This window comes from Balaenoptera borealis (assembly GCF_965194805.1).
Source record: "Balaenoptera borealis genome assembly, chromosome: 3".
In the NCBI taxonomy this organism is placed as follows: Eukaryota; Metazoa; Chordata; class Mammalia; order Artiodactyla; family Balaenopteridae; genus Balaenoptera; species Balaenoptera borealis.
The window spans coordinates 151,829,909-151,974,087 of record NC_138866.1 but is presented as its reverse complement, the minus strand read 5'-3'; the positions used below and the strand labels follow the sequence as shown (position 1 = coordinate 151,974,087).

The window sequence follows — 144,179 nt, the reverse complement described above, 5'->3', positions numbered from 1 at the left end:
CCACATTTTTAAAAGTAAAAAGAAAGAGGCAAAATTAATTTTTAAAATATATTTAGTTCATCTAAAATGTTATAATTTCGGGACTTCCCTGGTCGTCTAGTGGTTAAGACTCTGCACGTCCACTGCAGGGGGCATGGGTTCGATCCCTGCTTGCTGAACTAGGATCCCGCATGCCTGCCTCACAGCCAAAAATAAATGAATGAATGAATGAATGAGTAAATAAATAAAGTGTTATGATTTCAATATGTAATCAATATGGAAACAAGATATTTTACTTTTTTTTGTACTGAATCTTTAAAACCCAATGTGTGTTTGTACTTAGGGCATCTCTTAATTCAGACCAGCCACACTGCAACTGTGCAAGAGTCACAAGTGACAAGTGGCTGCTATATCGGATGGCATAGCTCTAGAGGACAGAAAATCTATCTTTTTTTTCCCCTCTTTTTCTTTCAAATGTCTGGCATTGAAATATGCATTCATATTTGTAAACCCCATTGTGCTGAGAGTCATAAGGACTCAACAGTAAAGCCAGATTAAATCAGTGCCTCTGAGCCTGTGAGAAAGTTGTGGTTTCCATTACAATTCATTCTCTTTTTGATCAGACATGTTTTTTTTAAAACAAATAAGAGTATAAACTGGACACTGTATGTAATTAATTTATAATCTATTCTTATAGAGCATCCTCACTGAAAAGTACCTCTGAGATCACCCGGCCTAATGCCCTCTCTTATTTTGACAAATGAGGAAACTGAGGTCCAGAAAAAAAGTTACATAAGGTTACCTGACTTCTTAGTGCTTGGACCTCTACTGGGATGCAGACACCATTCTTTTCACTCCGTAAATTTTCAAACCACCACCAAGAAGATTAGAAAATAGTTAAGATAATTTTTTTTAAATGTTCATCTTGTAAACATTTGCTCTGCCTCCAGCAAGTTCCATTTCTGGGGGTTACAAATGCCTTCAAGTAGTTCACAGTCTAGTGTGACTAATATCAAAATGTAAACCAAGCATATTTCTTTGACAGAGAACTCTGTAGTGCCTTGGAATTGTCTTTTTGAGCATCACTGGCAGCGCAGACAAACACCAGTCAGGGGAATTTTCCATTGAAAAGACTGAGCAAGAAAGCCAGCTTCCACTAACCCTCTGTGTGAAGTGTGGAGTCATGCTGGGAGATGCATGCTGTCACATGCTAACAGAGGAGACAGACTGCCCCTTCTCTTCTTCCTCTTTCCCCTGCCCTTACACACTCACACATTTCCCGTACATTCTAGGTGTGCATCCACTTCAGTGCTTGCCTTCCTAGAATTTTCACAAACCCCGTATTAATGGGGCACTCTAAAATGATTTTTATTATTGTTACAGTGATCACCATCTATTACAATTAGGCAGTTAATATGTCATCCTCTTATATATATTAAAGTTCTAAACTAAAGCATGAACAAAGGAGAGACTTCTCTGGTGGTCCAGTGGTAAGACTCCGTGCTCCCAATGCAGGGGGCCCGCGTTCGATCCCTGGTTGGGGAACTAGATCCCGCATGCATGTCACAACTAAGAAACCCGCATGCCACAACTAAGACCGGGTGCAGCCAAAATAAATGAATAAATATTAAAGCGTGAACAAAGGAAAAAACTGACAAATTCAGCAATACGAAGATTAAAGTTTTTTAAAACGATAAGAAACTAAAATAAGAAGAACAACAGACCAGGAGACTATTTACATTTGCCATGAAAGAGTTCGTTCAAATGTGAGAGAAAAATCATCAACCCCTTAATAGTTAAAAAAGGCAAAGGCTGTTAAAAAGAGAAATATAAATCATTAACAAGTATATGGGGGGAAGGGGGTGGGATGAATTGGGAGGTTGGGATTGACATAGATACACTAATATGTATAAAATAGATAACTAATAAGAACCTGCTATATAAAAAAATAGACACACAAAAATAGAATTGTCTTAAAAAAAGTATATGGGAAAGAATTCCACATTACTAGCAGTTAAATAAATTCACATTTTAATACATGTTATTGTTTTTTAGACCTATTAAATTGACCTTGTTATCTTAAGCCTATTAAACCCTCAAAATTATATCTAATGGTTCCGCCCAATGCTGGTAAAGTTGTGGCATTGTCCCATTGATACAAACCTTCTGAAAGCAATATGTATTCCAATATGTACAAGTAGTGTAATTATACTCATATATGAACCAATCATTCTAGTGTTAGAAAGTGATCATGAGGCGATCTTCTAAAATGTGGGGGGAAAACCATCTTCATGTTCAGTATTGAAGCATTATTTCTAAGAAGGGAAAACAGAAACCAACCCAAATGTCTAACAGTTGGGAATTGCTTAAGTAAATTATGATGCATAAAACTGGTGGGATATTCTGTAGACACTGAAAATGTTAACATGGAATAAGTGAGGCAAGTTGTTTAAAAAATCACTCTGACTGCTGTGTGGAGAACAGACCATCGCAGGGCAAGCATGGAGGTAGGGACACTGGTAGGAGGCTCTGGACATAGTCAAGTGCGAGAGGAGAGTCGCCTGGGCGCACTGGGTATGCAGTATTTCAAAGGTGCCCCCAACAGAATTTGCTGATGAGTTGGACGTAGGGTATGAGGGAAAGGGGTCACGGGTGACTCCCAAGGTTAGAGAGCTGAACTTAGGTTTCCTGAAGGACCCACAGGAAGACTTGAACTATGTTTCACCTTAGTTTTCATTAAATGATTTTTAAATCTCAAGTTAAAATTCAAAAGAAATACAAGACGAATCTGGCCCCCAATCTGTTTAGTCAAAGGATATGTAAGAATTCTTGAGATCGTATTACATCGCTGCTAGATCTTTACGCCTTTTGGAAATGCCTTTGCCAGATTGAATACTTAGTCAGTCGTCTACATGCCTGTGTATGTCCTTTTATTTGCCCTCACCAGACCATTATTTAAAGCAAGATGATCATAAAAAAATACAACCTACTTTGCCTAACTCTTATGACTCAGACTTTAATATACTGGTCACTTGGAAAGCACCAATTCTGACTGTACATCCCTACTTTCAAAAGGGGCTTTCTTTTGGTATTAGAGTAGTTTTAAGAATTACATATTTAAACTTTCTGGAATTTCCCATGTAACCTTCATAGTTGTATTAATATTTGACAGTTTACAAAGCACTCTTACAGAAATGTCCTTTAATCTTTTAACTTCCCTTCTAAGGTACATATTACTGTCTTCATTATATATTACATATAACATAATATAATATTTATTATATGTATTATATTAGGAATTTGAGTTTCAAGTTACTTCTGAAACTCACTCAAGATCACACTTCTAGTGAATGGGAAAACCAGAGTTCAAATCTCAGTTTCTATGCTAGTTCATTCAATCATCCCATCAACAAATATTTGTTGGCTACCTTCTATACCATAGGCCCTGGGCCAAGCATGCAGTATTCAGTGGTGCTTTAGGTAGACATGATTCCTCCCGTGTGGAGCTGAGGGCTGAGTGTCCTTTCCACTCAACCAGCACAGGCACAGGAGAATGCTTTACTGAAGAGGGCAAAAGTAAGAAAGCCACCTAGCTGCAAAGGAAAGGCAATCCCAAGGGGTGAGATGAGTTTCATCTCAGGCACATTCTAATGGTTTTTAAGAACCAGCCTTTCCTCATGAATGCCAAAGACTGACAAAAACAAATAGCACTAGCTCTCCTGTGAGATCTATGAGAGGCTATTCGTTTTCAGCACGTCAAATTGGCAGAGGGACAGGAGGAAATAACGGTAAATGTGGAAGAGGAATAGAAAGCGAGATGAGAAGCAGCAAAGAAAAGAAGGAGAGAAAGAAAAGAAGGGAGAAAGAGGGAGGGAGGGAAGGAAAAAGGGGAGGAAGAAAGGAAGGAAAGTAACTCACTTAATCTCATAAGTAATCAAATTTAGGAGATTATGACCCCATTTTGATACACTGGTCTTATTTTTTTTACCTTTAGGGCATCTGTTTTAGATGGTGGCTAATATCTAACTATAGTTGATATAATTTCTGGAGATTAAATCTATTCAGGGAAGTTAGGCAATATTACTACTAATAATAACAATAGCCCTAAGCTTGTATTGAGTTATTTGTAGAAACTGTGTTCTGGGTGCTTTATATATAATATGAACTGATTTAATCCTTACACCAGTCCTAGGAGATAGACAGCAATAGTCTTCCCATTTTACACATGAGGTTTAGGGAAGTTAAATAACTTGTTTACGTCACACAGGTAGTAAGCATGAAATGAACTCAGGTCCGTCTGATTCAGAGTTGGTGCCCTTATTATCTCTGCTGTCCTCACATACCACATTCTTGATCCAAAAGTTTTCATAAAATCTCTGGGCACACTTAAAATTTAATTAAATATGGGTACTCTCTAGTTGTAGGTGAAATGCCCCTCTCATCTCTCATTATAGGCATGCATCTTTAATCTGGAGCCAATGACAAGCACATATAAATGACTGTGGATAGGACAAGAGATCAGTGATTTTTTTGGAGAGTTTTCCAGGACGGTAGAAAGTCAGAAGTTGGTGCTTCCTTCTTGATGAAGTTGTAAAATGCCTCCTCATCTTCCTCTCTTCCTATGGGCCACCTGACTCCACTAGCACAGGCATGGGATTGTACCCTTTCCCCGGAAGTAAGTCATTCAAGAGTAGGTTCATTCATTTGAGCAGATTTGTCAACATCAGTATGCAAAGAAGATACTGGTTTGCCATGCTGGTCTGTACTGATTCAAAAAAGCACTGCCCGTCTTGAACAGATTCAGTGTCTCCTATAGGCTGGGAAAGGAATATTGAGGTTGCTTTGAAATGACATCTTAAAGGGCATTTCTATTCTGTCTAAGCTGTTCAAGTGTAAAAGTCAAGAGCTGAAAACCTACATAAGGACTTGGTGAAGGCTGATGTGTGTGTGGGGGGCACATGTGTGTTTATATCCTGCCATACTCACTCACACTTACACCTGTACCACCCCCAAAAGATGAGCACACTTCTAGACTTTCTCAGAGACAATTCCACACCCTCCACTAATTATGAGTTCCAGGAGCTTACAAAATTTATTGTTAAGTTAAAATTTTCAGTAACGTTTATTCATTTTCTGTGTGTTCCAAATACAGTGCAAACTCATGTGGAGCTTGCAAACTAGTCTGCTCATACGTGGGCCTCTGTGCTAACGAACTTCTGCCTTCACTTGAAACCTACACAGCATAATAGCTGAAATTTCCACCCGTCCTTCAGTATAGCTTTCCACAGCAACCAGAAAAAAACACGACCAAATATCTCACATGCTTTGTCTAGCCCCAAGTCAGGCTGAGTTCCAGGAAGAAAAGGTGATGGAGAAAGGGGAGTGGCTGCAGTAAGCCCTATCATTATGCAGGAAGACCTCAACAAAATGCAAAAAACATCAAGTAAAAGATTTCATCAACGTTTAAAACATAAGCACCGAAGACATCTATAGTTTTAAAAGACAACAAATTAGAAGATATCTACCACATATATAAAAATAATTTGTGTCCAGAATATTCCAAGAATTCCTACAAATCAGTGAGAAAAAGACAAAATAATAGGAAAACAGCAAAGGATATAAATAGGCAGTTCTCTGAATAAGAATTACAAATGGTCAATAAACATGTAAAGACACTCAATATGAAAAGATGCTTAACCTCACTAGTAATCAAGGAAACAAGAATTAAAACAAGATAAATTAGGTATATATTTTTAAGCCAGCGGACTAGGGAAACTATGACAGACTACTATAACCTAATGTTAGTCAGCCGGGATGGGAGGAAATGTGGGATATTTGAACAAGCTGTGACGGGAGCATGACAAAGTGGTAGAACCACTTTGGAGGACAAGAATCTAGTAAATTTTAAAAAGTGTTTACACCATGACCCAGCAATTCTATGTCCCAATATCCATCCTAGAAAAACACACACAAGGGAAGACATGATTAAAGATATTCAATGAAGTATTGTTTGTGATAGCTCTGGAAATAAATAAATATCCATCAGCTAGAAATAACCAAACATTCAACAGCATTTACATACAACAGCGTATATGTAGTACTCTTGTTTTTTTGGATATGCTGTGACTGAGCCCCCTGCAGTGGAAGCACGGAGGCTTAATTAACCCTTGGACCGCCAGGGAAGTCCCTGTAGTACTCTTTAAAATACTTATTAACGTGGAACAACTAAGCCCATGCACCACAACTACTGAGCCTGCGCTCTAGAGCCTGCGAGCCACAACTACTGAACCCATGTGCCACAACTACTGAAGCCCATGCGCCTAGAGCCCGTGCTCTGCAACGAGAAGCCACCGCAATGAGAAGCCCGCACACCACAACGAAGAGTAGCCCCCGCTCACCGCAACTAGAGAAAGCCTGCGCACAGCAACAAAGACCTAACACAGCCAAAAATAAATAAAAATAAATAAATTTTTAAAAATAAAAATAAAATACTTATTAAAATGCCCTTGGGTGAAAAAAAAAAGCAGAATAAGTACCATGTACTATTTATACAAATAATTTCTAAATACTATAAATTATTTAGTATTATATTAGTATTGTTACATAGTATTTAACAATTTATAACAATTGTTTTTACAAAGAAGTGCTGAGTATATTTTCTATGGATATGTTCAACAGGCATGTATTGCATGTAAAAGAATTGATAACCAGTGGATAGCTCTGGGAAGAGGGGAGGCCAGGGTTTGTGTTGAAGAGAGGACATAAGTGCTGTAAAAAAGTAAGTATTCAGTGTATTGGGATATAAAGAAAAGCATATACGTCCAGCTGGGAAAGGCCCCTTATCAATATGAGTTGTAATATAGGCTCCCTGCACGATCTTAGCTTTTTGAGACACTGATAATAAAGTGAATTTTTATTTGGAAATTCTTGAATAGTTTCTTGCTGGTGGTGTAGTACATTATTTTTTTTTAATCACTAAGCTTTACCAGCCAGAATTTGTCATATTAGAAAACTGAAAAAAAAAATCAATTTGTAAGCAATGAACTTGCAAAAATTTACACCTGTCTTTTGTAACGTAATATCTAAATATAACAGCATCTAATACCAACTCTTTCTGTACTAATTCTGCATTGTCATGACAACGCTAACAAGAGCTAAGTCTCAGACTAGACCCTGACTCTAAAGATGCATTAGGGAGGTGCATCTTTTATTAATCCCCAAAACTCACTCCTGCAATTTACACGGTTAGGAATAAAAACTGAAACCACAAGAGTTTTCCAACTATAAAGTTTTAAGATTCATTGGAAATGAGCCAGAAATTTTATTTTAAAATTTTAAAACTTTTAGAACAAACTACCCAAAGAAAATATAATCCTTAGGTAGTTTTTTTTTTTTTAATCAGCAAGGAAACTGTCAATTCCTATTTCAAAGTAAAGAACAACGAAGAATATTTCCATCACACATACCCAGCCTCCGTTCTGCCTTATCCATTCTCCTGTGTTTTTGGTTATGAACTCTGCAACAAAGTAAGAAATCTCCTTGTAAGTGTCCACATCTGGGGCAATTCGCTCTCCTAGAAGTTTCTTGATGAGAATACCTTCAAATGCAAATATGGTCACAATCCTTCCCCAGTTAACGATGCCATCTTCAAATTCCCTTTCCATCACTTGGTTGAATATTGTTCTGGCGGTGTCTACGGACACAACATCAATATTGTCCAAGAATGGTTTCAAATTCTTTTCAACTTCGTTTTGGACTGAGAAAGCAATGTCTTGTAACACCCTGGATGTTTTGCTTGGACCAGATCCAGGCTGTGGTATCTGCAAGACGTACTTCAGGTAGTCCTGGGCCAGCATGTGAATATAGCCAAACTCGCTGTCGGTCATCTTCTTCCTGCTGGAGAGCAAAGTCTTGAGCTTGTTCACCTGGAAGTGACTGAGGCAATCTGAAGCACAAACTCACGCAGCTTGGCGTAATATGACACATGGTATCTGGAGGCTGGTGGAATTTCTGTTTGCATCACTTGATAGTATCCTTCCTCCTTGTCACTTTCATGCATAGGCTCTGTGTGAAAGAGAAAGTTTAACATGTGAAAGAGGAAAATGTTTCAAAGAGAGGCCACTTCCTCATCCTGTAAGTGATTAATGCAGTTTTTAAAGTTTTAAATTCAAGGATGTGGAGAAATTAGAACCCTCATACACTGCTAGCAGGATTGTAAAAGAGTGCAACCCCTGTGAAAAGTTTAGCAGTTCCTCAAGAAGTTAAATACTATAGGGACTTCCCTGGCAGTCGAGTGGTTAAGATTCTGCTTCCACTGCTTGGGGCACGGGTTCCACCCCTGGCCAGGGAACTAAGATCCCACATGCTGTGCAGCGCGGCCAAAAAGAAAAAAAAAAAAAAGGTAAATATAGAATTACCTTATGACCCAGCAATTCCACTTATAAGTATATGCCCAAAAGAACTGAAAACAGGGACTCACACAAATCCTTACACACGAGTGTTCACAGCAGCATCACTTACAATAGCCAAAAGGTGGAAACAACCCAAATGTCCACCTGCAGATGATGCAATAAACAAATTGTGGAAGATTATTCCACCATAGAAAGGAAGTGCGGATACATGTTACAGCATGGATGAACCTCAGAATCATGATGCCAAGTGAAAGAAGCCAAACGTAAGAGGTCACATAATGTATGATTCCATTTATGTGAAATATCCAGAATAAGTAAATCCAGAGACAGAAAGCAACTCGGTGATTGCCGGAGGCTAAGAGGAGAGGTGAGTAACTGCTTAGTAGGTACAGGCTTTTATTTTGTGATGAAAATGTTTTGGAACCACATAGAGGTGGTGGCTGCACACCATTGTGAAGATACTAAACGGCACTAAATTGTTCACGTTAAAATGGGTCATTTTAGGGGTTTCCCTGGTGGCGCAGTGGTTAAGAATACGCCTGCCAATGCAGGGGACATGGGTTCAAGCCCTGGTCTGGGAAGATCCCACATGCCGCGTAGCAACTAAGCCTGTGTGCCATAACCACTGAGCCTGCACTCTAGAGCCCGCGAGCCACAACTGCTGAAGCCCACATGCCTACAGCCCGTGCTCTGCAACAAGAGAAGCCACTGCAATGAGAAGCCTGCATACCGCAACTAGAGAAAGCCCACGTGCAGCAACAAAGACCCAACACAGCCAAAAATAAATAAATAAATAAAATAATAAAATAAAAAAGTAAGAAAAATATGTTCCCCAAGAGCATTAAGCAATGGGTTAGGCGTTAAACCCGTACAAATCTAAAGACTGCAACACAAGATACTGCTAGATAAAACTAAAGCAGGGGACTTCCCTGGTGGCGCAGTAGTTAAGAATCCGCCTGCCAATGCAGGGGACACGGGTTCGATCCCTGGTCTGGGAAGATCCCACATGCCACAGAGCAACAAAGCCCGTGCGCCACAACTGCTGAGCCTGCACTCTAGAGCCCGCGAGCCACAACTGCTGAGCCTGCATGCTGCAACTACTGAAGCCCACACGCCTAGAGCCGGTGAACCGCAACAAAGAGTAGACCCCACTCACCACAACTAGAGAATGCCCCCATGCAGCAATGAAGACCCAACGCAGCCAAAAATAAATAAATAAATAAATAAATTTATTTTAAAAAACTAAAGGTGTTCAAGCTTCTCCATCCCTTTCCTTTCTGTTATTCATTTCCTAAGTCCAGTCTCCTGTCAAAACAGTCTAGTATCTATGGCTGCCCTAAACATAAGAGATCCTCTAAAAAGTCACACTAGGAAATTAGTAGCTTGATATTTTACTCCTGAGCGCCAGGATTATAGAAGAGGTTGATTAGAAAGGACTCCTTAAGCCAAAGGAATTTTCCTAGGATAGATTTCCTGAGCTAGACTTTCAGGTGGATCATCGTCCTCATGGCAGTTGTGGTCACAGCCACTAAAGGTGTGATCACGGTGTTCCAAGCTCTCTTAACAGCATTTTACTCACAGTAATTCAAATACGTTAATCTTCACAACCCAAGAACTTCTGATAGAAGACAAAATCCCGCTATAAGCCAATACCTCTAATTCCTCTTTAAAAAAAAAAAAAAAAATTTATTTATTTATTTATTTAGGCCGCACTGGGTCTTAGATGCGGCATACGGACTTCTTAGCTGCGGCTCGTGGGATCTTTAGTTGTGGCATGCGAACTCTTAGTTGGCAGAATGCAAGCGGGATCTAGTTCCCGGACCAGGGATCGAACCTGGGCTCCCTGCATTGGGAGCTCGGAGTCTTACCCACTGGACCACCAGGGAAGTCCCCCTCTAATTCCTCTTAAGTCAGCCAAATTGTCCAATGTATGGATAGAAATTAGGAGCCAGAAAGAACACTAGACTTGGAGTCAGAGGACCCAGCCTCGGTCCTCCCCAAATCCCTGCTCCCTTACTATGTGCCCTGGGTTTGTAAAATGCGACCATACACATTGACCTCAGAGGGGTGAGGTATGAAACAGATGACCCCTGTAGCACCTACAACCACACCTGGCACAATGTGGGGGCCTAATCAGCCCTGGTTCCCCATCATTCTTTTACGGACTAATGAGAAATCGGGCTTCCTGGTAAAGGCATAACTTCCTAAGCGCACAGTTTCAAGTGAAATGCAAATCTGCCATTTATTTAGCTTTGGCACCAATTCTGGGAAACAGCTGGCAGACGTGGTGAAATTACTGGCTAAGAAGAGCACTGGGGGTTTGGGGGCGGATTTCAAGTCTCTTCACCAGAGTACCTGGCAATTAAGGCAGTTAGGGAACCATATCCCTGTCTGCTGGCTGCATCTTACTGTCGACTGAGGAGCCAGTCTCGCTAGTAGGCAGGAGTAGTGGGTGGGAGAAAGAGGAGATAATGCAGGGTCCCTTGAGAAATGGAATTCACTTTTTTTTTTTCTATCCACTTATGCAGTAACTTTGATTCTTTGCATCAGTGTCTCTGAAGAGCTGCAAACAGGAAAAAAAAAAATCCATTTAACTTGTAGTTCTGAATTATCCCCAGAGAAGGGAGAGATGGTGCTTAGGGTGCTGGTTCATAGGAACTTGTGAGCCATGAAAACGCACCTCTCAGACCTCATACCACGAGAATGTAATTGACTAAGGGCCCCAGGTGCTGGGCCCTGAATCTACTGCCTACCCGACTCTGCACTGAGGCCGTGCTACCCACGGGCTGTCCCCAGTCAATGACTGGGCAAGGCAGGAATAGGAAGAGCGATTCCTGTAGGTCAGCCTCCTTTGAAAGGTGACTTTGATTCAGTGACTTGCCATCAGCTTTGTGAAGCCTTGCTTAGACTGCACTCCGGCCTGAGGCTCTTCTTCCTTCCTCCTGGCTCTTCTTCTGCCAGGTCAGCCCTGCGCTGTGGTCTGACAGCTCTCCCAGCCTCTTCCACCTCCCTGCCCATTTCCCGCCCCCCCCCCCACAGGCATTTTCCCCCACTAAATCTCTCACACATCTAATCCTCTCTTGGCATTTCCCCCATGGAGTTCTAAACTGACACGGGACCTGTATAGAACAAGAGAGCGTACAGACACGTGGTCAAGCCACTTCTCCAGGATCTCCCCTGGGGAAGTCGCCCCCTCCCCTCCTAGACGATGCCTGTTGGCTCACAAGAGCAGGAAGCCAAGTGCAGGCGGCTTTCTCTGCTCCAAGCACCGTAAGAACCACCACAGGGATGGGAAAATGTATTTTCTCCCACCATTACATTCCCATGGTGATGAGCATTTCGGGAATAATAGTATAAGCATGTGGTTTAAGAGTGGCAATTAAGCCTTCCAAGGTCAGGGTCTACCTTTTTTCTCTCTCTTGCCAGTGTTGAAGCCTGGACCCAGGGAAGCCAGGTGGTTGATCTTTGTTGAACAAATGAAACGCACTGATGTCACAACTGGGGCCAACTACGTTTAAGGCTCTATATTCCTGATCTTCTGGATCTGAAAAGGAATTATTTAAAAAATTCTTAAGTATTGTAGCCTGCTTTAGTTTATTTTGGAGCATTTCCAAATACTCACTTTTCAAGGATAGGTGGAAGAAAGACAAAGTCTTTTCTGAAAAGAATTATTTGTATATAAAAGTGCAGAGAGACTGGAGTGGGGGTGTGTTGCAGTGGAGCAAAGTGTGGGACAGAGACAAGTAGCTGACCAGGAACCAGGCGGGGGACAAAGGGAGGTATCCTTTCTCAATGCCACTGTCACCTGAGTCTGCGTTCACCAGGGCCCTGTATCTAGGCCATTTAAGGACCAGCACATGGTTCCCTATCTCCTGAGCAGCTCTGTCCCCATGAGGAGCTTTGTATGAAATCAGGGGTTCACCTGAGTACAGTCTGAGGGAGTCAGCCAGAATGGGTGGGGTCTGGAAACCATATGTGTACTTTTTTTTTTTTTATTGAGGTATAGTTGTTTTACAATGTTGTGTTAGTTTCTACTGTACAGCAAAGTGAAGTAGAGTTCCCTGTGCTATACAGCAGGTTCTCATTAGTTATCTATTTTATACATATTAGTGTATCTATGTCAGTCCCAATCTCCCAATTCACCCCACCCCCTCCCTTTCCCCCCTTGGTGTCCATACGCTTGTTCTCTACATCTGTGCCTCTATTTCTGCCTTGCAAACCGGTTCATCTGTACCATTTCTCTAGATTCCACATATAAGTGATATTATACGATACTTGTTTTTCTCTTTCTGACTTAATTCACCCTGTATGACAGTCTCTAGGTCCAACCATGACTTTACGTCCAACCATGTCTCTACCATATGTGTACTTAACTACTCCATAAACACACACTAAGCTGCTACTGAGTACCAGGGTTTGTGTTAAATGCCAGAGAAAACTTTCTGCCCCTAAAGAATTTTTAATCTAGAAGAAACTATGCCACATTATAGGGAATTGCATCAAAGGAACTGCAGAGGGAATAATTAGAGGAAGTTGCAGAGGTATAGCTTCAAATACGGGGATCCTTCCTGGAACCCATCCTAAGGCCACGGAGCCAGGCTTCTGAGAGTCTGGAAGTGCACATGTACGACACTGATCTACTGTGGACTGAGGCGTGCAGATGGATGGGGGAGGGGGGTTGACGGTAGAATATGATTTCCCAAATCTGTGCACACCTAGTAAGCACCTATGGCCTGACGAAAGTGTTCTCCATACTGCACTCATTTTGCCAGAAGTTTCTACTGAAGAAGCATGGCATCTTGGCTAGGGCTGAGGGAATTACTAGTGTTTGTCGTGAAACTAAGAATAAGAAGAGTATGAAGCCTCCTAATAACTAATTAACAACTTCTTCCAGTTGTAAAGTACTGGGGGCTGCAATGTTGCAATTATTATCACAGACATATATGTGAACTACAACCTCGTGTCTAGCTATGGTGTTTACATAAATTGCCACATCCATACACATATGTTGTCTATTGCTTTCTAATAAATCGGCTCCCAACACTTAGTGGCTTCAAACAATAATCATCTATTTTGCTCATGAATGTGAAACGTGGGCAGGCCTCAGGATGGATGACTGCTCTCTGCTCCACGATGTCTGGGGTTTAGCTGGAATGTCTCAACAGCTGCGGCTAGAACAGGTGGGGTCGGCCGGGCATCTCTCTTCGAGTAGTCTCAGGATCTCTCTGTGTGGTCTCTCCAGCGTGGCAATCTCAAATTGGTCATACTTCTCACATGGTGGCTGAAGATCCTAAGAGCAAGCATTCCGGTGACAAATGTAGGAGCTGAGTGGTCTCTTATAACCCAGTTTAGAACTCACAGAGTATCATTTCTATCATATTCTAGTGGTAGAAGCCATTACATGCCTGCTCAAATTCAAGGAAAGGAAACACAGACACTTTTATTGATAGGAAGAGTGTCAAGAATTTGCAGACATGTTTTAAAATTGCCACAATGTGCAACTCACACGCAAAGTCACTTATAGACACAATCATGTTCGTGTACAACGTAACCAATATCATCCTCATACAGTCCTTTGGATTGGAAAATCAGGGAGGCAATTCTAATCTTGGGGTGATCCTGCCTACCTCTACAACCATCAGGTTACTGCAGGGCTGAGAATCCTCTGGATTAGATCCTCGGAAGCCAGAAGTCTTCTAGGTGGGTTGAGGCACGATTGCCTGGAGAAGACCTCATTTAATCTCCCTCCTGATCGCAGAGATCTCATCATGCCATGAGTCCACCTCCTGCTCTGACCAGGAAGCAGAAAGCAATGACTGACAAAGGTTAAGTTTTGATGGGGAATATGAGGGAAGAAGCCTGAAGCCACCATGGCTGATGACTGGCTCGAGGACTAAGGGTCCTGCGTGCATGACCTCAGGGAGAGGCTGCCGAGGTCAACTTCTCTTTTCCCCAAAGGCAGACCTTGGGCGGAAACTTTCTGGGCTTTTGGCTGCTTCGGAGGAGGTGGCCCAGGGGAACTCCCACCGTGGTTTACTCTTTAGCTCCTCTGAGCTTATCATGACTGCTTCCCTTTTCCAAGTCTCCGGCCGGGGCAAATTCTCTGCAGAGAGCAATGGTCTTCAGTGGGAACACCATCGTAACACAAAAGGGAGGGGGGAAAATAGAAGCCACCTGGGTGCCCCCCCCCGCCCCGTCATCTCCCTTGGTCTGATGGAGCCAAGCCTCGATAATCAGAAAACACAGTGGAGGCAAGTCCCCTCCCTTTCACGAAAAGCCAGTAGCCCAGTGCGACAGGGCTCCCGGTGGGCGCTTGGTTCCTATCGGAGGAGACGAATTTCCAGGAAGTCCTAGGAGCAAGATAAGCAGGTGGGACTTCCCCCAGTTCTCCTGTGGTCTTTGGGAACAAGGCTGAAACTGGGCCCTGGAGAGAACAACCAGCTGTGGACCAAGGGAGCTGAGAGGCAGGGAGGGAAGATGAGAGGTGTCGCCAAATGCAGCTCGTGGGGTGGGGTTTTGACTAAGGTTATAGAGGCCACAAAGGAGATGGAGGAGGAAAGAGTAGGGGGTGCCGAAGCCAGGGGGAGGTGACAATTATAAATGGGCCCACATAAGACAGAATGTCTGAGTGCAACATGCCCTCCTGCACTGATTTGCCCCTCATCCCTTCTGCACACCTGTGTGGACAGGTGTGTGCTCAGACCATCTTTCCTCACCCTCTCTGAATCTCACTTGAATACCCATCGCTCATTCCGCTCCCCAGATCGGGATCCTCCAAGGGCTTCCTGTTGTCTATGAAGAGAAGCCCAAACTCCTCGAAGGGTCTTCGTGCTCTGACTCGCCCTCACCTCACCCCAGTCCTGCCCCCTGCCCTGACTCTGTGGGGTGCTCTCCTTGCTCCAGGAATTTGTTCTTCCTGCTGTCTCCAATGGCAGTGGCTTTCCTCTTTCATCCGTATGTCGCTGAACATTCTCCATCTTCAAGGCCCAGTCAAACCAAGCCTTCCCTACTCACCTGAGCCGGGAGAAATCTCAGCGTGTGTTCCCACAGGACCCTGTGCCCAAGCAATAACATATCTGGTGTGTCTTATATGGCAGCTATGGTGCTGTCTGGTGCCCTTGGCTGGCAGCTCTCCTAAGAAGAGAGCTGCCTATTCATCTTTGATTTCTTCAGAAGGCCCAACGCAGGGACTGACACATGCAAGACACATGTTGACTGGATTCTATTATTATCATGGCCAGTAATGTCGAGTATTTGACAAATGGCCTACTTCACAATTAGACTGATACTGTGGCTGAAGCTATATTAGTATTTCGGTTAAGTTTTACTTGGCAAAGCAAAAGTAAAATTATCTTTTCTTTCCCCAGATGTCATCTTGGGGGAAGTACAAGAGAAAACACTATTTGAATAGGAACTTCAAGTGATTTGGGCAGAGGGCCTCGGACTTTCCACTGCCCTAAATGGAATGGCAATCAGACACAACGCAAATGAAGGAAGCAGAAGCGTGCTCGGTAAGAGCAAGTGAAACTGGGCCTCTTAAGGGCAATTCTCTGTTGGAGACGCAAGAACTCAGATTTCCCCAAAGAGCAAAGTGCAGACGGCCAACAGCCACTCACTTGGCCAACTGCTCAACAAACTTTACTGAGTGCCCACCACATGCCAGGCCCCGCGCTGGGTCCGCGGATGCGTATGCAGGGGTTTTGTTTCATTAACACAGGTGTAAGGGGATATGACACAAACCACCGGAAAATTCAAATGCAGAGTAAGTGCCACAAGACTAAATGACATCAAAGTTCAGTCTGGAGGAGAAAGAAAGGACTTCCCAGAGGAGGCTGGGAAGTGGCCATGCTTCTCTCTTTGGAAAGGCAGTTGGTAAAAGTGAATGAAGTCCCTGTGCAGAAAGGAGGGGAGCTGACAAGTGGGGAGAGGGTCCTAGTGCCTTCCAATCCTTGGTTGCAATTGTTCCATCCCACGTTTAGATATCTGAGACTCTCAGAATGCTTTCAGTAAATTCTTCTTTTTGTCAAAGTTAGAGTTGTTTCGTGGAAGGGCTTCAAAACTAATGTATTTCCCCAACACAGTGCCATCAGGAGAACAGGCTTTGGCTCTATTGAGAACATTCTTGAAAAACGGTCAGGATTAAAGTTTCCTGAGAAACTCTGTTCATAGTAGAGTGGGGTGAACAGTGGCTGCCATGAGGTGGGTGCACAGTGAGTGTCAGGGGTTTCTCCCTTCCCAGCATGGGACAGTGGTCTCATGACCTCCATTCTTGCGGTTCATGGGACTGCACTTTCCTGGAGGTACAATTCCATGTGGTCTGGGTAGGACTGTCCTTGGCCTTCTCCTGCTCCCTCTGCCCCCTGACAGTGAAGGCACTAGATCCTGCCCCTTCTGGCCTAGGATTTGCTCCCTCAGTTACCTCCACAGTCTCCTGAACCGGCAAATCTGTTCCTCCCTACTGGATCATTCTCATCAGCAAGATCAACATTTAGGAATTCCTCTCATCTTAAAGGAAAAAGAAAAAAGCCTCCCTTGACTCCCGTCTACCTACAATTACTACCACATTCTTCTCCTCCTCAAAAGAATTTTCTATACTTTCCGCCTCCATTTCCTCCCATCCTATTCTCCCTTGAACCCACTCCAACTAGCCCTTTATCCTCACGATTCCACCCAAACTGTCCTTGCTGAGGCATGACCGTCTTCCCTCCGGCCAGTGCGGAAGTGGAGGGCACCAAAGAGCCTTCCAGACTCTCTCTTTCACACCTATCCGTGTAGGTGTGGCAGGGGCGGAGTGGTGTGGTCTGACCCAGAATGTAGAATTCTGGGACTTCTTCTTCCCACCCAGTCTATCTCTCCAGCATGCCTTTCCTCTGAACTGCAGACTCATATACCCAACTGCCTACCTAACATCTGCCCTTGAATATCTAATAGGCATTTCACATCATCATGTTGGAACCAAGCTTTGCGTTTCCCACATGCCCCGTAGCCTACCCCTCCCGCTGTAGTCCTCATCTCAGCAAACGGCATCACCATCCACTCAGTCCAGAACACTTGGGACCATGCTTGTCTTCTCTTTCGACCACACACTCCACGTCCAATGTATGAGCACAGCCTCAGAACTCTCCTTTCAAAATATCTCCCCAATCTGACCATGTCTCACCACGTCCACTGCCACCAAACCTAGTGCAAACCTCCATCATTTCTTGCCTAAAAAACACAGCAGTCCCCCAACTGATGTCTCTGCTTCCATTCTTGCCCTGCAGTCTACACTTCCCAGGACCACCAGTTCCCTTCACTCACTTTGCACTCACCACCCCCCACCATCTCTTGAGTCATCACTCTCTCTGTCCACACCAGGCTTGCCACTATCACCTAACCACCAGCTCTAGCAGGTCACCTTTCTCCCTTGAAGAGGCTCAGCCTGGCAGATAAGAAGTGAGAGCAAGAGGAAGATCTTCCAGGAGTTTTCTGAGTTCACTGAAACAAAAGTACCTGCCACCTGTGTGGAAGATGAACTTCTTCTGCGAGAAAATCACAGCTGTGCACCATCTTTCCCATCGAATAGCACGGTACCTGGCAGGGGTACCAGAAGGCCGAGGCATCCTCTTAGACACCTCCTTGAGGAGGTAGCTCTCTCCAAGGACATTTAGCACCAGAAGCCTTGAAGCCTGTGGAGAGAGATTTTTGTATCAGAGTTTCCAGCTTTCATTGCAGCAAGTGATGGAGCTGGATATAAAAATGTGGTGTGCTGATTTAGACCAAAAGTATGAATTACAGAAGTTTCTATGGCTTTTAAAGTGACATGGACAACTTGCATTCTGACATGTAGAGTTTCCTCATTGACACTTGCATTAAAGATTGCAAAGAGGAGGCCTTGCTCTTCAAGGCTACTGAAATGATGCTCTGTGTAAAAAGGCCGTCTGGGCCTGGCTGGGGACAAAGAAGCTGCCATGGAGAATGGGTTGTACCTTTTTGACTGTGGAGGAGCTTCTGCACTAACATTGTGCCTCAAGAAATGAGGATCCATGCCTGCGATCACATCTTCCAGTGAATTTCCTAGCAGCAATGAGGTTTACACAAGTGACTTTGTTTACCTAATATTTAAACACTTGTTTATACAAAGAAATAATTGTCAGTGCTATTAAGATGGAATAAGAGCTCCTAACTGAGGCCTTGCCTTGAGGTTTATTGGAATGAACTGCACTTTAATGAGGCGGTAGCTGGCGTTTGTAACAGACAGACTTATGCTAGACCTGGGTTTTAGAAAGATTTTGGAGCAGAAAATCCATTTGACTTTCGTGTGTATGTGTGTGTGGCAAAACATGCATAACATAAAATTTATCATCTTAGCCATCTTTAAGAATACAGTTCAGTGGTATTAACAACATTCACATTATTGTGCAATTGTTACCAGAATGTTTCCATCATCCCAAACCAAAACTCCACACCCATTCTTCCCTCCCCGCCCAGACCCTGGCAACCACAACTCTACTTCCTGTTTCTACGAATTTGAAGTGCCTCATCTAAGTGAAATCATGCAATATTTGTCCTTTTGTGACTGGCTTATTTCACTTAGTGTAATGTCCTCAAGTTTCATCCATGTTGTTGTATGTGTCAGAATTTCTTTTCTTTTTAGGGCTGAATATTCCATTGTTTATACATACCACATTTTGTTTATTCACTTGTCAATGGACAGTTAGGTTGCTTCCACTTTCTGGCTATTGTCAATAATGTTACTATGAATATTGGTGTATAAATATTTGTTTGAATCCTTGCTTTCAAATCTTTTGGATATAGTATATCCATAAGTAGAATTACTAGATCATATTCATTTGACTTTATGAAGACTATGTTCATTGGAAAAGAAGACTAACTTTTTGGAGTGTAGGAAAGTAAGAGCAGATAAAAATGATGTCAAGTTCAACAGATAATTCTTTTACCTTATAAAATAACAGAAGACATGCTTTTATTTCACTGATTCTCTCTCTCTCTCTTTCCTTCCCCCCTCCCTGTCACATGCATGCACACACACACATACACAGAGCTACTTTATATGCATTAAGAAGCTAGACCATGAATTGACCATAATGGGAAAAATGTCCATTATTGGCATCTCTGAAACTACCTCAAAACCAGTCCTGTGGTGTTACTAGTGGTGTCACTTAGGACATGAGGTATCTAAGGCAAAAGCTAGATTGTTATGAAACTCTGCGGAAGTGTTGACAGTGTTTGGCTTTTGCAAGCAGGCTGACTTTTGATGACTTTTCTGTAACTGTACCATCAGCAATCCTGGCTATAAGAGGGGAGACCCATAACCTACTTTGATTAACCCCCAAACTAAAGATTAAATACTTGATTACCATTAAGCAAATGAAACCATATTGAATTTTAAGATATCAACCTCATTACTTCAAAGCAGACTTTAAAGTCTATTTACTAAATAGTTTGTATTAAAAAAAAAAACAACTGGCACTTTAACACGTTTTATGTAGGGTCAAGGTTTAAAATACACATGTATTATAATTTATGACACTCTCCTGTTTGAAACCCTGTTATGGCTTCCTTTAACACCGGAACAAGATTCCAAACTCTGTACCATACCTCCAACAGTCCAGGCCGTCTGGCCACTCCCTTTTCTGCCTAGTTCCTGCCTCCCTTCTGATTGCTCAGCTCACTCTGACCACACCTGGTACACACCTGCACATCCTGCCCCTCAGGGCCCTTGCACTCAAGGTCCGTGCTACTTGGGATCCTCCCCTCCAGGTACTTGCATGGTTTTTTTCCTCACCTTATTTACTTTATAGCTCTTATCACTAGAATACTTATTTGTTTGCTTCCGTTTTTATTGTCTGTCTCTCCCACTAAAACATAAGCATCTCGAGGGCAGAGGCCTCTCTTTTCACCACTGTAACCTCAGCATCTGGAACATAGTGGGCACTCCATCATTATTTGTTGATTGAATCCACGAATGAGTGGAGAAAGCCTGTTTGAGATCTGGAGAGTGACAGAGCCTCAATGACACCATTCCAGCCTCTGAATCCAGCCAGACCTGTACCAGATACACTACTGGACTTTTCAGTTACGTCAACCAACAGAATTCTCTTTTTTGGCCATTAAGATGTGGGAATTGTCTGTTACACAGCATTATTACAGCAATGGCTGACTAAACACTGACTTTTAAACAAAAAAGAGAATTTTATTGGTATATCTAGTGCAGGTATAGCTGGATTCGGGGTCTCAAATGGTGTCATCAAGGCATTGGGGTGGGGGGGAGTCCACATGCCCCTTATCTCCACATGCCTGTTATTCTGGGACCAGCAGCTACATACTATCGTAAATAGTGTTGTAGCGAGTAGAGGTTTTAAACGTGCTTCAGAGTTTGGTGTGGCCTCTTGGGCTTCTGCTATCTGTCATGAGAAAAGTGTGTCCTATATAGCTGTGGCCAGGACATGGAAACAACCTAAATGTCCACCGACAGATGAATGGATGAAGAAGATGTGGTACATATATACAATGGAATATTAGGCATAAAAAGGAATGAAATAGTCTCATTTGCAGAGACATGGATGGACCTAGAGATTGTCATACAGAGTGAAGTAAGTCAGAAAGAGAAAAACAAATATTGTATATTAACACATATATGTGGAATCTAGAAAAATGGTACAGATGAACTTATTAGCAAAGCAGAAATAGAGTCACAGGTGTAGAGAACAAATGTATGGATACCAAGGGGGGAAGGGGGAGTGCAATGAATTGGGAGATTGGGATTGACATATATACACTACTATGTATAAAATAGATAACTAATGAGAACCTGCTGCATAGCACAGGGAGCTCTACTCAGTGCTCTGTGGTGACCTAAACAGGAAGGACACCTTAAAAAGAGGGGATATATGTATATGTATGACATTCATTTTGCTGTACAGCAGAAACCAACACAACATTGTAAAGCAACTAAACTCCAATAAAAATTAAAAAGTAAAATAAAATAAAACCTCTACTCACGTCACATCTGCTAACATTCTATTAGCTTAGCCAAATCCCAACAAGGCAGGGAAATATACTCTGCCTACTCTAGTGGGAAGTTTTGTAAAGCCGTCTGGAAAAAAGGTGTGGATTTATGACTTCATTACAGGGAAGGAGTGAACAATTGGCAACAATAATCCAATTTATCACGTTCAGTGAGCATCTGTCACTTGGTAATTTAAAAGTCTTGGCAAATATACGTGAAACCTTGGGCTAAAGTAACAGAGAAGAGGCAAGGGGCTTCTCTCTGAGAATCACAGAATGGCAGAGAGGGAAGGGAACTGGAAAAGGTGTCCTTAGGTCCAAATGTCTCATTTTACAGATGAGAGAGGGAACTGAGGCCTAAAGAATCTCAGTGGTTTAACCAGAGTCACGTGGTTCATAAAGAAAGCTTTTGCAAAAAAAATAATAAATAACTAAATAAACAGAGAAGAAGTTGTCCTAAGAGAAGTGGTGATGGAGGTCGGAGGTAGAGACAGGTGGGCCTAGAGGGCCGTGTGAGTGCTTGCGGGGCCCCGGGAGACAGCATCAGGAGGAGACAGACAAGGACGGCAGCCCTGGGCACATGTTCAAGCAGCAGTGGTGGCACAGCCTTGTTCCTCGGGAGCTGAGGCAGACAGGGAGGGGGATCTACGTTCTGCCTTCGGGGGTCAGGTGGCAAGCGTGGGAAGAGCCAGAGAGAACCGAGCTCTGATCCCAGCTTGGCCATGCTCCCACTCTGTGATCTCGGAGACATCTCCTAAGTGAATACTAGCAATAACGGGTGTGTTCTGAGGATGATTCGCCTTCCCTGTCCGTAAAGAGCAGCAAAGGACTTCGCGCAGGACTTTGCCCTCGGGAAGCCCTCAGTCAGCACAGGGCTCCTCCACCCCCCAAGGGCCCTCCTCTGCTGGCTCTGCTCGTGCCCCAAGACTTTGAAAGGTAGGCATTTGGGGCTTAGAGCACGTGTGAATGTATTATAGTATTTGCTTGGCCTAAAAGTTTGTTCGGGTTTTCCTTAAGAGGTTACGGAAACACCTGAATGAACTTTTTGGCCAGCCCGATATTTTTGCAGGACAGTATAGACAGGGCTGGCTTGGCTTTCTCAGCCCCCAGAAAGGGTCCTCCCTTTTCCTGAAGGGCTACGGTGCTACCCCTCCCCTGCCCCTCAAGATGCTGCCCAACTGGCAGTGAGGGAGAAGACTCCCTCCAGATCACACCTGTAGTCCCGCATGCCCAAAGCCTTCTGGAATGCTCTTCCCCTTGCTCTGCTTATATCACCTTGAGCCAAACCAGGAAGCAGGAATTTGCTCCTGCTTGACGGGGATCTCCCTTCACCCTGGTCTGATCAGAAGCCACAGTGGCATCAGCCATGAGCGGATCTTATAAAGGAGAACAGATTCCCTCCCTTCAAAAGCCACCATCTCTGTGGTTTTTCTTCTTCAGGGTGAGGCTGTAATTAGTGCTTGGAGGCCCAAGGCCATCGGGGTCCAGAGAGCAGGGGGCCCAGCAGTAAAGCACACCCCCTTCCAGTGGGGACACAGCCCAGCTGAGAGAAAGGCCCTGGAGAGGAAAAGACATTCTGAGACCTGGGTGCTAGTCCCGGCTCTGCCACTAACTTAAATCCCTTTACCTTCCAGAATTTCCTATGGGTTTAGAATGATAACACCTACCGTCATAGATGTTGGGGGAGCCAAATGCGCTAACAGAATGAAGGTGTTTCACGAACTCGGAAGCGCCATATCAGTGTGAGCCGCTTCACTGCGCCCTAAGGAGCGTGGGGTCTTTCGGAGTTCTCCTAACATTTTCCCTCCTACACAAGAGATTTCGCTGCAATGTTCTGTGGCCTTTCATTGCTTGGAGCTGGAAGAGTCTATGATGCTGGGAGTTCCGAGGCCTGGTTTCTTGTCCCGTTTTCCTCATTCGGCTTCAGTTTTTCCACCTGTAACCTAAGAAAGTTGGACCAAAACATTTCTTTTTTTTTTTTGGCCGTGCCATGCGGCATGCGGGTTGCGGGATCTTAGTTCTGTGACCAGGGATAGAACCCGGGCCCCCTGCACTGGAAGCACGGAGTCTTAACCACTGGACCACCAGGGAAGTCCCCAAAACATTTCCAGATTCCCTCCCAGCTCCATAAGTTCTTCGATCCTTATCTTAGATCCTTATAAGGGCTTATTAGCCTCCTAAAATAAGTTGAGTAGCTTCTACTCTAACAAAAAGGAAAAAAAAGTTGGGAGAGGAGGAAACAAGCTGGGCAAAATGTTGGAAATTTGTGAAGCTGGGTGAGGGGCACGTCGGGGTTCTCTATTCTCTTTATCTTGTGTATGTTAAAGTTTTTCCAGGCTGGAACTTCCCTGGCGGTCCAGTGGTTAAGACTCCATGCTTCCAATGCACGGGGCACGGGTTCAATCCCTGGATGGGGAACTAAGATCCTGCATCCCACATGGTGCAGCCTAAAAAACAAAAAAAAAAAAACAAAATTTTTTTCCATGCTGAAAAAACGTTTTTTTTGTTTTTTAATAGAAGCTCCATTGCATTTGAGGGTCTTCATGACCTTTATTTTCTGGCACCCTCAAGAAGTAACCATTCCTAATAAAAGGTACCTTCCAAAGGAAACTCCCTCCCATTGTCATCCTTGTTGTCCCCATCTCCATCCCTGCAACAGACAGCTTCAACAGCCATACTGCTCCAGCATTAGAAAAGCTCGGGGAATTTCCAGAATCTTCTATTCCCACTTCCCATTTCTCAAGAGATGAACTGTCACATATGTAAAGAAAAAAGTCACAAACAGGGGAAAATTCAAATCCTTGGCCAAGTTAGGGATTTTAAGGAAGCCTCCCAGTGGAGCTCCTCCCTGCTGAACTGTTTGTATGTAGTTCAGGGTCACCTGCTCAGTTCTTCCCTCAGCCAGAGGGAACTTGGGGTCTCTCCCCTTTGCCAACCTGGCTGGGCTGGCAAGCCCAAAGGAATGTACTGCTCCTCCCAGGCCTAGGAAAGGACTCCCAGGGAGATGCCTGACCTATTCCCTCAGGAATAGAAGGGCTGGCAGGATTACTGGGACTCAAACAGAAGGAAGGGAACCCCAGCCCACCCCTCCTCTCTGGCTCTGTGTCCTCTCTGCCTGCCAAGCCAGGGTGGCAAGTGCCGCCTGCTGGCTCTGCCCACAACAGGTGATCCTGTGTCTACCTTGAGGAGCTGCGTGCCTCTTCACAGCCCAGGAGGGCCGCCTTTCTAACAGAACTGCAGGCAGGCTTTCCAGACTCTCCAGATGGTGCGTGCAGGCAGACAAGCCTCTGGGATCACTGGCAGCAAAAGTACCAGCTCAGATTTTACCAGATTTTCTCAATTGTGTGTTTTATGCAAAAACAGCCACCACCCTAGACCTAAATAACTTAGGTTTTTATCTGGCCCAGGAAGAGGACCCTGGGGTGGGTGCATGGGGAGAGGAGCGCTGTATTTAGTCATCATCCTTTCATGGAATATTTACTGAATACCCGTTATGTACCTAGCTCTGAGCTGGGTGCTGAAGTTAGAGAAAAATCAGACAAGTCCTGCCCTCAGGGAGTTCCCAGACCAGAATAAGTAGCAACAAGACAGGTATAGAAGCTATTAAAAAAAAAAAAAAAAAAGAAAGCAATCAGTGTCAAGGAAGCATAGAAGGTGATACAAAAATGTTTAAAAGGGAAAATGAATATTCCTCAAACATCTAGCATGTGCCAGGAATGATGCCAGGAACCTTGCAAACGTCATTTCATTTAAAGCTCACAGAGTATTATCTCTATTCCACAGGGGAGGAATCTGACACCCAGAACTTGACAGTTCACCCAGCTAGAAGCAGCAGAGCCAGGAGTAAAACCCAGCACTGATTCCAACATACGTAGGTAAAATGCTACTTATAAGTTTTTCTTAAATTCATATATGCACATAGATGAATATATGCAAACATCTGTTCACTCTATTCATCATAACAGGTGAAGTGTCAGTCTTGCCACTGATTCTGGATTATCGGGGCTCCCCTGTTGCTGGGCTGGGCAGGCTGATCACTCAGAACCTACCGCCGTAGGCCTCCGCGGAGCGCCACCTCGTGTTTCCAGGTAGGACTGCAGCAGAGGAACAGAAGCCTTTGCCTCTGTTTAATATAGGAGTGGAAAGCGCTGCTGTCCCCGTTACCAAAGGTTTGGCCTGGACTGAGAAAACCCAGAGGCCCCTGGCAAGCGGCAATAGCAACTCCTCATGGGGAAGCACCTGCAAGTCAGTGTGGCTACGTCTGTTTTGTTTGCAATACACGTCCCTTGTATTTTAAGAAATCCCTTGTCTGTGACAGCCGTTTGGTAGGCACCGGAGATTTGGCAGGGAAGATGTTGGCCCTTGAGCTGTTCCCAGTCTAGTGAAGGAGACAGCCAAGTGCATGACGATCGTAATCCCCTGGGCCAAGTGCATGACGATCGTAATCCCCTGGGCCAAGTGCTCTGATAGAGGGGGACACGGTGAGTCGGAAAGCCTCCCGACGAGATGACGACGGAGCTGACGCTTTAGCACGTGTAGGAGTTTGCCAGGCTGAGAAGGAGGCATGGAGAGATGGGGCGGGAAAGAGAACAGAAGTTCAGGGTAACTGCAACTTCAGTATAAACCAGAGCCCAACAACCAGGGGAAGAAAGGTGAGCCATGGTCAGGGGCTAACAGGAGTAGTACTTACCCTGTGGATAGTGGGGCTTAAAGCAAGGCACTGACTCAGTCAGATTTGCATTTGCGAAAGAACATTTCAGGAACAGAGGAGAGTTTGGCTGGGAGAGGATTGGAAATGATAGAGGCTGGGGAGGAGCTTCTGTGATTCTGCAGTGCCTGTGTAACCAGGAGGGACATGCTTGGGATCCAAATTAAGGTAGAGATCATGAGGATGGAGAGGAAAAGATGGATGAGAGGCATTCAAGAAGCAGACCCACAGTGACTAGCGACAAGGCAGTGAGGAAGCTGGAGGCGTTAAGGAGGTCAAGGACACACTCGCTGAGGTTAAGAAACCCAAGAAGGAGGGCATGTTCAGTGGAGAGGATGAGACCCGCCCAGGACATGCTGGAGGTACCGAGGGAATATTCAAGGGAGGTGGTCCAGTGGGTCTACAGCTCAGGAGAGATGTGCCTGGAGGACTCCTGCCGGGGAGATGGGAGTTAAAGGATCCGGGCTCTGGGACTTCCCTGGCTGTCCAGTAGTTAAGACTCCGCGCTTCCACTGCGAGGAGGGGTGGTGGGGGCGGGTTCAATCCCCCTGGTCGGGGAACTAAGAGCCCATATGCTGCACATCCAAAATATAAAATTAAAAAAAAAAAAAAAAGGATCCGAGCGCTATGTTTTCCCCAACGCCTCCCACCTCCATCAGAGCACCTCCATTTGTATGTCTTAGTGGTGGGCTCTGCATAGGAGTTCAATTGGAAAAAGGGTTCTGTTGCTTTAAAAAAAAAAAAAAGAAAGAAAAAAAAAGCTCACTACAAGACCTAGTGACCTCTAGGGCTTTTCCTGTTCTGCTGCTTTCTGTTTCTCTTGAAGGATTTATTCACTCATTCCCTAGACATGCATGGAACACATACTATATAATGGCAGGATCTATAAACCTGAAGATAACCACGATGTGCCCCTCCCTTCAAAGGGCTTAAAATCTGGCAAAGGAGACAGTAGGAGAAGGGGCGATCACACAGAACATGAAGTAGGGAAGGATTTTAAAGAGGAGATGGTGTTACCGAGTCCAAGCTCGCTCTGATCGCCGCATGACAGGCCAATTAATCGGAGACGAGCTGTTGAGGCAAAGGAGTATGACTTTATTCGGGGTTTGGATGCCAGTTTCTTTTACAGCAAAGAGAGTGGGAGGAGATGAGGAAGTAAAGTAAAAAGGCCATAAGTTTTTGAAATATACCCTGGAATGGCCAGCCTCGGGGAGAGGATGTGTTAATTTCTTCTTTATTGCAGCCATCCACAGGTGGACAGGGTCAGGATGCTTCCGTGAACAAAGGCACTTTGGTTTAACATTCAGGCAGAGGGGCAAGGTTCCCCGAGGCAGGCCATTATTAATGTATATCCTTTTAGTGAACAAAAGCAGCAGAAAGCAAAGGTTAAAGTAAAAGAAACAGATCCAACATGTAGTCCGATTTGGCTCTTCCCTGTCACAATGGCATTTGCACTAGCCTTTGAAGAATATATAGGAGTAGGATCTCCATGTCCAGTGATGGTGGACTAAGTGATTCAGACCAGCTCTCCTGAGGACGACCTGAACACCTGCTCACCAGGAGCGAGGCAGCAGTGAGATAGGAAGGCAGTAAATATGATTTGGCCCAGATACAGGATGGGGAGGACACCCAGAGAGGTGAGTCTAAGCATTTGGGGCCATTTCTCCCAGAGGGCCAGTCACTGATTCTCAGTGGTACTGCTGAGACGCTACAAGCTCTTCTGATGTATGCACATCATGACAAAGTTGGGCTGACTCCAGAATTCAAAGTTGTTTAGTATTTTTAAAGTTATTCAGTATAATTTTCCAAATTGACATAAAAAGGGAAATGGTAGGATCAAGTCAGGAAGTGTAGAAAAACTTTTGATAAAACACAATATGCATTTTGGGGCTTCCCTGGTGGCGCAGTGGTTGAGAGTTTGCCTGCCAATGCAGGGGACATGGGTTCGAGCCCTGCTCTGGGAGGATCCCACATGCCGCGAAGCAACTAGGCCCGTGAGCCACAACTACTGAGCCTGCGCGTCTGGAGCCTGTGCTCCGCAACAAGAGAGGCCGCGATAGTGAGAGGCTCGCGCACTGCGATGAAGAGTGGCCCCCGCTCGCTGCAACTGGAGAAAGCCCTCACACAGAAACGAAGACCCAACACAGCCAAAAATAAATAAATACATTTATTAAAAAAAAAAAAAACACAATATGCATTTTGAATTTTAAAAAGGTAACACACTAGTAATACAACTTCCTTGATCTAATAAAGAATATCTACAAAAAAATACCTGCAGCAGACACAGAATTTTTATATGACCAAGCAATTCCACTTCTAGGTATATACTTGAAAGAACTGAAAACAGATGTGCAAACAAAAATGTGGACATAGCAGGACTACTCACAATAGCCAAAGGGTGGAAACAATCCAAACATCCATCAGCTGTTGAATGGATAAACAACATGTGGTATATCCATACAATGGAATATTATTCAGTCACACAAAGCAACGAAGCATTGATACGTGCTACAACATGATGAACCTTGAAAACATTATGCTGAGTGGAAGAAGCCAGGCACAAAAGGCCACATATTGTATGTCCATTTTAGCGATTGCCAGGGAATGGAGGGAGGGGAGAACGGAAAGTGACTGCTTCGTGGGTATAGGATTTCCTTTTGGGGTAACGAAAATGTTCTGGAACTAAATAGTAGTGATGGTTGCACAACACTGTGAATATATTAAATATAACTAATAATAAATTTTATGTTATGTATATTTTACCACACACACACAACACACAGCATTTACCAAATGTTGGTGAGGAGGTGAAGCAACTGGAATTCTCATGACTTGCTGGTAGAAATGTAAAATGGTACAACCACTTCGGAAAACAGTTTGGCATTTTCTTTTAGGGTTGAAAGTACACTTGCCATATGACATCCAATTCTACTCAGGAATAAACTCAAGAAAAATGAAAATACATGTTCTACACAAAGTTTTATAAAGAATATTCTTAGCAGATTTTTACATAATAGCCCCAAACTGGAAACAGATCAGTTGCCCATCAACAGAATGCTGAACAAACAAACTGTAGTACATATATAAATGGAATATTTCTCAGTAATAAAAAAAAAAAGAGAATGAACTACTGATACGGGCAACAAGAGGGATGGATCTCAAAAACGTTATGCTAAGTGAAAAAAAACTTACAAAAAAGTAAATACTGTATCATCCCATTTATATGAAATTCTAGAACAGTCAAAACTAAGCTACAGTGGAAAAAAATCAGAAGTGGTTGTCTCTAAGGGACAAAAGTGGGGACTGAATGCGAAGGTTGTAAGAGAACATCCTGGGGTGATGGCAATACTATATCTCGATAGGGGTTCGGGTGACATATGCATTATCAAAATTGAGCAAGTGTACATGCATCATGAAGAATCTCGTGTGCCCTTAACTGACTGTAAATTTTACATCCAAATGAAAAACTATAAGCAAATATTAAATTCTAGTTAATAATATGTATGCTGAACTATCCAGGAGGACTGTACTGATGTCTGCAGTTAACTTGAAAATTGACTAAAATAGGTTAATCAATGGATAGAGTGATGAAAAGATGGATGGTTACGTGATAAAGCCGGTAGAGTACAAAGTTAATGGTAGAATAGGTATATAAGTTTTGATGCGTACACAAGTTTTCACTGACTATAAAAGACTTCTGATTTTTGCATATGCTTGAAACTTTTCATAATAAAATGTTAGGGAGGGGAAACCCTTTGGCCCAGCAATTCCACCCCTAGGTATTGACACAAGAAAAATGAAAGCATATGTCCACGAAATAGGCTGGTGCAAGAATGTTCATAGCAGCTTTATCCATTCTAACCAAACAAGGGAAACAACCCAAATGTCCATCAACAGAGGAATGTATAAACAGAGTGTTTATCCATCCATACAATGTAAAACTAATCAGCAATAAGAAGTAATGAACTACTGGTACATGCAACAAAGTGGAGGAATTTAACAGATATTTGCTGAGAGAAAGAAGCTGGACACCAAAGAGTTTGTAGTGTATAATTTCATTTATATGGGACTCTAACATGGGCAGATCTACTCTAAAGTGAAAAAGATATCACAACAGTGGTTGCTCTGGAGTCTGGGGAAGATTGACTGGGAGAGGGTATGAGGGAATTTTCTGGGGTAGAAATGTTCTACATTTAGACGTGGCTCTGTTTTACACAAGAATATCCATTTGTAAAATTTGTACTGCTGAGACATGTGCATTTCAATGTATATAAATTTTACATCAGGAATAAAAAACTATAATAAAATGATAATTGAGTGGAGGTGGGTGGGTGTTTCTTGAAACAAGAAAGGCAGGATGTTGAGTCACATTAAAGCTGTATGATGGGAGTTCATTAAACTATGCTGTTTATTTTGCATATGTTGAAATTATTTCCATAATAAGAGACTTTTAAAAGGATATGATCTGCACTAGCATTCAAAAATATCAATATAGCAATAATTTAAGAAAAGATGTACAAAACCTCTGCAGAAAACTATTAAACATTATTAGGAGAAACTGAAGAAAACTTAAATAAATGGAGAGATACAATGTGTTTATGGATTGGAAGACTATCTGTTAAAGAAGTCTATTCAATGTAATCTTGAAAAAAAAATTTCAACTGGTTATTGTAGTAATTGACAAGTTGATTCCAAAATGTTTGTATGGAAATGTAAAGGACCTAAATAGCCAAGACAATGTTGAAAAAGAAAAGTTAGAAAACTTGAATTACCATATTTCAACCCTTACTATAAAGCTACATTAGTTTAGGACAGTGTGATTTTAGGACAAGGATAGGAAAATAGACCAACAGAACAGAATAGAGTCTAGAAGTAGATCCATATTATGAGTTTGACTTTTTTAGATTCTGCATATAAGTGAGTTCATGCAGTATTTGTCTCTCTGTGCTTGGCTTATTTCACTTAGCATAATGTCCTCCAGGTTCATCCATGTTGTCACAAATGACAGGATTTCCTACTTTTATAAGGCTGAATAATATTCCACTGTATGCATATGCCATATTTTCCTTATCCATTCATCACTGATGTACACTTAGGTTGTTTCCATGTCTTGGCTATTGTAAATAATGCTACAATGAACATGGGAGTGCAGATATCTCTTCAAGATATTGATTTCATTTCCTTTGTATATAAATTCCCCCCAGAAGTGGGATTGCTGGATCATAAGGTAGTTTTATTTTTAATTTTTTGAGGAGCCTCCATACTGTTTTCCATAATGGCTGTACCAATTTACATTCCCACCAACAGTGTACAAGAGTTCCTTTTTCTCCACATCCTTACCAACACTTGCTATCTTCTGTCTTTTAGATAAGAAACAAAGAGTAGAATGATTGTTGCCAGGGGCTGGGGTAGGTGGGGGAAATGGGGAGACGCTCACCGAAGTGTACAAAGTTTCAGTGTGCAGGATTAAGTTCTGAAGTTCTAATGTAGGCATAATGACTATAGTTAATAATATTGTATTGTATACTTGAAATTTACTGAGAGTAGATCTTAAATGTTCTTACCACAAAAAAGATTAAATATGTAAGGTAATGGATATGTTAATTAGCTTGATTGTGGTAATCACTTCACAATGTACACATATATCAAGACATCACATTGTACACTGTAAATACATGCAATTTTTATTTGTCAATTATGCCTCAATAAAATTGGAAAAAATTAACCCATACATATAATCCCTTGACTTACAATTCAGTGAGGGAACAGATGATCTTTTCATTAAATGGTAGTGGGTAAAGTGGATACTGTACATGGGGGGGAAAAAGAGAATTTTAACTCTTACCTCATATCACACATAAAAGTAATTTGAGCTGAATCATGAACCTAAATGTGAAAGGTAAAATAATAAAGCTTCTAGAAGAAAACACAGGAGAATATTTTCAAGACCTCAGGGTAGGCAAATAGTTCTTAAACAGGACACAAAAAGCTCTATTCATAATAAATAATTGATAAATTATACTTCATTAAAATTTAAAACTTCTCTGAATTAAAAGGCACTATTAAGAGAGTGAAAGACACCATGGACTGGAAAAAAATATTTACAAAGCATATACCCAACAAAGGACTCATAACCACAGTTTATAAAGAACTTCCACAAATCAATAAGAAAAAAAATCAACCTGATTTTTTTTTTAAATAGACAAAGGATTTGATAAGAAACTTCGTAAAAGAGGATATACAAATGACCAATAAATATATAAAAAGGCGTTCCACATCGTTACTTGTTAAGGAAATGTGAATTCAACTCTAATATGATACTACTAGCCACGAAGAAGAATGGCTAAAATTAAAATGAATGACAATACCAAGTGTTGGTGAGGATGTGGAGCAACTGGTACTCTCTTACATTGCTTTTGTGGGTGTAAACTGGTATATCGCTTTGGAAAAGGTCTGGTGATATCTACACATATGTCAACACTATGACCTGACTATTCTTTTCCTAAGTGTGTGTGTGCGTGTGTGTGTATCTATCTATCTATCTATCTATATATATGAGACATCTGTGCTATGTCCACAAAAGATGTGTATAAGAATGTTCATAGCAACTTATTTATAATAGTCAAAAACTGAAACAACTCAGGTATCCAACAACAGGAGAAAAAATAAACAGATTTAGAACAGTGGCTCTCTTAGTGAGGAGGTTATAAGTGATTGGAAAAGGCGCTGGAAAGTCTTTTGGTTTGCTGTAAATTTCTATCCTGATCTGAGTGGTGGTTACATGGGTATACACATCTGTAAAAATTCACTGAGCTGTACACTTAAGCTCCAGTACTTTATATACTTTATGCATGTTATATCTCAATTTAAAATATTTTAAAGTTCCTACTAGATACTAGAAAAAATATATTTATGACAAGTATTTCCTAAGTAGTAAATTAAAGCACTAACAGTAAGGAAAAGACTGATAAATTTGACCACATAAAATTTAAAAACTTCTCTTTATCAAAGGATTCTGTTAAGAGAATGACAAGCCTCTGAGTGGTAGAGAGATTTGCAATACATGTAACAGACAAAAAGCATCACATTCACGTTACGTAAAGAACTGATTATATATACTATATGTGTACGTATTATATAGAGATAATTTAACATATATTTATATATGTACTATATACATTTATATATGTACGTATATACATACGTATGTGAATAAAATATACATGTATTTTATTATGTGTTTATTTTATATATATGAATGTGTATATGAATGCACATATATACATACATGTATATTTTAAATATATATATATACATACATACATATGCATATATATATATATATATATATCTCCAGAATAAGGAAAGAAAGAGTACACAGTAAAAAAATTAGTGAGAGACTTGAATAAGAACTTTGCAATAGAGAATACTAAATGGCCAATAAATAGATATAAAGGTGTTCAATCTCACTAATCTTCAGAGAAATGCAAATTAAAACCATTTACCCCCACCAGAATGGCTAAAATTTAAAAGACCAACAATACCAAGTGTTGGTACAGATATAAAGCAGCCACTGCTCTCATAAACTGCTGATGGGAATATAAATTGATACAATCACCAGTTTGCTGGATTTGTTAAAGTTGACAATATGCATACCCTAAGATCCAAAAATTCCACTCCACGGTTTGTATCCAGCAGAAATGAAGGCCTATATAGAACAGGAGAGATGCAAAAGAATGTTCACAGCAGCATTATTCATAATTGCCAAAAATTAGAAATAATCCAAATGTCTATCACAGCAGAATGGATAAATGATTTGTGGTGTATTTATACAAAGGAAATCTACACAACATTGTAAGTGAACTACCTACAGCTACGCACAGCAACCTGGATGAATTTCACGAGGACAAAATTGAGGCAAAGAAGCAAAACACCAAGAGTACATTCTGTGTGATTCCATTTATATAGTGTTCAAAACAGGCAAAACTAAATGGTAGAATTTAGGGTTGCATTCCTATGTGGTGAAAAGAAAAAAGAAAATGCAGGGACGTTTCCATAAACATCAGAATGATGGAGAGAGAGGACTGTAATTAGAAAAGCCTTTGGGGGAGGGGAGTAGAAGTGGGAGGAGGCGACGCTGGCGGACTGAGAATGTTCTCTTTCTTGATCTGGGTGTTGTTACTTGGATATTTGCTTTATAATAATTCACAGAGCTGTGAATTTATGTTTTTTACACTTTTCTGGGTGAGTGTCACATTTCACAATATTTTTTAAGAAGAGACAAAAATTACTGTGGGGAAAAAAAGAGTATAGAGGACTTCACCAGGCAGAGAAGGGAGAAAAGCATTGGAAAGATACGGGCCCGCAGAGCCCACGCCATAGTGGGGCAGTAGGGTTGTATGGTGGTCCCACAGCAAAGAAGGGAGCAACGGCAGATGAAGCCAGAAGGACAGTTCGAGACCAGACGATGAAGGACCCTGAATACTGTCGCCACGTGAGCCTGTGAGGCTGTGCTCCACTCACCCAAGAGGGCAAGGGGTCCAGCCTGGCGTGTGCTGTGGGAGGGAGGGGCTCTATTTTGCACAAAGCTCCACCTCCTGGAGGTCACAGTATCTCCTTCCATTATCTTCTCCTGTAAGTGTGAAGCTTTTTCTTTTAATATGGTAAGGACAAGGAACTGTACTCAGGAGGCACAGCGCATGATAACGTGCACCACGCACCAACATCAGACTCCTCAAGTCTGTGCAACGCTTGCTTTGCGGTCCTAGGAGGGGGCTCCCGAAGAGGAGACTTTGGCTTCTTTGCCACCCCGGCCCCTGCCGTTCCCAGCAACCTAGAGAGCACTCTGCGTCTGGTGAGGGCTCCTCAAACACGGCAGACTTCGCCGACTGACGGGCTCCACGCCTCCACTTCCCATCATTACTGAGGCTGGGCCAAGGATGGCAGAAGAATTAAGCCACTATAATCATTATTGGAATGAGGCGATCTCAAAGTGGGGGCAGGTCCCAGCTGCTACAAAATACAAAATACGGAAAGGCCAGACTGTTTGTAGAGATTTTACTTTGTGGATGGTGGTGTCAAAAGGACCAGTGAAGAGTCTTACACGAGGTGCTGACGGCGTGGGGCCATGCAGGTGAATTTCCTCAATCCCTCCTCCCACCCCACTCCCTTGCACTTCCAGCTCCTCGCTACAAAGTTCTTGTATTGGCTGAATATCTTGGAAAGCCTCCTCTCCCCATCATTAGATGGGTAAGGAAACTAAGTATAAACATTCTTCAAGCCAGCTGGAAGGTGAGCTAACGAAGACGGGTAGGAAGCCATGTTGACTGTTCCTCGTGAGCACATCAGCACCTGTCACGCTCCCTGCTGCCCTCCTTTCCTCTCTGTGGCTCTCTGACTCCCATCTGCCCCAGGTTCCTAGAAGACTTAGGGGGCCCCAGGGGCATTGAGGGCCTTCAGCAACAAGGCAGTCTGGCTGCTGATCGTATAACCCAGAGTCCCCGTTTCATAGGGACCTGAATCTCTTTGCCTGGGCCTCAGCTCTCCGAGAACCTGTGGATTCTGCCTGGGTCTCCAGCTCGTGCCGTCGCCTACTTTCCCATTCCTGTCCCATTCCCTGTGCTGAGGTGAGGAGTCCTGCCACTTCTTTTATTTATTTATTTAGGCTGCGCCAGGTCTTAGTTGCAGCACGCGGGGTATTCAGTTGCAGCATGAGGGCTCTTAGTTGTGGCATGCACGCAGGATCTAGTTCCCTGACTAGGGATGGAACCCGGGCCCCCTGCATTGGGAGTGTGGATTCTTAACCACTGGACCACCAGGGAAGTCCCCTCCTGCCACTTCTTGCAGGACCTCCTGGGCAAAAGCTAATACTCAGAGTGCATCTTTGCTTTTAGTCTTTATACTGATTGAATAGCAAAAATGGGACGTCCACCTTATAGCAGAACAGGAAAACATGGGAATCCAGCTTCATAGCCGATAACATACTCTATGTCCAATTACATTATTTTGCCAATACATTCCTTCCGTGCTCTGGAAAGTCAAGATATTGGGGTGACATGAATAAATGATGTTGAAATGTTGGGAGACAGGCATGTTATTATGTACACAGGGATATGAATTCCTCCATCCATGCTATACACTGTTCCCAGAGGCCAACCATTCACCTGGACCCATCCACACCTCTTGACAACATGCTCTCTGGTTTCCACACCAAGAGCCCAATGGGCACATCTAGTTGCAGGTTCTTGACCCTTTTGACCTACTTCAACTAGTTGGAGTTAATTGCTCCATATTCAACCATGTCACACAAAAAAACCCAGAGGTGAGGTAACTATAGTTCAAAAGCTGGCCATCCTAATTTGATGCACTAATACATTTTGCATGACAGTTAGGAAGATGGGGCATAAGTGGCTCAAAATGAAACTCGGTCATGTATAATTACAATGTAATGAAAAGAATATAATTTAAAACTATTAAATTTAAAAAAAGTGTCTGCATTGAGAGTTAGAGATCTTCCATTAAGGATAAATCTCCATGAAACATATGGCTTATAGTGGCCTAGGGGGTCTCGCTTGAACCTCACCAAAGGTGAGTTCAATTAAAAGTTCATCTTAGCTTCAAACTTTATCAAAGCCTTGAATTCATTAATATTTTCAATAGCTCATCTCTCTCATTTTAAGCCCTTCAGGCTCCATTACATCTAACTGTTTGCTGGATTTGGACCTCTTAAAGTCTTTTTTTTTAAACCCAGGTCTTTGGACAGAGCCGTATTTTAATTATACAGTATAATTTTTCAGCTACCATTTTCTAGTCTCTGTTATTGTCAACTATTTATCGGCAAATGCTTAGACACAGCTATTCTTTCTAGGTTGAAGAAGCCAGAAACTATCCTGATACTATAATAATCTCAAACTATACAGGTTTTTCTCACGGCTTAAAAAAGTGTGGGGAAAAAGTTGTGTCTCTTCAAGTAATCTTTTTTTTTTGGCTGCCTTGGGTCTTCGTTGCTGTACACAGGCTTTCTATAGTTGCGGCGAGCGGGGGCTACTCTGCATTGCAGTGCACAGGCTTCTCATTGCAGTGGCTTCTCTTGTTGCAGAGCACGGGCCCTAGAGTATGCGGGCTTCAGTAGTTGTGGCACGTGGGCTCAGTAGTTGTGGTGCACAGGCTTAGTTGCTCCGTGGCATGTGGGATCTTCCCAGACCACGGATCGAACCCATGTCCCCTGCGTTGGCAGGCGGATTCTTAACCACTGCGCCACCAGGGAAGTCCTTCAAGTAATCTTTTAAAATATGTTTACACTGTATAATGTTCTCACATCTTTATAAAGAGTGGCCAGCAACTCCACCTGCAGAAGTAGAAGCACAGAATATATCCCGCACTCTCCCACTCCTCCCAGCCCCCAGTCAGTGGGGGGTGAGCAGGGGCTAGTGGGATTCTGGAGGAGGTCCCTCAGAACTGGAGAACAAATGGGGCCAATGGACCAAATGGTATAAAAAGGCTGGAGGTGAAGGTAGAGACGGGAGATGCAAACAGATGGGGGATGTCTGGGACTGAGGGAGATCCCCAGCAAGGATGGGAATGGACTTTGGAATGTGGGAGGTGAGCGGTAAAATCCCACAAGAACACTCCTGGGGGCAGGTCGACAAGCAGGATCAGAGGGCTCTGGTCTCCCCACCCTCTATTTTTGTGTGGCACCAAATGTTGCCTTGAATCTGGGGGAACCAGAAATTTAGGTCAGCTCCCTCCCTTATGTGATGACTGAGCAGCTCATTGATACAGAACCCTGGGTGGTACTCTGGTGAGGATACCAACGGACACTCAAACAGTACCACTGTGGCAGAATTTTTCAGCCTACTTGCCTGATACCAGCCCTGCTTGAGCAGTCATAGGAAAGCATGGTGGTTAAGAGCCAGGGGCCAGTCTGGATGGGTTCAAAACCTGGCTCTGCTGCTTATTAGCTGCATGATCCTGGGCAAGTTACTTAATCACCTTGTGACTCAATTTCCCTATCTATCTGTAAAATAGGGATAATAATAGTATGTATTCTACAGGGTTGTTGTAAAGATTTCATGATTAATACACATGAAGATCCTACAACAGGGCCTGGAACATAGCAAGCACTCAATAAATACTAGCTACTATTATTATGTGAAGTAAGTCAAAAAGAGAAAAACAAATATCGTATAATATCGCTTATATGTGGAATCTAGAAAAATTGTACAGGTGAACTTATTTGCAAAACAGAAATAGAAACACAGATGTAGAGAACAAACTTAAGGATACCAAGGCGGGAGTGGGGGTGGGATGAAGTGGGAGATTGGGATTGACATACATACACTAATATGTATAAAATAGAGAACTAATGAGAACCTGCTATATAGCACAGGGAACTCTACTCAGTGCTCTGTGGTGACCTAAATGGGAAGGAAATCCAAAAAAGAGGGGATATATGTATACATATAACTGATTCACTTTGCTGTACAGCAAGAAACTAACACAACATTGTAAGGCAACTCTATCCCAATAAAAATTAATTAAAAAAAAAAGATCCTACAACAGGGCCTGGAACATAGTAAACACTCAATAAATACTAGCTACTTTTATTATTGTTTCCACTATCTTGGTTCAAGGTCCTGGCATCTGAAACCTCCCTCATAATTCTTCCTTCCTCCCCCAGAATCCTCCAAATTCCCACCCACATTTCTTTATCCCTTATTTCTTTAATAAGGACCAAAAGTCCTTATTCTCTCATTTTTTTCTTACAATAGGCCTAGAGTTCCTATCAGGCAGAGCCTGATTGCTTCACAAAGAACCCGTCCAGTCGCATGAACAAAGAAAAAAAAATGATAAACTGGGCTTCACCAAAATTAAAATTTTCAAAGGACATTATTAAGAAAATGAGATGACAAATAGCAGACTGGGAGAAAAAGTAAACAGAATACATGTATCTGACAAAGAACTTGTATCCAGAATATACAAAGAACTCATAAGATGACAGCACAACTTTTAAAAATGAGCACAAGATTTAAAAAGGCATTTCACAATGGGTAAATGGCTAATTAGCATTGAACAGAAGCTCAACATCATTAGTTGGTATGGAAATGCAAATTAAAACCACATTGAGAGAGTTGGCAAGGATGCAGAGAAAAGGGAACCCTCCTACACTGTTGGTGGGAATGTAAACTGGTGCAGCCACTATGGAGAACAGTATGGAGGTTCCTCAAAAAGTTTAAAAATAGAACTACCATATGAGCCAGCAATCCCACCTCTGGGTATATATCCAAAGGGAATGATATCACTATGTGGAAGAGACATCTGCACTCCCATGTTCATTGTACTATTTATTCACAAACACTAAGACATGGAAACAATCTAAATGTCCACTGAGGGATGAATGGATAAAGAAAATGTGGTACATACATACAATGGAATGTTATTCAGCCATAAAAAAGGAAGGAAATCCTGCCTTTTGCAACCACATGGACAGGCCTTGAGGGCATTATTCTAAGTAAAATTAAGTCAGAGAAAAACAAATAATGTATGATCTCACTTATATGTGGGATCTAAAAAATAAAATCAAATTCATAGAAAAAGAGAGCAGATTGGTGGTTGCCAGGAGCTGGGGAAACAGGGAGATGTTTGTGTGTCAAAGGTTACAAACTTCCAGTTATAAGAAGAATAAGTTCTGGGGATCTAATGTATAACATGGTGACTATACTACATACTAATACTAATACTACAATATTTTATACTTGCAAGTTGCTGAGAGTAGATTTTAAGCATCCTCACCAAAAAAAAAAAAAAGACAACTCTGTGAGGTGATGGAGGTGCTAATCAACTTGATTGTGGGATTCATTTATTTCACAAGATATATGTATATCAAATCATCACATTGTACACTTTAAATATATTACTAATTTGTCAACTGTACCTCAATAAAACTAGAAGAAAAATGAAAATAAAACACATTGAGAGATTACCTCTCAATATCCTCTAGAATGGCTGAAATAAAAGAAACAAAAAAGAAAAACATGGTCCAAAAGGTTACATGCACCCCTATGTTCATTGCAGCACTATTCACAATAGCCAAGACATGGAAGCAACCTAAATGTCCATCGACAGAGGAATGGATAAAGAAGATGTGGTACATACATACAATGGAATATTACTCAGCCATTAAAAAGAATGAAATAATGCCATTTGCAGCAACATGGACAGACCTAGAGATTGTCATACTGAATGAAGTAAGTCAGATAGAGAAAGAGAAATATCATATGATATCACTTATAAGCAGAATCTAAAAAGAAATGATACAAAGGAACTTACAAAACAGAAACAGACTTAGAGAATGAACTTATGGTTACCAGGGGAGAAGGGTGGGGGGAAGGGATAGTTAGGGAGTTTGGGATTGACATGTACACTCTGCAATATTTAAAATGGATAACCAACAAGGACCTACTGTATAGCACAGGGAACTCTGCTCAATGTTACGTAACAACCTAAATGGGAAAAGATTTTGAAAAAGCATAGATACATGTATATGTATAACTGAATCATTTTGCTGTAAACCTGAAACTAACACAACTTTGTTAATCAACTATACTCCAATATAAAAGACAAAAAAGGCTGACAACACCAAATGTGGCAAGGATATAGAAAAATTGGGGCCTCATACACTCCTGGTGGGACTGTAAAATAGTACGGTCATTTTGGAAAAGAGTTTGGCAGTTTCTTATAAAGTTAAACACAAATTGACCATACAACCTCACAATTCCACTGTTTGGTATTTTACTCAAGAGAAATAAAAATATATCCACACGAAGAAGTGTACTCCAAAGTTCACAGCAGCCTTATTCATAACAGCCCCACATCAGAAACAACCCAAATGTCCATCAACAGGGGAATAGATAAAAGAAATGGAACATCCACGCAATAGAACACTGATTAGCCATAAAAACGGACTGCCAATACATGCAACACCAGGCACACGTGTTCAAAACGTTATGCTAAGTGAAAAAGACAGACACACAAAAATTCTTTTTTGTGTATGATTTTTTGTGCCATCTGATTCTTTCACAGGAAATTCCTAAACGGGCAAAACTAATCTTATAACGGCAGAGAAAGCAAATCAGTGGCTTCCTGGGGCTGGGGTCCAGGAATTGACTGCACAGGGGCATAAGGGAACTGTTTGAGGTGATGGAAATATTCTGTATCTTGCTTTTGCTGGCTGGTGGTTACATGGGTTTCAAAACTTGTAAAAACCCACTGAACGGAAAAACAAAAAAACCCCACATGAAATTGTATACTTAAAATGGGTGCATTTTATTGTATGTAAATTTCACCTCAGAACATTTGATTTTTAAAAAAAGCAGCCAACCTCGTTTCTTTAGCAACAGAAAAACCAGTTCTCCAAGTAAGGGGTGGCAGGGGGTAGGAAAGTTGGTAGGGGGTGGTCAGTTTTTAAGAAACACAATTACTTGAATGGTGCTCCCTGGGAGGAAAGATGTTTCATTAGTCCTGGAAAAGTTGTTCTACCCTGCCCCGCACCCCTCCAAAAGGGCAAACCACTCCTTTAAGTCATTTGGCGGGTGGGGGGTCAGGGGCGAAAATGTGTGTCCTATTACCCTGCAGCTCCCTCTTCCCTCTGGCACTTCAGTTCTGCTGGGGTCAGGGCAGCAGAGGTAAAGTCCCTGGTCTGAGTCCTCTTGTGGCACAAGTTCCAGAGACAGGCAGGGAAGCAGAGCAATAGATGCTTTCACACCTGTGCCAGGTGTGTGAGCGCTAGAAAGAGAAGCTGGACTCAGGAGCTGGGCCTGGGGCTCTCCACGGCCTGTTCTCCCGTAAGGGTAGAGCTGGTGACACGGGAGAAACAGGCCGTTTAGGCCGAGAGTCAGAGGCCCCACCTCCCTTCTGCTCAGGATCTGACGGCCCCTGAAGGCCAAGGTCTAGACTGAGCTGTGGCACAGCCTCCACTCCCCACTCTCCATCACTCCCACCTTCAACCCATCACCAAGTCCTGTCAGTCCTCATCCAAGCACATTTCAAATGCCTCCCTTTTCTTGATCTCGCCGGTCCTCACCCCGGTTCAGGGCACTCTGCATCTTTGTACGTATCTCCCTACTGTTCTTCCTGCTCTCGTTTTTTCCTCCCTATACTCCATCCACAGCAGTCAAGTGATCTGTTAAAAAAGTAAACTAGATTAGATAACTCTTTGCCCCAACCCGTTCAAAGATAAGTCATTACTTTTAGGAAGAACTCCGAAATCCTTAAGTTGTCCTTTGAAGCTTTGCAGAATCTAGTCCTGCCAGCCTCTCTGGAACCATGTGATGCCTTCTTCTTCTCATTCATGATGCTTTGGCCACCCTAACCCTCTCTCCCTCTCCTCAAACACACCCTCTCTTTCCTGCCTCTGGGTCTCTGCACATGCTATTCCCTCTCCTTTTGTGGTCTTCCCCTCCACTCTTCACCTGGCCCACGCTTCAGGTTTTAGTTTAGAAGCCACATCCTGCTCCTTTATGCTCACGTAATACTCTGTAATATTTTTCTTCATACATTTTGTCATATTCTGTAATTATACATTGATTTATGTGACTATTTGTTTCATGTCTGTTGCCCTAATTATACTTCACAAAGGCAACAACAGCGTCTGATTTGCTCATCACTAGATTCTCCAGCCCAAGCATCGTGACTGGCACTTAAGAGGCCTAAGAAAATATTCTTTAAGTGGATGGATGAATGAATAGAGGAGTGTTTTCACTTATTTTTTTATTTTTGTGTATTTCTTTTTATTATACCAATTTATGTGCAAAGAGTTACTTTCCACTTAATATAAATAGAGTTTCATACTAGAAATTCCATGGAGTTCAAGCCAGTCCTTACTTGCATTCCTTGAAACGGAGTAAACAAACTGGACAACCTTCCTTGTGTAGGAAATGTGATATCACATGTTGACCATGTGCTGACCCTCTCAGCTTAATACCCCGATACTGTTCCAAAGTCCTAATTTGCTTGGTTTAGCCTTTCCAAAGTCTTTATCTTAGCTCTTTTTTTAAAAAAAAAAAAAAGATGTACTTAAACGAGTTATTTTGCTGGTTGCTTCCATATTGCTTCATTCAAAATCCAAAATGGAGTTCAGAAAGAGAACAAATAAAATTATAGCTTAAGTGCAAACTACATTTCTGAGTATCTGCCAAGTAGACATATCCAATCCAGTGTACTCCTTCCAGTTCAATGGATTCCCCATTGGACCACCCCTGAAAATGTCAGTAGTCTTCATGAATCACACAGAACTGTCTCTTAGGTTCCCTTTTACTCTTAACATTACCAACTGCCTATCAAGTACTGCAGAGAAGTGTTTTTAAAATCTAGGCTTTATTATTTTTTTAGGTATGGCAAGGCCAAAAGATCAGGAGATGACTACCATTGAAAAAATAGTTTGTTAAACCCACAGATCCCAAGAGAAGGGGGTACGGCAAACCATGGGGGCACACAGGGAAGGCCCAGCGTCGGCCAGGTGTCAGAGGCAGTGAGGGGGAAGTGTGGACAAGAGCCTTCACGGAGGTTTCCTCAGTAACAGGTGAGGCAAGGTAAGAAGGCTGAGGACTGGCTAGTTTGAATAATCTCATTTGATTCTGGGCATATTTGGGGCTGTCCTTAGTTGCCTTAGTGGGGCTATCCTTAGTGGTGCCTTGGTCCTCAGGTGATTAGGGCAGGTAGATCATGGCTGGAGTAGAAGAGCCCAGTAGAGGAGGTAGTTGGGGGTGTGGGATCTGGATTGGTTGGTTTGCACTTGAAAGGTACACTCCCAGGTGAGCTGCTTACTATCTCTAGGAACTGGCTAATCCCAGGAAGGGCAGTCTCTCCAGAGTCAGCTGGGCCCCAAGAGGTCAAAGCATCAGAGTACAGCAAATAGGAGATGTGACAAATTCAAGGGGCAAGCTGAGTATTTAATTTGAAGGAACTCCCCCAGAGGACTGGTCCTTCAGTTATTCTCACACACGCACACACACACACACACACACACACACGCATACTCTACACCCAACCATAGGACAGTAGGAACGGAGGAAGCAGCCCCTGGGCCAGGGTTATTGAAAGAGGTGCTCAAAGCACAGCTCTCTGCTTTCTTTCTAGAAGCAGAACAGACACTTCTTCCTTCCTGTTTCCTTTCTCCCAGGGATATTAGGAACAGTAACCACCTTCCCAACTAGAAGCCTGTATAACTCCCAGGGGACCTGGGCTTCTGCTTCAGAAAAGGACACCCATTCAGCTGGAACCAGAGCAGTGACACGCTCTGGGGAGGGCAGCACACCTGCTCCACGCGCAGAAAGTGCCTATGGGAAGGCCTGTGAGTTACCAGGAAGAACCCAGCCACCGGCAGATGCATTCCTCCCAGGGGTGGGGTGTTGGTCAGAGTTCTAGGTTGTGGACCACAGAATCCACCCCAGCTAGTTTGAACAGAAAGCTTTACGCAGGGTTAAAGACAGATCACAGAATCAATGGAGGGACTCAAGGAACAGACACCAGCAGGAGGCTCCAGGAAGCACTCCCCAAACCACAACACAGAACGGTGCAGCCACGGGACCTTCCGCTCGTGCACGACTAAGCAGCTTCAGAAGCAGGCATCTCCCAGAAGCTGCTTCCTAAATCAGGAAGCCACCACCAGCAGCCACCAGATCCATACCGCCTCTCCCACAATCCCTGTCCCATCTTCCTCCTGACATAATCCAACGTCACATGTGCGTCCATCTGGTTGGTAGAAAGTAATTCACGTCCTGTACTCTAGGGGCAGGGGAGTCTGGGAAATGCCATTTTTAGCTCCGGCCTCTCATTTAGAATGGGTGTGTGTGTCTATTAATCCATGTGTCCACCACACATGGTTTGGTACCTTTCACTGGGCCTAGTATATGTTTTTAAAGGACCGAGCATGCTTACTTTTTTAAAACTGTGAATTATTGGACAAAATTCTCTGTCCCTAAATCTCAGTGGCTATGGCTCTACTCCCCATGACCCAATTTTCCAGATGCTCAAGGCGCACCTTCCTGGACATTTAAAGATTACTGTCCTCTACCCTCTGTTGGCATATACATGGCTTTTTAAAACATAGAACCTAACATTTGCGTAAAATCCAATTTAAGATTATAGCTGCTTATCTAGAAGATGATCACATTTCCCAGCTAGATGAGCCAGTATTTTCTGCTGGGCCAGCTCAAGAGGCTTAGCAACTGGTCTTGACTTTTTCTGTCCCCTGAAATGCATTAAAAAAAATAATCCCCGTAACCCATAAGACACACAGGTGAGGAATACCTTATCGGTATCCTCGGGATTTACATCAAGATCTCTGAGTTCAAATCCTGTCTCTCCCATGATTTCTATGTGTAATTTTGGGCAAGTCACTTAACTTCTTGAGACAGCAATTTTCTCACCTATAAAACAGGCCTGGTAGCAACTACTTCATAAAGCTGTTGAGAAAAGGAAACAAGATAATAATATATAAAAACACTGTGTATACTGAAAAACTATTGACCTGAGCTAACAAGTAGGCTTCATCTCATGAGCCAACTCCCATGAATTTATTAGCACTGCCTGGAGAAGTGGGTTGAGAAGGATTCTGAGGCTGTGGCTGGGCTCACTGGGAAACAGTGCTATTGATTGGTAGAAATGCCTGTTGTGATTACCAGAGATTGTTGGCATTGGGAGGGCATCACAGATGCCACCTATTTGACATTACCACTCGGATGTGTGGGTGTTGTAATTATCATTATAATGGCAGAAGTCTTCTGGGGTGGCCTTAAGAAGACCGTCATTAAAGAAGCAGCAGAGGGACTTCCCTGGTGGCGCAGTGGTTAAGAATCTGCCTGCCAATGCATGAGAGGACACGGGTTCGATCTCTGCAACAAGAGAAACCACCACAATGAGAAGCCCGTGCACCGCAACGAAGAGTAGCTCCCGCTCGCTGCAACTAGAGAAAGCCTGTGCACAGCAACGAAGACCCAACGCAGCCAAATATAAACAAAAATAAATAAATTTATTTTTAAAAAAGCAGCAGCAAATCACCTGAAAAAGAACAAGGCTTGAAAAATCAAGTGATTTGTTTTGTCAGACTAGGAATTGATTTCCCAAAACAGCAAACTCCAGCAGCGCCGTGGTGCGCTAGGAACAGAGCTGAACACTTGGTTCCTTCTCATTTCCCTTGGGAGCCCCTTCTCCTCTGCTCCTTTGTCAAGTCTTCAGGCCAGGCCCTCTTCCATTGCCATGACACGGACTCCCAGAGTGATCTTATCCCCTCCTATGGCTTCACACCCTTCCATGGATATCTCTGGCCCAGATCTCCCAAGAGCTCTCCACCTGTGTATCCAACTGCTATCTGCACATTTACACTCAGTCTGTATGAGACCCAGTGTCTAGTTGCAAGCAACAGAAAACACCTCTGGCACATGTATGCAGAAAAAACCCTTCTTCACTTAAAAAGATACCAAAGAGAGACTTCCCTGGTCCAGTGGTTGAGACTTCGCGCTTCTAATGCAGGGGGCGTGGGTTCGATCCCTGGTTGGGAAACTAAGATCCCACATGCCGCATGGCAAAAAAAAAAAAAAAAAGATATTAAATAGCTCATGGAGTCTCTGAAAGGACAACCAGGCAACATAGCAGAGAACAGTGTCAAAGGTCAAGCCACAGAACAGCCACCAGAGGACACAGGCACAGCATCTTGGGCCACTGATCTCATGGACACTGAATAGTGGATACTGCAGCTATGACAGCTGCCACCACAGCCTCTCAACACCGGCCACCTCCTCGCTCACCTGAATGGATTCTGCTCAGCTGCTGCTTCTTTGAGTTAACTTACAAATCAAAGTCCAGGGGGCGAGAAATGTCTGAGTGCCAGAGCCTCGGTTGTGTGTCCATGCTTTTGACTCAAGTAAGTCTGAGAAGGCAAGTCTTGATTTTTCGCTTTATGGTGGGAGGTAGGCTCTGCTTCATAAAGTTTGGAAGAGGGTTTGGGTGCTAGGTGGCACTTTCAGGCCAAGGTGGTTAAGAAGTAGGTGTGTGTTCTTCACTTTCTCCCCCCCTTAGCTCTACGGCCCTGGGAGATGGTGGAGCCACAAGATGGAAGGATGCTGAGTCCCTTAAACCACCATGTCACCATGCTGACCCTGAATACCTGCACTGGAACGTCATGTGGACCAAAAAAAATTTTTTTTAATAAAAACTTTTTTTTTTTTTTTTTTTTTTAGGCCACTGATATTGTGGAGTTTATTTCTTAGAGCAGCTAGTACAGTAAGTCCCCTACATACAAACGAGTTCCGTTCCAAGAGTGCGTTCATCAGTCCAGTTTGTTCGTTAAGTCCAACAGAGTTAGCCTAGGTACCCAACTAACACAATCAGCTATATAGTACTGTACCGTAATAGGTTTATAATACTTTTCACACAAACAATACATAAAAAAAACCCACAAAAAATAAAGAAAACATTTTGACTCTTACAGCACAGTACCTTGAAAAGTACAGTAGTACAGTACAACAGCTGGCATCCAAGGGCTGGCATCAAGTGAACAGGCAAGAAGAGTTACTGACTGGAGGAGGGAGAGGAGGTGGGAGATGGTAGAGCTGAAGGATCGTCAGCAATAGGAGACGGAGGGCGAGCTGCAATTTCACTCACACCTGACGTGGATGGCACAGGTTCTGGTTCCTTGCTGGATTCCATTCTATCTACCCTCTTGAAAAAACGATCCAGTGATGTCTGGGTAGCAGCTCTTTTTTTCTCGTCATAGATAACATGGTAGCACTGGATTGCATTCTGAATGGCTGCTGCAACCTTCGTGTACCGTTCTACGTTCGGGTCCTGTGCCTCAAAAACTAACAGTGCCTCCTCAAATAAAGAAAATCCCCTTGCCATTTCCTGCGTCGCGAATCTCTTCGGTTCTTCAGTTACCTCTTCTTCCTCTTGTCTCTCTTTGTCCTTTCTCTGGGCATGTTCGCACCTTTGAAAATCTGCAGCTTGAAGGTTCATATGTAGGGGACCTACTGTATTATCCTAACTTTCACAGTGGCCAAAATTAAACATTGCCACTTCATTGACTCAAGAGATATCTCAAATTCAGGAGGTCATCGTCTTTATCCAATACCTCCAAACTTGCTCTCTTTTGTTGTCCGTCTCCCCAGTCCTCAGTCAGAACCCTGGTTGTCACCTTGCATTCCTCTCTCTGTTTCCCTCCTGAAATTCAACCAGAGACCAAATCCTGCAGATTTTCTCCTATCAGTCCTCTCCTCAGCGTTCCCACTTGGGCTGCCTTGGCTTACTCACCGATTCTCATCTTCTTCCTGCCCTGACTATTGGGTCAGTCTCCTAGTTGGTCCCTGCCTTCATTCCACCTCAGCTCTCGTTCATCCATCCATCCATCCATCTATCCAACCATCCATCCAAAGATCCACCCATCCATCCATCCATCCAATCATCCACCCATCTATCCGTTCAATCTGCATTTATTAAATGCATCACCCTGTGCTAAATAGTGTAGATACTACAATAAATGAGTCTCTGACAGAGATGACTGGGAGGACCAACATTAATGAAATAGTCCCACTAATAAATAATTAATAGGTGCTATGAAAGAAAATGACACGTTGTTCTGAGAGTATCATAATGGGGCCTTAAACTGGTCAAGGGGCCAAGGAAGCCTTCCCCGTGGAGATGACCTCTGAGCTGAGGTCTAAAGGATGGAGGAGGCAAACTGGCAGAGGTGGGGGCTGAGGGGAATAGGACTATGATCTTCCAAGCAGAGGTAACAGTGAGTGAGAAGGTTCTGAGGCAGGGAGGATCAAGACACGTTTGGGAACCTGTAAGTCCAAGGCAGCACAGGAACCAGTCTTTTTTATCATCATGCTCCCCGGACCTAGCAGAGTATCTGGCACATAATAGGGTTTCAACAGTTTGCAAATGAGCCAATGAAAGAGTGGGTAAGTGAAGGGATGGGTAACAGGGGACAGATGGACAAGATATTAAGCTGAAATTCATGGCACGAGGTACAACCGAGAAACAGAGCTTCAGCCTCCTCCTCTCCCTGCTCCAGGTTTGCCCAACTCCAACCCCTACTCCACCCTAGGTCCACAGGTGCTTACACCCATCATAGCACTTAGCACACTGAGTGTAATTGACTGGTGACTGTCTTCCTCCTCCCCCCTAATAATGAGCTCCACAGGCACCTGTCTTGTTTACCAGCACTGCCCAGCACCCAGTCCACTGCCTGCACAGAGGAAGCATTGCATAAACATTTAGTGAGTTCGTAGGCATAGGAGGCAAACACCAAGCATCAAAGTCAGTGGGGGCAGGAGAGGGTGGAGTCCGTTGTAAAACATGAGTCAACTGCAAGCGTCAGTTGGCACAAAAGAGGCTGAGAGCACACATATGCCTGTGGCATTTAAGAGCCACATCTGGAGACGAGCCCAGAACCAGCACAGGTGAGCAAGGACACAGGTGTGGGAGACACGGGGCAGGCCCAAGTCACTGGTGATGGCCTCCTTCTGGCTGCTCGAAACGTTCTGACTTACACCTGCCAGGTCATGCCATGGCCTTCAAAAAGGAAACACCCACACCTGACACTTCACAGCTTCTCTACTGCATTATGGCTGTGTGTGTGTGTCTGGGCTGAATTCCTCTGGGACACTTGCACTCCCCAAGGGAGCTCCCTTTTCTATCATGAGCCTCAGCATGCTGCTAATGCCCTGCCCGGTGCCCTCTGAGTAGGATCCAGCAAATGTGTGTTGCAGGAATGAACAGCTGGCAGAAGACCTGGCAGTCAGACCAGCTGGTGGGGAGGACCCTAAACAAACAGAACCTTTGCCAGGAAATCTAGCAACACAAGGCCCCATGGATGACCGTGAGGTTGTTGTCTGAATGCTTCCTGTTTGCTTGCTTGAAACCAGACTTCCTACAGTGTCTATTCCGGTCCTCTCGTTTTGACTTGCCATCTTTCAAAATGATCAGCTTCATCATGTCATCCTGTCCTTTTGGCTCCTAGTTTCTGCAACAACTAAACTGCATCTTCATGTAATTATTCATTAAGCATTTACTGAGTCTCTATTATGTGCTAGATATTAAATCTTCAGACTCAAGATTCTGAAGAATCTGGTAGGAAACACAGCCAAAGAATAAACATGCACAATTCAGGGTGATAAGAGAACAAAGCACCCAGGGGTCACTGGGAACAGACACCCAAATCAACATAATGTATGATTTTATCTTCAATGTTTTTTTCTGACTTCATTTCCTCACGTGTAAGAATGACTAATGAACCAGAATTGGAGGAATTTGGGTCAGAAATGCCACTAACTGTTTCCCACACACCCAGCTGTGTGGTCCTTCAGAGCATCTGGGAACAAACACCAACCCTGCATTGTTCAGGTTTCCAGGGCTCAAGCCTAGGGATTTCACCTCAGGGCCAGCAATTAGTCACTTTGTGTGCGGCCACCCCTCATTCTCAGCTGCCCAAGGACCTCAATCCTTGGGCCTCGTCACTCTATACTAGAGTGACCAACTGTCCCAGTTTCCCCAGGACCGGCTCAGTTTTTTTGTTTGTTTGTTTTTTTAATTGTTTGGCCATGCCGCATGGCATGTGGGATCTTAGTTCCCCGACCAGGGATCGAACCCATGCCCCCTGCATTGGAAGCATGGAGTCTTAATCACTGGACCACCAGGGAAGTCCCCTATTTCAGTGTTAGCATTGTCCCGGGAAGCCCTTCAGTCCTGGATAAACCAGGACAGTTGATCATCACCCTACACTCTGTACCCTTTGCTGCACATGCTGGTCTGCACACGTCCCAGGGCAGCCGGTCTGGGGCTCACAGAGGGAGAGGCGGGAACTGCTGCAGGGAAGGATCTTGGGGTCAGCACCTGCCTCTCCGATCTGGCGCCCTGCCAGCCCCAGCTCCCAGGCTCCAGGCCATTCAAACCTGCTGCCTGCTGACTCAGCCACACCTCTCTGCTGAGTCAGTCCCGGTGGGGAGGCAGGAAGGGCGGCTTTGAGATCCGCGAGGAAGGGTGGAGATCCTGCTGCTCTTGTCCATTCCTCTCTCCTCTATCTTAGCAGCCAGCAGAGTGCTCCCCGGAGCAGGGGCCAGTGGTGAATGAGTTCAGAGTAGCCGGGGTTTCTCCATTCAGCGGGGCTTAGAGGAAGCCCTTGGCCCAGGCCACAGGCCCCCCTTCTCAGGTCTCTTCTGTGGCCATTTGGACACAGGACCTCCAGCCCCCAGGGACCAGCCTAGAGCACCCATGTGGCCTGGAACCCAGCCCCCTCTCATTTTCCCACTCCACAGGGACTCTTCAGGGCTGCCCGGGCCCCTTGGCCGATATCTGACAAGCACTCTGCCCCCTCCCACCCTGAAGGGGCCTCGCCTTGTTGCTGCCAGCGTCCCACGGCTCAGGGCCAGGGCTTCCGCCTCCTGGGCTGATCTCAGGGTGTAGGCTACCCCGTCGCCCACAGTCTGAAGTCTGGCAGCTGCCTGGACTAGGTTCCTATGTTTAACCCGATGCCTCCCCTGGGAAATCTGTATGCTGACTTTTCTGAACCTCTGAGCTGGCAGCTCCCCCCCAGCTGCACTCTCAGGGTCAGTTACAGTCAGGCAGCTGATGCGGTGAAAACGAGGCACCATGGGAAGTGTCAGTCCTTCCTCTTCTCCTTCCCAATCAACACTTTCACCACCAGCTAGCGGCTGGGTCGCTGGAGAGCTGTGAGGAGGCTGTGGGAGGAGCACGGGACTATTTCTAGACTCACTACCTCCCAGCTGGAAGGAACCCAGCCTCCCACCTGTGCGGGAAAGGAATCTTGCTGCTCTCTGCAGAGAAACAGCCTTTAGCCTTTGCTTAAATCTGCCTTGCTGGGATGTTCACTCCCTTTCCGGTGTCTAGTGACTGGTTGGGTGGTGCCCACTGGTAGCGAGTTTTCCCTCCATACTCATCTCTTACATGGAAACCAGCCCCTTAGACATGCCGTACTCCAGTGTTGAGCTCCTAGGTGAGCTTAGTGGGCACCGCTGTGTCTGGAGTAACAGCTCTCCCAAAGGACATGCCCAGCCCCACTGTATTAATCAGGGTCCCAACAGGCAGCTCGCTCATTAGAATAACGCAAGGAGGATTTATTGACAAAGGGACTCTTTACCAAGTTGTAGGTGAGATATAGAACCACAGGGATAGTGCAGTGACCTGCCTCAAGTAGCAGTGGAGATCTTACTCCGTAGGCCTGCAGGACTAAAGGAGGAACCCTGGGCAGATGGAGTCCAGTACAAGAGGCTGTCTACCAGGACTACCTGGGGCTTTCCAAATACACTCTCCACCCCAGACTCCCAATGCTTGGGTGGGACCCAGGGGCCCAGGGGCAGGAGTGGGGTCTTCAGGTTTCTTGGAGCAACTACCAGTGAGTGCAAGCTGGATTACCAGGACCTGCAGAACAGAGAATCTGGATTTAAACATCGAATATGCCAGCTGAGTCTGGGGCTGAGAAAGAGCAAAGTTTGAGGGCTCAGGATTCAGGCAGCTGCTGGCCTGAGCAGGAAACCTGGGCAAAGTGCACAGAGAGCCAGTGAGAGGCCCCGCATATGGGGTGAGTGCATAGGGTCTATTGTTTTTGTTTGTTTTGACTGTGCTGTGCAGCACGCGGGCTCTTAGTTCCCCGACCAGGGATCAAACCCGTGGCCCCTGTATTGGGAGCGAGGAGTCAACCACTGACCACCAGGGAAGTCCCCACGGGCTCTATTGTAATTGGCCTCTGGCCGTGGTCCAGCCTGTATTGCTCCTCGAGATTTCTTTGCTGCTCCAGACCCAGGATCCATTTCCTTGAGTAACAGATCACTCCTTCCTCTCCCACCAGGGAGCTCCTTGTCAATCCCTGTCAATTCAGATGGGTGACCCTGTCCTGTCCTGTTGGCTGGTCCAGCTCAGCTACGGTCTCTCCTTTGGGCCTGGAGCCTTGTTCTGGGGGCCCATGTACTGCCCAGTCAGTCTGTGATCCAAACCAGTGCTTCTCAAAGTGTAAGATGCATAAAAATCCTCTGGAGATCTTATTAAAATGGCAATACCGATCTCCACTAGGTCCCGGAGGACTCAGAGGTGATGCATTTCCGACAGGCTCTCAGATGATGCTGATGCTGCCTGCCCACAGACCACACGTGACTAGCAAGGCATTAACCCAGTGGTTTTCAAACTTTGGATCAGAATCACCTAGAGAACGTGATAAAAACACAAAGGCCCAGGGCCTTTTCTCCTTCCAGGAGCCTGGGTCTCAGTGGGCCGTGTTAGCTCTCCAGGGGATTCTGACACACACTAGAGTTTGAGAACCACTGCTCTAATCCACCACTGAGCCTGCATGTGGCAGCTGGCCGGCCTGATTGCGTGGCACTGGTTACCACCTACATTTGAGACCCTTGCACGACCCCCTGGCAAGGGCTCCTGTAAGACTCGGTTTCATAAGGATGGCCTTAGGTTGTAAATCCTACAGGGAGGGTCTGCGACCCCTCCCTTTAACCCACAGCGTGACCAGGAAAATCGTCTCTGTCAGGATATAAATTACCACGGAGCTCCTAGTAACTGGAGCTTTGAGGGAGTAAAACGTGCCCAGTGTGGGAGGCCTGCGGCCAGGCCACAGCTAATGGACACTTCCACGGCAGCCTCTGTGTTTACTTTCATCAACCAGTTATCATACTGTATAGTTTTATTAGGTTTTTCTTTTTTTTTAACCTTTTGGTTTTTTAAAAAATTATTTTCAGATTATAAAATACAAGGTCATTGGTGAAAATATGAAATATACACGAAAAAAGAAAAGTCAATAGGAGGACTTCCCTGTTGGCGCAGCAGTTAAGAATCCACCTGCCAATGCAGGGGACAAGGGTTCGAGCCCTGGTCCGGGAGGATCCCACATGCCGCGGAGCAACTCAGCCCGTGTGCCACAACTACTGAGCCTGTGCTCTAGAGCTCATGTGCCACAACTACTGAGCCCGTGTGCCACAACTACTGAAGCCCACACGCCTAGAGCCCATGCTCCACAACAAGAGAAGCCACTGCAATGAGAAGTCCACGCACCGCAACGAAGAGTAGCCCCTGCTCGCCGCAACCAGAGAAAGCCCGCGCACAACAATGAAGACCCAACGCAGCCTAAATAAATAAATAAATAAATTTATAGATATAGAAAAAGATACCGCACGTGGCAACTAAGACCCGGTGGAGCCAAATAAATAAATAAATATTTAAGGGGGGAAAAAAAGCCAAAAGTAAAAGTCATTCACAATCCCATTACTCATTACTCAGAGAAAACTATTAACATTTCCCATCTATCTTCCTAGGCATGCATATGTGTATGTACATATAGATAGATACATACATATATAAATTACACATTGTTTTAGTTTTTAATATAAAATATATATTCATTATAAGAAATTTAAATACTTCAGAAGTAAGTTTCCTCTTACCACTCAAATCCATCCCTCAGAAATAACAGACACTATTTTCAATTTGATATCTGTCTTTTCAGGTACTTATTTTATTTGTATGTATACATGTGTCTATATTTTAACATAAATATGACCTTAACATAGTACTGCTCTGTGACTTGCCTTTTTCAATTACTATTGAAATATTTTCATACTCAACTTTCTCTCTTGCTTTATTCACTTAACTTCCACAGGTAGTTTACGGACTCTCTGTAAACTGAAATATTCAACTGAATAGATATAGTTATTGAAACTCACTTAGCATTTCTTGGTTGTTGTTGTTATTCTTTCTTTTTAATCAATTAATTAATGTATTTTTGGCTGCGTTGGGTCTTCGTTGCTGCGTGGGCTTTCTCTAGTTGTGGCGAGCGGGGGCTACTCTTCGTTGCAGTGCGCGGGCTTCTTATTGTGGTGGCTTCTCTTGTTGTGGAGCATGGGCTCTAGGCGCATGGGCTTCAGTAGCTGTGGCACGCGGGCTCAGTAGTTGTAGCTCGCAGGCTCAGTAGTTGTGGCTTGCAGGCTCTAGGGCGCAGGCTCAGTAATTGCGGCACGTGGGATCTTCCCGGACCAGGGCTCGAACCCGTGTCCCCTGCATTGGCAGGCGGATTCTTAACCACTGCTCCACCAGGGAAGTCCCGTTGTTATTCTTGATTTTAACTTAGTTTTTAAATTACACAAGCAATATGTGAGTATATTCAAACTATAAAAAATTCAAAGTACAAAGCAAAAAAAAGAGCAAAATCTCAGTCTTCTTCCTTCCTTCCCCACCCATATTTCTGTCCAGCAGTAGCCCCTAGTGACAGTCTTTTCTGTGCACTGACATATATGTACATATTTACTTAATTGGAATCACACTGTACCTATCGCTCTGCAACTTGTTTTTGCCATACACCACAGAAGTCAACAGGGCCTTCACTAGCTTTGAACTGCCTTTACCCTTTACCAGATTTAGAAAAAGCACTCCTTCCTCAAATAAAATATTGTTGTTAGGGTATTACTGCACAATCTGCTCCGCTCTGCCCAGGGTGTGCAGCAGCCTGGCTGTGTACCCACAGCACCCACACTGTCACCCACATATACCCTGAACTCCCTGGACACCAGGGTCCTTGGGCCTCCAAAGGGTGCACACTCCACCTCCAGATGAGGAATGTGTGTGAATCTCTAGATTCAGAGTTGGGAAGGAGGCAGGAATTGGTGTAGTAGGTGAACAAGAAGAGACTTCAGTGGGCTCTCTCGTGCAGTGGACAACCTGGAGATGAACTTGACTGTATTCAACAGCTACACAGACATCCATAGGACGGCTGTACAAAATTTAGTCAGATGTTCCCTTATGGATGGATATTTAGGTGGTTTTATATCTACCTACCTATCTACCTACCTACCTACCTACCTACCTATCTACCTACCTGCCTACCTACCTACCTACCTATCTGCCTAACAGCTGTCTCTGTTGTTATTATCAGTACAATGGTGTTAGAAACTTCTTTATTCACACTTTTTTGTGTCAGTTTCTGTGGTCTAGACGACAAAAAGTACAATTACTGGGACAGAGACAGGTGCATTTTAAATTTTGAAAACTATTGTGTCTGGTATTTCGGAGCCCCAAACTGCATGATTGAGAGCCCTTGTTTCATTGTGTCCTTTTCAGCTTTACATATTATTAAAGCAATTCCGTAATTCTGGAGGCAAGACATGGTCTCTTACTATTGTTTTACTTTGCATTTCTTTGCTTCCTAAGTTAGGTTGAACACGTTTACAACTTTGCTGGGCAATTCCTTTTAGTTGTTTGCTAACTGTCTGTGTGCGTCCTTACTCATTTATCTATTCCAAGAGGCCATCTAATTTTAGCCACGGCTGTGTTAGATAACTAATTAGATAACATTTATAACTACTGTTTACTGAGTATTTTTGTGCCAGACACTGTGCTAAGCCCTTTGCATAAAATGTTTTTCATTTAATCAACCTAATGGAAAATATAATTAACTCCACTTTAAAGATAAGGAATTGAAGCTCACGGAACTTAAACAACTTGCTCCACATCACTGACCTGGTAAGGGAAGGAGCCACAATTTGAGCCCAGCACTGTGTGCCCAGCGTTCTAACCACTGAGCTGTTTTGTCGCCAGGGTCTCTTGCAACTTTAATATTTTGTGATTCATTGACCGACTCATTCATTTGACAGACAGACAAGGGGGCAAACACACATCTACCTGGTATCCAGGCACCGGTGAGGTTGCCAGGTGCTACCTCTAAGGGCAACACCCGTAGTGCTGAGTGAAGGCTGTGCTGTAGGCTGATAAGAGACACGGGAAAGGGCTGTTATGGGAACCTGGATGAGTAGCTGAATGGAACAGGCCACATGACAGGAGCTATGGCCTTTGGTAGAAGAATATCATTAACCTTCTGTGACCCAGCAGGAGTAGAACCAAGAATCAATAACCCGACCTCATGATCCTTCCTCCCTCCCATCTCCTGCCAGTGTTTCCAGCTGGAAGCCAAAGGAAAAGGATGCTCTCTGAGGCAGTCTATGTGGGTCAGCCTCTCAGGGCACAAAGTTGGGGGGAAATATGAGAAAAGTGTATCCAAAGAGGCAAACAGAAAATATAAAAAAAAAAAAAAAAAAAAGGAAAATATCCAGCATCCTGTCTTCTGCATATCAGTGGTGGGTTCCCAGCAATGGCTGGGCATCCATTTGTCTTGCTCACTGAATAGGATACACCTTAGAAGTGGCCAGGAGTGGGGTCTGTTGGCCCAGGGCCCAGCCAAGGCAGGTCACTGATGCATGAGAGGAAACAGGTCCTGATGAGTGTCTGAGGGGTTACTGAGAGTTGTTGGGTTGTTTTTTTTTTTAAATTATTTTAGAATCGTTTTTAGATTTACAGAAAAGTTATGAAGATAGGTACAGAGCACCCAGTTTCCCCTACTATCAACTATTACTTATGGTACATTTGTCACAATTAATGAACCAATACTGATACATTATTATTAACTGAAGTCATACTTTATTGAGATTTCCTTAGTTTTCACTCCATGTCCTTTATTTGTTTCAAGATCCCACCCAGGATAGCACACTGCATTTAGTTGTCATGTGCCCTTCTGCTCTTCTAGACAGTTACGCAGACTAAGATAGGCTAAGAGAAGTAAAATTCTGAAAATACAAATGAGAGGAGCCTAGTGTAGAAGAAACAAAGCCAACATGGAAATCAAACAGTGTGGGACCTCCATACGGAAGAGACACAGCTCAGAGGTAAATTCACCATCATAAAGGCTTCTGTATACGAGAGATAATAAGAAAACAGACACTTTATGATTTTAGGGGAAGGGGAAGTGTCCTATAAAACTATTAGGAAGAAAGTAATTAAGTATTTAAATTAATTAGAAGCTATAAAAAAGAGAATTGATAAATATAAGATGGTACATTTTTAAAGTGATGATGAAAAAAAGATAATCCTCTGAACTTTAGTCAAGAAGTGGGAGTCATTACAATTAGAGTGAAGAAAAGGGATATACAGATAGGTTTAAGAGAGTTCTATGTCTAGAGAATGAATGCCTAGCTTGGCCATCCTAATGTTGTTAGGATGCCCTGCCTGGGTGAGGCCTGTAGCAGATCCCCTGAGAGGCTTCATGGGGTGGCATTCCCTACCCTCGTGTGGTTACCTCAGGCCCTCAGTCTTGCATCTCAGAACACTGATTTTGTCATCAGATTCATTTCTCATAGAGGGACTCGAATTAGCCAAGTTCGTAAAACTGATACATAAATCCAAGCAACAATTTGCAAATTGAAAAATGAGAAATATAACTGAGGCTAGAAAACAGCCCAATCATATTAACTCCTACCAAAGAAGTCAGAAATGGAGCTATTAATAATCAAAATAGCCTTGTAGAGAATGGAAACTGGATAAACACATCACCTTACAAGGATGGTCTTGCCAGCTAGACCAGCATATATGAAATCCAGCTGCTGAAACTATGCCCTGGACAGTGCTGAGATGGGCACTGCCAACGATTGCATCTCTGCCTCTCCTCTGTCTCTGCTTCTATGGTGACCGACTCTCCCCCGCTTATAATTGACACATGCTTGTTTCAGATAGGTTAGTGCATTGGAAAAGGCTACATTAACAATGGAAGGCCTGGGGCCACTCTCTCTTTAGCTATGAAGTCCATGGACATAGGTCCATGGTCCACAGATAGGTATAGGAACTCCCTAAAATAATTTTCCTTATACCTAGTTTGCACAGTTTTCTAAGGAGAGAATCCATAGCCTTTATCAGACCCTCAAAGAGGTCCACAAACTAAAAACAATGACTACAACCTTTTAACATTTCTACTATAGTCCTAATGAGTTGGGTTTGCAGTTCAACTCTCAGCAGACAATTTTAAATCCTAGTGCTTGGAGGCAACCCATATGAGCCCTGGAGTACTCAGTATAAGCATACACTGGCAAACTTGAAAATCTCAATGAAATAGACAGTTTTCTATAAAAACATGTATTGTCAAAATTGATAAAACATGGAGTGAAAAACCTGACTCCATCAGTAAGTCAAGCAGAGACTGAGAAGGTTATCAAGAATAATATTGGAGGGCTTCCCTGCCAGCACAGTGGTTGGGAGTCCACCTGCCAATGCAGGGGACACGGGTTCGAGCACTGCTCCGAGAAGATCCCACATGCCGCAGAGCACCTAGGCCCATGCACCACAACTACTGAGCCTGTGCTCTAGAGCCCGCGAGCCACAACTACTGAGCCTGCGTGCCACAACTACTGAAGCCCACGCACCTAGAGCCCATGCTCCGCAACAAGAGAAGCCACCACAATGAGAAGCCCACGCACCACAACGAAGAGTAGCCCCTGCTCGCTGCAACTAGAGGAAGCCCGCACGCGGCAACGAAGACCCAACGCAGCCAATAAATAAATAAATAAATTTATATATTAAAAAAAAACTAACCTTTGGAATTGTCTCTGGGCCCATGGGGCAAGGCTATGGGTACTCCTGCATCAGATTATCTTCACGCAGGTGGAACTTGGGACCTGGAGAGGAGAGGGGAAGGATTCGGTTCAGGGGTAGACTTTAGTCCTCCCAGCTTCCTTGCTGCTGGTAGTAGGGGAGTGTCTGAATACCAGCCCCACCACTGGGCAGAGGAACTACTGCTGGAGAAGAAAGCAAACATGGATAGGACTGCCAAGACGCTGACAGCTGGAGTAACGCAACCAACAGCAAAATGAATAGCAGAGACTCTTCTGTCGATTTGGCTGATGTTCTGGTTTTCTCTCTTTGAGGGTAAGTATCCTTTGGCCTGAGTAAGTCCCCCGGAATTATCATGGAAGGGAGGGTAAGGGAGAAGAACCTTTGCCATAGGTAAATTGGGAGTTTAGAATCATTTAATGTAAGCTCATTTGATACTACTGATGAATTGGGCTATATCAAGTAGACATAGATAAAGAAACCTAAAATAGAATAGTAGCAGATGTAATTAAACCATGTAATGAAATAAAAACTCACCATAGCTACATGAAGTAATGCAAGAAAAATCCAATATAAGTAAATCTACTAATATACTACTTTACAACTGTGGATCAAATCTGAAAATGATCTCAGAAATGATCTCCAAAGATGGGGAAAAGTCAGTCATACAACTCATAGCCATTTCTAATAAAAACTAAATATAAAAATAGAAGTTACTTCCTTAACATCATTTTTTAAAAGGTGTTTATTCCAAATAAATCAGCATTTGTCAGAAACTAGCCCAGAGTGCCATATATTGTCAATATTATTTAATTTCTTTGGAAAATTCTGGCTACAGCAATAAGACATGGACTGTAATAAGCATTAAAACTGGAAAAGAGAGAGAGAAAATACTATTTCATTAATGACAAAAACAACGAAAAAATTTAAAACTATTTTAAAAGATCAATTAAATGGTCAGGTATAAAAGAAATATACAGAATTAAATATCATTATAATATTATCAATGACCAGTTTGAAAATATAAAAAAAAAATAAAATTTCATCCACAGTATCGACAAAGCATAATACAAGTGAGTTATTAATAACAAATACTATGATCATGTGCATTTCTCCAGACAATGCCAAATGTCCCCCGGGGGACAAAATCATCCCTAGTTTAGAACCATTGTTCTACATCAAACTATTCTGAGAATAAGAATCACCTGGAGGCTTACTAAAAATACACTCCCAGGCTCCTTCCCTAGAGATTCTGATTTATTGTGACCAGATTATGGACTTGCAATCTGAATTTTTTAAATGTTCCAGGATTTGTTATTGGAGGATTTTGAGAACTGCTCCATTAGGAATGTTGGCCCAACAGAGGTTTCGTTAAGGGAAACACTGACTGAAACCGCCCACCCTGGCCAGGCACCACAGTAACCATTTGCATGAGTTCTCTTAAACAGAAGCTCCTGGTAAGCAACACGGAACTAGCAAGCCACCACCAACTGGAAGAATTCAGGAAAGGTCAAAAGGAGACACCAGTCTGTATGTCCTCCCAACCTCAGAGAATCTTCCTCGCTGGAATCCATGTTGGCTGAGCAATGTGGGCACCACCAGGAAGGACCCTGAGTCAGAATGATTGGCCAGAGACGACCGGGAAACTAACCCCATCACCATAAAACCGGAGACTGCGAGCCACGTGGCAGAGCAGTACTCCTGGGCTCCCTTACCCCATGGCTCTCCGCCCGGGCGCCCCTTCCCCATAAAGTCTCCTGCTTTGTCAGCACGTGTGTCTCCTCGGACGATTCATTTCCGAGTGTTCGACAAGAGCCCGCTCTCGGGCCCTGAAAGGGGTCCCCCTTCCCGCAACAGTTTGACCTGCTCACTTTGTGCTTCAGGAAGATCCTTCTGGAGGCAGCTGGAGGATCCACTGGGTGGGCTGTGGAGGATGTAGAGAAGAGAATAGGAGTTGGAGGCTATTGCTTCCATTCAGGTGAGAAATAATACGGGGGGTGTATGCGGCAGTGGGGGTGGGATACATTTCAGAGATATCTCTAAGGCAGAATCAGTGAAATTTGTGACTAATTAGATGTTGGGGAGGGGAGGACTTAAGAAAACGGTGAGTCAACATTTAAAACTTTTAAATTTTGATACCGTTAAGCAAGCGAAAGGACAACCCACAAACGGGAGACTATATTTCCAAATTATGTATCTGATAAGGGGCTTGTATTCAGAATATGTAAAGAACACTTATAACCAACAATGAAAAGATAAATAACTCAATTTAAAAATGGGCAAAGGATCTGAGTAGACATTTTTTCAAAGACAATATACAAATGGCCAGCAAGCACATAAAAAGATGCTCAACATCATTAGCCACTAAGAAATGCAAATCAAAACCACAAGATACCACTTCATACTCATAGGGTGGTTATACTCAAGAAGACAGATCAATAATGTGTTGTCAAGGATGTGGAGAAAGTGAAACTCACTCACTTATGATGGGAGTGTACAATGGTATAGCCCCTCTGAAAAACAGTCTAGTACTTCTTCAAATGGTTAAACACAGAGTTACCATAATTCCACTCTTAGGTATATACTCAAGAGAAATGAAAACATATATCTCCACAAACACTTGTATACAAACGCTCAGAGTAGCACTATTCACAGGAGGCAAAAAATGGAAACAACTCAAATATCCATGAAGTGACGGATAAATAAATGTGGTATATCCATGTAATGAAATATTACTCAGCAACAAAAAGAAAGTATTGCTACAACATGGATGAACCACGAAAACGTTATGCTAAGTGAAAGATGCCAGTCACAAAAGACCATGTATTGTATGACTCCGTATTTATGAAGTTTCTAAAACAGGCAAATCTATAGAGACACAAAATAAGATTAGTGGTTGCCTAGGGTTGGGTGGGGGGTTTGGGGGAAAAAGGGAGTGGCTACTAATGGGTAGAGGGTTTCTTTGGGGGTAATAAAATGTTCTAAAAGTGATTATGGGGATATTGGCACAATTCTGTGAATATGATAAAAACTACTGAATTGTACCCTTTTTAAATATTGAACTATAGTTGTTTACAATATTGTGTTAGGTTCAGGTGTACAGCAAAGTGATTCAGTTATATATATATTTAAAACTTTCCCATTATAGGTTATTACGAGATAGTGAATAAAGTTCCCTGTGCTATACAGTAAATCTTTGTTGTTTATCTATTTTATATATAGTCATGTTATCTGTTGATCCCATACTCCTAATTTATCCCTCCCGCCGCTTCCCCTTTGGTAACCATAAATTTGTTTTCTATATCTGAGAGTCTGTTTCTGTTTTGTAAATAAGTTCATTTGTATTATTTTTTAGATTCTGCATATAAGTGATATCATGTAATATTTGTCTTTCTCTGAACTGTATCCTTTGAATGGGTGAACTCTATGGTATATGTATCAAATCTCAACAAAGTAGTTTTAAAAAAATTTTTTTAAAGAAAGGAAAAGGATGAGGTTCTAGCTCTAATAACTGGAAATGAGGTGTCACCATTGGCCAAAATTGGGACCACAGGAGGCAAGAATGTGTTTGGGGGAAGAAAATGAACCTTGGATATATTGAATGCCTCTGAGAACAGACACTGGATACCATGGTCTAGAGCACAGAAAAGAGGAAGGACTGGAGATAATAATGCAAATTATCATTTATTGAGCATCTACTAGGTACCTGTGCTGTAAATGTATTGTTTATGTACACACTGCCAATGAGAAGAGTTATATTAATATAGACACGTCAATGAGAGGGGGCCCTTTAGCTCTCTTACTTCCTGCTGTATCCTGGTAGTTACCAACACAGGCTGGCAGAAAGTCAGCATGCAATGTTCGCTGAATGAGTACAAATGTAGTATCTTTTAACCCACATAACAACCGTTTGAGGTAGGTTTTTGTCCCATTTTACATGATTTGCTTAAGACCACAAAGCTAATTAGTGGCAGCGGTCTGTCTGAATTCCAAATCACTATGCAATGCTGTCATCTCTCAGTACAGACTTGGAACTAAAGGGAGCAAAAGAGGCCATGTAAACCTAGTTTCTGCAAATTCATAACAAATATACGTGAATACCCAACTGTGTTAGGTGCCAAGGTTAATACAATGATAAACTGGGCAAGAATCTGAATGAAAAGAAATTTAAGATAAAATCCCTAGGAACTTGCTCATATCCTTGCCAGTTCACAAAGCTCCTTCACACATATTATTGCATTAACCACCCCCTACCAAATCCCTAATAAGTAAAAATACTATTGTCACTCCCATCAGGCTTTTACCCTCCACCTAAACTATATTCCTCCAAGGTGATTTCCATGTTGCTAAATGCAACAGTCAATTCTCAGTCCTCTTCACACTTGAACTATCAGCAGCTTTTGATACTTCCTCCTTAACCCACCTTTTCACTTGGCTTCTAGGACACCAAACTCTTTCTCTTTTCCTCCAACCTCCATTTCCTCCTTCTTGGTCTCCCCTGTGAATTCCTACACTTCTCCGTGAACGCTCAATGTCAGAACCCCCAGGGCTCAGTCCTTGGTCTTCTTTGTACTCACTTCCTGCTCAGTCTCAAGGCTTTAAGTACCATTTATATGATGATGACTCCCAAACCAATATCTTCCCCTCACCTGAGCCCCAGCTCCAGCGATATACATCCAACTGCCCACCTGACATCTCCGTGTAAACATAATCTCGAATGCAACGTGTGCCGAAAGAATCTCCTGATCTCCATCCTGCTCCCTCTTTCAGTTGCACAAGCCAAAAACCTGGATGTTGCCTTTGACTCTTCACTGTCCCCCGCTACGTCCCATCTATCAAGAAATTCTGTTGGCTCTATTGGTCCAAGTCACCGCTCTCTCTCACGTGGATGCAGACAGTATCCTCCTAAAAGTTCCTGCTTCTACCCTGTTTGCCCTGTTAGTCCACTCTCAACATGACAGGAAGAATGATCCTTTAAAATCTAAGTCAGATCATGTTACTTTTCTGCTCAAAACCATGCACTGGCTCTACAGTAAAAGCCAATGGCCCCCCCAGGCCCTACGTGAGCAGGTCCTCCCTACCTCCCTAACTTCCTCTCCTATTCTCCCCAGCTCACCTGGCTCTAGGAACACCAATTTCCTGGCCGTTCCTGCCTTGGGGCCCATGTTCTAACAGTTCTCTCAGTCTGGAATGCTCTTCTCCCTGGTATTCAGGACTACACCCTCATCTCTTACAATTCTATTCAAACCTCACTTTCTCAATGAAGCCTACCTTGACTGCTCTGTTTAACACTGCAACCCACCCTCCCACATCCTCTACCCTGCTCTACTTTTTCTTCAGTCTATATACCACTTGCCATCTTCTAACTCACAACATAAATACTTATTATGTTTTTTGTGTCTCCCCCATTAGAATGAAAAATCTATAAAGGTAGTGATCTTTGTTTTGTTTGCTGATGTTTCCCAGACTCATAAAAAATTGAGACCCAGAGAGGTTGAGTATTGCTCAATGTCTCTGAGTAACACGTTTGATTAGGGATCTGAACCCTGGCCAAAATCCTAAGTTCTTTTCATATAGTTCTTCTACCCAGTGACAAGAGGGCAGTGAACAGCTGAAAGTACCCCAGGTGGCCCAGGCTGCAAAATTATTCCTAGTACCAGAAGAATCCACCAAACTGTTATAATTCACCATTTCCTCTCCTTATAGTTCTTGTTCTATAATGGCTTCCCATTTCCCACTAAGTAAAGTCAACTAACTACTCAATTTGGCTTCGAAGATCTGTAAAATAATTGACCCTAACACTATCTCTAGTCTCCATTATAACCTGATCTCCAGTCCCCATTATCAGGGATGATGTCCTTGGGCAAAATCCTCTTTTGTTGCATTAGTCCATTGTTTGTATGTACGTTTTTAAAATTAAATTTGAATGCATTTTAAAACCACATTTTGAATACCTTTAGGCCCTGGGCAAGACCCTCCAGTTTACTACTGGCTCCCTTCTTTGGCTTACACTAGATGTAACTTCACAGGACACTCCTTACCTTGCTCCTGAAGCATCTGTTTGACACGGCATAACATTTCACATTCTGTTCTTCAAACCCTGCACTGCATCTTCCAGCCTCTTTAGGGGAGCAGGAAAATGCTTCTTTTGGTTCCCAGCAGGCTGGGCCGTATGCACTCTTCAGTGCCAAAAACCAATGCCACCTTCTCCTTGAAAACTTCTTTCTGGCCCCTATCTCTCCTCTATAATTAACTGCTTCTTATCCCAAACCCCTATTTCAAAACACCTTACCTTTACAGTCAGTCACCTCAAAATCTCCCCCCAGCGCCACCCGACTAGGGTGAGAATAGTGAGATACTTAAGCTTAAAATTTAAAGGGGCACCAAAAATCTCAGTAATCAAGATAAATAATATTTTAATTACTATATATTTTTAAAATTAAATTAAATTCATTCACTTTTTTTGGCGGGGCATGTGGGATCTTAGTTCCCCAACCAGGGATCGAACCCTCGCCCCCTGCATTGGAAGAGTGGAATCTTCACCACTGGACCGCCAGGGAAGTCCCTAATACTATATTTTTTAAACATCAAAATTAGGTCCAAAAAAAGATTCATGAACAAAACATCAAATATAAAATTAAAGAGGATCCTCAGGACTCGGTCCGCCTCCTACCTGCTGGCCCCATCCGAACCCCTCTTTCACGGTAGGACTGAATATCCTCGAACTCCGATCTTGTACTTCTTGAACTGCATGTGAGCCCGAAGGCCGAAAAACTGCGGGAGAGCCGTGCTCATCACCCCACGCCCCAGCTCAGTAGCGCGGCCTGCTCCACTCAGCCGGGAAGCGGACACGCTCTTCTGGAAACTCTGGGAGCCGGGTGCCTGTGGGGGCGTGTGTGTCGGTGCATATATATGTGTGTGTGTGGCACACGTGTGCACGCGCGCTTCTCTTCTTCCTTCTCTTTCCAAGCCACGGCTCAGGGCGGGGCAGAGTACTGCCTTCGAGTGCGCACCCAGACCCTGGACTTTGCGCTTGCAAAGATGGAGTGGGGGCACGAGGTTGCACGTGGGGAGAGCTCGGAATTCCTCTTGCAAAACTGGCAGGTGGAGCGCAACTCTTTCTGGCGCCTCAATCCGGGACAGGAACATGGGACTCCCTTCGAGGTAGCAGAGGGACCTGAACCTATCTGCCCCCGACCCATCACATCTCCTCGAAACCCCTCGAAACGTCCTCCCGCCGCCGGGAAGAAGCCCCCAGGGCGAGCGGAGGAAGGAACAGTGGAGGCGGAGAGAGCGGAGGAGCGTCTCCCCTCGCTCCGCCCCGCCTCTTCTCTGGGCCGTAACCAATCGCTGCGCGCTCCGAGCCCTGGCCCCGCCCCTCACCACCGGCTCCCGCCTGCGGCTCCGCCCCGGCCGGTGATAATTAGGCTGCGGGCGGGGGGGGTGCCGCGTCAGCGGTAGGAGTCGGCCAATCCTGGAGCTCTCCCCCGCGGCCGCGTCACAGGCCGAACAACCAAACAGAAAAGTTTAATAAACAGCAGGCGGAGGGGCTGGTGGCGGCGGCCGGGCCGGGGCGAGCAGCGGTTCGGTGGCTTCACCTGTCCCCATTCACCGGCGGCGACCGGCGGAGGCGGGCAGCGCGTCAGGCGGAGAGAGCCGCCGCCAGGTGAGGACCGCGGCCCACAGGGCCCTGGCGGCCCGGCGCCACCCCTCCCCCTCTCACTCCCTTCCCCCACTCGGCTGAGGCTGAGGCGAGGCCCGCCCCCGGCTCTTCCCGGCCCGGGGGAGCCGGAAGCGGAGGGCGGCCGGCGGGCGCAGCAGGTGGTGGGCCGGCCGCTCGCTCGCGGGCCCGGGCCGGGCGTTTGCTGAGGGGCGAGGGGATTCCCGGCCCCGGGGGCAGGGGCCGGGGCGCAGCGGGCCCCCTCGGGCGCGCGCCCGGCGCTCGCGGTCCGGGGCTTCCCGCCGGGGGCGGGGGCGGGGGCTGGCGCGCAGAGGTCGAATTCCCCCTCCCTGCGGGCCTCGGGGGCCGCTGCGCTCGCCGCTCGCACCCGGTGCCAAGCAGTTGGTGGGTGAGGGGTCGGAGGGAACCCGGGCACCCTCGGGCGCGTCCCTGTCACCAGCCCTGGTCAAGTTCCCCGCCCCGCGGCTCTGAGCCTGAATCCTTTTTGGAATGTTTTTCACCTGCGGTGTTTTCAGAAGCCGGCAAGGGGGAAAGTCTAGCAAGTCGGACTAGAAAAGGGGATTGGAGTCGGTCTCTTTTTCCTCTGCTGCTGTTTGGTGGACTCAGGATTTCTGAGTTTTCTTCTCAAATAGTATTTTCAAGTTGCCGTCTAGCTACGTAAACAAGTACAGCAGAATATTGTGTTTGAAATAATTTTAACTTTACGTTGAAAGCTTGTGCTAAACCACACGATTAAGGTGCTCTGATGATTTATCTTAACAGCTAGAAGGTCGTTCAACATTGTGAAGAAGTTAAGGGGGGTTACGCACAGACCATTTATGTTTAAAGTTGTTTGGCGGTAAAAACTGGTTAGTTTTTAATGGTTTAATGCTCCGATAAAGAGATTTAAAGTCCTCTTGCAGATTAAATTCGGAATGTGACTTTTTAATGTAAAATCCCATACACTTTTAAGGTTAGTTATGTAATATTTATATTGCCAATTTTAGGACACTTGCCAAGTTTCCCATAGTCTAGGGCTTCAGGGGAAAATGTTCTCTTTCTGCAAAATTCCCAAACAGGTTGTCTTTTAACTTTTTTTCTTTAACGTTTTAAAACACATTTAATGAGACAGGGATCGCAAAGGTGTACGTGAGGAGTATTTAGGGGTTGTTGGATTATTATCTTGATTGTAGTGATAATTTCCTGTGCCACAACAGATCACATTTTACACTTTAAAGTATGTGCAGTTTATTGTATGTCACTTATACCTCCATAAAGCCCTTTTTTAAAAAGCCAAGTATTCAAAGTATATTTGATACCACAAAAGTATGAATACACACAATACGGTATAAAGAGATAAAATATAATACAAACCCACGATTTGCACCCCCAAACCAGTAACTGGAACATTACCAAAACTTACATATGTTTATGAGTTTCTTACCTGTCTTATACCTCTGCCTCTCCTTACTGAGGTAATCATTTCAGTTTAGTGGATTTTGTTTACCATTCTGTTTCGTTTTTTAGAAAGTTTCATCACATAACGTTTGTGTGCTCAGTGTGTTTAGTTTGCTTTTCTTTTGAGCTTTATAAAAGTAGTACGCGACTGTAGTTCAGTCCTTTCATTGCTGTACAATATTGTGTTAATCTTCCGTAACTCATGGGGCTTCAGATTATGTTTTTGATTTTGCTTTGCTGTCAACAGCTGTGGTTTATGAACATTTCTTGTTTCCTGGCTCCTGGTGCACAAGTGCGAGTTTCTTTAGAGTAAATGTAGATTTCATTGGGAAGTCTTAGGTAGTCAGGAGTAAAATAGATTGAAATACTAGAAATAAAATAAATGAAAAACTTTAGGATTCTCTTTTATGTTTTAATGGAAGATTCATATCCGTAGTGGTTGGTTCACAGTTTTTGAACATTTGCATGAGAAACCAGGATTCCTGTTAATCTATATACAGTGAATCTTTTCCTTGGAAATCCTGTGGTAAGAAGTCTGGCACTATTTGATACCTCCATTTTCAGTGCAAAATGTAAGCATAGTAGAAAAAACACTTGATTGGGTATAAAATAAATCACTCTGTGTTCCTCCTTCCCCCTTTGTAGTCTCTGGCAAGTTACTTAAAACTTCTCTTGTGCCTTAGTATACTCATGTAAAAGAAACCTGTCCTAAGTTTATCCTTTCAGTTATGCAGACTTTAGTTAAGGGAAGCACATATCAAATGGCAGAGCCTTTAAGGAAAAGGATTAGGGCCAAAGTGTTATTCTCTGGAATTACATTGAGTGTGTCCTTGGGAACATTTTTGGAGAAAGCTGTGTGTTGAGTATTTACCGGGATATGTTAACCACACATTTAAGTACTTTTTATTTCCTTTGCCTCAGATTTGGGAGTGCTTTTATTTATCATGCAAACAGCAATGCAAAGACAAATTAGGGAGCAGGATTAACTTCCTGAAAACGGTGTGTGTGTAAGTAATATGAGGTTATGTATATCTTTGAATAAGCTGTTTTTTATTTAAAGGCATGAGAGATGGGGTGTGTGTGTGTTTTAAACAGTGTATGCAACCTGCAGACAAATGTCAGGATGCTTTGTTTTGATAGGGCTATTTTATCGTGTTAAAAAAAAAACAAACTCACTTTTGTATTTGATTATTAGGGCATTTTTTTTTCAAACTTTCAGAAAAGTTACAAAGAATAAATAATCATTAACATTTTGGCAGGTATACCCCCAGTCTTTCTGTTTTTGTGCATTCTTCATATCCTAAACAACTAAATGTTGAATTGTAAACAGTACTAGACTGCTTCTATCTTCAAAACTTATCCCAAATATGATCCGTCTCAACATCTTTGTTGTACGAAAGATGGTGGTAGTAGTCACCTAACTGGTATCTTTGCTTCAACATTCTCTCCCCTACTGTCTACTTACTTTTCCTGTGCAGAACAATCATTTAAATGTATAAATTAGATTATGTTATTCCCAGACTCAAAACCCTCCACAACTTTTCAGTACAAAATAAATTCAAACTTTTTTATACCCTAGACCAGCAATGTCCAATGGAAATATAATAGGAGTTACAAATGCGAGCCACATAAGAAATTTAAAATTTTCTGATAGCCACATTTACAAAAAAAAGGGAGAGAAACAGGTGAAATATTTTTTAACCCAAAAATATTATGATTCAACAAGTAATCAGTATAAGAAATTATTAATGGGGTATTTTACTTATCTTTTTTCAGACTGTCTTCGCAATTCGTTGTTTTTTTCCACTTCAGGTACTTTTTAGGCTGGCCTTGCTTGTGGCTACAGATTGGACGGTGCTGCTCGAGACTATCAGGCCTGCCAGCATCATACACTTATCTCCTGCCACTCTCCCCTGACTCATGTACCCCCAGTAATACTGGTCTTTTGGGGGGTTCATGAGCATGCCAAGCTTAGTTCTCTTAAAATTTTTTTTCCCTCTGCCTGGAACACTCAGTCGTGTTGTGCTCAAAAGTCACTCCTTTTGAGATGCCTTCTCAGACCACTTTCCCTGACGACTCTGTTACCCTTCTTCGTTTCCTTTTAGAACCTAACATCTGAAATGATTTATTTGGTTATTGTCTGTATCCCCTGCTTGAATGTAAACTGCTGGGGGGCACAGGATTTCCTCATGTTTATCATTAGGTCCCCATACATTAAAAATATAATTTTTAAAAGGTGCATACCATTTCATCTCATGAAAGTACTGTAATTTAACTAGTCACCTGTCGTGTATAACGTGTTACTTTATCCCATTTTCACTATTATAATGTGGTGAAGAACATCTTAAGAGCTAAATCTTACTATGTATTTCTCATTCCTTTAGGATTCAGCCTGTCTTAAAATTGCTTAAAGGATGTAAACATTTTTTGTCTTTTAATAAATACTGACAAATCTTGTCTTAAAAGTTTGACTAACATTATAGTATAAAGTTGACCAAACCTGTGTAAAGTTTGACTGAAAATATGAGAGAATACACATTTCCTCCATATCTTTACCAAGAAATAGTATTTTCTTTCCTTCTTTCCCTTTCCGTAAGATTATTTATTTCTTAGACTAATTAATTATGATAATGAGTAGAGATATAGGTTTTGGACATCTAGTTTGTCTTTGGCTCATTTGGGGTGGTGTTTTATATTTGCGATACCCTTTTTAGCCTTTTATATATTTAGGATAGCCACCCTTTGACACATACTACAAACATTTTCCCTGACTCTTCATTAGCCTTTCATTTGTTTACGATATATTTTTTTTAATAACGTAGAAGAGTTTTTACCTTTTAAGAAGTTTAGGTTAATACTTTCTTTTTATATTTAGCTTCTACTTTCATATTTAATGGATTCTCTTACCCAGATAACTGTTTTCTTCTAGTTTTTTTGTGGTTTCATTTTTCACATCTATCTCTTTTCTGTTCATCCCGGATTTATTTTGACATAACATGTGAAGTGAAATAATTGTCCTTATTTTTTGCTAGTTGGACATTGTGCTAAGTGCTGAGGATACAATGATGAAAATGATACAAGGTCTTTGCTCTCATGGAGTTTACAGTCTGTTGGAAAAGCTAGGCTATTAACAAACCGATGAGTAAACAGTTTTCAGATTTTGATAAGTGCTGGGAAGGAAAGAAATAGGGTGTGTTGATAGAGATTAGAAGGTGCTAGTTGGATGTCCTGAGAATATAATGTTTAAAGTTAGTGGTGATACTAAAGTGTGTTTGGGGAGTTTTCTTAGCTTCCCCAGTCTGTCAGAACATTAAAAAAATAATGACACACTGAACTTTTTCTGTAAAATTTTTTTGTAAAAATTGCCTTGCAGACAGCTTCAAACCCCACCCTACCCACTCCACCCCGTATCTTCCAGTTGGATTACTGCCTTAACGCTTGTCCTGTATAGAAAATTTGGAACTGTGATTCTGAGTTCTAAGATCAGGAAAGTGCTGGGGGAAATTTCCCAAGTAAAGGGAACTGCTAGCACAAAGGGGACGAAAAGTACCTGGCTTGATTTAGGATTTGACCGAGATTGGAATGACTGGAGTTTACTGAGTGAAGAGAGTGGGACAGACTTTATTGCAAGACTTTTATTTCCAAGTGGTAAGGCTGCTTCCACTTCGCCGCCACCTTCCTATCCTATTTATATTCCATGATCCAAATCAGTCGCCTGCAAATAACTTTGTTTTGCTCCTTGATGCTTTCCTTCATTATTTCTACTGTATTTTCACTTTTTTCCCATTCAGGATCTTTGCATATGCTGTCCCCGTTTGCTTCATTGTGATTTCCTTGATGAATTAATCCTTAATGCTGGCAAAAGAGGTTAAGTTCTTCTGTTGGCTGTATTTACTCTTTTCACATTGGACACATGTGCTTTGTTTTAGCATCTTTTTCTTCTAAAGCTGTGCTTTCCAATCTGGTAGTTACTAGCCATTTGTGGCTATTTATTATTAACTAAAATTAAATAATACAAAAAAATTCATATCCTCAGGCTTACTAGTCACATTTCAGGTGCTCAGTAGCCACATGTGACTAGTGGCTATTATAATGGACAGCAGAGATAAAGAGTCTTTTGCAACAATGAAAATTTATCTTAATTTATAAGTAATCATGTGGCTAATAGCTATGGTATTTTATTTAAGTAGCCACATCTGGCTATTGAAATATGGCAAGTCTGAATTGAGATGTGCTGTAAGTATGAAATAAGAACTTGATTTCTAGCACAAAAAAGGGAAAAGAGCTCAATTTTTAAAATATTGATTACATATTGAAGTAATGCTTCATTACTTTAAAAAATGCTTTTACATGTTTTGTGTTAAATAAAATATTACATTTAATTTAACTTTATTGAAATGTTTTAGCGTGGCCACTAGAAAATGGAAAATAGTATGTGGCTTGCATTGTTTTTTTGCTGGACAGCCCTGGTCTAACTCTAGACTGTAAGTTTCTACAATGGGGAGACAGTTCACCATGGCGTCCACAGCAGCTAGTGGTGCCCAGCATATAGTAGGTGTTCAGAAAGTTAGATGAATGAATAAACTTTTCAATAGGTAGAGAATGCTCCCTATTCAACTTGTGCTTTTTAAAATTGTTGGTTTTCTTCATGACTAAAATTAAAAGTGTTTTCCTGTGACTTGAGAAAAGAAGCTTTTCTTTTGATAGCTATATAAAAATTATCCTTATGAAATAATTGCTATGCATCATTCGTCTTTTGGGTTTTTTGGGTTTTTCTGGTTTTTTTTTTCCTGGCTTAGGCTGCTAAAGAAAGGCGAATTTAAAATCTGCCAATCTGTTTTCTTTCATTTTTCTACATCTAGCAGTTTACTTAGATGATCTATTGCATGTTATTTGGCACATGAAAATTTATGACTATTAAATCTAAATAGGGCTTCCCTGGTGGCGCAATGGTTGAGAATCTGCCTGCCAATGCAGGGGACACGGGTTCGTGCCCCGGTCCGGGAAGATCCCACATGCCGCGGAGCAACTGGGCCCGTGAGCCACAACTACTGAGCCTGCGCGTCTGGAGCCTGTACTCCGCAACAAGAGAGGCGGCGATAGTGAGAGGCCCACGCACCGCGATGAAGAGTGGCCCCCGCTTGCCACAACTAGAGAAAGCCCTCGTACAGAAACGAAGACCCAACACAGCCATAAATAAAATAAATAAATAAATCTAAATAATTGAGGGTTATGAGTGCTTTTTCCTTTACTTATACTTCGGTCTCAATATTATGATCTTTGTTCCTTTTTAATTTACATTTATTGGTGACCTTGTTTATTCCTTTAGACTTAAAGCAATTTACTGTCTTATAGAAAGACATCTTTTCTATCAGCTTGGTTTATGCTTTCTTATCTGTTTATTTTCTTAATGTTTCCTTTGTGTTTAGTATTTTGCTGAATGGGCCATCCACCCTCCCTCTCTCCCCGATTCTCACCTTGTATTTTTTTCCCTTAATGAGTTAGAAGATAGTCATCAGGAGTTGCAAACTCAAATACATACCTCACTTTTGTAGACACCATGTATTTGTCAGGGAAATATTTAATTTTTTTTTCCTCTGTTAGTTGGTGTTTTTCAGACTTTATCCTTAGCGACCCTAGTCATGTTTTTGCTAATGTCAGGGTGGTCCTTTCATCTACTACTGCCTTAACTACCTGTATTTATATTTTATATTTTATATTATATATAAAATACATTTTATATTATACCTGTAATTATATTTATATAGCACCCAGGGATACTACTGCCAAGGATTAATTTCTGTTGTAGGAAGAATAGTTTGAGCTATTCTCAGTGCTTAAAAATTCTATGGAAGTTTTCACCCTGCTCTGTATGTACCAAAAGTTGTTCCTAATAGTCTAGGTATTGATTCTTTATATAGGGTCTTTTTAATCAAAAGTGAAATGAGACCAAGTTGTTCAGTGGCTTGTGCTCTTCTAAATTGTTTTCAGTTGATAGGTTTGGGAAAACCTCTGAACTCCCACAAAAAATATACAATACGTCCTTTGAATACTTGATGTTCAAAAAGTGGTATTGTCACATGCAATCTGGGAGCCTTGAAGCTTTTGCAGCCTCCCTGTTCCTATGAAGCAATATTGTTTTCAAATAATCTCAGTTGTGGTAATGCTTTTTTTTTTTTTTTTGGTAATGCTTTCTTTTCATTTATTTTTGCTGTTGTTTTCTTCTACTATGGATTTAGAAGAGGAATAAAATACCCTTCATTTTAACCTGTAAGCCACCTAAAATGATTCAACTTGAAGTTCTTTCAAGTAGGTCCTGGAGATCTTTGAACAATCTGGAATAGCTAAGTCTATATTTCTCTTTTCTGTTGGTTATAGATTGAGAGTGGTTTTGGTGTTAAATTAGTGTATGTTCTATGCGTTTGTTTTACACAGATAATTAACTTCTATGTGAAAAATTAGTATTAGAACAAAGGTTCATTTGGTTCCCATAACTGTCTACTAATTTTATGCTTGGCAAATTTTAAGATTAAAATGTTTGCCATCATTTTTCTATAACCCTGTAAAGTTTTGGCCACCTAAAACTTGTTTTATGATTAACTCAAGTTCTATGCGGTAACTCAAATTATGTATTTTTTCTGTTGTTTGTTCCTGTACCTCTTCGGCTTCCAGTGTCCTTTTGCAAGTGTTCACACAGTGGGAAGAAAACCTGAACTTGACTCGTGAAGTACTGGGCATTCACAGCCATGAATCCTTGCAAAGGATTTTGGGACTAGACCTCTGTGAATTGGCTCTTTCAATTTGTCCACTTAAAAGGCATAATAGATTATGCAGCTGTTTGGGCTTCTGCAGGGTATTACTCCATATTCATGTCTAGTTGCAATTATGTGAATTTTCAGTTTCTTACAAAGACTTCTCTTTGTATTCAAAACAAGTTTGTTGGCTTTATGTTGTTCTAATATATGAATTTTCTTTGAGGAAAAATGCTTGAAAGGTTTTTAACTTAGAAAACTAAATTCAAATTAAAAATTATATAAACTTACTGAATATATTTTAAGAAGGAGCTACGCTAATTTGCTTTAATTTTGAATCTTTTTATAAATCAGTCAATTTTTGGTAGAGGTGAATATTATTTAAATGTCATTCAATCAGATAATGATTAATGTCAGAGTAATAGTTAATGGATCAAGCTCCTAAAACCATACACAGTTTTAATTAAAATAAACATAATAAAATACAGCAAATTTAGTAATGTACAAAGTGACTATAGGTCTTTTTTGTTGAAAAATCAGAATCTCTGTAGTAAAAATAACATTTAACGTAACTTACTATTTTAAGAGGCGTATGTATACCCTTCAGCTGTACCTTAGGGTTTCCATGCCACATTAAAGTAATACTTAAGTAGGGTGCAAAATAGTGTCCACCCATCTCTTAAGAAAAAAAAATAATTTTTTAAAAAAACAACTTAAACCATCCCAAACTTTATACCTGAACATGTTCATTAGAACAAGTTGCCTTCTCCTTTTATAGATATCCATTTGCAGTGGATAAGCATTATCCTTGCAAAAACTCGCGTCAGACCTGTAAATGTGGTAATATAGAAATAATGTTTCTGCCTCATTTTTCTTCAGTTTCAAATAGAATTATCAGTCTGATGTCACTGAAAATTTCACTCTATTCTTGTGATACTGAGAACGTAAGTATCAGTGAATTTGATAGCTTAGAAATGAAATTTTTGCATTCAGTGTTTTAGTGCTATGTATTTTCACTCAAGATGTGGTTTTATGTTTAAGTCTTAGAGAAAAGACTGTTTTGTTCTTATTAGCAAAATTTTGCAATGGATTTTCTGTTGCTGTTTTAAAATTTTCATACAAAATGTGAACTGTATTGAAAAAGGAGTCTTGTCTTTATAAAGCATAACTTCACCTTCAGGCTCTGTAAAGAATATCAAATGATTTAGCTTAAAAGCATTGTATTTTAAACAGTTGGTCGCTGAACTGCAAATTAATGCTGCTTCTGTGAGATTTTCTTTTCTGTTACTTGGTTTATTTATTTTTTACCTAGACAAAAGGGTAAGCAAATAGTATGTGATGGGAAAACTGAAACATTACCTACTGTTCCTTTAAGAAACCAGCTTATCCAGGGGGTTTTAGTGTGTTTACCTAACCTGCTAGCAAGGAAAAGTTCTTTAAAATAATGGATATTAGCCGTATCCAATCACAATTATCAGTTTCACTAACAGGGAGGAGATTTTACTCTTCAGCCACTAAAATTGGAGAAGGTGGAGCTTGGTATTCAGGTTTGGTTGCTTTGGAGTACAGCTTCAAGTGAAGTTAATCTGAGGTGAAGCAAACAGAAAATTGTGGAGGTTTTGTTGGTAGGATTTTTGTTCTAATCTTTTAATGATCCTTTATTTTACACTTTTGCTCCTTTATGCTTCTGTGTATGTCAGGTTTTGTCATTGTTGCTATTTTCTGATGCAAACTGAACATTAAAATTAAGCAGGGAAGCAGAACAAAAGGGCTGTTTGGACAGGAAATAGGTGTTCAGAGAAGCAAACTTGACTTTCTTTATCATTACTTTTAGTTCAGAATTTAAGTGTCATTAAAAAATCCTTGAATAAAAATCATCTCCAGTAACAGGCTTTTCTCTTGGATTGGATGTTTGAGGAGTCATTTGTCAGTTTTTGTAAATGACATCTTGAGGAGGTCTATTTGATATGTCATTTTCCATAAACTTAAGATGTTAAGTTGCTAAAAGACATATATATGTGGTAGGGTTAAGTTGGTCCTTTTTAAAGAATTGAAATGCCAGCTGTTTTTTTTTTTATCCCCCAGTATACCTCCCCTTTTTTAAAACTTCAGTATACTTTAAATCTAGCAATATTGTTGGCATTTTTAATATGCTTATAATTTTAGTTTTGTTTTTTAAAAGATCATGGATTCATTTTATATAGAACAAGGTAAAACTTTCTCCTTCGTTCAAACTTCATTTCTTTCAAAGGTGGACGTAAAGTAATTGACACCCTTTTGAAACAGGAAATGGATGGATTTCTATTTTTCAGAGGTATAGGTAGACTACCAAAACTTAAAAAAAAGTATTTATGAATCTATTGACATTTCTTACTTATGAAATAATTGTAGTATGTTTCAGTACCAGAAGTTTCCTTTAGAGGCTCTTGTCTTTATATTGTTGCTCTTTGATCGCATAGAAATTAAGGTATAGAATAATTTGAATAATCAGTATACTTGTATTTGCTATGCTGCTTCTTCCAGATCATGCAAAAGTTTTTAAATTAATGCTTTTCTGCTCTATTGCATAAGCAATACTATAGTAATAATAAAATCAAGAAAAGTCACCCAGATATCCACAAGAAGATCATCGTGAGGTGGTCTTATTTTTTTCCTCCTCTTCTATTCTGCACCTTACCATATTCTTATATTTTCCCCCTCATTGTAAATAAAGGCAGTTTTATGTTTTTTCATTAAATTATATCATCTATTATTAAAATTGTTTTCATTTCATTTGCTATATAATTCTCTTAGGTTAATGGGACCTTAATTTACCTAGTCTTTTACCTGTTTTACGTTTAGATTGTTCCTAATTTTTCACCATTTTAAACGGTACTGTGTTGAACAAACCTCATTGTGTAAATTTTAGAATACTTTCCTCTTTATTTCTTTTGGAAAAATCCCTTGGAGTGGGCTTACCTAGATCAAAGGATATAAACACTTCAGTAGCCAAATTGCCTTTCGAAAAGGTTATTCCAATTTATATTGCCACCAGAAGAATGTGCTTCAAAATTTCTCTAATGGGTAGCCCCTTAAGTGTTCTCATTAAAGTGTGCCTCTGAAGCTCTCTGACTTGTTGATTAGTTTTTGCCTAAACTAATAGCCTATTTTAAATTCCATTTTCTAAGATGTAGATGGATCTAAATCCATTTTCTGGACATTAAGATCAGCTGAAGGAAATTGGGAGAATTTTTACCCACTTAAGTGAGCAGTTATATTTTTGTTGGTTATATTGTATGTATTGCTTCATTTAAGTAGAGGGCTTAATGTTTTACATTGGCATTGTTGTTCACGCCAGCTTTTCTCAGTACATGTTTCTTTGGTAAGCACATACCAGAAGAAGTATTTTCTTTTAAGAAAGTACATCAGAAACATTTTTTGAGAGGTGGCGGTAGTATTTGACTTAACTCTGAACAGGTATGAATAGCACATTTCTGATTTTTAAGTACAATATAGAAACAATTAGTATGTATAGATCTAGGTTTTAAAATGATATATTACACCTTTCCAGTATTTCGCAGGCCTTCAATTGAAGGCAAGATGACTACACACACGTAGTGTGTTACTTGTCCTATGTTGTTTCCGTTTGTCTTTAAGAGCATTCTCCGTTTGGCAATAACTTCTGCATTATGTATATACTCTTGCCAGCTAGTCTGTTAAATAGAATAGGCTATAACTGTTCAGGATAGGAACTTGTTAACTAATGCACCAGAATAAACTTAAAAAGTTGTTTTAAAGCAAAATTCTGTAAGACGTTTAAAAATTCTAATTTTAATTTATAAATGGGAGCTAGTGTTAAGTCATGGGTTAAGCTCTAACTCACTGATGGAACCAGTAGTTGAGCATGTATGTATAATCTTGAATTAAATAGTCTAGCTCATTTTGAAGTTTAAGTAATTTATTTTCTGTAAATTTTTGCTGATAAATTTAGTATCTCTAACTTTCAGAGCTAACATTGGTATGTTGGTCACTGTGTTTGTTTCAGGGGGAAGTTGTTTTTTTTTTTTTCTTTTTCTTTTAATGCCTATTTTGTTTTTCATGGCTTAAGAGTTTGATTTTTCCAGATACTTTGGTTTTCTTAACATTTGGAATGGAAGAGAAAAAACTTAAAACTAATCACTTTTAATTAATGAAATAATTGTTGCAAAATACATTTTCTCTGCATTTAAATTTGCTAGATGTGTCAGAATTTTATACAGATAATCTAAATACTTTATTCATGAGTAGAACAATTGTTTGAGTTTCACCTGAATATTTAAAATTTATGTTGGTGCTTAAATATTTATATCATATTTCCTTTGTTCTGAATTTGAGAAGATGTATTTAATTTTCTTCTTAACAGATTCATCTTATTGCTGCCAGGTAGAGATGAAGGTACTTGAAAATATAACAATTTTAGTGAAAGTCATTCAAATTTGACTGTAGATTACATTTTGATGGGTACCCAACATAAAGGTTTACCTACTCCTCTAGTACTCTGGTAACATTAGAACCTTGAGAACAGATAATCTTTAATTGTTTCTCTACTGTACTGGTCTCTGGTTGCAGAACTAGGGAGTATCCTTTTTAGTACACTGGTTTCATTCGTAGTGTAGAAGCCAGTTTTCTAGAGGGAGAAGAATCTCTAAATGACCTAATATTGAGGCAAGATAACAATAGTGATAGCTCTATTTTATTCTTTTAGAATGGAGAAAAAAAGTGATCTAGAGGGGGGATATTAAATGCATTCAAAGTCTCTATTGTTTGTCTCCATTCAAGGGGAATACAGTGATTTTTCATTTTCTTAATGACATAAGGAAAAAGGTTAAGGGGCAGCAAGTTGGTAAAACTTGAAAGAGCCTAGAAACCGTGGCTTAGTAATTACAAGGTCTCTTTGTTCTGTGTAATAGGGGGACTTCACAGTTCTGCAGTGTTTTTCCTGTATGGCTTCTTTATAAAAGTAGGTAAATGTTTTAGGAGGATTTTTTGTTTTTGTTTTTAAATAACTTAGGAATGCTTATTTATTAACTGATGTGTATATTAACCTGTTTGGCTGAATCTGATTTTCTGCATTTGTATGTCATTAGGAAAAAAAAAGAACTCAAAACATTATTTTGGCTAGTAATGTTATGGTAGAAGGGAACAGATCCATCTATCTCTCTATACCTTTTTTTTCCCTCCCCAAATAAGCATCTTGGGTACTTCCCCTACTCCCATGTTTTTTGTTTGTTTGTTTGTTTTGTTTTTTGGTCAGTACTTGATTTCTTAGCAAAATTTAGCACTACTGACTACTCTTTACTTCTTGAAACTCCTCCCATAAGTTTAATGATATGCCTGAGCTTCCTTCTGTTTGTGATCTCTGTCCTTGCAAATGTTTCCTCTTTACAACCATTAAGTATTGGAATTTTGTAGGATTCTGACCTTAACATTCTTCTCTCTATATTCTTTTTGGGTAATCTCCAGTCCCATATCTTCAGTTAATATCCTGTATATATTAACAGTTCTGAGATTGGTATCATAAATAGTTTTTTGTTTGCACTTGAGACCCCTGTTCACCCAGCTCATGAATGTTTCTTCCATACCTATGTTAAACTCAACAAAGCTGAACTTATCTGCTTATTTTGTCCTCCCCAGCAGTGTCCCTCAAGCCCTTTTTTCCCTCCTCTCACAATAGGTGGGTATTACTATCCATGCTAGAACCCAGGTGTCATTCTGATTCTTCCTTTTCTTCATCCCCAGTTAGCCACAACTTCCTATTGATTTTAAACCCATAGTAACTCTAGGATCCATCCTTCTTTTTCTTCACCATCTTAGCAAATGTCATGCTATGGTTTCTCAGATTACTAAAACAGCATCCTGACTGATCTTCACTTGCAGTTTTGGCTCTCTATAATACATTCTTCACTATGCATTTACATCTGTCTATCTGCTTAAAATTCTTTAGTGATTTCTTATTGCCCTTTGAACTTTCTTAACTACCAGCTAATTCTGTGCTAAGCATTCTCTCAGGTAGTCACCAGACAATCTTAAGAGGAGAAGTATTGTTACCTTCATTTAACAAGTGAGATGATTTAATGAGAACCTACTGTATAGCACAGGGAACTCTACTCAGTGCTCTGTGGTGATCTAAATGTGAAGGAAATCCAAAAAAGAGGGGGTATATGTATACGTATAGTTGATTCACTCTGCTGTTATATAGAAACTAACACAACATTGTAAAGCAACTATACTCCAAAAAAAATTAATTAAAAACACAAGTGAGATGATTTAGAAATGCTTGCTGATTTGTCCAGGGTTGCGTTAGCTGGTGAGTGGCTAGCATACTTTGAACTGAAGTTTACCACAATAAAGTCCTTCCTCTTAACCACCCAGCCATGTGCCTTACTAAGCTAACCCCTACTTACTTCTCCATCTTCTTTTTTCCCCACACCATTCCGAACTATTTGCAGTCCCTCCTTCTAAGACATACTCAAAACTTGTTGCCTGAAGGACTTCCCTGGCCATCCAGTGGTTAGGGCTCTGCACTTCCACTGCAGGGGACACAGGTTCGATCCCTGATTGAGGAACTAAGATCCCGCACGCTGCTCGGTGCGACCTAAAAAATAACAACTTGTTGCCTAAGCCTAAAGGTGCTTTAAGGAAAACAAACATTTTCAAAGAAGAATTTCTGACAATTTTTTGGAACACTCCAAAAAGATACGACATTTTACCATCCCTAGAATGTAAGAAAGTAAAAGAATGAGACATAGGAAAAATAAAAGTAGTTTTCCATATGGGGTTAGTTTTGAATTTCAAAGCTGTTGAGTTCCTCACATTTAATAAAAGCTTGAGACCTAGTTGTGCAAGAGGAAGATTAGGGAAAGTGTGAAAGCACTTTATCTGAGCTATTTGAAATGCTAATGACCTCCTTAAATAGCTGTTAGCCAGGACGTTGTGTTCATTTTTTCATCCAGGTGTGTAAAGAATCTACCTGTGAACACAAATCATGAGGTACTGAGTAACTTATAGGTAGGGAAGTAGTCTCCATATATTTGTTTATATATCAAGTATATCATCAAAAAAGTTAAATACTGCAGCTAATCTTGCCTAGAAAGAAAATTGAGATAAACTGAGAAATAGTTGACTTGGAATCATTTTCATTTCAAGTATTTTCTTTCTTTCCTCTCTCTCTCTCCACCATCTCCCTCCAACATATTTTAAGGCAAAAGGACCTCCCCTGGACCAAAAAACCCCAAGAACCTTTTAAATCTATAGCTTTTAAAGAAACTTGGTGTTAAAAGAAAAAGAGCAAGTAGATAGAGCTTTTGTAAATATAGGTAAATATTAGTCTCTTTGAAGGGTTTCATTTCTTAACTATAGTTGGGAATTAATGTAATTATAAATTTTTAATAAAAATCCATGGTTGCCCATTATAAAAGCAGAAGTTTTTGGTTTTACCATTAAAGTATTTTAGAAGTGGAAAATGCCATACTACTCTCAAGTTTTAATTTGGTATATTTTACTATCCAGAGTAATCTTTTGCTTTTTTTTAAATAATAAAATTGTCAACTAACAGCTCATTTAATAGATGTTAAATGTTCTAATACATTCATATAATAATAATAAAAAAACAAGAAATTTGAAAATAATATATTATTTAGCTTTGATAAATAAGAATACACAGTCATTTCTCTTAAATGTTTAGATAATTACTTAAAATATATAATGTACGCCTTCTGAATGAGAACCAAATCCTGATAGCTATAGAACTTATAAAATACATTCACTTTTAGTAGGAAAAATAAGTCTTGGCAGATTAAAGTGGAAACCTACACTGAAAAGGTCTCGTTAATTGCCTAAAATAATTGTTTCAGTAAGCCAGTTCTTAGTGAGCTGTATGCGTAGAGGCTAGTCAGGTTGTCAAACCCAGTTGACTAGTCAGGTGAGTTTACAAAGTGGTAAAAGACTGGTTCTTTTCTGAAGGATTCGTATCTTATAAGTCAGTATTGTATATTACTGAGTGCCAAATTGTGGTTTGTTAAAAATGATTGCTGTAGGAGACAGAGTCAAGATGGCATACTAGGAGGATGCAGAATTTGTGTCTCTTCACAACTAGGGCACCTACCAGGCACCAGTGGGGGGACCATGGGCACCTAAGGGGACGGGAGGATCCCCCAGTGACTGGCTTGCGGGATCTTGGTTCCCAGGCCGGAGGTTGGGCCCGAGCTCCTGTGGTGGGAGCTCCAAGTCCAAACGGCTGTACTAACAGAGAACCTCAGACCCCAGGGAATATCAATTGCAGTGAGGCCTCCCAGAGGTCCTCATCTCAGCACCAAGACCCAGCTCTATCCAACTGTCTGCAAACTCCAGTGCTGGACATCTCAGGCCAAACAACCAGTGAGACAGGAATACAGCACTACCCATTTAAAAAAAAAAAAACAAAAGAAATGACCAAAAAAATTGTTACACACAATGGAACAAGGTAAAAACCTACAAGACCAAATAAATGAATAAATAGGCAACCTACCTGAAAAAGAATTCAGAGTAATGATAGTAAAGATGATCCAAAATCTCAGAAACAGAATGGAGAAAATACAAGAAACATTTAACAAGGATCTAGGAGAACTAAAGAGCAAACAAACAGTGATGAACAACACAATTACTGAAATTAAAAATACTCTAGAAGGAATCAATAACAGAATAACTGAGGCAAAAGACCAGATAAGTGAGCTGGAAGATAAAATGGTGGAAATAACTGCCAGGGAGCGGAATAAAGAAAAATGAATGAAAAGAATTGAGGGCAGTCTCAGAGACCCCTGGGACTACATTAAATGCACCAACATTCAAATTATAGGGGTCCCAGAAGAAGAAGATAAAAAGAGAGGGTCTGAGAAAATATTTGAAAAGATTATAGTCGAAAACTTCCCTAATACAGGAAAGGAAATAGTCAAGTCCAGGAAGCACAGAGAGTACCATACAGGATAAACCCAAAGAGAAACATGCCGAGACACATATTAAATTATCAAAAATTAAATACAAAGAAAAAATACTGAAAGCAGCAAGGGAAAAGGAACAAATAACATACAAGGGAATCACCATAAGGTTAACAGCTGATTTTTCAGCAGAAACTCTGCAAGCCAGAAGGGAATGGCAGGACATATTTAAAGTGATGAAAGGGGAAAACGTACAACCAAGATTACTTTACCCAGCAAGGATCTCATTCCAATTCGACGGAGAAATCAAAAGCTTTACAGACAAGCAAAAGCTAAGAGAATTCAGCACCACCAAACCAGCTTTACAACAAATCCTAAAGGAACTTCTCTAAGTGGGAAACACAAGAGAAGAAAAAGACCAACAAAAACAAACCCAAATCAGTTAAGAAAATGGTAATAGGAGCATACATATCGATAATCACCTTGAGTGTAAATGTAAACGTATTAAATGCTCCAACCAAAAGACGCAGACTGGCTGAATGGATACAAAAACAAGACCCTTATATATGCTGTCTACAAGAAACCCACTTCAGACCTGGGGACACATACAGACTGAAAGTGAGGGGATAGAAAAAGATATTCCATGCAAATGGAAATCACAAGAAAGCTGGAGTAGCAATACTCACATCAGCTAAAATAGACTTTAAAATAAAGACTATTACAACATATAAGGTAGGGCAATACATAGTGATTAAGGGATCAATCCAAGAAGAAAACACAACAATTATAAATATTTATGCACCCAACACAGGAGCACCTCGATACATAAGGCGAATGCTAACAGCCATAAAAGGAGAAATTGACAGTAACACAATAATAGTAGGGGACTTTAACACCCCACTTAACACCAATAAACAGATCATCCAGACAGAATATAAATAAGGAAACAAGCTTTAAATGACACAATAGACCAGATGGACTAAATTGATGTTTTTAGGACATTCCACCCGAAAGCAGTGTTCATGGAACATTCTGCAGGACAGAGACCCATATCTTGGGTCACAAATCAAGCCTTGGTAAATTTAAGAAAACTGAAATCGTATCAAGTATCTTTTCCGACCACAATGCTGGAGACTAGATAATCAGTTACAAGAAAAAAACTATAAAAAATACAAACACATGGAGGTTAAACAATATGCTACTAAATAACCAAGAGCTCACTGAAGGAATCAAAGAGGAAATCAAAAAATACCTAGAAACAAATACAGTGAAAACACGATGACCCAAAACCTACGGGATGCAGCAAAAGCAGTTCTAAGAGGGAAGTTCATAGCAATACAATCCTACCTCAAGAAACAAGAAACATCTGAAACAACCTAACCTTACACCTAAAGCAATTAGAGAAAGAAGAACAAAAAAATAACCCCGAACTTAGCAGAAGGAAAGAAATGATAAAGATCAGATCAGAAATAAATGAAAAAGAAATGACGGAAACAGTAGCAAAGAATGATAAAACTAAAAGCTGATTCTTTGAGAAGATAAACAAAATTGGTAAATCATTAGCCAGACTCATCAAGAAAAAAAGAAGACTCAAATCAACAGAATTAGAAATGAAAAAGAAGTAACAACTGACACTGCAGAAATATAAAGGATCATGAGAGATTACTACCAGCAACTCTATGCCAATAAAATGGACAACCTGGAAGAAATGGACAAATTCTTAGAAAAGCACAACCTTCTGAGACGGAACCAGGAAGAAATAGAAACTATAAACAAACCAATCACAAGCACTGAAATTGAAATTGTGATTAAAAATCTTCCAACAAACAAAAGCCCAGGACCATAGATGGCTTCACAGGCGAATTCTGTCAAACATTTAGAGAAGAGCTAACACCTATCCTTCTCAAACTCTTCCAAAATATAGCAGAGGGAGGAACACTCCCAAACTCATTCTACGAGGCCACCATCACCCTGATACCAAAACCAGACAAACATGTCACAAAGAAAGAAAACTACAGGCCAATATCACTGATGAACATAGATGCAAAATTCCTCAACAAAATACTAGCAAACAGAATCCAAGAGCACATTAAAAGGATCATACACTATGATCAAGTGGGGTTTATTCCAGGAATGCAAGGATTCTTCAATATATGCAAATCAATCAACATGATACACCATATTAATTGAAGGAGAAAAACCATATGATCATCTCAACAGATGCAGAGAAAGCTTTCGACAAAATTCAACACCCATTTATGATAAAAACCTTCTAGAAAGTAGGCATAGAGGGAACTTTCCTCAACATATTAAAGGCCATATGGGACAAACCCACAGCCAACATTGTTCTCAATGGTGAACAACTGACTAAGATCAGGAACAAGACAAGGTTGTCCACTGTCACCACTATTATTCAAAATAGTTTTGGAAGTTTTAGCCACAGCAATCAGAGAAGAAAAAGAAATAAAAGGAATCTGAATCGGAAAAGAAGAAGTAAAACTGTCACTGTTTGCAGATGACATGATACTACATATAGAGAATCTTAAAGATGCTACCAGAAAACTACTAGAGCTAATCAATGAATTTGGTAGAGTAGCAGGATACAAAATTAATGCACAGAAATCTCTTGCATTCCTATACACTAATGATCAAAAATCTGAAAGAGAAATTAAGGAAACACTCCCATTTACCATTGCAACAAAAAGAATAAAATATCTAGGAATAAACCTACTTAAAGAGAAAAAAGATCTGTATGCAGAAAACCGTAAGACGCTGATGAAAAAAATTAAAGATGATACAAACAGATGGAGAGATATACTATGTTCTTAGATTGGAAGAATCAACATTGTGAAGATGACTATACTACCCAGATTCAGTGCAATCCCTATCAAACTACCAATGGCATTTTTCACAGAACTAGAACAAAAAATTGCACAACTTGTATGGAAGCACAAAAGACCCCGAATAGCTGACACAATCTTGAGAAAGAAAAACTGAGCTGGAGGAATCAGGCTCCCTGACTTCAGACTATACTACAAAGCTACAGTAATCAAGACAGTATGGTACTGGCACAAAAACAGAAATATAGATCAATGGAACAGGATAGAAAGCCCAGAGATAAACCCACGCACATAGGGTCACCTTATCTTTGATAAAGGCGGCAAGAATATATAGTGGAGAAAAGACAGCCTCTTCAATAAGTGGTGCTGGGAAAACTGGACAGCTACCTGTAAAAGAATGAAATTAGAACACTTCCTAACACCATACACAAAAATAAACTCAAAATGGATTAAAGACCTAAATGTAAGGCCAGGCACTATAAAACTCTTAGAGGAAAACATAGGCAGAGCACGCTGACATAAATCACAGCAAGATCCGTTTTGACCCACCTCCTAGAGAAAGGGAAATAAAAACAAAAATAAACAAATGGGATCTAATGAAACTTAAAAGGTTTTGCACAGTCAAGGAAACCATAAAAAAGACGAAAAGACAACCCTCAGAATGGGAGAAAATATTTGCATACGAAGCAACTGACAAAAGATTGTCTCCAAAATATACAAGCAGCTCATGCAGCTCAATATCAAAAAGACAAACAACCCAATCCAAAAATGGGCAGAAGACCTAAACAGACATTTCTCCAAAGAAGATACACAGATTGTCAACAAACACATGAAAGGATTCTCAACATCACTAATCATTAGAGAAATGCCAATTAAAACTGCAATGAGGTATCACCTCACACCAGTCAGAATGCCCATCATCAAAAACTCTACAAACAACAAATGCTGGAGAGGGTGTGGAGAAAAGGGAACCCTCTTGCACTGTTGTAAATTGATACAGCCACTATGGAGAACAGTATGGAGGTTCCTTAGAAAACTAAAAATAGAACTACCATATGACCCAGCAATTCCACTACTGGGCATATATCCTGAGAAAACCATACTTCAGAAGGAGTCATGTACCACAGTGTTCACTACAACACTATTTACAATAGCCAGGACAAGGAAGCAACCTAAGTGTCCATCAACAGATGAATGGATAAAGAAGATGTGGCACATATATACAATGGAATATTACTCAGCCATAAAAAGAAACGAAATTGAGTTATTTGTAGTGAGGTGGATGGACCTAGAGTCTGTCATACAGAGTGAAGTAAGTCAGAAAGAGAAAAACGAATACCATATGTGGACACAAATATATGGAATCTAAAAAAAGAAAAATGGCTCTGATGAACCTATGGGCAGGACAGGAATAAAGACACACGTAGAGAATGGACTTGAGGACACGGGGAGTGGGAAGGGTAAGCTGGGACGAAGTGAGAGAGTAGCACTGACCTATATACACTACCAAATGTAAAATAGATAGCTAGTGGGAAGCAGCTGCATGGCACAGCAAGATCAGCTCGGTGCTTTGCGACCACCTAGAGGGGTGGGATAGGGAGGGTGGGAGGGAGACGCAAGAGGGAGGGATATGGAGATATACATATGTATATAGCTGATTTACTTTGTTATACAGCAGAAACTAATACAACACCATAAAGCAATTATACTCCAATAACTGTGTTTAAGAAAAAAATGTTGAAGGTTATATATGTTTGAGTCTGCCCAGGTGATGCAGTGCTGCTACCAACTTTTTAAAAATTTTATTTAATTTTTTTTTGGATATAGAGCAAAAACTTTAATTCTGTTCACCTGAAAAGGGACAACCCCAAAATGGTAAAGCAGAAAGAGTAATAGAGGGACATGCTCCCATCCACATTTTCCTGGTTCAGAGGGTTCTGTGTAATTTTCCAGTTGCCCAGGAAGCTCCAACTTCATGGGATTCTTCAGGTGATGAAGAGGCATGGAAAATACACTCTGGATGTGAGAATGACGCGACTGTGAGCAGTGGTGAACTATTGAAAGCTTCTATGCAGAGAAGTGGTGACAACAATGTTAAAGAGGATTAATTTAATAATTACAATACATATACTGAACACTGTATCAGAGCTTAACTTTTTTTTTAATTTTTAAGAGCAGTTTTAGGTTCACAGCAAAATTAAGAGGAAGGTACAGAGATTTCCTGTGTATGACCTGTGTCCCCACACATGCATAGCCTACCCCATTATCAGCATTCCTCACTGGAATGGTACATTTGTTAAAATTGATGAACCTGCATTGACACATCATTATCACCCAAAGCCCATAGTTTACTTTAGAGTTCACTCGTGGTGTTATATATTCTGTAGACTTGGGCAAACATACAAGGAGATTTATGCATCATTGTAGTATCATAAGAGTATTTTCACTGCCCTAAAAATCCTTTATATTCCTCTTGTTTAACCCTTCCCTCTCCTCCTCTGCCCCTGACAACACTGGTCTTTTTACTGTCTCCAAAGTTTTACCTTTTTTAGGATGTCATGTAGTTGGAAGCACACCATATGTAGCATTTTCAGTTTGGCTTTTTCTCTTAGTAATACGCATTTAAGCTTCCTTCATGTCTTTTCATGGCTTGCTATCTTATTTCTTTTTGGGACTGAATAATATTCCATTGTGTGGTTGTACCACAATGTATTAATCCATTTCCCTACTGAAAGACATCTCAGTTGCTGCAGATACTTAACTCTTCACAGAATATTCCTTTGTCACCTGCCCTAACTGAAGCTTTCCCAAAGACCGCCACTTTCCTTTGGTCTTCTCGAGCGGTGGCTGTTGATTCTTGTTAAAAGGGGAGTGAGGTCTGTGTTTTCTAACTCCCTTTGTCAAACCATTGCTCTTCCAAGCAGAAATCCTGTGATCCTTCTAATATGACTGCTTCTCCTGTCCATTATCTTATCTATATCATCTTCATGTTTATTGAGGATTTTGGCACCTGGTTGAAGTTCTTTTTTCTCCTGTTTAGCCATCCAAGTGATTTTCCACTTCTATGAATTCAGGGATTTTGGTTTTTTTAATGTATTCTTTTATCCTCAGTGCCTAGAACAGTGGGTGGCACATAAATGTGCTCACTTAATATTTATTGAATAAATAAACTTTTAATAAATAAATTTTTAAAAACTTCCTGACTTCTGTCTCCACAGAGCTTTAGCAATCTATTCCAAAGACCAAGCCTGAGACCTTATCGCTGCTTGAAACAATTCCACCCCAGAAATTTTTTCTGAGTATAGAAGTATAATACATGATAATTACTAAAAATTTAGTAAATAAATAGACAAAAAAAATCACTCATAATCTAGCTGTCTAGAGATGAAAATGGATATTTTGCCTATATCTTTCTAGCCTTTTTTTTCTCTACACATGTTTTAAATTTTTTGAAATGAGGAGTCATAATGCAAATACTGTTTAAAAAACCCAGATGTTTTATGTGTGTGTAATTTTAGGGTTTATTGTGAAATCTTTCCATGTAATTATTCTTTATTCACTCAAAGCATATTAATGCCTGCTCTGTGCTAGGCAGTGTGCCAGTTGCTAAAGATACAACATTAAAGGAAACAGCCCCTGCGCTAAAGATGCTTACATAAATCTCCTAAGTGATGACATCATTGTCAATGGCTCCGTAGTGTTCTGTTGTATGAAGTACCATAGTTTGTTTAACCAACCCTCTGTCCTTTTTGCTTAGGGAGTAATTTTTTTTTACTCTGAGAAACAGTGCTGCCGTGAGTATGTCCTTAGGATAAATTCATAGAAGTGGAATCTTGGGTCAAAGTGTACATGCATTTTTAAGTTGTTCTGGGGAAAAGTTGTACTACTTTATATTCTCACCAAGAAAATATGTATTGGGTTGGCCAAAGAGTGCTTTCGGTTTTTAAGTAAAAATAAAAGACACATTTTTCATTTTCACCAAGAGCCTCATTGAACAACATATTCACCCTTTTGTTCCACTGCCTTCTGCCATTTTTCAGGCAACTTCATAATTCCATCTTCCCAAAACTTTTTATCTTTTTGAGCAAACAACTGTTCCAGGTGCCCTTTATAGCCTTCCAGGAAATTGAAATTTTTCCATTAAGAGAATTTTGTAAAGACCTAAATAAATGAAAATCTGAAGGTGTAATGTCTGGTGAATATGGCAGATGAATCAGAACTTACCAGCCAAGCTGTAACAGTTTTTGCCTGGTCATCAAAGAAACATGCAATCTTGGGTTATCTTGATGGAAGATTATGTGTTTTTTGTTGACTAATTCTGGACACTTTTCGTCAAGTGCCGCTTTCAGTTGGTCTAATTGGGAGCAGTACTTGTTGGAATTAATTGTTTGGTTTTCCAGAAGGAGCTCATAACAGAGGACTCCTTTCCAATCCCACCATATACACAACATCACCTTCTTCGGATGAAGACCGGCCTTTGGTGTGGTTGGTGGTGGTTCATTTCACTTGTCCCACGATCTCTTCCGTTCCACATTATTGTACAGTATCCACTTTTCTTCGCCCATCACAATTTAAAAACAGATCATTTTCATTACATTTAAGTAGAGAATTGCATGCAGAAGTATGGTCAAGAAGGTTTTTTTTGCTTCACTTATGTGGAACTCAAACATCAAAGCAATCAACATAACCAAGCTGGTGCAAATGATTTTCAACGCTTGATTTGGATATTTTGAGTATGTTGACTATGGTCCTGCGTGGTATAACGTTGATTGTCCTGAATTAATGTCTCGATTTAATCGCTATCAACTTCAACTGGTCTACCCGACCGTGGAGCATTGTCCAGCGAGAAATCTCCAGCACAAAACTTCACAAACCACTTTTGACACATTAGATCAGTTAAAGCACCTTCTCCATACACTGCACAAATCTATTTTTGCAATTCAGTTGCGTTTTTACCGTTCTTGAAATAATAAAGCATATGCTGAAAATGTTGCTTTTTTTCTTCCATCTTTAATGTTAAAATGGCTACACAAAAATTCACCAATTTTGGTAAGTTTTTTTAATGCATGCTGATATGACAGCTGTCACATGCAATCTAACAAAATTGTTTCGAATGAAGTTAAAGACAACTAAGTGCTACTAGAGCCATCTTACAGAAAAAACCGAATGAACGTTTTGACCAACCCAATAAAAGCTAGTTTAACTGCGTAATAAACCAGTAGGTATGTTCATTTTTGAGTGATTGCCAATTTGGTGAGTAAAATTTTTTTCTTTATTGAGGTGTAATTTCCATACCATAAAATTCACCCATTTAATAAGTGTTCAGTAATTTTTAATAAATTTACAGAGTTGTGTAATTACTACCACACTGCAGTTTTAGAACATTTCCATCACTCCAAAAAGATCCCTTGAGTCTGTTTATAAACAGGACTCATTTCCATCACCAGTCCTGGGTATCCAGCCAATAGTCTGCTTCTCTATCTCTGTAGATTTGCTCTTTCTCAGCATTTCATATAAACGGGAATCATAAAATACATGGTCTTTTGAGTTTGGCTTCTTTAACCTAGGATGTTTTTGAGGTATATCCATCTATCATTAGCTTCGTCCTTTTCTTTTTTTTTCCTTCCATATTTATAATTAGCTTGGTCCTTTTTTTTCTTTTCTTTTTTCTTTTTTTCCCCCTTTTCTTTCTTTTTTTCTTTAAGTGGAATTAAACAGCATTTATCCTTTTGTGTCTGGCTCATTTCACTTAGCATAATGTCTTCAGGGTTCATTTTGTAGCATATATGAGAATTTCACTCCTTTTCAAGGCTAAATAATATTCCATTGTATGTATATATGTCACATTTTGTTTATCCATTCATCCATCCATGGACATGGTGTTGTTTCTACCTTTTGGCTATTGTGAGTAATGGTGGTATAAACATTAGTATATAAATATCTGTTCTAGTTCTTGCTTTCAAATCTTTTGGGTATATGCCCAGAAGTGGAATTGCTGGATCATAGCAGTCCTATATTTAGCTTTTTGAGGAACTGCCAAGCTGTTTTCCATAGAGGCTGCACCATTTTACATTCCCACCACCAACGCACGAAGGTTCCAATTACTTCACATCCTTGCCAAAACGTACTGACTTTTTGAGAATAGCCATCTTAATGATATAAAGTGGTATCTCATTCTGGTTTTGATTTGCATTTCTTAATGATTAGTGATATTGAGCCACTTTTCATGTGCTTATGGGCCATGCTTGGGTGTACCTTCTTTGGGGATATGTCTGTTCAAGTCCTTTGCCCATTTTTGGATTAGTTTGTTTGGATTAGGTTGTTCGTTGAGTTGTAGGCGTTCTTTATATATTCTAGGTATTAATTGCCTATCAGATAAATCATTTGCAAATATTTTCTCCCATTCTGTGGGTTGTCTTTTTACTCTGTTGATAGTGCCCTTTGATGGACAAAATTTTACAGTTTTGATAATGTCCAAATTATGTTTTTCCTTTTTTTGCTTGTGCTTTAGGTATCATATCCAGGAAATCATTGCCAAATTCAGTGTTTATATCTTTTGCCATATGTTTTCTCCTAGGAGTTTTGTAGTTTTAGCTCTTATGTTTAGGTCTTTGATCCATTTTCTGTTAATTTTTGCATGTGGTATAAGGTAAAGGGTTCAGCTTCATTCTTTTGCGTGGATATCCTATTTTCCTGGCACTGTTTGTTGAAAAGACTGTCCTTTCTCCATTGAATTGTCTTGGCTTAATCACTTTTTATTGCCAAATAGTATTCATTGTGTAGATATATACCATATTGTATTTATCCATTTACCAGTTGATGGACATTTGGATTGTTTCCAGTTTTTGGCTAGTCTGAATAATGCTGCTATGAACATTTACATATAAGTTTTTGTGTGGCATACATTTTTGTTTCTCTTAGGTAGAAACCTAAAACGAATTATTGGGTCATGTGATAACTGCATGTTTATAGGAAATGGCTAAACTGTTTCCCTGAGTTTCTGTGTCTTTCACATTCCTACTAGTAATGCATGAGTTTTTCACTTTACTCTCACCAACACTTAGTATATATAGTAAGTCTTTAAATTTAACCATTCTAGTAGATGTGGAGTGGCATTTCATTGTGGGGTTAACTTGCATTTCTTAAATGACGAATAACTAATGTTGAATGCTAATCTATTTTTCTGGCTGTAGCCTCCTGTCATTCCAATTCTCGCTCTCTTTTTTCCACCACACTTAGTCTTAAGCTTGATTAAGACCTCCACTTTCAACACCTGTTGTTTCTTCTTTTCCTTAGCTTCAGTTCCCTCTTCAATCACTTTTCTTCTCAGTATTCTTAGCTTCTAGTCTTGGAGCAGTTCTACCGTTTATATACTCTGCTTTTAAAACTAAGCTGCTGAATGCTACCAGAGAAAGTCACAGAATTTTATGTTTTGATACCACTGTGAATTTTTCTGTAACTTTTAAAATTTTTTTATTTATTTATTTTATTTATTTTATTTTTGGCTGCGTTGGGTCTTCGTTGCTGTGCGCAGGCTTTTCTCCACTTGCGGCGAGCGGGGGCTACCCCTCGCTGCGGTTTGCGGGCTTCTCTCGCTGCGGTTTGCGGGCTTCTCGTGGTGGTCTCTCGTTGCGGAGCACGGGCTCTAGGCGTGCAGGCCTCAGCAGCCGCAGCACATGGGTTCAGTTGTTGTGGCACGCGGGCTCCAGAGTACAGGCTCAGTAGTTATGGCACACAGGCCCAGTTGCTCCGTGGCATGTGGGATCCTCCCAGAGGAGGGCTCGAACCCGTGTCACCTGCATTGGCAGGCAGATTCCTAACCACTGCGCCACCAGGGAAGCCCTTTCTATAACTTTTTATTTTGATATAGTTTCATATAGAAGTTGCATAAACATTACAAAGAGCTCCCATTCCCTTTTCCTAGGTTATCAATTGTTACGCTTTGTCCCATCTGCTTTATCATATTCTCTCTGTCTTGTGTGTGTGTGTGTGTGTGTACAAATATAGGCACATTATTTTTTTCTGAATCATTTGAGAGTTAAGCTGGAGACTCAGGTTATATAGCTATTAAGTGGTAAAGCAGGGATTTAAATTCAGATCTTTTTTTGGTCTCCCTTGTATCTGGCACATACTTGGTGCTCTGGGAATGCTTCTTGAATTGACCAGTGACTACAGCTCACCTGTTAGAATCTATATCGTGTCTCTTCTTGGGGTTTTAGCATGTATAGGTGCGTGGGCTTTGAAGTCAGACTCGCTGGATTCAAATCCTTGCTTTACCACTTACTAGCTGTTTGACCTGAGCAAGTTCCATAATCTCACTAAGCCTCAGTTCCCTCATTTCTAAAATGGAGGTGATAATAGTCCTACTATTATTGTGAATATTAGAGGAGACAATGCAGGTAAAGAATTTATCATGGACTCTCTCATTTCTATTCTTATCTTGTCCTACTACTCTGATTTAGCTACTAGCTTCTCTTAGTTTGTCCTGCCCCATGATTTTTTAACTGACAGAGTTGATGAGACATCTAAGTGAATTTCTAGGCAGTTAGCAAAAAGAGAACTCTGGAGAAAGTTCTAGGCTAGAGTCATACTTGGAAGACATTTACTCAGACCTGCTAGTTAGAGCTTTGAAACTTGAACTTTGTAGATAAAAAGACAAATAGCAGGTGATGAGATATTGAGATATAGGTCCAGGAGCCATACATCTTTGGACATAACAGTTTTTAAGTATTTTTTAATTGGCTTCTAAACTTTTGAAATATTTCAGAAATATCAACTTTTTGGCATCCATAAAATACAGTCACATACTTGGAAGCAGTACAGAAATTTGAGGTACCGTGATGTTTCTGCCCCTTTTCTACACCCTCTCCAAAGGTACATGTTTTTTTCAATAAAATATTCTATCTTGTTAGATCACATGTCCTAGGTTTTGATTCAGAAGATAATGGTCATCATAGGTCATCATAGGTGTGACCCCATTTGACAAGTAGGAGGAAGAGAAATCATCAAAGGAATTAATTCCAAAGTAAGATTTCATTAATGTTATATTGGTTTTTTTGTTTTGTTTTGTTTTGTTTTTTTACTGCGCAGTCATCCTTTATTTTTTTTTCACATCTTTATTGGAGTATAATTGCTTTACAATGTTGTGTTAGTTTCTGCTGTATAACAAAGTGAATCAGCTATACGTATACATATATCCCCATATCCCCTCCCTCTTGGGTCTCCCTCCCATCCTCCCAATCCCACCCCTCTAGGTGGTCACAGAGCACCAAGCTGATCTTACTGTGCTATGCAGCTGCTTCCCACTAGCTGTTTCACATTTGGTAGTGTATATATGTCCGTGCCACTCTCACTTCGTCCCAGCTTACCCTTCCCCGCCCCATGACCTTAAGTCCATTTTCTACATCTACGTCTTTATTTCTGTCCTGTCCCTAGGTTCTTCAGAACCTTTTGTGTGTGTGTTTTTAGATTCCATATATATGTGTTAGCATACAGTATTTGTTTTTCTCTTTCTGACTTACTTCACTCTGTATGACAGACTTTAGGTCCATCCACCTCACTACAAATAACTCAGTTTCATTTCTTTTTATGGCTGAGTAATATTCCATTGTATATATATGCCACATCTTCTTTATCCATTCATCTGTCGATGGACACTTAGGTTGCTTCCATGTCCTGGCTATTGTAAACAGAGCTGCAATGAACATTGTGGTACATGACTCTTTTTTTTTTTTTTTTTTTTAAAGTGAGGTTGAATAGCTGCTTTTTTTTTAAAGTATTTGTTAATTTATTTATTTATGGCTGTGTTGGGTCTTCGTTTCTGTGCGAGGGCTTTCTCTATTTGCGGCAAGCGGGGACCACTCTTCATCGCAGTGCGCGGGCCTCTCACTATCGTGGCCTCTCTTGTTGCGGAGCACAGGCTCCAGACACGCAGGCTCAGTAATTGTGGCTCACGGGCTTAGTTGCTCCGAGGCATGTGGGATCTTCCCAGACCAGGGCTCGAACCCGTGTCCCCTGCATTGGCAGGCAGATTCTCAACCACTGCGCCACCAGGGAAGCCCTACATGACTCTTTTTGAATTTGTATTGTTTTTTTAGTCAGTAAGATGTCAGTAACTATTCGTTAGTTGCTTTATTTATCAGAGGAAATGGGGCAAGGGGGACATGCACATGAAATCAGAGAAAGTGTAAATGATAATCAGAGAAAATGTAAATGATCACAAGAATCCCTGATGAATTTAGATGTTTAATTGCTGGCTTGTATATTATTAAACTCCAAACCATATTTTATTCTTCTAATAATTTTGATAGTTTTCTCAGAATAATTATCCCTTTGAAGGAAATGGGTTACCAGGACCTCTTCTCCGATTCCTTTTACAGAATAAGTTCCATGTAGATAAAATTTTTATAGTTATTTTTTATAGTGCTGTCTTCCCATGAAAATCAGGAGTAAAATATTTTAGAAAAATTGCACAGAGCCTTGCCAATTTGTCATCAATATCCTTGGTTTGGTTGTCTCTAATAAACAGATTCCAGACTTCCTTGGCGGTCTAGTGGTTAAGACACTGCGCTTCCACTGCAGGGGGTATGGGTGTGATCCCTGGTCGGGGAGCTAAGATCCCGTGTGCCGCACATCGTGGCCACAAAAATAGAAGAAGAAAAAAAAAACAGATCCCAATTTTAAATACATACATATCTTTAGTACCTCACTCTGACCGTGAGTGTTAACAGGTGATAAAATTCTAGAATTTAAAATTTTACTGTCTGATAATGAGAAAGCTTATTTCTCAAGTTAAGACCAAATCAGTTGCAGTGATTATTCATTTGACATTTTGGGGTAGAAACTGTTTTATATTTTCAGTACCTTAACTCTTAAAATGAGAATGCTACATAAATTGAGGATGTTTATTAGCAAAGAGAGAACAGTATCCTGGTTTGCTGGTTGTGGCCACTTGATTTCACATTTATGGTATATCTTAAGACAAAACAAAAATATGTATGAATAACTATAGAAACACAAATATATTTCATACTAACTAGAAATCTTGCGTGTCAAATGAGTCTAAGTGACTGTCAGTTTTTTTAGCAGAGGAAAATGAAACTGAGTGTTTATTAATAGGAAAAGGTAGAATTATTTTGTACTGCAGGTGAAATATTTTTTTTTACCTGTCATTTGTTAGACCTAGCTTTTTAAATAGTTAGAAGAGATAAAAAGGTATTAAGTAATGTTCAAAGTACATAGGTAGCAAGATAATTATACCCCAGAGTGTCTATAAGGTGTTAGCCACAGCTGAGCGTTTTTAAATGATCATAATCCCAGGAGGTCTAATTATTTCATAATTTACATTTGCTTAATCAGAATGTATATTGAATGGGCACTCTGTCTTTTTGATGGAAACTTTTATTACATAGTTGGTTTTAGAAGTTTAGAAAAAGCAAGAAAAGAAACCACATTAACCACAGAAGTTATTCTCTGCAAAATTCAACTTGGAATAATACAGGCATAAGGATATATTGTAACTTTGTTCTATAAAATCACACTTTTGTGTGCCTGTCTCATATGTTACCTTTTTTATTTAAAAAAAAAAAAACAGGGAAAAGCTCATAAAATTCTCAGTTCTTAATGAGAAATAGCCATCTTGGGGAAGAAGGGCTTGTTTTGTCTTTTCTGTTAGTATAGGAGGGTATCACTGACAGTGTTCCCATGTGGTTAGGTCCTCACCCTCTGGAAATGATTGAGGCAGAGAGCGTGATGCCAGGTTTTTTTTCCTATTAAATACTTATTCATTTTCTCATTGGGGTGCGTGTATCTTTTTGAATTAGTGTTTTGGGATGTTTTACATATATATCTATATATATACACACACACCCAGGAGTGGAATTGCTGGGTCATATGTTAGTTCTGTTTTTAGTTTTTGGAGAAACCGCATGTTTTCCACAATGGCTACACCAGTTTACACCCCCACCAACAGTGTACAAGGGTTCACGTTTCTCCACATCCTCGCCAACATTTGTTATTTGTGTTCTTTTTGAAGATAGCCATTCTGACAGGTGTAAGGTGATATCTCATTGTGGTTTTGATTTACGTTTCCCTGGTGATTAGCGATGTTGAGCATCTTTCCATGTGCCTGTTGGCCGTTTGCATTTCCTCTTTGGCAAAATGTCTATTCAGGTCTTCTGCCCATTTTTTAATCAGGTTGTTTGTTTTTTTGATGTTGAGTTGTATGAGCTGTTTATATCATTTACAAATATTTTCTCCCATTCAGTAGGTTGTCTTTTCATTTTGTCGTTTGTTTCCTTTGCTGTGCAAAAGCTTTTAAGTTTAATTAGGTCCCATTTGTATATTTTTGCTTTTATTTCCTTTGTTATAGGAGATGCTTCCAAAAAAATATTGCTCAGATTTATGTCAGAATGTTCTGCCTTTGAGGAAAACTCAGACTTCTTAAACTTGCTTATCTCTTGAAATTTTGAATCATTCTCTCCTTGGTCTTTGGTTCTGTATGACTTAAAGTCAGGTCCTTGGGACTTTAACTTCCTGGCAGTATATTGAGGCTAATGTTGGAGCTAGTTGGACTTCATCCAGCAGATTTAAGACAAATAAATAAGGAGCTATTATAGGGCCCATTGCTGATGAAGTAGAAACAATTTTCAGCTGAATGCTAAATGGCTTCAAAGAGTATGGTGCCTAGCAATTTATTTTGTGTTTTTAAACTACACATAGAAACAGAAGAGAAAAGCCTGATCTTGGAATGACTGATTTAGGCCTGCCAAACAATTACAGGTATCACTAACATAGGAACTTAAAATTATCGAGGTGATCTCTATGTAGCATTGAAACAAGATCAGTGGAGATTCATGCGTTGACTTCTAAGTAGTTTTAAAGCTAATATGCTGCTTTTTTTCTTAATTAAGGGAGACTTGAAAATTACTCAAATTACTGGTGATTTTTTCAGCATTAGAAGTAGTGAAAATATACAGATAGGATTTTTTTTTTGGCTGCATTGGGTCTTCGTGGCTGCGTGCGGGCTTTCTCTAGTTGCGGCAAGTGGGCTTCTCGCTGCGGTGACTTCTTTTGTTGCGGAGCACGGGCTCCAGGCTCACGGGCTCAGTAGTTGTGGCACACAGGCTTAGTTGCTCTGTGGCATGTGGGATCTTCCCGGACCAGGGCTCGAACCCGTGTCCCCTGCATTGGCAGGCAGATTCTTAACCACTGTGCCATCAGGGAAGCCCACACGTTAGGATGTTGTAATGCTGTGAAAAAGAGACTACTTTGATTGTACTTGTATATAGTTTTTGTGTCTTAAATGACCTATGGGTTACATTAAATTCCTGAAGAGAATATAGTACAAATTAGAAAGTTTTAAACACAGACTTGTCATCTGGCACACTAATTTTAGATTGTCTTAGATTAATCCGCTTCACTATTTAATGGCCTGAAGGAGGAAAGGAGCTAATTTAAACTGGATTAGTGTGTTCTACACTGTTAAAGCATTCCCAGATTGATCCTAAAAATTAAAGATGGAAAAGACTGGTAATTTGATTTTTACACAGGTGATCGGATTTCCTATAATTGGTATATAGGGGTTCAGGGTTTGTTTTTGTGATGTGGGTAAATGCAAGTCAAGTGTTAATCCATTATATAAACATTTGAGTGCCTAGAACACCTGTTCTATGCAGGTGTGCCAGATACTAGAAATACAGTGGTGGGCAAGACAGATGGCTCCTAAAATATCATGTTATTAAAATGTAGTGGGCTGAATTACATGGTCTAAATTTCACCAGGAAAGTGGCTTGTGTATTAACATGTACTTTGTTTCTAAGTAGTGGTGTTTTTATATTTAGTTTTCTCCATATATACATATCTCACTTCCAACAGATAATATTTATCTACAAGATAATTATTAACTGGGATAAATGCAACAGGATTTATAGACAAAAAATGGTTTGATGTTTATTGGAAACTTTTTTTAAAATCAACTATATATTCTCAGTGAACAGAACATGGTATTTAAAACATCAGTTGTTCAAATTAACATTTTTATTAGATGGGTAGTAACAGTTTAATTTATTCAGACTTCTAAATGGTAAGAGTTATGAGACAAAGGACCACACCTAACTCATTGAGGCTGGATTTGTGTCTTATATTTTTTATATCCCTCACAACTCTGCATATAGTCAGTGATGAGTGAATGGATTCATTGAAGGTGTTTACCTGGGAGTGTTTTATCTTGGCAATTTTGATATAACCATTATACTAATAGAATTGAGAAAAATTGTTTAAATAAAAGGCTGCTCTTTTTTAAAAAAAATAGCTGCTGTTTTGAGCATTTCAACTTTGTAGTAAATGAGTAAAAATGTTTCAAATAAATTACAGGGTTTTTTTTTTAATACTTTAAGATTCTTTTAAGGTCTCTGAAGAAATCTCTTGGCCTCAAATTACCCAGCTTATTATAAGGTAATCTTTAGGTTTTATATTTGATTACTGGTTACTAAACTTTTCAGGAGAAGGATTTTTGTTTTTAATGAAAGTTCTTATCTGATAAACTGTTCAGGAACACGAATTAGTTTGTAGCATAACTAGTAATTGGACAAAGAAGTGAGGGGAAACTGCTTTTCTGTATTTTATGAAGAATTAGGAAACATTCAGAAGTGATTCTTGATGAAAGGAATAAGCTATGCTGCCTTTTATTTTTAAAAATAAATTTATTTATTTATTTATTTTTGGCTGCATTGGATCTTTGTTGCTGCGTGCAGGGTTTCTCTAGTTGCGGCGAGCGGGGGCTACTCTTTGTTGCGGTGTGCAGGCTTCTCATTGTGGTGGCTTCTGTTGTTGCGGAGCATGGGCTCTAGGCGCGCGGGCTTCAGTAGTTGTGGCTCGCAGGGTCTAGAGCGCAGGCTCAGTAGTTGTGGCGCACGGGCTTGGTTGCTCTGCGGCATGTGGGATCTTCCCGGACCAGGGCTCGAACCTGTGTCCTCTGCACTGGCAGGCGGATTCTTAACCACTGCTCCACCAGGGAAGCCCCAGTAACGTGTTATTTTAAAAAGCAGTCCGAGTTGATCTTGTTTAAGGTACCAAATCATTTCCAGGTTTTTGAAATGATATAAGAAGTTGATATGGAGAGAAGGTAAGAAAGGGAAAAGTTTGTTTTTCTGCTTATATCTAAATGAGGATAATTTTTTAGAAAATTATTTTAAAATGTAAAAAATAAAATAATTACTTAGTGGAAAACTGATACTTGCAGAAACTTGAACTCATTAGTTATGTGGCTCATCTTGGTGTAACTCATATTTGTAATATTTATCCTTTACCTAGCATAGGTATAAATCTGAGTAATATTTTGAACCAGAATGGCTTTCTCTACTCCACTGTCCTTTTTTATTATTTTTAAAAAGTAGTTTTATTGAGATAAATCTGCATACAATAAAATTTACGCATTTAAAATGTGCAGTTTTAGTATGACAGTTGAAAATAGTTGTATAACCATCACTTTGATCGTGATGTGGAGCATTTCTGTCACACTTTGGAATTAATCTTGTCTCCTACCCCTGGTCCCTGGATCTACTTTCTGTCATAGTTGCTTTTTGTAGCAATTCATATAAATTGAGTCATACGTTATATAGTCGTATTTGTCTTTTTTCACTTAGCATAATAATTTGGAGATTCACTCATGTTGTTATGTTCATAAGTAGTTTATTTCTTTTTATTACTGAATAGTATTCCATTGTGTGGATATACTGCAATTTGTTTATCCATTCACATTTGATGGATATTTGGATTGTTTCCAGTTCTTGGCTACTATAAATAAGGCCACTATGAACAGTTGAGTACAAGTCTTTTCAGGGACATGTGTGTAAATACCTGTAAATGGGAGCTTTGCTGTAGTTTAAATGTAAGGCCTTGTTTCTTGGTTTTGATGGAGGAGATAGAAAAATTTATATTAAACCAGAAGGTCAAAATTTATCTCAGGGAAAGAGTTGAATTGCCAGCTGTTACTCCTATTCTTATACTTTTGTTTTATTCTTTATCTCCCTCCCCCCCAAAAAAGGCTATTACCTTTTCCTTTAACTAAAACATCTTATAAAATGGCATTCCTTATTTAAAACTCAAATTTATAAGAATATGCTAATTCCTTTTCAGCACAGTTGTTCTCAAAGAGCTTTTTTTTTTTTTTTTAAGTATAGTTGAATTACAATGTTGTGTTAAGAATATGCTAAATTTTGAATGGGCTAGTTGAACCATGGCTATTTTATACACTTCCTGTCCCCTACCCCCTAGTATTTCCACCTCATATTAAACTTTATTGTTTTGGAGTCTTTTTTCATTTCTTTCTATAGCACCCCCTTTCTCTTCAGAATAGGGACCTGTATAGTACAGATGGGTTAAGGGAAATACAGAAGAAGCTACAGATAAAGAAAGGTTCATAATTTGTCATGTCATATATTAGGGGTTTGCTGGAAATTCAGATGCAGACCATGTTGATCTGACTTAATGAAACCTGTGAAGTAAGCTGTATTTGCTGACTCATGTATATATGTTATAATCTTTTCGGCAGTGTAGTTAAGAATTGATTTAGAAGCAGGTGATACCTGAAAACTTGCTCCCTGCCCTCCCAAATATATTCATATGTATACATACAAATGCCCATATACACATCCCATATTTCTTAAGTTAGGGATTTTAGGTTTAAAATTGGATTAAATTTTGAGTTGGTCAGATTTCAGTCACAGTGTGGGTTATTCTAATCCTTTTATTATAACAGCATTTACTGCAGCATTCAGGGAAATGGAGTTTGAATTGAGGTCAGAGGAAAAATTTGGAGAGTTAGCAGGTAGATTGGGTAGAGTATTTGACACATGCTACCTGAGAAAAAGGGAGAGAAGGCAGGGAGTGGGATAAAATAATTTTGCCTGTTTTGCAGTTGGGCATTCTACAAGTACTTATTAAAATTAAAATGCCTTTTTTAAACAAACAAGGTAATGTTTGGTGCTGCTGAGTTACAAAGATTAATGTGATACAGAGCCTGCCTGAAAGAAGGCCACATGGCTCAGTAACACTGTTCCAGACCTGGAATTAGCTAAAGTGTACCAGTAAATATTGTACCAGTTAACGTTGCTCATACCTGATAAGAGGGTATATCCAGATTAGTATAGGAGACTAAATTCAGCCCTTCGTCCCAGGTCAACTTTGTCCTGACTCTTCAGTTTTGCTGGCTATCTACCCCTCCAATTGCTGCCTCTGTCTCTGTTAGACTGTGAGCTAAGTGACGAGTTGTTCTGCTGCTTTCCGAGGTGGATTGTTTGTGAGATTTCTTACTAGAGAGACTGCTGTTCTGGGCCTACTGACAAGTAAAACAAAAATGAAGTATGGGCATAGGATGCAAATAATTACAATATAGTCAAAGCTATGCTCTTAACAACTGTCGCAGTCTTACAAAGACTGACTTTTATAGTAGGTAAAAGACAATCCAAAATAAGTTAAAATGAGGGAAAATAGGTTAAGCCATTGGAGAGGAAGGAGAACATGAAATTAGTGAGGTAATAGTGAAGATTTTCTCCTTTCTTGCATTTTATTTTATTCATTTTCTCTCTCTTTTTTCCACCTCTTTCCTCCCTCTCCTTTAATTTATTTTGTGGTTTTATGCCACAGAAATATTTGTGTTTTGGCCTCTCAGTGATTAACATTCTGTTATCTTGTCTTTTCCAGGTGCTCTGTAGGTCAGTGTGTGCTTTGTTGGCTTCTTATTGGCATAACAGAGTTTGTTTGGGTGGGACGTTTGTTTTAGTATTTCCCTTGTATGTTATTGATCACTCATTAACTCTTGCTTTGGTATTGCTTTGCTACCTGGCATAACTAGAAATTAATTTAATTTGGAGTTTTTAACAAGGACACACCTGCTACTGCATATCCAGTTGAGGAATAACCCTGCTTTATTGGAGAAGTTTGTCTCTTTTTTTTTTTTTTTTAAACCTGAGCTCTTTTTTTTTTTTTTAGAAATTCACGTTCTTTTATTTATTTATTTATTTATTTTTGGCTGTGTTGGGTCTTCATTTCTGTGTGAGGGCTTTCTCTAGTTGCGGCAAGTGGGGACCACTCTTCATCGCGATGCGCGGGCCTCTCACCATCGCGGCCCCTCCCGTCGCGGGGCACAGGCTCCAGACGCGCAGGCTCAGTAGCTGTGGCTCACGGGCCCAGTTGCTCCGTGGCATGTGGATCTTCCCAAACCAGGGCTCGAACCCGTGTCCCCTGCATTGGCAGGCAGATTCTCAACCACTGCGCCACCAGGGAAGCCCAGAAGTTTGTCTCTTTAACTGCAATAGAATAAGAAGGTTGAGAGGAGGCAGACATTCACTTGACTCATAAGCATTCACATCTGATGTTTTCAATGAGAGCACTATTTCTTACAGTTGATTAAAATGGATAACCACAAATCAGTTTAGATTGCTGTTGAATTAGAGTTTGAGTGTATGGAGATGAGATAGGAAATAATGGTTCGCTTGTTATTGTTAGGTATTTGGTTGAAATCCTTAGAATATCAGGTCCAAATATTTATTTTTCTTAGGTTTTATTTTGAAATAATCTCAAATTTATAGGAAGTTGCATTAATAATACAAATAATTCCCATATACCCCCTGGCAAGATTCACTCATTGTTAACATTTTGCTACATTTGTGCTATCATTCTGTTATATTATTTTTTTTTCCGAACTGAGAATAAGTTGCATGCATCCTGTCCCTTTACCATATAGTACTTAGACATATATTTTCTAAAAACAGCATTCTTATATTTTCAAGGACATTCCAGTTATCATATCAAGGAAATTTAACACTGATATAATACAATTCTCTAATACACAGCCCACATTCAGATTTCTCTAGTTTCCTCAATAATGTTCTTTAATAATTTTTTTCTCAGTCTAGGATCCAACCCACAATCATTCATTGTGTTTAGTTGTCATGTCTCTATTTTCCTTTAATCAGAACCATTTCCTTAACCTTTCTTTGTCTTTTATGACATTGACACTTTTGAAGAGTGACAGACCATTTATTTATAGAATATCCCTCAATTTGGGTTTGTCTCATGTGTCCTTGTGATGAAATTTAGGAAATATAGTAGCTTGGGCAGGAATTCTACATTATTGCTGTGTGCTTCTCAGGGCATCACATCAGGAGGCATATGTCCATTTGTCCTGTTTTCAGTGATACCAACTTTGATCTTTTGATTAATGTAGTATCTGCCAAGTTCTTCCACTTAAACGTTATTATTTTCCCTTCTCCAATAAGTAATTTGTGGGGCGATACTTTGGGAGTTAATATATGCTCTTCCTCATCAAACTTTCATCCACAAAGAATTTTAACAAATGGTAATTTTGCCTGAATCCATTATTAGTATGACAGTTGAAGTTCAAATATTTACTTGCACAAACCCAGTAATATAGGAGGGAGGCTGTTCTAACTGTTGGATTCTTTAGCTTTAGGAAGTATTTTGTGTTGAACTGGAATTTGTCTCCTGAGACTTTGACACATTGTTTCAAATTCTGTACTCTTGTGCCACTTGTGAGATAAGACTGCTCTTTGCTTCTCTTTAACAGCCCTTCATAATGCATTCCCTTTTTGTGTTTTCTCTAGGTTATGTACTCCCGTTCCTAACAGTTTCTTGTGAGAGGTAGCTTTCCTGAATTTATAACCATCCTGTTGGTTTCCTGATAACACTCATTTATCAATATCATACTTAACATAGAGTACCAAATCCAGATACCAATTCCAGATATGGTTTATACCAATTTCAGATATAGTTTGATCGGTGCAGTAGATTGCTCTTGCTTATAATCTAGCTTGATACGTAAGAACACCAGGCTTTTGAGACAAATAAACCTGGATTCAAGTCCTTTCTCTGCCACTTATTAGCTGTGTAATCATCAGCAAGTTCGTAATATCTTTAAACTTCAGTTCCACAACCTGAAAAGAGTTGGTAATAATTTCACCTGCCTTTTAGGGTAGAATGAGGATTAAGTGTGCATGTAAAATTCTGGGGATGGTGTCTCTTGCACCGTAATCACTCATTTAAATGTTAATTATTATTTTATAGAAAGGATGTTTCTGTTTTTACAGCCCATGATTGGTGCAATTTATTTTTTAGCGTTGTAGTTTACTGTAGACTCATTTAAACCTGTGGTGAAAATCAGAAAGTTTTAATAAGTTATACTGAAGCACAGTTAGCCTGTTGAACAAATATTTTAACTTAAGTGAAAATTATTCTATCAGTTACAACTTTTATAAAGCTCTGAGTTATTTTTTAAATTATTTATATGTACAGTATAAGTAGATTATAAAGAAACATTTGAGTTATTTTGAATGAATCCTAAAACCTTTAGTCATCTTTTATGACATAGCAAATATACAGTCAATTTTCAGCATTAAGTAAAACTTTAAAAATTAGCCAGTGAATTTTGAGTGTTTGGATGCTGTCTATTTCTCATGGTGTTTTAAAACCATGTTGTTAATATAAATAGTAAATTTACTCTGTAAAATCCTAAAACTTTTCCTAAAATTTACTATAGAAATTGGGGTTAATAATGTACCTTTATGGGGGAAAAATTGTTATCTAGCTATTTTAGGACATATTGATTGAACGCAGTTTTATTTTCCAGACAAGCTTTCTATAACACTTGAGTAACCTGTCGCAATAATGATACTACAGAAATTTTAATCTGTGGAGAAATGTGGTGTGTAACCCTTCATTGTAAATGTTAGAAATATGGCTCCTCTTTCTGTTACAATGGGACCAAGAGTCTCTTTCTCCCCAGTCAGGAGGGTCCCAAAGGATATTCTTGGGACACTGAGGGCACCCCGCTATCTCCTTGTAAAAGTTGTTCTTTAATTGGTGGCTCTTTATGCTAAAGAAATTAGCTAAACTTTAGGAAAAAAGAAAAAATACCTAGTTTTGCTTACTTTGGGCACAAATGATTATAAAAAGTAATTCTTCCTTACCTAGCCTGTGACCAGGTGAAGAAAAATCTGTATGTTAAAGTTACATATTGTTAAATTATACATTAGTGTCAGATACCAAATGAAATGTTTTTCTTAATTTTACATAGCAACCCTTTTTATATAGTTATAATAGTGAAAGCACTCCTTAAAAGTTTAGACAATTAAAATGTACATAGTCAATTTGAACTGTCTCAACTCTGTTTCATGTTAAATGTGTTACAGGAATGAATCTGAAGTCTGCTGCAGTAAAACACTGAAGGCTTTAAAATGTTTTCTTGCATAAAACTCAAAGTTTAGCTGCTTATGAGGATAGGGAAGGCAGGAAGCTAATGTCTGTCTCAAGATACAGGACAGCTGTTTGCTCATCAACCTCAACTGTGTGAGTAGACTTAAGCCTGTAACCCTATGTAATTAGGCATAATTTAAAATTTTTAAAATCTAAAGTGCTTAAAGATAACACATCAGTGTGATGAGATATTTTTTAGGGTCTATTTTTTTTCTGGTGGGTGCGATGTTGAGGGTGGAGTGGGTGGTAGATTTTTATTTATAAAATATTTTTGAGAATATCACTTAATAACCATACATCTTTTTTCATCATTATTCCATTACTGTGAAGCAAAAGAATATAATTCTTTAGATCTCTATTTTGCAGTTGATTTCAGCCTTTTAAAATTAATACTTTAACCAAACAGTCATGAAAATGTATTTGGGGAATATGATGTTAGATATTAGTATAGAAAATTGCTCTTGGAAATAATTTAATAACTTAAATTATACTTAATAATTTTTTAAAAATTTATTTATTTGGCTGTGTTGGGTCTTTGTTGTAGTGCATGGGCTTCTCACTGCGGTGGCTTCTCTTGTTGTGGAGCACGGGCTGTAGGCACACAGGCTCAGTAGTGGTGGCATGCAGGCTCAGTAGTTGTGGTGCATGGACTTAGTTGCTCTACGGCATGTGGGATCTTCCCGGACCAGGGATCGAACCCATGTCCCATGCCCCATGCATTGGCAGGCGGATTCTTAACCGCTGCGCCACCAGGGAAGTCCCTAAACATGACATTTCTTGATGACACACAGCTGTATTTGTCTGGAACATGAAAGATTGGTCTTGCATCAGATGTAACTCCACAAAAGAGGAGGAAAGGAAGCAAAACTATGTCTTAAAGAATGTTGGTGAAAGTTAGGTATATTTTCTCTGGGTTTTAGGTGAAGTGATTTTTAGCAAATTCAGCAAAGTCATTATAATGATATTTTAAAATAAAGGCATGGATGGGTGAATTAAGTGGTGTTGCAGGTTTTGAGTTCTGTCAGTAGTGACTGCTTCTTGGATTAAAGTGAGCCATTTTTTTACATTTAGTTGCTGATAGAGTGCTTTTTAATCTAGAAGCACTGGTAGTGTTATAGATGGTGCATTATTAAGTCTTTCAGGAAGGATTAGGTATCAGTGGTTTTATTGTAAGAGAATCTCCTGTGTTGGGGATGATCCTACTAAAGCCTAAAAAAAGTAGTCTGGGTTTCAGCACTGACCATCACTCTTACTGTGTGTTTAGAAACATGGTAGGTGTTGTGGGGGGAGGTTGTAGCAAGAAGTAGAAACATGGCTTTATGTTCTGTGAGAACTTGCTGTTTACTGGAATCTAATCAGGGGCCAGAACACATCTGAACAGATACCCATTCTAACTGAAAAAGGGAAAGGGGGAGATTATTTTAAAAGATATGTGAAAAATCGTGTGGAATTGGCAAGAAGTTTACAGCTTTGGTACCTTTCTATGTGTTTGGTGTTCTTCCTCTTCTCCACCCCAACCTTTTCAGATTGGTTCATTGGGTCAGGTTTTCACCCATGTCTGCTTAACTTTTCTGGAGATATTATCCCATGGTACCAATGGAGCAACAAGAGTTAAGACGTGTAGGTAGTACAGGTTGTATTAAAAGGGAATGTTAACAAGGAGTCATAGTTGGCAAGTCTAACTGCAATTTGTTTAACTGATTAGGAAGCAGGGAGGGGGCTGATAATACTACCTTCCTCATATAGATATGGTGAAACTAAATGAGACAGTTCATCTAAAGTGCTTAGCACAGGGCCTAGTACATGACACCTAATGTTTTCAGTGAGTACTTACTAATGTATATCGAAGTATGTACTTTTCTGATCTGATTTTTTAATTTAGGGAGAAGGTTTGGAGAACTTAAGATTAAATGATGACCTATGGATACCCCACTCAGAGCATTTATTTCAGAGGTGGAGTGGCTGCCTAACTGGGCTGGTAGTTATGCCCTAAACTGTTCATGATATTCTGTTAACCTTAGATTGGCTTACTGTTGAGCATTGTATGTTTTTAATCAGGAGCTTAGAATAGTTTTTCCGTATTTGTTTTAGCCATTTGAACCCTTTGTTCAAATGAGATCTTTTACAGAAACCTGATATTTAAAAATACTAAAAAGGAACTGTTCTGCTTGAAGCAGAAATGTTCAACCCAATCTACCATCTCAGTTTTCTCTTCACCTGTGCCCTCTGCCTCAGCAATCATTGACAGAATGCCTAGTTATAAGAAGTAGAAGCACACTTAAGAGAAATTAATTTAATGAATGATTGCCTGAATGGATAAGCATGCATAAGCCCATGCACGCCCTTAGATGTTTTGAGATTTTATTTTTGACTCTGGCTGCTTGTAGACTGGCTGTTAACTGAAGTTGGCCATGATATTGGTTTATCTTGAAAGGTGGTACTAATAAACAACCCCAGAAACTTGTATTTTACTTTACAGATATTGTTGACCATACCACATATCACATTGTGTTCTCCTTATAAACTATATATGAAACACTCACTCTTATGTTATCTGAGTCAAGGTTAATTGTATTTCTGAGTAATTGATTTCATTTTTCTTTTGAATATTGTACCTCTTAACTAGTCATATCCTTTGCATTGGCTACTAGGAAGAGTAGAGTCAGCTGAATGGCTTCTAATTAGCAAAAAAGCCCTATGGGCATGCGTTTTGTTTTAACAATATACCTGACTCCTCATTTTTTCTACCACGTTGTCTTGGATTGACCATTTTTGCTTCTGTCTAATGTTGTCGTATAGCATGCATTTTTAAAGTCACCTTAAATCCTTTTCAGCGCACCATGAAGTACATAAAAAATCATAGTGATGTGTTTAGTGAACAGCACTTGTTAAATCCTCCTTCCCATTATAGGGTGATGGGATTCTCCATTGCTTATAGGTTTAAATTCAGACACCTTAGCGTGGATACAAAGCCTTCACTATATGGCCTTACTGTTTCTAGGATTAGTCCATCCTGTATTCCAGACACACAAGATTCTCTCGCCTGATAAGATACCGTACTTGCTTTATCCTTCCCCATAATTATAAATAGTAGGTATAAGCACTTACTAATCAATGCATCCTTTTATAAACTTTGGTAGGAGGATGTTAGAAACCTTTCCCTCACACTTGTAATCAAGAAATCATCTCAGTAGGAAGTAAGATTAAGAGATCTCCTAACAGGTGATCACTGTCTGTGAGACAAAGGACACCTTTTATGTACCTGCCCTTTGTGAGCTGTGGGTAAAGAAGGAGTCTTGGATTTATGACTGTAAGATGTTATGGAAAAACCCGAACGAACTTTTTGGCCAATGCAGTATTTGTGGCTTCTTTCTCACTACCAAAGTGGAGATGAGTAGTTACCACAGACTATATGGCACACAAAGCCTAAATTATTTACTTATCAGGCCCTTTAGAGAAAAAGTTTACCAACTCGTAATCTACAGTGTTGGGGATACAACCCTGAAAAAACTAAATAATCATTTTGTGTATTTAATTTGGTTTTTCTCTTTTATATTAGTCTTTACAGACTATATTATTTGTTCATTGTTCATATTTCAATTCATATTGAAATTCGATGTTGATTACTATAAATAGCTCCCATAACTCTGAGTTTGTGGGGTATGTGTCCTTAGTAGGCCTTTCCCTGAAATGAGAAACTAAGAGCTGTATGCCCAGATTCTGTCCAAGGGTAGACTTCAATTTGGGGTATGTGGGTAGGAAACTAGAATGAGGAAGACTTTACTGTGCAGTACCTGTATCCCAGAATAGGTCAAAGAGGAAGAATACAGTGAAGTATAATTAGTTTCAAGATTTAATAAAATTAGTACTTTTATTGTTTAATCAGGAATATTCGTTAAGTGGTGCTTTTTGGGGGGGAAGAAGGTAAGAGTATGGTGATGAAGAATACAGTGGCTGCTGACTGCTAGTACAGTTTGGTGCATGAAGCCAAGGCTCCAGCTTGTTTTACCTTCCATTGCTTTTATGCTGCCAGTCGACACAGTGAAAAGGCAAATAACAAGTTCTTGCTTTTATGAAAATAGTTTTGACCTCCTGGGCCTCTGAGAGGATCTCAGGGGTTGGATCCCCAGGGGGTCCACAGATAAGCTTTGAGAATTACTGACCTAGGGCATGGACTCCAGCCAGACTGCTAAGGTTGACTATTAGTTCCATCACTTACTAGTACTAGCTGTATGACTTTAAGCAATTTACTTTAACCTCCCCATGCTTGTCTGTGATATGGTGATAATACCTATTGCCTAGGTTTGTTATGAGGATAAAAGAGTTGAAGTTTATAAACGTGCTTAGAACAGTGCTTGGCACATAAAGCACTATATAAATATTATTAAATAAAACCAAATGATAAAGCCAGTTATTTGTATAAAAAGTGTTATACAAAGTTTCAGAAGAACAGGAGAGATTTAATTTAGAGATTGACCATACAATGGAAGAAATCAGGGAGAAACATTCATTTACAAGTATTGGAAACTAAGTTGGAGATTTGCCTTAGGAGAAGAGATTTCTTAAAGGGGCTGGGAACAGGGAGGTGAAGCACAAATTCATGCATGTTGAATTATGAGGTTTAAGGTCAAAGAAGAAGAAATAAAAAGAAGGTTCATAAATGTGGATCTTGCATACATAGAGCTTATTTTGTTAGTCTTTTGGAGAAGAAAAGTGAATGAAAGCCCATGAATGTGGAAACCAATGGGAAAATTTGAGTGGGTTCCCCATTTTGCAAAAAAAGGTATTGGGTTGCCTTGTGCAGGTAGTAACTGCCTAATTCTTTAAGATACGCAGTATGGAACCTAGGTCGGTTTGAGAACGTAAAATTGACTACAACTTTAATTATAAAATTACTATGTTTGGTATGCCAACTTAGGCAAATTGCTAAATGAACCTCTCTCTGAGTGAAATGAATTAGAAAAGATACCCCACAGCTTAGAGTGTGAGGCTAAGCATCTTTGTTCAGTGCACAAACTGTATAACATATGTAGTGGGCCCTGCTGGCAAACCTAGATCTTTTCTCAAACAGCAAATTCAGTTTCTTTTAAAAGAGCCTATTGCAGCCTGTTTGCCTTGTGGTAAATACTTGGTTACTACAGGTTGTAGTACAAGGCTGCTGCTACCTTGCCAGCACAGTTTCCTTCATGCATTCAACAAATATTGAATGTCTGCCATGTGCCAGGCATTATTTTAAGCATCAGTGAACAAAATGGACAAAATCTCTGCTGTTACAGAGGTAACATTTTAGTAGAGGGAAGAGAGATAAGTGTAATTTAATAGTAAATTAAGATGAAAGGCATTAAAGAAAAATAAAACTAGAAAGGGTAATAAAGGATGCTGGTTGCAATTTTAAATGGGGTAAAGGAAGCCCTCTCTCAGAAGATGACATTTGAGCGAAGGACCTGAAGGAGATGAGGGAACCTAGTTGTAGTGACTTCTGGAGGGTAGAAGTTACAGCAGTTACAAAGGCCTTATGACAGGAGCATAACTGGCATATCTGTATATGATCAGGGAGGAGTGGGAGAGGAGGTCAGGTAATGGGGGAACAGATTATAAAGAGCCTTTAAGTCATGGTAAGGTGTTTGGCTTTTACTTGGTGAATTGAAGGATTTTGAGTAAGCAAGCAGTGTGATCTGCTTTAGATTTTAACATGATCACTGGCTGCTGTATTGAAAATACACCATAGGAAGATAAGAACAGAAGCAAGGAGACCTAATATACCAGTAACTATATTAGTTATCAATTGCTATATAGCAAATTATTCCAAAAACTTCATGGTTTAAAACAACAAACACTTATTGTCTCACACAGTTTCTGTCAGGAATATAGACGTAGTTTAGCTGTATAATTTTGGCTCAGAGTCTCTCATGAGGTTGCAGCCCCAGATGTTAGCCAAGGTTGCAATCATCCAAAGACTTAACCAGGGCTGAAGGATTTGCTTCCAAGTTCACTCATACCCCTTTTGGCCAGAGACCTCAGTTACTCAGCAAGTGGGGCTGTCCTTATGACAGTGGTAGCCGCCTTCCCCGCAGTGAGTGATCCACAAGAGAGAGAGAGAGAGCAAGGCAGTAGCCATAATGTACAGTTGTCTTTTATGACTAGACTCAGAAATGACAAACCAACACTTCCACAGTACTCTGTTGGTTATCCAGACCAACACTGATAAAATGTGGGAGGGGACTACAAAGGGCCAGAATATCAGGAGGCATGGGGATCATTGGGGGCCACCTTGGAGGCTGGCAACAAATAGAAAATGAAATTTTAAAAAGATACCATGTATTGCCTTTTAACAAATTAAATACTTAGGAATATCTAATAAGAAATATGCAAGACCTGCACGAACACTGTCAAAACATTACTGAGAACTTAAAGAAGACCTAAATAAATTTAGGAGTCTGCTGTGTTTGTACATCTGTAGATTCAACACAACCCTAACAGGTCCCCCCCACCAACCCCCCCCCATAGAAATTGACAAACTGAATCTAAAATTTGTATGGAAATGGAAAGTGCCAAGAATAAGCAACACAGTCTTGAGGAAGAATAAAACTGATACCAGCTCTCCAAAATCTATAATAACTTGAAACAGGATAGACGAATAGACCAGTGGGATAGAATTGAGAGTCTAGGAAAAGACCCGCATTATGTGTATGATAACCCATGTACGGACAAGAGTGAGACTGCAGTGCAGTAGGGAGAGGACAGTCTTTTCAATAAATGGATTTGGGTTAATTAGATAACCATATGGAGAGAAACACGAATCTTAATCCCTACCTTATTCCATACAAAAAATCAACTCCAGGTGGATTACAGATCTAAATGTGAAAGGTAAAATAATAAAATTAGAAGGAAAGTAGAGAGCATCTTCGTGACCTTGGAGTAGGCAAAGATTTTTAAAATAACTATAAAAGATAATTGTTAACAAAATCATATTAAGGTGAATTTTGGTTTCAAGACACCATTAAAAATGGAAAGACAAACCGTCGTGGAAGGTAAAGTAAGCAAAAGACAATCCAACAGAAAAAAATGCACAAAAAACTTAAATAGGCACTTAACAAAAGAGGATTTTAAGAATATTTAAAATAGAAAGGCAGATGTATTAATTTCTTAGGGCTGCAATTACAAACTAGGAAACTTAAAAACAACAAAAATTTATTCTCTCACAGTTCTGGAGGCCAGCAGTTCAAAATCAAGGGGTTGGCAGTGCCATGCTCTGTAGAAGCTCTAGGAGAGAATACATTTCTTGCTGCCAGATTCTAGTGGCTGCATGCATTCTTTGGCTTGTGGCCACATCACTCCAGTCTCTCCCTTTGTCTTCACATCACCTTCTCCTCTGTGTCTCTCAAAACTCTGTCTGCCTTTCTCTTATAAGTATACATGTGATTGCATCTTAAGCCCAACTAAACAATCCAGGCTAGCTCCTCTTCTTAAGATCCTTAATTTAATCATCTTTTGCCATATTAGGTAGTATTCAGAGGTTGCAGAGATTAGCACATAGACATGTCTTTGGGGCTACCATTTAGCCCAGTATAGCAGGCAGTACTAAGTATTGGTGAGGTATGGAGTAACCGGAATGCTCATACATTGCCAGAGGCTCTAACGTTGCCAGGAGTGTGCAAATTTGTATAACTGCTTTGGGAACTGGTAGTATCTGCTTAAAGGTGAACATACATATACCCTATGACCCAACATGTCCCCTCCTAGGTATATACTGAGCAGAAATGCGTATGTATGTTAGTCAAAAAACACATACAATAATGTTCATAACAGCAATATTTGTCATAGTCATAAGCTGGAAAGCTCCCAAATCCCTATCATCGCTAGAATAGATAGTGGTTTAGTCATGCAGTGTAATATACTAGATAGCAAAGAGAAGGAATGGACTGTGGTTAGACACATTAGCATGGTTGAATCTCAAAAACAATTTGAGAGAAGCCAGACACAATGTGTGTACACTGTACAATTCCATTTATTAGAAGTTCAAGAATAGGAAAAGCTAACCTAGGGTATTAGAAGTCAGCATAGTGGTTATCCTTGGGGAAAGGATAATATTTGGAAAAGAGCATGAGGAAGCTTTTGAGGCGTACTGATGATAATCTGTTTCTTGATTGGGGTGCTTAGTTACCGAGTTGTGTTCAATTTGTGAAAATTTAAGCTTTACACTTGGGACTTGTATATGTTTAAAGAAGAAAAGAATGGGAGTTGTTGGTTACTTTTGTAGGTTTCTTTACTATAGGACATCTCAATTGAACTAATGGAGTATCTTTCATTTTGATATGCATTGATTATTCTGTTCTGTTTGAAAGTTTTAGTAGAGCAACTTGATTATAACATTTGTAAGGACTTTGAATTGCAAGTGACAGAAGCCCAAAGCAAACTAAAGCAAAATGAGAATTTGTTCACATAACTGGGAAGTCTGAGGGGTGGAGCTGTCCTCAGTAAGCCTTTGTCTTGGCTGTCTCCTTCCTACCCATTTTGGCTTTGCTTACCTTATTTTAATTAATTATGTGGACTCTTTCTCCATTGTGGCAGAGACGGCCACCAGCAGCACCAGGTTTACATTGTATTGTCTTCAACGTAATCTCAGAGCAAAGTCTGCCTCTTTCCCAGTAGCACCAGTAAAATCCAGGGAGGAATGAGTGATTGGCTCAGACTGAGACATAATGCCCCGGCTTGGATCACGTGCCCACCACTGAGACAGGTCTGGCCCTGAGGAGGAGGGGTTAAGCCTACCCAAAGCAAATGAAATGGCCTTCCCACAGGAAAGAGAGGTTCTGTTAATCTGAAAGAGGAAGGAAACATACCAGGCAGACAGAAACTATCAGTTTCAGGAATATGGATGTCTTCCCAGTCCAGTTATTGAATGATTTTATAATTATTAAGACACCACGGATTTTATTTAGCCTTGGTGAATAGAAAACTGTGTGCTAAAATAGAGGACAGTTTGTACTAAGAACATTACTGTCATTTTTCACATCATAGCTACAACTCTCTGTATAAACTATACCTGGTGATACAGATTTGGATGAAATATTGCCTTTCATAATTCTTTCCCCTTATTGGGTGATGAACATATACTTAAATAAGAGATGAGGCTTAGCAAGAGCAAACAATACTTTAAATTTACATTGCTTGGATTAGAGAATCCCACAGTTAATAGTACCTGTGCTTGAGTCCCATGTCTACCTAGACTCCCCACATCTTCTTCAGTGGTGATTGCATTAAAGTCATTTGCTTATTTAATCCAGAGGTTGGCAGACTTTTGGTTCATCACCTGTTTTTGTTCAGCACATGAGCCAAGAATGGTTTTTGCGTTTTTAAGTGGTGGGAGGAAAAATCAAAAGAGGGACATTTTATAATGTGAAAATTCTGTGAAATTCAAATTTTGGTGGCTATAAGTATAGCTCATTTGTTTACATATTGTCTGTGGCTGCTTTTACATGACAACAGCTGAATTGAGTAGTTGTAACAGAGACTGTATGGCCCTGAAGCCTAAAATATTTACTGTCTGGTCATTTACCGAAAGGTTTGCCAGCCACTGATTTACACATTTTTGGGCAGAATGTGACAAATTAGAGTCAGATGATGGGAATGCCAATCAGAGTTTTTCTGAAACCTGTCTTCTTCAACTGGAAACACTTATAGTGGCTTCTTTTTGTGAGATTTATCATACCAGTCAATGAAAACTTTCCTTATATCAATAACTGGGAGGTTTGTATATATTAGAATTAGCTTTGGAGTCTCTTATCCTTACATAACGTAGTATGTTGAAATTGATGAATTATTTGCTGGGAAGGAATATGTAGTATCCTCAGAGATGTATTCTCATGTTAGCTGGACTCGCGCCTTTTTGTCTTTCAGCCCAAGAAACAGCAGGAAAGACAACCTGACATAGGGAACTGGGGACTGCTATACAGAGAGAGAACTACAAAGCATCCTCAGTGCAGTAAGAACCCTAATCCAAAGTCCCTATACTTTTATCAGAGTGAGTAGCATTTGTCCCAACTGTTCTATATTGAGTCATACTTTCTGATCTATTTGTTTTATGAACTTTCCTAGATATTTCGTAATCTCTGCAAAGGTTCTTGACCTCCAGAACATAGGTATGTTGCCCATATGATAGGTATCATCATAGGTTAAGATTAGGTAACTGAAAGTGAAGGTAGCCTTGAATTGGAGAGTATAAGCTCTATCTAAGAGGGTCCTAACTGATTGGTTTTAATTTGAGGAACATCAGTCCACTGTTGTCAGGTCTTGCTGTTTTTCAAGAGAAGCTGGAAACCTGGGATTTTTATTTGACATTCCCCAATTTCTGAATGCTAACAATTAATTTTTAAAAATTAATATGTGCTGGCTTACCAAACATGCCTGTGGGTCAGATTTAACTTGTTTGCCAGTTAACAACTTCTGTATTTAAGTCATCATTATAAATTATATATCCTCCCTATTTATTTCAGGAGGAGGGAGAAGAACAATGAAATGAAAAATTGTGTGTGCCTTTTGTAACTGGCTTGGGTTACTGATCATTCTTGCTGAATGACTGTTTCAGTATATAAATTATGAGTACTGTGATTGAAACATTTTTCATCAATCTGTTTTCACCCCTTTTCAATGGAAAATAACCAGTTTTTGCCTGACATGAATACTTTTAACAATAATGAAATGTGTTTATTCAACAAAATATTTTGTAATATTCATATTAGGCATAAAGGGGATTTGAAGAAGAAACTGTTTAACTGGGAAATGATTTGTATACCTGTAAAGCACTTGGGTAATGGTAAGCTTAATTGCCCCAAAAGGGTGGTGTACAGACAGCTTCTGTAGAAATACAGAGCAGAGGAGGATTGAGGTGGACAGAAATGAACCCAGAAGAAGTAGAATTTAAGCTGATTGCTGAATAAGAGTGTTATAGGCAGAGTGAGGAAGTGGACAACGTTTACGAAGGAAGGAGCAGTGTGAGCTAGAAGCTTGTTTCCAGCAATGAGGATGATTTGTTTCAAACAGGCGCAAAAGGACCCTCTGTTTTTAGGCAGAGCAGAGTTGGAGCAGTTACTGAGTTTCTGCTAGGTGCCAGGCACTATATGGAAGCTTTCTATATACATTGTCTTAAATAAATATGAGCACACTTTTAAAAATAATTAATTAATTAATTAATTTAGTTTTGGCTGCATTGGGTCTTTGTTGCTGCGTACAGCTTTCTCTAGTTGCAGCGAGCGGGGGCTACTCTTCGTTGCGGTGCACCGGCTTCTTGTTGCGGAGCACGGGCTCTAGGTGCGCGGGCTTCAGTAGTTGTGGCTCGTGGGCTCTAGAGCGCAGGCTCAGTAGTTGTGGCACATGTGTTTAGTTGTTCCGCGGCATGTGGGATCCTCCAGGACCAGGGCTCGGACCCGTGTCCCCTGCACTGGCAGGCGGATTCTTAACCACTGTGCCGCCAGGGAAGTTCTGAGCACACCTTTTTTTTTTGTTTAAAGATCTTTATTGGAGTATAATTGCTTTACAATGGTGTGTGAGTTTCTGCTGTATAACAAAGTGAATTAGCTATCCGTATACATATATCCCCATATCCTCTCCCTCTTGCGTCTCCCTCCCACCCTCCCTATCCCACCCCTCTAGGTGGTCACAAAGCACGGAGCTGATCTCCCTGTGCTATGCGGCTGCTTCCCACTAGCTATCTGTTTTATGTTTGGTAGTGTATATATGTCAATGCCACTCTCTCACTTCGTCCCAGCTTACCCTTACCCCTCCCCGTGTCCTCAAGTCCATTCTCTACGTCTGCGTCTTTATTCCTGCCCTACCCCTGGGTTCTTCAGAACCTTTTTTTTTTTTTAAGATTCCATATATATGTGTTAGCATAAGGTATTTGTTTTTCTTTCTGACTTAGTTCACTCTATATGGCAGACTCTAGGTCCATCCACCTCAGTACAAATAACTCAATTTCATTTCTTTTTATGGCTGAAAAAATATGGAACGCTTCACGAATTTGCGTATCATCCTTGCGTAGGGGCCATGCTAATCTTCTCTGTATCGTTCCAGTTTTAGTATATGTGCTGCTGAAGCAAGCACCTGAGCACACTTTTAATGAGTTGAACTTAAGGAAGTTTAGTAACACGTCCAAGCTCTTAATAGGTAATTAAAACGGCAAAACTGGGATCTGACCCCAAGCCTGTTCACTTTTCACTCAGCATACTTTCCAGGGAAATTGGGCTGGTTAAGGTAAAGTATGTAGAGCATGAATGCCAGGTCTAGTACTCCTTTCTGGGGAAATTATTTAGTAACTAAAACAGAAGTAATATGATGAGAACTGGGTGTTTTAGGAGAATTTAAATAAGTGGATTGTGAGGAGAGGCAGTAAAACAGAAGAAAAAAACTGTTAAAATAACCCAGGTGTGAAGTGATGAGTCAGAATTGGGATGCAAAAGAAAAGAGCATGAGATATTTCAAAATGAAAATTATTGGAACTTGGTGACTTAAAATTCTAGGGGATGAAGCAGAGGGAAATAAGTTTAATTGACATGTATTTGCAGTTATAATTGAGTCTGTGTTGCATTCATTCGTTGCAGTCTTGCATTCATTCATTGCTGTCCTTTTGTCAGAATTTTAATAATTGATAATGAATTTTCTTTGCAATCTTAAAATATATGATCTTGAATTTTTATGCTAATGAGAATTTTTAGGTTAAAAGACTTAAAGGAAAAACAAATTTTCTCAAGAACTTGGTTAAGCTAATTAAAGCTGCATAATATCTTAAGGTTGAATAAATGAATGAAAGTTTAAATTATCTTTAAATGAAAAGAATAAGAATTCATGAATGCTCATGAATTTATGTTTGGCAGGGACAGGATGGACTTTGAAAGTCATTCTCTTTGTTTTTTTAGATCAAAAAAAGGACATTGACCTAATTGCTTACTAGATATGTGACCTTGGGCAAGTTATTCAGTCTCTTTGAATATCAGTTTCCTCATTTAAGAATGGGGATATCAGTAATACCAACATCATAGGGTTCTGGAGAGAATTAAATGAGATAATATAAATAAAACAATAAAGGTAGTTTTTGGCCCATAGTAAGCTCTGAATAACTAAATACTATCCGAGTGGGGTAGAGAGGACAGTCAGTTGTAGGTTTGATTATGAATGTTAAGAGTCAGAAATCACATTTTCTGAATTCTCTTTAATTTGTAATTTTTCCTTTTTTTTAATTATACCATGCTAATCCATTTTTCTCTGTATGTCTGGTAATCTCATTCTTTACCTCCTTGGGTTTGTAGTTTTATAATCCCACAATACATAGAGCAATTAAGGAATTGTTCTGCCTTCTCATGCTCTTTCCTCTTTTCCTTCCTGAATGCCAGGCTAATGGGCCCTCCAAATTGTTTACCTACCAAAAAGGTACAGTAGCAAGGGGATGCAAGATTTCCAGTTTCTCCATAGCTACCCCATCTTTGCCACTACACATAAAGATAAACTAAGATACCCTTTCATGGCTTTTGGTCTTTTCCTGAATCTTCATGGAAAGGTACATTTTGTGGCCTAAAAATGAATAACTAATGCTGATTCTTTTCCTTTTTCTCTTTCTCTCTCTGTCTCTTTTTTTCTTTTCTTTTTAAGTAACCTGTGAAATCTTTTGTGCTTTTTATCTGCCAGGATAATAGCTTTTTATAAGAAAGCTCTTGACTTATGAAAATAATTGCTAGTTTGCTACTGTGCAGGGCAGTTTGGCTTGGGGAAGTTGCTAGTGTTACATGTTTTAAATTTTAGTCTTACTATTCAGAAGCAGGGATTGTGATATAAAAAACTTGGTGGTCATATTGTACTTTTAATCTGTGAATATTTACTTGAGTTTTTATAGAAATAAGATATTTATCTTCTCTGGATGCTTGTACATTGCCAACATATACTGAAAGATTTATCAGTACCAGTGGGGAAGGTTCTTTAATTCTTATAACATATCATTTTAATGTCATTAATAGGTAGCATAGAATAGTTGGTGATTTAGAACAGTGTTTCTCAAGAATTCCCTGGCAGTCCAATGGTTAGGACTCGGCGCTTTCACTTCCCAGGTTCCATCCCTGGTAAGAGAACTAAGATCCACAAGCTACATGGCTCAGCCAAAAAAAAAAGTGTTTCTCAATCTTTTTTTCCTTTATTGCCCTCCCCCCCATCCCCAGGAGCCTTTTAAAACAGTTTTTTCCTAATTGGCTTCCTACCTCCATAAAATTTTAATTCCACATATATATAATAGTTATCTATTTATGTATGATATGTATAGCTGTGTTTTATACATAAATAGTAAGGGGTTTTTTTTTGTACTCCCATTCCCCAAAGAATCAGTGTTTGCCTTCTTGAGGTGATTCTGCCTGCATTGATGGTTTACAGCAGTGGATTCTCAAAATTTTTGGTTTCAGGACCTTTATATTCTCTAAAATTATTGAGCACGTTGAAGAGCTTTTGTTTATGTCTGTCATATCTAGCGAAAATTTTATCATGTTACAAATTAAAGTGAGAAAAATCACAAAATATTTATTAATTTATTTAAAAGTATTTTATGAAAAATAACCATTTCTCCCTCCCCCCTGCCCAAATGGTTTGGTGAGAAATGTGGCATTGTTACACATTTTTGCAAATCTCTTTAAGGTCTGGCTTAATAGCAAACAACAGGATTCTCATAGTTGCCTCTGCATGCATTCTGTTACAATGTTAAAAAGAAAAGCTGGTGTCATACAGATACGTAGTTGGAAAAGGAAGGAGTATTTTAATAACATTTTCAGATAATAGAGGTTTCTCTTCTTTGATATTACACCAAAATGTAAGCATTTGTAGTTTCTTAAAGGGATAGTTGCACTGTAGAATCTCATACTATATAAAAACCTTTTGTCTGTTACTCTAAAATCCAGTGTTCTTTCCCTTTGAATAAATCTTTTGTTCATGAATAATTTTGTACTATCATACATTGGTCACTTAGGAAATATTGGCTTACTGACTTATGCAGACCTTCCAAATGTCGATAATAGTACCAACTACTCACATGTCATTAATATAACCACTGACCTTATCAAAGACTCTCTAAAAATTGGAGATACTTGTCAAGCTTTTTTTCATTTGAATGTTGTCCTCAGCAATAAATAGTATTAGTTATTTTTCTTGAAGTGACAGGCTTATTACTTCATTCATTTTTGAGAAAATACCTGCCACATACTCAAGTCTGAATAACCAGAGTTTATCAGTTGTTCTTTGAAATAAAAAGCTTGTTCTGTGAAAAAGGTGACTCGGTTAGGTTGTAACTCAGACAATTGCACAAGTGCTTTTTCTTCAGTCATCATACTTTTTATATGCAGCAGGAATGCTTTATGTGTACTTCCCAGTTTGTCACAGAAAATATTAGCAAGACGTGTGTGTTCAGGCTCAAGATTTAATAAAATTAATAATTTTATTGTGACAGTGTGGTGATGAAGAATACAAGGTAGTATACTTCAGTGCCACTGTTATGGTTTGGCTCCTTGATGAAGCTCCAGGTTTTTACCCACCATTGCTTTTGCACCACAAATGCACATGTCAACATGGTGGAAAAGGCAAATAACTAGTTAGCATTAGTATGAAAACAGTTTTGACCTCCCCAGGGGTCCAAGGAACAAACTTTGAGAACCACTGATTTAGAGCTTGGACTTCTACTGCATCTCAGCTCCATCACTTATTAGCTACATCCATGACCTTGAGCAATTACCCTGATTCCAAACCAGACAAACACACTATCCCTCATGAATATAGGCCCCCAAAATCAACAGAATGTTTGCCATTTGCTTTTCTATCCTAACATTGTTAATGGTTTTTTTTAGTTTGATACACTGTATATGTATTTACAGAACTACAGGAAAGGGAGGGTTTAAAAAAGTAGCATATATATAAAGCAGAGCAGCCAAGATTAGATTCTGAAATGACTTGCCATCATGAAGTAAAAAAGATGTTGGTCAAAATCCCAAATTACATTCCTGTGTCTAAAGATCTTTTTTTTTTTTTTGCAAATTTTCCTAAGGGTTTTAATTAATTAATTTATTTATTTTTGGCTGTGTTGGGTCTTCGTTTTTCTGTGTGAGGGCTTTCTCCATTTGTGGCAAGCGGGGGCCACTCTTCATCGCGGTGCGCGGGCCTCTCACTATCGCGGCCTCTCTAGTTGCGGAGAACAGGCTCCAGACACGCAGGCTCAGTAGTTGTGGCTCACGGGCCCAGTCGCTCCGCGGCATGTGGGATCCTCCCAGACCAGGGCTTGAACCAGTGTCCCCTGCATTGGCAGGCAGATTCTCAACCACTGCGCCACCAGGGAAGCCCTAGATCTTTTATTTATATTCCTAGGCTTAAAGGTCTAAAGATTCTCAACAGTTTTAGGTTTTTCTTTTTAAAGGCAAATGCTAAACCTGCTTTGTTTTGTAATCGAGTCAAATGCATTATTGCTCTTGGTTCTGAAATTTGCATTAAATACCCTCCCCCCATTCCACAACTGTCTTTTCAAATAATTTAGGTGAAGAAAAAAAATCTGTTAATGGTAAACAGTGAATGTTTATCAATTCAGGGAAACTTCAGTGGCAGAACAGTGTCCTTCTTTGCTTAGTCTTATCCTGTATGATCTTTGAACATACACTCATCTGTAAATACACATACACGCATTTTGGAGGAACCTTCATTTCATTTGGGAGGCTTTTGTTTTGTTTTGTTTTTTAATAAAGTGAGATAGAACCTCTTTTTACCTTCTCATGTTATTTATGCCAAAGAACCACTTGCTGTATGGGAGAAATGGCACATGGAGTTCTTCCATCTGCTGTAATTGATTATTGCCTGTGTGGTTCCCAAACAGTTCCTCTGCCTGTTAGTTTTTAAATTTTAAATACTCTAAAAATAAATAAATATTGTTCCCAATTACATAAGTAGTATCTTCATTTAAGAGGATTTTAAAAGTACAGAGAAGGTGCAAATCAGAAAAAAAAAATCAGTTAGCTTTGCCATCCTTGGATATATTCTTTCTTATCCTTATTGATGGTTAATAGATGCCTTTTTTTGTCCTAATTGGCAACATATTGTATATACATTTCATATTGTGCTTTTTCATTCATTATCAGCAATTTCCTCCAAAAAGAATTCTAAAATATTTTAAATGACTGCTTAACTTGTGAAAAAAATCCATTCTCCTAATGTTAGATATTTAAGTTATTTTAAGTTTGTCAGCATTATAAATATGCTGTAAAACACATCCCGTGTGTGTGTGTATGTATATATATATATATATATATATATATACATATGTATATATAATTTTCTCCTGATTATACCCTAGTTATTCTGTTGAACGAGAATGATTGGTTCAAAAGGGCAATCTTTTACAAGGCTCTTAAGGTGAGTTGCCACATAGCTTTCCAAAAAGATTGACCCAACTTCTCATTTTACCATTGTTCTGCCAATTTCTCCACATCTTCACCAGCATTGATATTATGTTCAATGCTTTTTAAACAGAAAACATTATGCAAGTTAAAACATGAACTTTTAGCAAAAGTTTAAATGCTTAGAAGTTAATAATACAACACATAGCAAACTGTGTATTTCTTATTACTAGGAGTCCAAGCTGAACCTAGACTTAAAGGATTTTCCTTAACATTCTGATGGTGCAGAGTCTTTAGTACAGATACCCTTCTCTGGTTCATAACATTTTTTGAACCAGTACAGACCTACTTGTATAGAGTGGGTCAGAGATAAAAGTTTAGTTTGTATCCTTTTGATCTTTATTTTTTTCTGTCTCTACCTCAGCCTATGTGTTGAGACAGCTGCACAGAGTGGTTTAGGGCAGAGTATAAGTGCATTTTCCTTTATTATATAAAGCAAATTTGGATAATGTATGATTGTAGTGTGTGTCTGAGTTCTTTGCTAATTCTGTGTAAATTTCAGGTGTGCAACAGAGGAACATGGCTCAAGAAACTAATCACAGCCAAGTGCCTATGCTTTGTTCCACTGGCTGCGGATTTTATGGAAACCCTCGTACAAATGGCATGTGTTCAGTATGTTATAAAGAACATCTTCAAAGACAGAATAGTAGTAATGGTAGAATAAGCCCACCTGGTAAGTAATTCTTACCTGGTAAGTAAAACACAGCACTATTCATAATTGAGATACACCTGAATAGCACAGGGTACCCAGCACCTTTTTCTGCTTTCACATTTTACTCCTATTACTACATTTACATCAGGAAAATGTCTCATTACATATTGTGATTATCAGTGGTAGGGAAACAGGAATAGGAGTGTCTTTACCCATTGAAAAGAACTACTTCTTACTTGCTGTGTTAGAGAATTCTATTATCTTATTAAAATAGAGGCACACTTCATTCAAGTATATATAGCTGTCTTGGAAAATAAGGTGTAAGGGAGTGAGGGCTGTACGAGGACCTTGCTTCTTTTATCTAGGATGACTTTTGAAGCCAAGACAGTTGTAGAAGGAAAGAGTGAGTTATATATAGCCACAGCTGACTGTAGAAAAAGCCTTTCTCCATTAGGAAGGAGAGGTGTAACAGTTTGACTCAGAGAAAGGGATGTTCATCCCCAGTTCATTTGAGTTCTTTATGCATTTTTATGTCAAAGGATTCTCCTGGAATTGAAGTGGCTTTTGTTTCAGTAGTTGTGTAAGAAGGATCATGAGGATTTTGAGTGTAAGCTTTGCAAAAGTAAAGTGTTAATGGTACTCATCTAGGATAGTTCTCATGTAGGTTAATACCTAAATGTATAGGTTTTTGTGGTGAATGAAAGTGCAGGCTGTTATTAGTTCATTTAAAATTGTGTGTAGAGTCTTTCTCATCATTACTTCGTGTTGAAGCCAAAAGCTAGAATCATTTAATCAAAACTTCTTTACTTAAGGCTAATATCAAATGAATATAAATTGTTTTTTAAGTCATCATCTACATTTCTGCCTTTCAAAGAACAAGTAAAATAATATAACCTGAGCACAGATTTTAATTTTGAACTTACGTTTGCCTTACTGCTAAATTCTTTTTTATTTGAAATATTTGTGCGCTAGTACTTGGAAGACATTTGTGAATTAAAGGGTTTGGGTAATAATCAGTCCTAAGAAATAGTAGTTTAATTTTGGATATATACATTTTGTATATGGTTTCCTTGGTTAAAATCAGCATTCTTTTCATAGGAAAACTATTGAAAAAATTTTAACTAAAGTAATGAACCGGCATATTATATAGTAAAACAAAATCCATATACTATATTTCTTGGAAAACTGACCTTGATTTTTGTAGATGAGGTGTTGGCCTGCCCAGGGTACAGAGTCACTAACCTGAGATGTGGTCCTGTTACAGCACCTTCTGTCAGTAGTCTGTCTGAGTCTTTACCAGTTCAGTGCACAGATGGCAGTGTCCCAGAAACTCAGTCGGCGTTAGACTCTACATCTTCATCAATGCAGCCAAGGTAAGATGTAGCCTCTGAAGTGTGATTGGAAAGCTATTGAAAAATAAAGCATATATTCCATATGATCAGTTCTATTAAGAAGGAAAACTATGTAAAGTCACTTTAGGATTAACTGGCATAAAATTGTATCTGTCTCATTATTATTAGTGACTAGTCAGAAAAATCTTTTTATTGGGTTTAAATTGGGGTGGGAGTAGGGAGTTGTCTTTTAAGTCTCAGATTTCCTTTCAGACAGGTTTTTCTTTATTTCTTTTCATAATATATCCTGACCAACCCTTGAAGTCCTTCTGAAGCATGTTCAGTTCTTCTAGTCATAGGCTTATTATGCAAGTACTAGTGCTTTGTATTAAAAAGTACAGTCTTGTCACAGGTTCTCTTCGTTTAATATCATGATGTGGTACTGATATCTATTTGTATTGTAGTGTATTTTTTCTTTTTAACTTTGAAGTCACATCATTTAGAAGCCTGAAAACACAGAAATGTTTGTTTTATTCTTACTCTACTGTTAGGAAACAGATATTAAGTTTCTACTCTGAAGTTCCTTTTTCCAGTTTATGATGGGAGATGTTCAGTTCTGCTATGCCAGTGTATCATATACAACTTTGTATTAGGGTTCCTGAATCATGTCTTTATCATACTAGTTTTCATTTAGTGAATTCATACACAGTGGACATATACTGTTGCTTTATTTTCAAAGCAATAAACTTCTGGTCCAAATTGGTCTCAAGTTTCAAAGCTCTATAGTTATGTTTAAGTTATAAAAAAAAGTATCTCTGATTAATTCTTGTCTTAATGATCTACTTACATATGTGAACTCTTACTTATTAATCACTTTAGTTACTATTCATGCATAGAGATCATCTTTTAAAATCTAAATATTTTTGCTTTTCTAGCCCTGTATCAAATCAGTCACTTTTATCAGAATCTGTAGCATCTTCCCAAGTGGACAGTACATCTGTGGATAAAGCAATACCTGAAACAGAAGACCTGCAAGGTTTGCACATGAACTAGCATATATTTTGTCATTTATTTAACATTTGAATATTACAAGCCAGGCACTATCTTAGATGCATATGTTTTTTAAATTACCTGCCTAAGATAACATATTTTTACATTTGTTTTCTTTATGAGCAGAATATTTTATATCCTCAAGTATTTAATTGACTGAAATGTTGGGAGCCATTTCCCACCTATATATAATTAGGTCATCAGCATAAACATAGAAAATTAAAAATCTGTTTTGTTTAAGAAATGTAATTAAATGAATGAGTGGTGGTATTATACTTTTCTCTTTTACTGTTTTGCCCAATTTAACCTAAATACTATTTCCTCTCCCAGCAAACTGGGGCTACTGGTTTGAGAGGAATCTCTTGCTTTTGACTCAGGTTATGTAAGTGACTGATTATTTTGACTGGCAGTGACCCCCTCTTTCCCCGTGTGTGACTTCCAGCACAACAGTCACATTCAATTACTCTTATTTATAGCATGGTGTCTCTTGTTCTTGCCCATGCTCTTTATATCCACATTATGTGGATTAAAGTGAAGTGGATCTAGGAAGACTTGAAAATGTGTTTGAAGGCTTTCTTAGTGGGCAGAGATGGTGGAGGAGGCATTTAGGATGCTGTTAAAAATCTGTGCTTAGTTATATTCTATTACTGTGTGGAAACAATGTGTAAATTGAGAAGGATACTCTGGAAAGACAAGTCCAAAGATGAGCTGTGTGTCATTTTACCTATGGCGTGATTTAAAGGGAGAAGATACCATGCCCAGTGAAACCTTCCATTGTACATGGTGTTCACAGGGTGGTGACAGATACATCTGGCAATCTTAGCTGAAGTTTGCTGAAGTTTAAATTTAGTTAAGCTGGCTAATTCCCCTTCCTCTGATTTCATGCCCAACAAATGATTGGCATAATTTGCCTCTTTGTAGATTTTGCTATAGAAAAATGTACTGTCTGGCCAACATAAGTATTCCAGTATAATATTGTAAATATTCATAAATAGTATGTGAATAATTTTTATTTTTTAGTTAAATAGGAAAGTTTAAGGACGGGCAGAGATAAGGAATATTTTAAAAGCAGAAATAGAAAAATTCCCCAAATCTAGTTATCCATTAGACATGGGAAATAAGACAGGGGGTGGTATTAAAGCTTTAAGTTGTATGACAGTTGAAATGGCAATGGTGTGGTTGTTTGCGACCGGGAGGTTGAAAGAAGTAATGGTTAGACAAGATTTTAGATAGAGTAAATTGGAAGTGGTCAAATTTCAAAACTTAAAATCTCAATTGGAGGTTGTAGATAGTTAATAGGTATTTAAATGTATGATCAGTATTATGTCTGAGATTTGGAAGTCCTTGCCACAGGTTGAAAATGAGAGGCAAAATCAAGAAGAGCAAGTAGGATAATGAGTCAGCAAAGGGGACAGGATGAAGTCATCTAGATCCTGGTTAGTTTTAGGCCACAGATGTCAACAGAGAATTTTCAAGAAGCAAGGGTTGCTTAGCAATTTTGAGAGAGAGCTAAGTAAGGAAGAATGAAACTAGGCTGCCAACCATGAAGGTGTTATTTATGTCTTACAATCAAACAAATTTTAGAATGTTGGTAGTGGGAAAATATATGCTGCTTAAGAATAAAATAGCAGGGATTTCCCTGGTGGTGCAGTGGTTAAGAATCCGCCTGCCAAGGCAGAGGACACGGGTTCAATCCCAGGTCCAAGAAGATCCCACATGCGGCGGAGCAACTAAGCCCGTGCACCACAACTACTGAGCCTGCACTCTAGAGCCCGCGAGCCACAACTACTGAGCCCATGTACTGCAACTACAGAAGCCTGCACACCCTAGAGCCCGTGCTCCTCAAGAGAAGCCACCGCAATGAGAAGCCCACGCACCGCAAAGAAGAGGTAGCCCCCGCTCGCCACAACTAGAAAAAGCCAACACACAGCAACGAAGACCCAGCGCAGCCAAAAATAAAATAAATAAATAAATAAATAAATTTATTTCTTTTAAGAAAAAGAATAAAATAGCAGTTGTTTTGCAAGTGTGACAAAAAATGAAGATTGTAAGTTGGTGAACTAATGTAATAGGAAGTGACATTTATGGTGTATGGAGAACAATATAGTTTTCTCCACATAGCCCTAGATACATTAATGCAAACGGTGGTCTTGATGCCATATTAGGAGAAATTGTAGGGGGGTTTTAAATTGTATAGACTCCTTTTTTCACTGTAATTTCAATGACTTGTAAGTTAAACCAGTATTAACTTTTAAGTACCTTTTAAAAACTTAGCATTCATAATTTCAGCATAGCAGAATCTTTGAACAATCAGATGTAAGTTTCATCTGAGTTTGAGAGGATTAGTTTTCAATGGGTAAAATCTCTTAACAGCCTAGTTTTTAAAAAATATCTTATACTGTTGAATTTAAAATGTCTTTTATTATAAACATGCACACGAATATGTGTGTGTATATATACACATACACTCATAACACATAATGTACTTGTGATTTCCCTATTTGATAGGAACAAATGCAGAGAATATTTTTTCCATCTACTTAATAGATGGACGAAAAGAGAAGAAGTCTTTGACTCAAGTCCTGTGGTCATTTGAGCTGTAACTGGAACCTAGGCACCTGACTCTAGACCATTATTCTTTCCACTAGACAGTTGTGGTGCTTCCTGGACTAGGATGTCCTTGTGTGTGTTTCTGTTGCCATATCCAGCCCTCCCTCAGTTCCCAGGGTAGGATCAACTGGTTTGGTGACCTACCCAGGTATCTGTTTTCTTCCTTATTATTCCACTTGTATTCCTCAAGGGAAATTTTTTTAGATAGGAAGATCATCCCAGGTGGAAGAGGGTACAAGAGTAGCATCTGTGTGCCTAAGCCAGAATTTCCTAACATTGTTGTTGGAGTTTTCAGAATAGTGTCCTTTAAACAGCTTTTTTTCTCTGTAGGTATTCTGCTTATAATTAGGTAAGTTGCCACCAGGTGGGTGGTACTGCTTCCATTTTGTCCTCATGGCTCTGAATAATTTTTCTCCTGTTTAACGGAGAAGCTCTGAAGAATTTTTTTCATGTCTACCTGAGAATTTACCATATTATTGCATCTTTCTCGTTTAATTATGCCTTTTAGCTTAATAAACAACGGTACCTCACTTACACAGTATCAGTTAGGAATGACAGATTTCCAGTTTATGAAAGCTTAGCTTTGTATTTTAAAAAAATTTTTTTAAGTTTTTTTTTCCGGCTGCGTTAGGTTTTTGTTGCTGCACACGAGCTTTCTCTAGTTGCCGTAAGTGGGGGCTACTCTTCGTTGTGCGTGGGCTTCTCATTGCGGTGGCTTCTCTTGTTGCGGAGCACGGGCTCTAGGTGCGCAGGCTTTAGTAGTTGCGGCATGCAGGCCCGAGAGCGCGCAGGCTTCGGTAGTTGTGGTGTGTGGGCTCAGTAGTTGTGGCTTGCGGGTAAAGCGTGGGCTCAGTAGTTGTGGAGCACGGGCTTAGTTGCTCCTCGGCATGTGGGATCTTCCCAGACCAGGGCTCGAACCCGTGTCCCCTGCATTGGCAGGCGGTTTCTTAACCACTGGACCACCAGGGAAGTCCCAGCTTAGCTTTTTAAAAACGAAAACATTTAAGTGTCTTTGTGCACTCTAAACTATCATACTTCATTTCTATTAGAACAATATGCTTAACTTCAGTTAACCTCTCAGTCCCTCAGATATTGGAGCAGAGTAAAAAGAATACGGAATTTGGATTCAGAAGTTCTGTTCTCATATCTTGATACCTCCTCTTCTCTGAACCTTATTTTAATTACTTTTGAAGGAGAATAATAACCATGTCCACCTTAGAAGTTATTAGAAGTCAGTGAAATAATGAAGATGAAATGTGTTTTGTTAATAACTACAAAGGATATTCTTATTCTGTATAATCCCAGTGTTTTTGGGAGGCTTAGCATAAGAGAATATGGAAGCTTTCCAGCAGTAGAATGTAATCATGACTAAGGTGGTGAGCTCTCCATCACAGAAGTGTTTTCAGAGAGCTGACTTATTGTCAGGAACAAAGTAGAGGGGATCCCTGCACTGAGTGGCAGAGTAAATTAGAATTCTCATAATCTTTTCAGCTCTGAGGGTTCCTTTCTTCATACCAAGTTGAATTGTCAGATCAGTTGTTCAGAACAATCAGAGAGGAATAGTCCCTTTCAACTAAAAATCAGAAATTTGTATGGATTAAAAATCAGAGATTGATTTTTAAAGAGTGGATGATAATAGCCAATACAATCTGGACAAAGTTGGAGGACTAACAATTCCCAATTTAAAAACTTAATACAGGCTACAATGATCAAGACTACATGGTACTAGTATGAGATGAGGATAGTCATATAGATCAATGGAATAGAATTGAGAGTCCAGAAATAACATTCTCACATTTACAGGTAATTGATTTTCCAACAGGGTGCCAAGATCATTCCATAGGGGAAAAACATATGATGCTGGGCCATTTAAACAAATAAAGTTGGATCCCTACCTCACACCGTACACAAAAATTTACACAAAATACATCAAAGGCCAATATGTAAGAGCTAAAACTATAAAACTTGTAAGAGAAAACAGGCATAAATCTTCATGACCTTGGATTAGTTTTCTTTAGACATGACACCTACAGCACAAGCAAAGAAAAAATAGACACATTGAACTACATCAAAATTAAAAACCTTTTTGCTTCAAAGGACTATCAGGAGTGAAAAGGCAACACAGAAAGGGAAAAAATTTGCAAATCATATATCTGATTAGAACATATAAAGAAATATAATTCTACAATAAAGACAACCCAATTTTTAAAAGGGCACAGGGTTTGAATAGGCATTTCTCCAAAGAAGATATAAAAATGGCCAAAGTGTTGTTAAGGATGTGGAGAGATTGGAACCCTCATTCATTATTGTTGGGAATGTAAAATGGTGCAGCCACTTTGGGAAACAGTTTGGCAGTTAAAAAAGTTAACTCAGAGTTAAATAGAATTAACTATATGACCGAGAAATTCCATTCCTAATTCCCAAGAGATTGAAAAAATGTGTTCACACAAAAACTTATATAAGAATATTCATAGCAGCATTATTCATAATTAACAAAATATGGAAAGAACCCATATGGCTGTCAACAGATGATTGGATAAACAAGAAGTGGTATATTCATACACTGGAATAGTGTTTGGCCATAAAAAAGAATGACGTTCTGATACGTGCTGCAACGTGGATGAACTTTGAAAATATACTAAATAAAAGAAGCCAGGTACAAAAAGCCAGCGTATTGTATGACTCCATTTATGTGAAAGATAGGCACCATGAAGAGGGCTTTTTTGCTGGAGAAGAGTTTGTAAAAGCAAAAGCATACTGGTAGGAAAACACGAAATTTGGGAGATAGAACAACAGTTGCTAGAGTGGCCAGTTCAGACAAGTATGTGTTGGAACTAAAGTTGGAAAGATTGTCTAGAATCAGGTCATGGAAAATCTCTAAGGTATTGGGTTCTAATCCATGATAAGGGAAGAGAGCCATTTTGAAGGTTGGTTGCTTCTTTTTGTTTGTTGTAAGATGGCACAAAGTTGTATTTTAAGGATTAATGTAACAGTATTTTGCCTCCAAATAGCTGCTGTTAGAAACTGATCTCATTTACAGAGCTGCTCTCTTCAGGATGGTGGCCACTAGCCTCATGTGATCACTTGAAATGTGGCTAGTCCGAAGTTAGATATTTAGTGCATATTTATTTGCTAGTTACACTCTAGGTGTAACATATACAGTGCTTTTGAAGACTTAGTAGCAAAAAAGACAAAGTGAAATATTCTATTAATACTTTTCATGTTGATTTTGTATTTAAATGATAACATAAATTAGTTTTATCTGTTTCTACTTTTTAACATACCTGCTAGAAAACATAAAATTAAATATATGATTCTCATTATTTTTTTTTGGACCCTATTTTTTTTGGACCCTATTAGCCCACTATGCAGGCTAATTTTTCTCTTGAATATTAAAAAATTTTTTCGCTGTGTTGGTCTTCGTTGCTGCGCAAGGTCTTCCTCTAGTTGCGGTGAGCGGGAGCTACTCTTTGTTGCAGGGCGCGGGCTTCTCATTGCGGTGGCTTCTCTTGTCACGGAGCACGGGCTCTAGGCGCGTGGGCTTCAGTAGTAGTGGCACACGGGCTCAGTAGTTGTGGCTCACGGGCTCTAGAGCACAGGCTCAGTAGTTGTGGCTCACGGGCTCTAGAGCACAGGCTCAGTAATTGTGGCGCACGGGCTTAGTTGCTTCACGGCATGCGTGATCTTCCCGGACCAGGGCTCAAACCCGTGTCCCCTGCATTGGCAGGCAGATTCTTAACCACTGTGCTGCCAGGGAAGTCTTGTAATGGATTTTTGAGCTAAGAATAACATAAAGATCATTTTGTCCTCCCCCTTATTTTGCAGGTAAGAAAGTGAAGTCCAGAGAAGGGAAATGAATTTTATCCCAATGGGTCATTGTAAAAGTGTACATTTATTCACTAAATATCTGTTGAGCAACTGCTCTGTGTAAGCACTGGGTATACAGTGGTGAACAGAAATAGTCCCCACCCTCAGAATGCTTAGTCTAATACTTGAATGAGACTTGTCATGACAAGTTATATATATGGATATATGTTATATTATATATATAACATATATCCATATATGTAAGGGATATATGTTATATTACATAGATATTGTATCTACTGTAAGATAATGTTTGGGGATTGCATATTAATGTCATCTTATGTTCAGTTTTATTTTTCACCATGTGTCTTGACTATCTCCCAAACAGGTAGTGCTAAATAGTTTTATGTATTTATTGTTATATTTGTGTACTTTTTTCTTTCTTTTCTTTCTTTACTTCCCTCCCTCCCTCCCCCACTTCCTTCCTTCCTTCCTTCCACAGGACCCAGAGCAGAGGGCCTTGTTCCTCTTGAATGTGGTCCTCCATGTGGGTAGTTAAACTAATTTTACCTGCCTGGTGCTTTTTGAAGGATCTTTAAAGTAGTGGCCAGAAGGCTTTGTCTAGTTGAGATTACCATTAAAAATTATTAGCAAGTGCTATACAGTTTATCTCTCAGCCTTTATGCCATTGCATAGGCCTCCCGAATAGCCCTTTAGGACCAGTGGATGCAACACAGGCAGCCACCTGTTCTTAATCATTAACAAGTGGGTATTCTCTGTTTACAATTCTCAATTCAGAATATGAAAAACTGCCTAGTTCTGAGGAAACCGTCCTTATTTTGGCTTCAGGTTCAATAAGAGTATGGCCCTTTGGCCCTTAGTCTACTGTATGGCTTGCTTGCTTGCTTATTTATTTATTTATTTATTTAGTATGGCCCTTTTAAAAGATTGTTTCCTTTTACATAACTTAGAGTTTGATAATTATGGTTTGCTTTGATCTTAAATCTCACATGAAAATTGGGGAAACAGGAATAATTTCTAAGAATCTTAGACTTTTACAGAATACTGTTATCATCTTGCCCATGAATTCATTTGGTAAATGTTTAAATTCAGGTACCAGCCGCTAACTGCAGGTAAGCTAAGGTTACCTTAGTCTGATGAGGATAGTGGACATTGGTCAGCCTCAAATTTGAACCCTAGTTTATAAGCTTTTAGCGTGCCACCTAATCCTTCACTTCAAAGGTTATGCAGTTACCTCAGTTAAAGAGAAACCATTTGCCTTGACAGATCTTTAGGGTTAATACTGTGAAATGTCTCTGTTGAGGTATACAGTAGCATTTGTATCCATAGCAGATAAATGTATTTTCACTATTCTCCATTTCCAGATACCAAAGTTTGTGTCTCAGTAGTTAAATTGGTTTTTTTAAATATGTAATCTTGTGGGATAGTGGTGTTGTTACTGCCAGTAAAGCATTATTTATATTAGTATATTTGAGTATCAGACTTGCTTGGGAGAATAGGTATGCCTTATAGATGTCAAAGGTAATAAATAGAATAGATTCTTTTCTGATTGCAAGTTAACTATTTTTGAGCTCTTTACACACAGCCAAACCTTATCTGATAGTGTTCTAGGAGCTGGGGATAAAACAGTAAGCGAGATATTCAGCCCCTGCCCTCATAGAGCTTACATTCTAGGGGTATTTACTTATTAAAAATAAAAGGCTTTATGTATCCACATTTTGTTTCAAAAATAAAATGTAGATATTGGTAGCACTGTCTCCCCATCTAGCTTTAGAATGTCCAGGTGGAATAATCATGTTATAGAGTTCTTCATTCATGCATATTTATTTGTTAGTTTGTGGTGTTTTGCCTTTTGTCATATTTTGTTAAAATATGAGATAATGTGTTAACATAAGCAGGTTAGAATCTATTACATCAAATGTTTGAGCATCTACTGTGTGTAGTTCACTGTGATAGGTGCTGGAAATTCGAACAGGGAATAGGATGCTATCCCTCTCCTCAGCAGGCTTACAGTGTAGTTGGGGAAATGGAGCACATAAATACAATAGGTAAATAACTCAATACTAATTCAGCTCAACAGATATTTATTGAATGCCTGCTGTGTAGTAGGAGGCACTGGTAACAAGGATGAAAATGACAGGTTCCTGCCCTGAAAGGTTAAGGGCAGGTTAAGTCAAGTAGGCATTTATAATATAATAGTACAGAAAGTGCTACCGGGCATAGTAGGGTTTCCTAGTCTAAGTTGTGGGGGAGGGAATGGAGTAAGAGTTGATAATATAAGCTTAAACAAAAAAGACACCTTGGAGTTAGCCAGGTAAGGAGGAGGGACAAGAGGGGCATAGGAAAATTGTTCCACATAGAAAGGACAACTTTTACAAAAAGCCCAGAGGTAAGAGAGAATTTAGTATGTCCAGGGAAACTGCAAATACTTCAGTATGGCTGAAGCATGGAGTATTGTTGATGAATGGTGAGAGACAAGGCTAGAAAAGAAGGATGAGAAAAGTCCTGAAGGACCTCTGGGCTTTATTTATCCTGGGGGTTAGTGGGGAGTTGTCAATTTTAAACATTGGAGGGCACATAATTAGATTCTCATGTAAGGCAGATGATTTGGATGCAATGTGTAAAGCATGGATGGAAGAGGGGGCTCATGTGAAGTGCCCAGAATTTGGTAGAGAGTATTTAAGGGAATTAAGTGTAATCAGAGTGAAACATTGCAAGAGAACTGAGACAGGGTTTCCTGGAGGTTTTAAAGGGCAATTGACCTAGGTGAAATGAGAGAAAGGAAGCCCTTTTGAATTGGTTGTACACAGCAAAGGTACCTGGCATAGTCCCATAGATTGGTTAAGCAGTAGATTACTGAAGAAGAAGGACTGGTTGGTGATAAAGTTGGAGAGGTTAAATCCTTGATCCCTGGCAAGTCACTGACTGTTTTAGAACAAGACACCATGTCTGCTAGGTCACCTGATAGATTCTAACTCTAGTAACAGCATTTGGGAGGGCCAGGGTAGTTAGTGAGAGGGAGTGGCGGGGGACACATTAGTTAGGATTTAGGGGCAATAATTGGACCTGAATTTTGGTGCGGCTGGCCTTGGCTTCAACACTTAAATCAATTTATTATCTTAATTATAACATTTTAATCAATTTGTCTTATTCTCAATATTTTAAAGGTTTTATATGAAACATTCTGAGAATTTTGAACATACTTAGTATTCCACTAAATCTTGGTTTCAGGCTTTTTCCCCTTATTGTCTTTGAAATGTACATAGTTCTGAGCTCAACAATATTTAGAAGTTTGCATGTGACCATTTTCTTACACACTCCCTTAGAATACCCAAGTAGTGTTTGTGTGTTGTATGTCTTTTATTGGTCAAATACATAATTATTAGAAATTTTAGAAAATATAGTGCTTTTAGAGTCACTTGTTAACATGTCAGTGTATAGTCTAGATTTTCTCCATGTGTGTATACATACATGCATACTTTACATACATATATGCATTTCACCAAAAGGGGGTCATATTATTTAAACTACTTTGTAACTTAATGTGAGCATCTTTCCATGCTAGTAAGTAAGTAAATTACTCAGTTATCCTCTGAATAAACAGATCAGTGGGGGTGGGGTGAGGGGTAACAACCACCCAAATTTCAAAATCTCATTGAATAATTAAATATTACCACCTTCCTATTTTTATCAGCTTCAGTATCAGAAACGGCACAGCAGCCATCTGAAGAGCAAAGCAAGTCTCTTGAAAAACCAAAACAAAAAAAGAATCGCTGTTTCATGTGCAGGAAGAAAGTGGGACTTACTGGTAAGGGCCTAAATCACATGGTTTAAAATGAAGATTTTATTTATGATGATGCATGACTTACTATTAATGGCTTCAATTAAGATTGTTTCTGTTCCCATATGAGTTAATAATGGATATGCTTCACCTTCTGAATTTTCTTAAATAAAAGTAGCTTTAATTACATACCTAATAGTGAAATGAATAGCTTTTCTTTTAAAAAATTCATTTCAGCTGAGTTTGAGAATATTAGACAGGTAAGGTCAGTGTGCCAGGTGCTGTGAAAGGGCAAAGATGTGGCTCCTGCCTTCAGAGAGCTGAAATTGTTGTGTGTGAGAGAATATTTAAGTCCTTGGTGAGCTGTGAAGTACTTTCTCTATGTAAAGTGGCTAGTCACAGGTTGTCATGAGGGTTCAGAGAGCTCATATGTGTAAGGTGATAGCCGCGTGCTGCCATGCAATAAGTAATCAATACATGTTGACTACTATAACAGCTGGGATTGTTATTAAGAGAGGGAGAAGAAAATGTTTGAAATATTACTTGGATATTTGGCAAAGAGTACATTTAAGTGCAGTCAAATAGATTTCTTTGGGAATTCAGGGATGGGTGTGATTAATTTATGTAAAAGAAGAGGAGTAGAGGCCCATCAAAGTCATGAAGGTAGAATATTTCAGCTGGGTCTTGAAAGATGAGTAGGACTTAATAACTGATGGAAATGGGAGCATTTCAGGCAAAAAAAAAAAAAAAAAATACCTTGAACGAAAGCTCGCAGAAAGGATAGGGCATGTTTAGGGGACCATAAAAGGGGATTGTAGCACAAAATATGTGAAGAAGGGGGTTAGATACCACCATAGAGATAAGGCTCATGATGTGTACTGTGGTTAACTGATGGGGAACAGTTGCAGCTATAGTTACCATTTATTGTTTACTATGTGCCAGGCATTGTGCTGAATACTCTGCCTAAGAAATTGGCTTAAGAGGAAATAATTTTTTTTTTTTTAATTTATTTTTGGCTGCGTTGGGTCTTTGTTGCTGTGTGTGGGCTTTCTCTAGTAACAGCGAGCAGGGGCTACTCTTCATTGCTGTGCATGAGCTTCTCATTGTGGTGGCTTCTCTTGTTGCAGAGCACGGGCTCTAGGTGCGCGGGCTTCAGTAGTTGTGGCACATGGGCTCAGTAGTTGTGGTGCATGGGCTTAGTTGCTCCGTGGCATGTGGGATCTTCCCAGACCAGGGCTCGAACCCGTGTCCCCTGCATTGACAGGCAGATTCTTAACCACTGTGCCACCAGGGAAGCCCGAGATAAGATTTTGAGTAAATTATGTTTTAGGAAGGTTTGTCTGGCTAAGGTGTAGATAAAGAGGAAAGGAGATTTACAGTCTGATATCAGACATGTTTAAAACTGGCCCATGCCTTGGCAAATGTATTTATTTAAAGAATACAGACGTGAACAAGTAAGGCATTTTAAAGTGTACATATTTAGCATCAAATACTGTCTTCCTAAACCTCAGAAACTTCGACTTCATGATTAGAAAGAAGGCTGCGACTTAGTAATTTCTGTCTTGTCAGTCTAGTATTATTCTTGGCTCCATTTTTTATTCATTATTATGAAGTTATAGGGGAATTCCTTGGCGGTCCAGTGGTTAAGACTCCACGCTTTCACTGTCGAGGGCCCAGGTTCAGTCCCTTGTCAGGGAACTAAGATCCCTCAAGCCGTGTGGTGCAGCCAAAAAATAAATAATAAAATTTTAAAAATAAAAGAAAATTATGAAGTTACAGAGTATCTTTTTGAAGTTTAAAAAAATTTGGTAAAGGAAGTTTACATCAAATGTCAATGTTTAAAATATTGATTCCTATGTTCCATTTCCAGCAATTCCATCATTACCATAAAATCCTAATTTGGGGGTGCAGGACTGGTTTTATTTAAAGACTATCCACACTGCTTATTTCTCTGTTTTGGCTTCAATTCTTGGGGCATTTCCCTAAAATAAGTAGCATTTATTGCATGTTTACTATATGTTAGGCACTTAATACTTCCTCATTTAATTCTTACTGTAACCAATTCCAAAGTTAGAGATGCAGAATCTAAGGGTCAGAGAGGCTAAGTAATGTGCCTATGTTAGTAAATAGATTCAGACTTAAGCAACCGTAACTCCATCTCATGCTCTAAATCACTCAGCCAGATTACAGTTCACCTCTCCATTGGAGGTTAGCCAAGGAAAGCTAATATACTACACTATTTGTTAACAGTTCTGTCAAAAGTTTCATTTCATCTTCCCTAATTAAATCTTAAGATTGCCTTCTGACAGTATGCTTATTTTTTCACATTGTAGTATTTGAGGAGTGTTTCACATTTTCAATTTAGCAACCCTGTTTTTGATAGGAAGCAGTTGTGTCACAGGTGAAAACTTGCGCTCAGAGAAGTGGTTATGACTTGGTCTGCTGATACAAACCTGTATTTGTAGGTAGGAAAAAGAAATGAAGCTATCAGCTATGGATTTTGAGAATGTTACTAGGTTGTGAAACTGCTTGTTTGGAATGATTCTTTAGATTGCTGCCCTAAATATATGACCTTTTTAACATTAATTATGCTAGAGAGTTTAATATTTTTAGACCTTCCATTCAACTCACGTATGTGCATTAATCCATTTTCAGGGTTTGAATGTCGGTGTGGAAATGTTTACTGTGGGGTACACCGTTACTCAGATGTACACAATTGCTCTTACAATTACAAAGCTGATGCTGCTGAGAAAATCAGAAAAGAAAATCCAGTAGTTGTTGGTGAAAAGATCCAGAAGATTTGAACTCCTGGAATACAAAATCCTTTGACCATCTGCAAACTAAAAATTGACTTGAGGTTTTTTTTCCTAGTCATTGGGAATGTAGAGCAATGTATCTTGCATAGACCTTTTAATCATGCATGTCATCAGAAGAATAGATTTTTGTTTTTGTTTTGAAAATGACTCTGAACATTTATTTACATTGCAGTTTCTGTGGCTGAAAAGACTTAAGTAAACTTTACAAGTATTATCCTTTTAAGATCATTTTAATTTTAGTTGAGTGCAGAGGGCTTTTATAACAAACGTGGAGAAATGTCGGAGGGCTGTGATTTTTCCAGTATTAAACATGCATGCGTTAATCTTGCAGTTTATTTTCTCATTGTGTATGTATATATAGCTTTTCTCTGCAGCACGATTTCTCTTTTGATAAATGCCCTTTAGGGCACAACTAGTTATCAGTAACTGAATGTATCTTAATCATTATGGCTGCTTCTGTTTTTCATTAACAAAGGTTATACATATGTTAGCATATAGTTTCTTTGCACCCACTATTTATGTCTGAATCATTTGTCACAGGAGAGTGTGTGCTGATGAGATTCGAAGTTTGTGTGTTTTTAAATTTTTTTGAGCGAGGGAAGGAAAAGCTGTATGCATTTCATTGCTGACTGCAGGTTTCTTTCAGATTACGTTCATTGGTCTGTGTGTATACAATATGAAGAATGATCTGAAGTAATTGTGCTGTATTTATGTTTATCTACCAGTCTTTGATTAAATAAAAAGGAAAACCATAATGTTCCCTTGTATTACTTTTTCTCTTATTCTTTCTGGTAGTTCATTTTGACTTTTGGTCCTTCAGTTTTCTACTTTACTTAATTTTGTGAGATGAACTCACATCTGTTTGTGAGTAATCTTAGGATGACAAACTGTGATCTTACATTCCTGTGAGTTGAACATGTCATATTTTCTAGCTCTTGTCTGATTCTCTGTTCTGAACTCTGTCACACTGAATTAGCATCTAGTAGAAGCTTCGTTTTGGTAGGATTAGAGAAACAGAAACAGCATAACTCAAACACAGCAATTGGAGAATTGTGAAGTAGAAAGACCTCCAAAAGACCATTTGTCCTGTGGTTTCAAACTTACCTGGCCGCCAACCTTTTTAAAACTTGAAATATTACGTAAAACAGATTAAAATAGTATTTTACAGTACAAATGTCTATGTTTACATTTGTTTGCTTACTACTTGTATACTGTAGCTTAGTATGTATATTCTACCTTCATATGTAATGATGGCTTAGCACTGAAATCTGTAAATGAGAGAAAACCATTATGACTATCTCAATAGATCCAGTTAAAGTATTCAATAGAATTTAATACCCATTCATGATAAAAACCCTTGATAAATTAGGACTAAAAAGGAATTCCCTTAAGGTGATAGTTTCTATGTAAAACCAAATAAACAAAAGACAAGCATCTTCCAAAAAGAGGAAAATTCATTTCCCTTTAAAGCCAGAAACAAAGGGCTGGTTTTCCACTATCAGTGCTTATATTCAAAATCATGTAGAGATCCTAGCCAATTTTATAAGAAATAGAAAGTAGGAAACTCATTATTTGTACATTACATGTTTGTTTTTTTAGAAAGCCCAAATAACTCTAAAGAGAAAATACCAGAAATACAGGGTTTTGTTAGGTGGTAGGTGTAACATTAATTTTCAGAAGGCAGTTGCATTTCTTTATAGCAGAAACAACTGGAAAACTGGAGGACATCTTTTACAATACCAAGTACCTAGGAAATTAACAATGTATGTTGAAGACCTCTTTAAGAAAAAATGCTTAAACATTATTAAGAGATAACTAAGACCTCAAAAAATAGACATGTTCGTGGCTAGGCAGACAATATCATGAAGATGTCATTTGTACCCAAATAGACCTATAGATTCAAAGCAATTCCTATCAAAAATCCCACTAAGTTTTCTCCTGGAACTTATTAAAGTGATTCTAAAGTAAAAGATAAAGGAGAGCAAAAGGCTAGGACATTTCAGAAAGGAAAGAGCAGGGAGGTGGGCATTTTTCCTGCTGATGTTAAGACTCACTATGAAGCCATGTTAATTAAAATAGTGTGGTATTAGCTAAGGGCTATACAGAATCCCAGTAGATTAGACCAAAATGCCCAGAAAAAGCCATGCATGAGCTGAACTTGGTATAAGAGAGATGGGACACCACAC

The 144,179-nt window shown here is 39.9% G+C and overlaps 2 protein-coding genes and 1 long non-coding RNA gene across 9 annotated transcripts in view; 2 read left to right on the top strand and 1 right to left on the bottom strand.

The window, feature by feature from the left end:
* The window catches only part of BCL2A1 (BCL2 related protein A1), a 410,729-nt gene extending 400,259 nt beyond the window's left edge, over window positions 1–10,470 (bottom strand). Inside the window, exon 1 of one of the 2 annotated variants that reach the window (XR_014243495.1) lies at window positions 6,269–10,470. Coding sequence is in view for 1 of the 2 variants with exons in the window: in XM_082388601.1 (XP_082244727.1) it covers window positions 7,446–7,865 (420 nt within the window). In the remaining variant the exon portion in view is untranslated. The remainder of the gene's footprint in view (window positions 1–6,268) is intronic. The other variant, XM_082388601.1, reaches the window with a different exon arrangement.
* The window catches only part of LOC309627039, a 33,650-nt gene extending 5,379 nt beyond the window's left edge, over window positions 1–28,271 (top strand). The window contains exon 2 of the long non-coding RNA XR_014243504.1: window positions 15,758–28,271. This is a non-coding gene — a long non-coding RNA (uncharacterized lncRNA). The remainder of the gene's footprint in view (window positions 1–15,757) is intronic.
* Window positions 28,272–67,050: 38,779 nt separating this feature from the next.
* Window positions 67,051–142,748, top strand: ZFAND6 (zinc finger AN1-type containing 6). 6 transcript variants are annotated; one of them, XM_082388597.1, is made up of 8 exons: window positions 67,101–67,216; window positions 108,400–108,556; window positions 118,364–118,487; window positions 126,428–126,598; window positions 127,842–127,950; window positions 128,844–128,944; window positions 139,091–139,204; window positions 141,833–142,748. In XM_082388597.1, exons 4-8 carry the CDS (start codon window positions 126,445–126,447, stop codon window positions 141,979–141,981), a joined length of 627 nt encoding a protein of 208 aa, XP_082244723.1. In that variant the 5' UTR covers window positions 67,101–67,216; window positions 108,400–108,556; window positions 118,364–118,487; window positions 126,428–126,444; the 3' UTR covers window positions 141,982–142,748. The 6 variants fall into 6 exon arrangements, with proteins under 6 accessions (XP_082244726.1, XP_082244722.1, XP_082244721.1 ...); XM_082388596.1 differs by lacking the exon at window positions 108,400–108,556 and having other exon boundaries at window positions 67,059–67,216; window positions 118,364–118,448; XM_082388595.1 differs by lacking the exon at window positions 108,400–108,556 and having other exon boundaries at window positions 67,059–67,216.
* The last annotated feature ends 1,431 nt before the right edge of the window (window positions 142,749–144,179 follow it).

Excerpts from the sequence above, each read along its gene's own strand:
- ZFAND6 (XM_082388600.1), top strand. The coding sequence starts at position 126,445 with ATGGCTCAAGAAACTAATCACAGCCAAGTGCCTATGCTTTGTTCCACT. Across the intron at positions 126,599-127,841 it reads TGGTAGAATAAGCCCACCTG|CACCTTCTGTCAGTAGTCTG; the intron begins GTAAGTAATTCT and ends GTCCTGTTACAG. Across the intron at positions 127,951-128,843 it reads TCTTCATCAATGCAGCCAAG|CCCTGTATCAAATCAGTCAC; the intron begins GTAAGATGTAGC and ends TTGCTTTTCTAG.